General features: G+C 46.8%; 1 protein-coding gene, 1 non-coding gene and 2 pseudogenes across 7 annotated transcripts; all 4 read left to right on the top strand.

The window, feature by feature from the left end:
• Positions 1-17544: 17544 nt before the first annotated feature.
• On the top strand, positions 17545-112076 carry KANK4 (KN motif and ankyrin repeat domains 4). 5 transcript variants are annotated; one of them, XM_009001370.5, is made up of 10 exons: positions 17545-17727; positions 62718-62804; positions 69919-71802; positions 73412-73523; positions 76744-76962; positions 81114-81201; positions 85221-85440; positions 96300-96442; positions 102765-102965; positions 111213-112076. In XM_009001370.5, the coding sequence occupies exons 2-10, from the start codon at positions 62789-62791 to the stop codon at positions 111315-111317; spliced, it is 2988 nt and encodes a 995-aa protein (XP_008999618.3). In that variant the 5' UTR covers positions 17545-17727; positions 62718-62788; the 3' UTR covers positions 111318-112076. The 5 variants fall into 5 exon arrangements, with proteins under 5 accessions (XP_008999618.3, XP_078188171.1, XP_054092323.2 ...); XM_054236348.2 differs by lacking the exon at positions 17545-17727 and adding an exon at positions 24396-24505; XM_054236347.2 differs by lacking the exon at positions 17545-17727 and adding an exon at positions 57345-57423.
• LOC118143410 (U6 spliceosomal RNA) lies at positions 41522-41625 on the top strand. The gene has a single exon (XR_004727630.1). It is a non-coding gene; the product is annotated as a U6 spliceosomal RNA (small nuclear RNA).
• On the top strand, positions 88740-90407 carry LOC144577015 (peroxiredoxin-6 pseudogene; annotated as a pseudogene). The gene has a single exon (XR_013520139.1). The product of XR_013520139.1 is annotated as a peroxiredoxin-6 pseudogene (transcript).
• Positions 112077-114346: 2270 nt separating the features above from the next.
• Positions 114347-115942, top strand: LOC100403810 (glyceraldehyde-3-phosphate dehydrogenase pseudogene; annotated as a pseudogene).
• Positions 115943-116803: the final 861 nt, after the last annotated feature.

Raw genomic sequence — 116803 nt, 5'->3', positions numbered from 1 at the left:
ACAAAAACTTAGCAAAATATGCACAAGTTTGAATAGCCGAATTGATCAAGCAGAAGAAAGAATATCAGAGATTGAAGACCTACTTAATGAAATAAAACGAGAAGACAAGAATAGAGAAAAAAGGATAAAAAGGAATGAGCAAAGTCTCCAAGAAATATGGGACTATGTGAAAGACCTAATTTATGTTTGATAGGTGTACCTGAATACAACGAAGAGAATGAATCCAAGCTGGAAAATACTCTTCAGGATATTATTCAGGGAAACTTTCTGAATCTAGCAAAGCAGGACAGTATTCAACCCCAGGTAATAAAGAGAACACCACAAAGATATTCCTCAAGAAGAGCAACCCCAAGTCACATAATCGTTAGATTCACCAGGGTTGAAACAAAGGAGAAAATACTAAGGGCAGCCAGAGAGAAAGGTCAGGTTACCCACAAAGGGAAGCCTATTAGACTTACAGAAGATCTCTCAGCAGAAACTCTACAAGCCAGAAGAGAGTGGGGGCCAATATTCAACATCCTTAAAGAACAGAACTTTCAGCCCAGAATTTCATATCCTGCCAAACTAAGCTTCACAACTGAAGGAAAAATAAAATCTTTTATGAACAAGCAAGTACTCAGAGATTTTATTACCACCAGGCCTGCTTTACAAGAACTTCTGAAAGAAGCATTATACATAGAAAGGAAAAACCAGTATTAGCCTTTCTAAAAATATACCAAAAAGTAAAGAGCATCAACATAAAGAAGAATTTACATCAATGAATGGATAAAACAGCCAGTTAACATCAAATGGCAGTAACCCTAAATTTAAGTCGACTAAATCCCCCAATCAAAAGATACAGCCAAAACCTAACGGTATGCTACATCCAGACCCATTTCACATCCAAAGATACACAAAGACTTAAAACAAAGGGATGGAAAAAGATTTACCAAAATGAAGAGCAAAAATAAATAAGTAAATAAAAAGCAGGAATTGCAATTCTCGCATCTGATAAAATAGATTTCAAAGCAACAAAGATATAATGGTAAAAGGATCAGTGCAACAATAAGAACTAATGATCCTAACACCTAGATGCATAAAGAGATTTAGACTCAATGAGACAGAAAATTAGTAAGAATATCCAGGACTTGAACTCAGATCCGGAACAAGTAAACTCAATAAATATTTATAGAGCTCTCCACTTTAAATACACAAAATATACATTCTCCACCTTAAATACACAAAATATTGATCAGCCATTATTAATACCCATTTTTAGAATAAAGCCACATTCCCGTTCTCTCTCCCTCTTTCTTCCTCTCCTTCACTCCTTAAAAAAAAGGATAGAGAGCCAGGCCAATCAGATTCTTGCCGAAGGAATTTGAGTCAAGAAATGATGAGAAGACTGGGCGCGGTGGCTCACGCCTGTAATCCAAGCACTTTGGAGGCTAAGGCGGGCGGATCACCTGAGGTTGGGAGTTCAAAACCAGCCTGACCAACATGGTGAAACCCCGTCTTTAAAAAAAACAAAAAAGAAATGCTGAGACATGCAGGCTGGCGGCTGCAGGGCTAGAGGCCACAGGAACTTCTCAGAAGATTCCAGTTGGTGGAGCTAGAGCTGGGGGCCTACGAGAAGGAGAGAGACAGGGGAGGGATCAGAGAACTGGCTAGTAGAAGGTGTGCAGTGAGAAGACTGGGAAAGGCAGGAGAAAGGCAGTGACACAGACAGAGGCCATGAGACCCAGTCGTCCAGGAGCCTTGGTCCCTGTCCCAGGCGTCCCTCCCTCCCTTCCTTCTGTGGTAACTGAGTGTCTGATGGGACAGGAGTGGGGGAGCCGAGCGATGACTGCTCCCACAGGATAGTTCAGGGGTGAAGGGGACCTGGTGATCAGCCCATGATGGCTTTTTCAGTCACAACAAGGACACTGAAGAACTGAGTGAGCAAGAAAGGGAGAGTCCATCGGCGATGATCAGCTGCCTCCCACCACCGCCCAGGCAAAGGAAGAAGTTGACTTCAAAGGCCTGGGTAGCATCTAAATCGTGCCTCAGGAGGAAAGGCACGGTGGGGAGTGGTTTCTTGTAACTCTCTGGCGTCTCAGCTTCTCTCTTTTTTTTTTTTTTTGACACAGAGTCTCAGTCTGTCGCTTCTTGCTGCCCAGGCTGGAGTGCAATGGCACAATCTCAGCTCACTGCAATCTATGCCTCCCAGCGTCAAGTAATTCTCCTGCCTCAGCCTCCTGAGTAGCTGAGATTACAGACACATGCCACCACACCCAGCCAAGTTTTGTATTTTTAGTAGAGATGGGGTTTCACCATGGTGGCCAGGCTGGTCTCGAACTCCTGACCTCAGGTAGTCTGCCTACCTCGTCCTCCCAAAGTGCTGGGATTACAGGCATGAGCCACCACCCCCGGCTGCTTTTTTTTGAAACAGAGTCTTGCTCTGTTACCCAGGCTGGAGTGCAGTGGCACCATCTCAGCTCACTGCAATTTCCGCCTCCAGGCTTCAGGTGACTCTTCCACTTCAGGCTCCTGAGTAGCTGGGACTACAGGTGCATGCCACCATACTCAGCTAATTTTTGTATTTTAAGTAGAGACGGAGTTTCACCATGTTAGCCAGGCTGGTCTTGAACTCCTGACCTCAGGTGATCCACCTGCCTCAGATGTGAGCCACTGAGCCTGGCCAAGGAGAAGGGCCTTTTTTTTTTTTTTTTTTTTTTAATAAGACCCTTGCTTTAGGCAGGGCCTCTATTTTTTTTTTTTTAACTTTTAAGTTCAGGGGGACATGTGCAGGTTTGTTACATAGGTAAAGTGTGTCATGGGGGTTTACTGTGCAGAGTATTTCCTCACCCAGGTATTAAGCCTGGTACTCACTATTTTCCTGATCCTCTCCTCCTCCCACCCTCCACCCTCCGACAGGCCCCAGTGTGTGTTGTTCCCTTCTACGTGTCCATGTGTTCTCGTAATTTAGCTCCTGCTTAGAAGTAAGAACATGCAGTATCTGGTTATCTGTTCTGCAGGGCCTCTCAACATATTCAGAACAGAGGCAAATGCAGCAGTTAGATAGATGGGGCTTGAGTGACTCTTTCTAAGCCAACACCCTTGTTTCCTACATCCAGTTCTCTTCCCAGCCAGGCTCCTCCCCTGGGAGCCTGGAGGCCCCTACACCTGGAGGAGCCAGGCCAAGGATGGATGACTGCCTGCCAAGGACACTGTAGAAGGGGCGGTGGGTAGTGGATGGGGTGGTGCTTGACTCTGAGACCTCTCAGGCAGCCTGGCATCCTTGACTCAGGAAGTTACACAGAGCAATGGACCTTCCTGCTAGGCCTGTTTAACTATAAATGAAACAGGAAAGTATGAGAGAGTTCTTGAACTCTCCTGAGAGGAAGACAATAACGAGCGATCTGACTACCCAACTGCAGCTCATTTTAAATAACTTTCTATGGCTATTTTAAGACAGAAACGGACGTGCTCCTATTAATAAGTCTGGCTAAGTAAGGCTGATCTGCAGCCAGGGCGACTCTGAAAGTCTCCTTCCCCACAGAGTCCCAGAGGGCAACAGACAGAGGGGCGTGCTCTTGTCCACAGACAGGCCAGGCTGGTTATTTCAGGCAGGAAATTCTGCAGGGGAAGAGACTCCTCAACCTCTTATGGCTGCTCTTGCCCTTTTTGGAGGAGCTCAAAAGCAGAATTCCCAGGGCTGAAAGGAGGACTTCCCTGGGGCCAGGCATCGCCTCTCCCAAGCTCCACATCTCCCACCCTCCTGGACGCTTCCACAGCCTAAGGAAGGAGGGTCTATTCTTATCCCCATTTGACAGATGTAGAAACAAAGACATGGAAGAGTCCGTTCTTCTCCAAGTTGTCACAGTTAGAAAGAGAAGCTGGAGGCTGGGTGCGGTGGCTCAAACCTGTAATCCCAGCACTTTGGGAAGCCGAGGCAGGCAGATCACCTGAGATCAGGAGTTCAAGACCAGCCTGGCCAACGTGGTGAAACCCCGGCTCTACTAAAAAGAAATTAAAAATTAGCCAGGTATGGTGGCACGCTCTACAGCTACTTGGGTGGCTGAGGCAGGAGAATTGCTTGAACTAGGAGGTAGAGGTTGCAGCGAGTCAAGATTGTGCCACTGCATTCCATCCTGGGTGACAGAGACTCTGAAGTGAGATTGGGTGAAAGACACCTCCTTTTCTGTCACCTCTCACATCTAATTACTTACTAAGTCATGATCATTTTGTCTCTTAAATGTTTATACAATTTTTAGTTGTCATTATTTTAAAATTAGAAAATTAAGAATCAAAGCCAGGTATGGTGCATGTGCCCATAGTCCCAGCTACTCAGGAGGCTAAAGCAGGAGGATCACTCGAGGCTAGCAGTTTGAAGCCACAGCATGCTATCATGGTGCCCATGAATAGCCAGTGCACTCCAGCCTGGGCAACATAGCAAGACCCCATCTCAAAAAAAAAAAAATCAGAGAGTCAGAAAGGTTATTTTTCAAGATTAAACAGCTATCTTTTATTTATTCTTTTATGTGTTAATCCACCACTTATTGATTACAACTAAGTTCCAGGAACTGAAATGAAAAACCTTGTAAGACATTATCTCTGGTGTTTTTCATGGGAGAGATAAGCAAGCACTAGATTACTATAAGGTGTGATGAATGTTGTGATCGTAGGAAGCACTGGGTACTGCAAGGGCAAGAATCCAACCTGGACAGGTTGGGCAAGGTGGCTTATGCTTGTAATCCCAACATTTTGGGAGGCTGAGATGGGTGGATCACTTGAGGCCAAGAGTTTGAGATCAGCCTTGGTAACATAGTGAGACCTTGCCTCTACAAAATATTTTATTTTTAGATAGATTTTCACTCTTGTTACCCAGGCTGGAGTGCAATGGCGCCATCTCGGCTCACCGCAACCTCTGCCTCCTGGGTTCAAGCGATTCTCCTGCCTCAGCCTCCCGAGTAGCTAGGACTACAGGCACGCGCCACCATGCCCAGCTAATTTTTGTATTTTTTTATTAGAGACGGGTTTTCACCATGTTGACCAGAATGGTCTCCATCTCTTGACCTCGTGATCCACCCGCCTCAGCCTCCCAAAGTGCTGAGATTATAGGCGTGAGCCACTGCTCCTGGCCCAAAATATTTTTTAAAAAACAAAAGACTAGGCCAGGCGTGGTGGCTTACGCCCGTAATCCCAGCACTTTGGGAGGCCGAAGCAGGTGGATCATGAGGTCAGGAGTTTGAGACCAGCCTAGCTAACATAGTGAAACCCTGTCTCTACTAAAAATACAAAATTAGCTGTGCGTGGTGGCACACACCTGTAGTCCCAGCTACTTGGGAGCCTGAGGCGGGAGTATCGCTTGAACTGGGGAGGTGGAGGTTGCAGTGAGCCAAGATTGTGCTACTGCACTCAGCCTGAGCAACAGAGCGAGACTCCATCTCAAAAAAAAAAAAAAAAAATTAAAATTAAAACCAAAAAACTATACAGGCATGGTGGCTCATGCCTGTACACCCAGCTACTTGGAAGGCTGAGGTTGAGACTTCAGCCCGGGAAGTTGAGGCTGCCGTGGGCCATGACTGCACCACTGTACTCCAGCCTGGGCAACAGAGTCATCCTGTCTCAAAAACAAAAAACAAAACCACAGGCCGGGCATGGTGGCTCATGCCTGTAATCCAAGCACTTTGGAGGCCAAGGTGGGCAGATCACCTGAGGTCAGGAGTTCAAGACCAGTCTGACCAACATGGTGAAACCCCATCTTAAACACACACACACACACACACACACACACACACACACACAACAAAATCCAACCTGGAAAGGAGGAAAGTTGGGGTTGTATTGTTTTCTATTGTGGTATAACAAATTACTCCAAATTTTAGCTGCCTAAAACAATAAATATGTATTAGCTCACAGTTCCCGTGGGTCAGAAATCTGGTACAGCTAAGTTGGCTCAGGGTCTTCTAAGATTGCAATCAAGGTGTCAGCTGGGGCTGCAATCATCTCACTGAGTGGCCAGAGGAGGTTTCACCCTGAAGACACTCATTTGGCTATAGGCAGGTTTTAGATCGTCACTGGCTATTGGCTGAAGTTGTCACATGCTTGCCACGTGAAAGCTTCTACAGAAAGAGGGAGCTTGAGATAGAAACCAATCTTTCTGTAACCTAATCTCATAAGTAACATCCATCACTTTTGCCACATTCTATTTTTTAAAAGTGAATGGCTAGATCCGGTTCATACTCAAAGGGAGGAAATTACACATGGGCATGAACACCAGAAAAAGGGATCACTGGGGACAGTTTCAGAGACTATGAGAGACACCAAAGGAGATGACTTACAGCAGGTAATGTCTGAACTAGACTCTGAAGGAGTCAGCTAGGTGAAGAGTTCCATGACTGTCTTAGCAGAGAATGCAAAGTGTGAAGTAACCTGGAAGGGAGAGACAGAGTCTGAGGCTGGAGGAATTGCACGTTCAGCAAGGCTGGAGGATAGGCTGCTGTCTCTTTGGAGACTGGAGGCAAAGTGATGCTGTTGAGGTGCATTTGACAGCTAATTCTGTCATCCAATGGTGCCTCTCAAGTTAATGTCAAATTCCTTGCTTAATATGCTCTTGTTCACTCTGTTTATGCCAAGTTTTAAATAGTTATTCAACATTACATGTTTCATGGACACACAAAGCTTCTATATACAATTTTAAAAAATTGAACTTAACAACCTCTTTCCTATTAACAAAAATGGTTAGAGCAGTTTTCAGTAGAACACATTTATAAATCATTACAAATGTGAACAGCATGACTAGAATTTTCAGTTATCAGTGGATGGAGATCCCCTGACAGTTTGGAATGTATTTATTTACCTTTTTTTTTTTTTTTTTTTTTTGAGATAAGGTCTCACTTTGTCACTCAGGCTGGAGAATAGTAGCATGATCTCAACCCACTGCAGCCTCAACCTCCCAAGTTCAAGGGATTCTTCTGCTTCAGCCTCCCAAGTATGTGTGATTACAGGCGTCTTACCGCCACGCCCGCTAATTTTTGCATTTTTAGTAGCGGGGTGGGGTTTCGCTATGCTGGCCAGGCTAGTCTCAAACTCCTGAACTCAGGTGATCCACCTGTCTTGGCCTCCCAAGGTGCTAGAATTACAGGCATGAGCCATCGTACCCAGGCTTGTTAACTTTTTTGTTTTTTGGGTGTTTTGTGTTTTTTGTTTTTTTCTGTCACCTAGACTGGAATGCAGTGGTGCAATCTTGGTTCACTGCAACCTCTGCCTCCTGGGTTCAAGCAATTCTCCTGCCTCAGCCTCCTGAGTAGCTCGGACTACAGGCACATTCCACCACACCCCGTTAACTTTTGTATTTTTAGTAGAGACAGGTTCTTACCATGTTGGTCAGGCTGGTCTCGGACTCCTGACCTCAGGTGATCCACCCGCCTTAGCCTCCCAAAGTGCTAGGATTATAGGCATAAGCCACTGCTCATTATTTAAAAAAGTAAATAGCTGGGCACGGTGGCTCATGCCTGCAATTTTTTTACTTTTTAAAATAAAATTTTACATTAAACTATAACACTCATATTTTCACTAAGAAAAACATCATCCAGATTTTACAAATAGAACATTGTCAGCTGGGCACGGTGGCTCACGCCTATAATCCTAGCACTCTGGGAGGCCGAGGTGGGTGGATCACCTGAGGTCAGGAGTTCAAGCCCAGCCTAGCCATCATGGTGAAACCTCATCTTTAAAAATAAATAAATAAAAATAAAATAAAATAAATTAAAAAAAGAACATTGTCACCCCCCAATCTCCCTTGTGCCACTTTCCAGTCACAAACCCTCTCTTCTCCAAAGATAACCACTACCCTGACTTCTATTATCATAGAGTAGTTCTGCCTGTTTGAAGTTTATATGAATGGAATGATACAGTCCATAGTCTTGGTACTTGGAACTCATCATTTATTTTTATGAGACTCATCCACATTCCTGCATGTAGTAATAGTTGGTCCATTTCACTGCTGTATAGTATTCCATTGACTAGACCACCATGTATTTAGCTATTCTACGGTGAATAGAACTTTAAATTGTTTCCAATCTGAGGGAATTATGAATAGTACCACTATAACCATTTATGATTAGGTCCCATAGTATACACATGTACACATTTCGTTTGGGTCTATGCCTAGGAGTTGAACTGCTGGACTATATGTATACATATATTCATGATTAGTAGATACTGACAGTTTTCCCAAAGTGGTTGCACTAATTTACACTCCCAGGAGCAATGTGAGTTCCATTTGCTGTACCTCCACATTCTTGCCAGCACTTTGTATCTATTTATTTTAATTTAAATTTAATTTAATTTTATTTTGAGATGGAGTTTCACTCTTGTTGCCCACGCTGGAGTGCAATGGCATAATCTTGGTTCACTGAAACCTCCACCTACCAGGTTCAAGTGATTCTTCTGCCTCAGCCTCCTGAGTAGCTGGGATTACAGGCATGCGCCACCACGCCCTGCTAGTTTTGTATTTTTAGTAGAGACAAGGTTTCTCCATACTGGTCAGGCTGGTCTCAAATTCCTGACCTCAGGTGATCCGCCCACCTTGGCCTCCCAAAGTGCTGGGATTATAGGCCTGAGCCACCATGTCCCGCCCTATATCTATATTTTTTTTTATAAGCTATTCTGAAGAGTATGCAGTGATCTCTTATAGAGGCTTAATTTGCATTTTCCTAATAACTAATGATGTTGAGCAATTTTTCATGTGATCCACCTTTTACATATATTCTTTTGTGAAGTGTTCATTTAAACCCTTGCTCATTTCTCCCTTGGTTGTCTTTTTCTTATTGCTTTGCAGACATTCTTTATATATTGCATTAATTTACTAGGGCAGCCAGGCAACCATAATAAAGTACCACACACTGGATGGCTTGAATAACAGAAATGTGTTTTCTCACAGTTCTGGAGTCCAGGAATCTGAGATCAAGGTGCTGGCAGAGTTGGTTCCTTCTGAAGGTTCTGAGGGAGAATCTGCCCCATGCTTCTCTCCTGGCTTCTAAGGATTCGCTGGCAATTTTTAGTATTCCTTGGCTTATAATAGATCTCTGCCTTCATCTTCACATGGGATTCCCCTGTGTGTGTTTCTCTGTGTCCAAATTTTTCCTTTTATGAAGACACCAGTTATGTTGAATTAATGATGGTAGCAGCTGCTACTATCATGCTGGCTGCAGCTGCCCAAATCATGGCTGCAGACCCAGGCCTCCTGCTCTATGGAGCAGGGAGGAGCCCCATCCTCCTGAGTGCGGCTACAGCTGCCCAAATTGTGGCTGTGGATCTGAGCCTGTGCTCTTGGTGGGGGTGCTGGCAACAGGCAGGATCTGCCCTCGGGGGTGCAGCTACAGCTGCTGGACCTCGAACTACAGATCTGGGCCTCCCACTCCACAGAGCAGACAGGAACCAGGGACAAACAGGAGCCCCACTCCTTATCACTTGGCGGGGATGGGAGCTCCACTGGTGTAGCTGTGGCTGCTCTCCCAGGCACAGGACCTGGGCATCTCTGTAGCCTGCACCCTCTGGGCCAGGGAAGACGACGAAGACGACACCTCCACCCCACATCTTCCCTGCAGGCTCAGGGGTGTCTGTTCCCACTGCCTGGCCTCTCTCCACTCCTGGTGCCCACTCAGATCTTGGAGCAGCATTGGGGCTGAGCCTCGAAACCATGCATGGCAACGGGAGGGAGACAGAGTCCTGGGTGGAAGGAGGTGGGTCCCTGTTAAGGCCCCACCTTGAGGTCAGGGGCTTCCTGTCCCGCAGACCAGACCAGAGTGGGGACTCATGGTGCCACTTTCAGGCCTGCCCTTGGCCACCCATGAACCTTCTGGTATGCATTTCTTCCCCTCCAAGGTCCATAAAAGCCCTGGGTTTAGCCAGAGCAAGAGAAGATGGAGAGAACAGGGAGAAGACGGCACAGGAAGACCAGCTACAGAGAGGCGCTACCCTCTCTGCTGAGAGCTTCAGAGACCTACAGAGACATCCAGACAGCCAGCTGCAGGCAGGAGCAATCCTCTCTAGGACCATCTCTCTGCTGAACAGCAGATGTTGGGATAACCTGCCTATAGAGAGGAGCTACCTACTGTAGCTGGCCAGAGAGGTTTCCAGCCAGAAACAGAACTCATGCTGGCCACAGAGGTTTCCAGGCAGAAAATTGACACCCCAAAGATTCTGTAACATTAGGGCCCACCCTACTCAAGTATGACTTTATTTTAACTAATCAACATCTGTAGTGACCCTGTTTCCAAATAAGATTGCATTCTAATGTACAGGGGTTGGGACCTGGACATAGGAATTTTGGGTGGGCCCAATTCAACCCATAACATAAATGTTTTGAAAAACTTCTGTCTGGGCGTTAGTGGCTCACGCCTGTAATCCTAACACTTTGGGAGGCTGAGACCGGTGGATCACTTGAGCCCAGGAGTTCAAAACTAACCTTGGCAACATGGCAAAACCATGTCTCTACCAAAAAAATACAAAAATAAGTTAAGCCTGGTGGTGTGTGCCTGTAGTCCCAGCTACTCAGGAGGCTGAGGTGGCAGGATTGCTTGAACCCCAGAGGTGGAGGTTGTAGTGAACTATGGTCACGCCACTGCATTCCATGTCTGGTAACAGAGCCAGACCCTGTTTCAGAAAAAAAAAAGGAAAAAAGAAGAAATATTCTAGTGTTTTGCTATTATGCTCTCTTACTGGTGTTGTAGTGGATTAAAGATGGCTATCTTTTTCACTGTCTCCATTGAAAGATGGCGTTTATTACCTCCTCCCTCGAAAATAAGCCTGTCTTATGACTGATTAACCAATAAAACGTGTTGCAAGTGATCCTGTGTCAGTTCAGGGTCTAGCCTTGAGAGAAAGGCAGATTCCATCTCTTCCCTCTTGAAAGGCTTGTTCTTGGAATGTTCATTCTCGGGGCCCCAGGCAATGAGAAGCCCAAACCACACAGACAGGCCATGTGTAGGTGTTCCTGAGTCGACAGCCCCCACTGAGCTGCTGACCAGTAACCACCATTAGTCAACCAGCCATGTGAAAAAACCATCACGGACATTCCATCCCAACTGAGCTCAACCACAGCCATCACCTCCTTGGGACACTGAGATTTCTGCACTTCCAGCGTGTGGCACTCTGAGGTTGTGCTGGAGACCAACCCAGGGAACCCCTCTCACCACACAGCAGTGCACATAGGTGAATCGGGGTTGAGGCACCCACTGGCCCAGTTCTGGGAGCAGTGTGGGCTCGGAGTGCTGAGATAGCGGTGCCTCTGGGCTGACGTGTGTTTATCTAGGTGAGGCAAGCTAAGGGCCTAAGAGAGTGTGGCAGTGAAATCAGAGCAGTGGAAGAGGCAGAAAGTCTGCCGTGCCATGGACAGTGCTGGCTGGGCTTGCCAGGAAACATGCATAGAGAGTTAGGGTTGGGAAAGTTTATCAGGAACAGCACCTATGAAAGAAAGAGGCAGAATTGGGCAGGGAGAGCTGTCAAATGGAGATATTCGGGCAAAGACTGTCCGAAAAGGAATCCTGCCTTGGGGAGAAATGGTGAGGCCCCATTCCACATCTTTGCTCAGTCGTTGCCTGAGAGCTGCCCAGAGGCCACGGAGGCCTCAGCCAGACTGATAAAGTGGTGTACTGAAGCCAGTTTACTCTGGCTCCCAATAGCTGACTGTGATATTTTCAGGAATCTTGTGAGCCAGTTGTTAAAGACAGCCATTATTACAAATTACATTATGTAAACTTACAATTGAATAAAATATATTAAAAACAAATCTAATACACTTGGCAAATAAGCACACAAATAGATATTCAAGATTATTAACCATTAGAGAAATATAAATGAAAGGTATGATTAGCTTCCTCTACACATTGATAGCTAAAGGTTTTTTTTTTTTAATATTGGTAATAACAAGTGCTGACAAGGATGAGGGACAATCAGATCTCTTACATATTGCTGATGGCAGTGTAAAATGGTACAGCCACAGTGGAAAGGTGTGGTAGCTCTTTTTCTTTCTTTCTTTTTTTTAGACAAGGTCTTGCTCCATCGCCCAGGCTGGAGTGCAGTGGCACAATCTCAGCTCACTGCAACCTCTGCCTTCCAGACCCAAGCAATCCTTTCACCTTAGCCTCCCAAGTAGTACATGCCACCATGCCTGACTAATTTTTGCATTTTTAATAGAGACGTTAGCAACCAGCATTAGTTAACCAGCCATGTGAAAAAACCATCATGACCATCAGTTGATAACTGAGCTCAGCCACAGTCATCATCTCCTTGGGACACAGATTTGTGCACTTCCAGCATGTGTGGCACTCTAAGGTTGTGCCAGAGAGTTTCACCATGGGGTTTCAACATGAGGTTTCACCGTGTTGGCCAAGCTGGTCTCCAACTCTTGACCTCAGGTGATCTGCCTGCCTTGGCCTCCCAAAGTGCTGGGATTACAGGTGTGAGCCACTGTGCCCAAGTTGCTTGGCTGATTCTGTATTTTTTGTAAAGATGGAGTTTTGCCATGTTGCCCAGGCTGGTCTGGAACTCCTGGGTTCAAGGGATCTTCCCACCTCAGCCTCCTAAGTGCTGGGATTATGCATGAGCCACTGTGCCCAGCCTGGTAGTTTTTTATAAAGTTGAACATACGTTTATCATATGAGCTAGCAGTCTCTCTCCTGTGTATTTATCCTAAAGAAATAAAAAATTTATGCTCACACAAAAACCTGTACAGTATTCTAGACATAAGAAAATAAAGGAGAAAGGTTAATATTCCATAGTAAATTTAAAAGTGTGCCATGTCTGTAGCTATTACATTGTAAATAGTACAAAAAATTGAGGGATATTCTAGTATTTGAAAATGGTTATCTGATTCAGAAAGAAGTCACTCACGCCATTGAATAATGAAGTTCCCAACAAACACCTTTGTTCTTTTACTTTCATTGTAATCCTTAATGTAAACAAAAATATCAATCAATGTTCACGTCAGAATCATACCTGATATATGTTGAATAAAGAGCCTTTAAACAGAAATACAGGTGAAACAAGGTTAGATATTAATGGGCTGATGAAAATGTAACCAGAGGCCCTTGGGAGCCTTATTCTGTATTTCCCTTAAGAGCAATGGTTCATTATTCACTATTTCAGTGTTTGAAGCCACTTTATAGAGCTTATAGAACTACAGAGAATAATGAGAACCCACTGTATATACACATACATTTCTCCCCGCCAAGAGCTAGTTGTTAAACATTACTAGCACACCACTGACTGCAGGAGCTCACCACACTGGGGGGTGCCAGCCAACCACAGGGCTGCAGCCAGGCAGTCCTGTCTTAAAGTGAGATCTGAGTGATACATCTCCACTTTGGCCCCAGTTTCCAGGCCTACAGTTAGAGGTTCAGTATTTGGGTCGCAAAGATATAAGTTTGAATACCACCTCCCTAATTTACTAGTTGTGTGTCCTCAGGTAAGTGACACTGTGCCACATATCCTCAATAAGAGAACTATTTCACAGTTTTGTTGTGATTCCCAGTGAGATTGTGTCATGTATGTGAAATGCTGGTACATGTTAGATAGTGTGAAAGGAAAATACCTTGGGCCCCCAGAATCACTAAAGAAAACTCAAGCTGGAAACTGCTTGGGGCAAACCTGCCACCCATCCTGTTCAAAGTTATCCCACCGCTCACTGAGATAGATGCATATATGATTGCCTCCTTTGGAAAGGCTAATCAGAAACTCAAAAGAACGCAATCTGGAAGCTCCCTCCCGCTTCACTTAGAGTCTTCCTGCCTTTGCTTCAAATTGTCCTGCCTTTCCAGACTGAACCGACGTACTTTTTGTTGTTGTTGAGATGGAGTCTCACTCTGTCATCCAGGCTAGAGTGCAGTGGCATGATCTTGGCTGACCACAACCACTGACTCCCGGGTTCAAGCAATTCTCTGCCTCAGCCTCTCAAGTAGTTGGGATTACAGGTGCCCGCCCCCACACCTAGCTAATTTTTGTATTTTTAGTAGAGACAGTGTTTCACCATCTTGGCCAGGCTGTTCTAGAATTTCCTGACCTTGTGATCCATCCGCCTCGACCTCCCAAAGTGCTGGGATTACAGGAGTGAGCCACCGCGCCTGGCCCCAATGTACTTCTTACATATATTGATGGATGTCTTATGTCTACCTAAAATGTATAAAACCAAGCTGTGTCCCCTCACCTTGGGCATATGTCATCAGGACTTCCCAAGGCTGTGTCACAGGCATGTCTTCAACCTTGGCAAAATAAACTTTCTAATTAACTGAGACCTGTCTCAGATTTCCTGGGTTCACAATAGTGACTGGTATTAATCCTCCTACACACGACCCCAAACTCTAACAAAGGTGGAGAGATACCCCATCCTGTCTGCTGCTCAGTCCTTTGATTACGGAGCATCAGACTGCAGTAGCATTGTGTCCAGTCATTCTAAATCAGCTTTCAGCACGAGTGCTCACTCTGTCTGAAAGGCCCAGGCTGGGTCCTGCAGTGGAGATGCCCAAACCTGAGATTCTAGAGAAGTGCTGCCAGAAAAAGTTTCCCTCTTTCCAGGACCACATGAGGGGCTAACTCTTGATGCTTTCCTGTCATCACAGGAATAGCAGGCAATGTTCTTGCTAGTGTCTTGGTGTCTGCAGCTTCTGGTTGTGTGTGTGTGTGTGTGTGTGTGTGTGTGTGTGTGTGTGGTAAGGGAGTCGGGTTGGGGAGAATGGATTTGCCTAGTCTGTTTTTCTCCCAGTTTCTGAGTACCCTAATCTGGGCTTCAGAAGCACTGACTGCCCCTGTTCAGAGCTTGCTTTCTCTGACTCAGCTTTACCCTCAAGACACAGTCTCATCTCTGAGTCATCAGGCTCGTCTCCTGCTTTCGAGGACAGCAGTCTGGCACTCCTGCTCCATCTTCCCAGGAAAGGTGCTATCTCCACACCCCAGTGCCAGCCCCACGCCTAACTTGGCTCACAATGTCCAGAACCAAGAAACAAATTCTCTGTGAGATCAGAGAATGCCCAGGGAAAAGTTTCCAGGACCAGGAGTTGTGGAATGTCTGGTTTCAGTTCCAGCTCCCCCAGTTTGCCTGTACCCTTGGGCTAGACCTGGGCTTCCTCTTCCCTTAAATGGAAATATAACCCACACTGTGGGCTCTATCCCACAGGGATGTTGGGAAGCCCAAATGAAAATAGTGTGACGTGCCCCCAAACATGAGAGCACAAACCTCTGGCCTGTAGGCTGGATCTCATCCCTAAACCCATTTCCTTTGGCTTGAACAATGTTCATTGGAGGTGGGATTCAAACTTACATCGTTGTGACCCAAATACTAAATCTCTCTAACTATAGTGTGTAGCATTATACAAATGAGCTCCTAACAAATTTGGGGACTTCACTTAAATATCTGACTTATGCCTTTTTTTTTTTTTTTTTTGAGATGGAGTCTTGCTCTGTCGCTCAGGCTGGAGTATGGTGGTGCAATCTTGGCTCATTGCAGCCCCCGCCTCCCGGTTCAAGTGATTCTCCTGCCTCAGCCTCCCAAGTACCTGGTATTACAGGTGCACACCACCATGCCTGGCTAATTTTGTATTTGTAATAGAGATGGAGTTTCACCATGTTGTCCAGGTTGATCTCGAACTCCTGGCCTCAGGTGATCCACCCACCTCAGTCTCCCAATGTGCTGAGATTACAGGCATGAACCACTGCGTCTGGCCAAAGGCTTCTTTTTAAAAATGGGAGGATATGGCCGGTCACTGTGGAGCGTGCCTGTAGTCCCAGCTACTGGGGAGGCTGAGGTGGGAGGATCACTTGAGTCCAGGAGTTCTGGGCTCTAGTGCGCTATGCCGATCTGGTGTCTACACTAAGTTCAGCATCAATATGGTGACTTCCTGGGAGCAGACGACCACCAGGTTGCCTAAGGAGGCCCAGGTCGGAAACGGGGCAGGTCAAAACTCCCGTGCTGATCAGTAGTGGGATCATGCCTGTGAATAGCCACTGCCTTCCAGCCTGGGCAACACAGCGAGACCTGTCTTTAAAAAAAAATAAAAATAAAAAATGGAAGGATCTGGCCACTGTAATCCCTTTCCCTAGATGGTAAAACAGACTGAGCTGAGTAGCAGCAGCCCCTTCCCTTGGGCAAGAGCCTGGAGCTAATGTCAGGCTCTACACAGTCCCCACCACTCCCTACTATGTCCCAACACTGGGACCAAGCCTCCACTGCCATTTATTATTGCTCTGGGATATTGATTTGCTCCAGTGGAGCTCTAGTGGAAGTGAAATCATTCTAATAGCCATATTTCTACAAAAACGGAAAATGAAAGTACTTCCCCATGTGGGTCACAGTGTCAAAAGAAACCCCTTTGTTTAAGTGTTAGCTCTTGCCAATGGGCCCATGAAAGACGCCTATGAGGGGGGTCAGGGCTGGCATCTGAAGTCTCACGGGCTCCACAGCCCTGTACTTCCCCATGTCTGATGTCTTCATTTATAAAGGAGCAGTAGCAGCAGCTCCTTTCTCCTAGGGTTATGGTGCACAACGCCCACCAGGCCCTTAGTGAGCTGCTCATTCAAGGTTAGCGGTTGAAACGCAAACATTCTGAACTGATAAAAAAAAAGAAAAGAACTTCGGTGGGGCCGGGCGCGGTGGCTCACGCCTGTAATCCCAAAACTTTGGGAGGCCGAGGCGGATGGATCACCTGAGGTCAGGCGTTCAAGACCAGCCTGCCCAACATGGCGAAACCCCATCTGTACTAAAAATACAAATGTTAGCCGGGCGCGGTGGGGGGCGCCTGTAATTCCAGCTGCTTGGAAGGCTGAGGCAGGAGAATGGCTTGCACCGGGAAGTCGAGGTTGCAGTGAGCCGAGATCGCGCCACTGTGCTCCAGCCTGGGCTACAGAGTGACTCTGGCTCAAAAAACAGCAACAACAAAACCTTTGGTGGGAGGTGGGACTGTGAAGTGAAAAGACTTAGTGTTCCTGAGTGGGACTAAAGCAAGGATTGGGAAGGAAAAAAGGAAATAGAAAAAGACGATTTAGGAGAGATAACAGTTCTGTTACTACTACCCCAGACCTCACTGTCCCCCATCCTGGCGAGGACCTCACTTACTGCACCCAGCTTCTGAGTGGCCAGACCTGGCCAGTTCTGGCTGGGGCAAATAGCTACGTTGTCTGATGCTGTTTCCGCACCTATCAAATGAGGATGGAAACGTCCAGATGAACTGAGATAAACGCATTCGAAAGCACTTTGGGAATCTGAAGAGCGCTATGCACAGGTTAGGAGTTTTTGGTCTCTTCTCAAAAAGTTTTTCTTCTAAGCTCATGTTTATCAAGGGCTTTTGAGTTTATCGAGGCTAAGACCCTCCCCTCGATTTCGCAATTCTGCCCCTTGCTACACACCAAAGCCCACGCCGCGTCAGGAGTCTTTTTTTCTTCCCTAGCGAAGGCGGGGACTCGGGATCTGCTGGCAGCTGGCGACGCGGGGCGAAACCGTGGCTGGTGGCGCCTGACCAGTCCCGCATCCGCCGCGGTGGGTGTGCCCGCAGGGGTGCTCCCGGGCCAGGGCCGAGCCCGCCGGCCAGAGGGCGCCTGGAGGGTGTGCGCGCCGCGGACGACCAGGGTGCGCCAGCCCGGGGGTGCGCGCCTGGGACGCGGACTGTGCACCCGGAGGCTGCGTGCGCCCCGAAGCCGGGGTGTGAGCCTAGCTGCCCCGGCCCCGGGCACCGCGGACCGCCTCGCGCAGGACTTCCGCAGCTCGCCAAGGTAAGGGACTCTGCGACCCCAGTCCCCGGCAGTACGTCTGCTGGGGTGTCCAACACCGCCCTGCGTGACCCGGGTGTTGGCCCCGGGCGCTCGACCACTCTCGTCTCGCCTCCGCCACCCGCCTCGCCCCCTCCCCAGCGCCGCGTCCCTGGCTCCCTTTAAGGCAGTGGCTGCGGCAGCTTGGGCCGACCTGGAGCCCCCGCCTCGCAGCCTGGGGTCTGCGACAGCAAAGGAGGGGGGCTGCTCGGGCTGCCCAAGGGTGGGCGCCGCTCTCTTTCCAGCCCAGATTTGCTCTCTGCGCCCCAATTCTGGGGATGGAGGAAGGGGAGGCCGTGCTGTCCTTGCGGCTCAGGTGGTGCAGCCCCCGCCCAGCTTTTCTAAGCGGGGCGCTGCGGTCGGGGATGCAGTCTGCGGGACTGGGGGCTCTTTGCCTCGGGCTTCCGCTACCACCTGGAATCGAGCTGTTAGTCTCTCCTGTCGCAAAAGTCTCCCCGTAGTGCCAACCCTGGCACTCCTTGGCCTCTGGCTGAACTTTCCAGCGCTCCCTTTGGGCCACGACCTTGGGTGGAGGCAGTGGTGCAGCTCCGGGTGCTCTAGACGCCGCCGAGGGCGCTTTGCCCAGCCCGCCTGCCTCTTGTGAGCTCCCTTCTCTTCTGCCTCTCCGGTAAGGTCAAACCTGTGACTCTGAGTACTTTGTCTCTGCAGATTGGCCAGAAATGGGAGTTGAAAAGTCAAGCCCATGGCCACTACGCTGGGTCTGAACCTAACTCTTGCTCTGGGCATCCTTCAAGGTTGCCAAATGCAAGTCTTAGTTTCCAAGCTCTCTGGGGTGCAAGCCTTTAGGGCAAAGAGGGAGTATTTTCCAGGAGAGGGAGGAGGAGATTCCAGGAGAGGGAGGAGGACCCCCTGAGGACTGGGCAAAGTCCTATCCACCATATAGGGCCAGAGGAGGATCAGATGCAGCCAGTGACCCGGCTGAGGCCTGGGAAGAAATCATCTTGAATTAAACACGATTCCCAAGGACCTGGCTGGGTAAATCAAGCCAGGTTGCTTAGAGCCTCTCAAAACATAACACAGGAGGGAGACACTGGGAATAGAGGCAGAGTCCGTTCTCATAATGCCTTTTCAAGCCCAGCCTTTCCACCTCCCTGGACCATTATGTGACCTGGGGAAAGTGAGTTTTGGGAAATGGCTCCTGGATCAGACTAGACTTTGATTCAATCAACAAATACCCTGTGCCAGGCACTGGCCGAGGTAGTAACATACAAAAGTGAGCAAAACTGGCACTTTCTGGCCTCATGGAGCTTGCGTTCCAATGGCCAACACCAACACGGTTCAAATCACTCACATAAATAGAGAATTGTCCAGTGCTGAGTTCTTTCAAAGGACTAGATACCCTGAGAACCTGACAGGTCCAGTAGTGGCTCAGTCTGCAGAATGACAGGAGAGTGTGGAATGAGCCTTCTAGACAGGAGGAGCTGCATGGAAGAGGGCCTAAGGTGAGTAGCAGAGTGAAGTTAGAAGAACTGAAAGTCTTCACTGGCTGAGGTCCTACCAGGGGCCCAGACGGGCAGTCCATTAGTTGCACATCCCATTGACCGGTCCAGTCAGTGCCTTCCTTTCTCAACTGTAATAATGAGTAGCTGGGGGACAGGCGTGGTGGCTCATGCCTGTAATCCCAGCACTTTGGGAGGCCAAGGTGGGCAGATCAATCACGAGGTCAGAAGATTGAGACCAACATGGTGAAATACAAAAATTAGCCAGGTGTGGTGGTACATGCTTTTAATCCTAGCTACTCAGGAGGATGAGGCAAGAGAATAGTTTAAACCAGTGAGTTGGAGGTTGCAGTGAGCTGAGATCACACCACTGCACTCCAGCCTGGCGACACAGCAAGACTCTGCCTCAAAAAAATAAAATAAAATGACATAAAATAAAATAAAATAATGAGCAGTTGGAAGCCCCTGGCAAGGTCATGGTGTGAGGAGAAAGAGAGGGAGAGAACAACAGCAGCTTGCTGGACTCACCACCCCATGTGTGCACCTTGGTCAGGCAGCCCATGCCCACTCATGGTGCCAAGAGCAGCAGTTCACTTTCTAATGTCCATTCAGCTCACGGCTGACTAAAGCCTCTACCCAACATTTAGGAAGATGTGTGCTGGGAGTGGTGGCTCATCCTAGACTTTTAAAACTAGAAAGAACTTGCCTACAGTGTGAAATTCCTTAGGGTGGCATACCTGGCACTTCCTGGCCTGGGCCCTACCGACCTTCCCAGCCTCATGTATGGTTCTAACACTTCCCCAGACCCTTGCAATGAGCACCCTCTCTTTTCAGCACAATTATGCTTCAAGTAGTTCCTGGGCCACGTGTTGCCTTTGCACATACTACCCTTGGTCTAAAATATTTTTCTTGTCTGCCCAGTGAATGAATGCACTCTTAGCTTTGAATTTCAGCATTAAGCATAAGGTTTTTTATCCCTCCAAGAAGGCCCTTTCTGACAAGACAGAGGCAAATGCTGCCTTCTCTTTGTTTCTAAAGCTCCCTGGACATGCTTCTGTCACAGCAAACATCAACTACACTAAGCACGTTAAAATCAGTACTCTCAGCTGGGCCCGTTGGCTCACTCCTGTAATAACAGTACTTTGGGTGGCTGAGGTGGGTGGATCACGAGGTGAGGAGTTCGAGACCAGCCTGGCCAACATAGTGAAACGCTGTCTCTACTGAAAATACAAAAATTAGCCAGGTGTGGTGGCATGCCCCTGTAGTACCAGCTACTTGGGAGGCTGAGGCACAAAGATTGCTTGAACCCAGGAGGTGGAGGTTGCAGTGAGCCAAGGCTGTAACATTGCACACCAGCCTGGGTGACAGAGTGAGATCTCTGTCTAAAAATAAAAAAAATAAAAAAATAAAAAAGCAAGACTCGCCTATATTTATATCTCAAGTACCTAGCACAGAGCAGGGCACATAGAAAGTGTTTTTAAAAAGTGCTTCTTGGGTGGAAACTGTCCTGTCCACTATTTCTTAAGTTTTTTTTTTTTTTTTTTTTTATGTGGGGAGGCAGTGGTGGTTATTGCATGTCTCTTTGAGATTCTGATGAAAATTATGGATACTCTCCTCCAACTGAGTAAAACCTAAAATATCTTGCATACAATATTACATGATTCACAGCTCCTCCCTCCACTAACCCATTTCCAGAACTTTGGACTTGAATTTTACAGAAAATGGAGGCTCAGTGAATGCGGTGACTGCCTGTGTACCACAGCTGGCTGAGTGTAGGGATTCCCAAGCTCCTGACTTGTGGTTTAAAGCACCTTCCAGCTCTGTCTGCTTCTCTTAGCCAAGCAGCCTCTTTTCGCCCCTGGTGTCTTATGAAGGCCACTGCTCATGGCTGGAAGATGGAGATCTTGGTTTTGCTTCAGTTCAGTAGCAGCCTAAGGTGTGCCAGGGAGGAAAACTTTATTACGGGCAGAGTTGACAATTAGGAAGACAAATGGGCCCTCTCCCTGGCCTGCAATGTTATTACATCTGTTTTAGCTGAAGGAGGGTCACGTGTGCTTCACAGTTACCTCCTGGGTCCTGGATTGGGCCATGTGGGCCAGGCTGGGAGACACCCTTGATGGACCATTGAGATCAGAGGTTTATTGACCTCGTCAAAGGTTTCCTCCTGCAGAACAGTCTAAGGTGAGAATGGGGTTCTTGCTTGCTGCTACCAGAGCTCTTGCCTGCTTTCTGACAACTGCTTTCTGCAACAAGGTGCCTGCTTCAGGCTGTACCATTCTTAGCAGATTGGGATTTTCATTCATTCAGTAATTCAACCATTCTTCAAAACTGCATTGAGCCTCTGCTCTGTGCCAGGCTCCATGCTGATTCCAGTTTATAAGAAAGGGCCATGGCGTATGTGCTGGTGTATTCGTGGTTCTGCTCTGCAGTAGGAAGGGAAGAGGTAGCTTTTACTCCTAGTCCAGCTCATATTTTGGCAGGTATGGTGGGGAGGATATTTAGGACTTCTTAATGCGGAGAATATCCTTACCTTTATTTACTTATTTATTTTTGAGACAGGATCTCACTCTGTGACCCAGGCTGGAGTGCAGTGTCATGCACATGGCTCACTGCAGCTTCCACCTATCTGCTTACTTTTAAAACTCTGATGTCATGCAAGTTATGTCATCTGAGCGGGGACTCAATTTTCCTATCTGCACAGTGGGTTTGAGAACAATCCTTTCTTGCCGATTTCTCGGTGATGGTGTGAATACAATTATCACAGATCCACTCGATTGTGTGTGAAACAGGAACACAATATCGTAATGTAATTGTGTGTTGCGCCTAGCATATTCAAGCCTCACCCTAATCCCAGAGTTAGTTACTGCCATAATCCCCAATGTATAGATAAGGAAATCGAGGCTCAGAGAGGTTAAGTGACTTGCCATGGCACATATTAAATGACCATAAAACTGGAATTTCCCAGAGCCTCTGTCTTTGGAGGTCAGATGACTACAACTACATTGTGTTACACTGTAGTAGAGTTTGTGGGATGAGGCATGAGTTTGGAGGTCAGCGTATCCTGGAATTGGAGCCTAGGTTCACCGCTAAGCAACTATATGATTTACAACTGGGCCCTAACCTCTCTGTACCTCAGAACGCTAATCTCCCAGACCACATTTGGACTAAGAGGCTTCTAATGGGCCTTTCTGTGAACAGCCTCCAGTCTACACAGATAATATTTCAAAGTAGGATTAAAGGAGAGAAAAGGGGCCCTCCGGCTAAAAATAGGGCTGTCACAGTTTCCAGGATAAAATAAATGCTGTCCCAAGACTTAAAGTACGTAGATGGTGAATGTGATACACAGGCAGTTATAGATTGGTGGCGTCTGAAGAAGCTGGCTGAGTGTTCCTTCTTCAAGAGAAAGAAGTCCTGTTTCCAACAGGATCGCCTCACTGTCTCGCCCAGGCCCTGGGCTCTGCCCCCTCACATAGCTTTCTGGAGACACAGGCATTGTGGGAGAAAACACAAATCCCGGTTCCATCCCTCTCTCCATTTTTTTCCCTCTAAAGTAAATAAAACTTGTTGGTTGGATAGATTTTTTAATGTGGCTGTGGCTTTTTCCCCTTTGTGTGGAAGGATCCTTTGTGTCTGCGAAGTTTCCTTTGGTATGTATTTCTAATTTGTGGCTCTGACGTCAAGTGACAAGGGGGCAGAGAAATACAGCATTGGGAGAATTTGCTCCGCACAAGGATAAAAGAGCAGCCTTCGGTGCCGATTCCCCTCTGCAGCCTGGTTTCTGCCCAGCGGCCCAAAGACGCCAGCTCTTGGTGACATTGATTTGGATGTTCCTAGCAGGGCACCAGGCGGCAGGACTGAGTGTTTCCAGGCTCTGCACTCAGTTCATCGGTGGTTCCCACCCAGCCCTCCCTTCCACCTTGGAAAATGTAGCTGTCCTACTCCTGGGGAAAGGTTTAAAAGACAGACTGGCAAGTTCGTTTGTGGCTGAATAGAATAGTGTGGTCAGGGTCTACATTTATTAGGTACGACATTGAGTATGAATGGGGAGGGAATTTTATTAATGTTTTAATTTTTTAAAACATTTTAAAAATTTTACTTGAAGTTCCGGGATACACGTGCAGAATGCGCAGGTTTGTTACATGGGTATACACGTGCCATGGTGGTTTGCTGCGTCCATCACCCCATCATTTAGGCTTTAAGCCCCAAGTGCATTAGGTATTTGTCTTAAGGTTCTCCCTCCCTTTGCCTCCCACCCCCTGGCAGGCCCCAGTGTGTGATGTTCCCATCCCTGTGTCCATGTGTTCTCATTTTTCAACTCCCACTTATGAATGAGAACATGCAGTGTCATGTTTGAATTTTTAAGAGATTATTTTCATGGATAGTTTTGTGATTTGAAATAAAAAATAATAACAAAAAGCCTCACCCACCTGCCTCTCCATAATAGATTTTTTGGGAGTGAGAGGGAAAGGAAGGGAAAATGGCCTCACCATTGATTAGCCCTGTGAGCCTGAGAAAATTACTCAAGTTTACTAACTTCAGCTTCTTTGTCTGTATTAATAAAATGGTGTTGACAATGGTGACCTGGGGCTCTTGTGGCACGGAAAACAGAGACTCCCTTGAGTTGTGGTTCTAGAAAGAGAGTGGGAAGCCATAAAATGCAGTACATTAGTACCCCCTTACCCATGGGGGATACGGTCCAGGACCCTCTATGGATGCCTAACACCATGGATGGTACTGAACCCAATATACACTGTTTTTTCTTATGTGTGCATACTCATGATAAAGGTTAATTTATAAATTAGGCACAGTAAGAGATTAAAAACAACAGCAACAAAAGAATGATAACAATAATACTGTAATAAAAGCTATGTGAATATGGTCTTTCTCTCTCTCCCTCTCTCAAAATATCTTAATAGTTTTGGACCTTGATTAACCGTAGGTAACTGAAACTTCAGAAAGCAAAACCGCAGATGAAAAGGGTTTGGGGGGACCCTGTATTGATGTCTAAGCAGAAGTCTGGAAGGAGGCCAGGCATCCTTGGGCATCCATGATGCCGTGAAGAGGATTTTGAGTTCAAGGTCACTCCACCGGTACAGCTGCTCACTGGCCTTCGCTGTAAGTGCCATGGGTTAACACAGCACCTGCCTACCCACCCCTTGCCCTACAAGTGCACGAAGCTCTCTTTTGTTGCTGACTTCAAGTTCCAGAGAGCATTCTGTTGTCTGAGCTGATTCTCTGGAAGCTGAGGCTTTCTCTCCAGCCTGCATCTTGACAAGTGCCAGGTAGCCCGGGCATGGGATGGCACTGAGGTAGGGGGTCCCCCCTGGGCCAGTTGGACGAGAGGGGTGGGCAGAAGAGAGTCCTATGTGAAGAATTTTTGAGGCAGGAAGTCCTACGTGAAGAATTTTTGAGGTGTGGGTGGAGATTCTTCAAGAAGGAGATAAGGGTGAGCTGGAACTCAGAAATGTGCCCAGTACAAATACTTACTGAGCCCTAAAGGATCTAACAGAGATTCTTAATACAGTGTCAAGAGCCCCCAGGGGTTCATGTGTAGAATTCAGAGAAGTCTGTGAACTTGGGTAGGGGGAAGAGAAAGAGCATCGTTATTTAGGATTTTCGTGTATGATGAATGCAGGCAGCAATCCACAGGGTATTTGTAGTCTCTATGACATTGCCACCAATAGAAATCATAGATATTTTCATATTACATTTTAGCTGCTACAGATACCTTGAAATACTATTTACGTCCCTGACGGCTCTGAATTTATAGTCGTTACTAAACCCGCTGCTGGAGCTTCTTATTTAATGCATTAATAAAGAAGAATGTGTTACTATATTACACACTTTGAAAATTTTTAATAATTATATTTCAATATTATTGGTTTTCTTTGTAGTCGAGCTGTGCATTTTGTTTTATGCATTTTTCAACATTCTGAGAAAGAGTCCGTAGGCTTCACCAGTCTGCCAAAGGAATGGAGGCACAGAAAAGGTTAAGACCCCCTGACAGGAAGTCAGTAAGCTTTATCCCCAGTTTCTTACCCTCCTTCACCCTGACCTTTTATATACTCATCTATCTCTGTCTAATTAGTGGAAGACATTCTTGAACAGTAGTAAATTTTATTTAATTGTTGGCAAATTTGCAAAACACAGAATTAGTGGTTTGGGTAGAAAGTTTTGATGTATATCTAGAGGTCAGTTTACAAATTGTAGGCACACACGGGTGACTCATTAGGTAATTCTGTCAGCCCACAAACCTGCCAGCCCCTGAGCTGATTGCTTGGTTAATCCCATGCAAAGCAATCTCTAGGAATAGCCACCTAGCACACAATGATGATCCTGAGAGGCTAAGGAGTTTGTATAGACTAATTGATGAGTCCCTTGATCCAGAGCAAACTAGAATCGGAGGAAGGAGTTGAAGCCAGGAAGCAGTAGCTTTAATGTGGATTCTGAAATGAGGGTGTGCAGAGGAGGAGGAGGGAGGATGTGGAGGACTGGCCCATGCTGATTCTGAGGAGGAAGCCAGGAAACAGGAGTCTGCTGGAGCAATGTTTATTAGAGTAGCGGTTGTGTTTTTCTGCTACCTTTTATCGAACTTGTGCCAGACATTGTGCCAAGCCCTTTGAATAGAGCAGTTGTTTCATGTTTACCCACTACTCAATAAGGTCTGACTGTTACCACTCCCATTGTATTGGTGAGCAAAGTGAAGCTCTAAGAGGTTAAACACTTGCTCTAGGGTACCCAAGACATTAAGCAGTGGAGCCAGGAGCTCACCCTGGATCTGCCTGATTCTAGAAACTTGTTCTAAAAACCTACTACAGGCGGCCAGGCACAGTGTATCACACCTGTAATCTCCATACTTTGGGAGGCTGAGGTGGGCGGATCATGAGGTCATGAGATTGAGACCATTGTGGCTAACACAGTGAAACCCCTTCTCTATAAAAATGCAAAAAACTGGCTGGGCATGGTGGCCTGTAATCACAGCTACTCAGAAGGCTGAGGCCGGAGAATCGCTTGAAGCCAGGAGGTGGAGGTTGCAGTGAGCCAAGATCACACCACTGCACTCCAGCTTGAGCAATGGAGCGAGACTCCATCTGAAAAACAACCCCAAAAAAACCTGCTACAGGCAACCATGGGAAGACTGTTTGGGAAAGCTCTGGCTGCCATACTGTTTCGGTAGGAAAGTGCCCACTCTCCATCCTCATCTTCCACAGTCCATCTCTCTGGCCTTTGCCTGTTCTCACGCCACTTCTCTTCCCCTCCCACCCTTAACTCACTCACAGGCACATAGTCTGTAGGACTGATGTAGAATAGAAATCACAAGCAAAGGCTGTGGAGTCAGGCAGAATGGGCTCTAATGCCAGCCCTGCTACCTGGCTCTGACCGTGCTGAACCTCAGTTTTCACATGTGTGAAATGGAGATAATGATGCTTCCCTAAATTTACCTCTTCTTCCTCCAGTGCTTCAGCGCCATTTTGGTTAGTTCTTTCCATTTGAGTGGGAGGAACTCGACTTAGACTGGGGGAAATTGTCCCCATCTTCCCAGGTGACTCCGGCAGGAAGGCTCCCCTGATTTCTCTCCAGTGTGAACAGCTGGTACTACTCATCATAGTATCTGACTCTGGCCTTGTGAAGAGCTCATTTGTGTTGCTGTGTGTAGCTGTCCCTCTGGAGAGAAGCTCCCCCTTTCCTTCCCAGTGCCTAGTGCCGCATCTGTCCTGGAGTCCTCAGTAGAACCTTGAGGAAAGGAAATTAATTGTTTCCTTTGGTCCCATTCTTACCTCTATTCTGGGCTCCGTCACCGAGAGCTTGTCTCCCACCTTTCTTTGCCCCCTGCTGCTTTCTCCCTCTCTCTCCAGTCCTCCCTGCATCCCACCATGGCCATTAATGCTGCCGCTTCAAGTACCAGATGCATAAGGCACCTCTGCAGTTTTGTGTTAGTTGAAGGTGGAAGAAACCTTCCCGCTTACCTAGATCACCCCCTCTTGTCTTTTAACTGAGGAGCGAACCACCGAGGGCAGATGGCAGGCCCTGGGTTGCCAGGGGATTGAGTGACTGAGCTCAACGAGGACCTTTTGCTCCAGTTTGCTGCCTCGCCCTAGCACTGATGATGACAGTGCCTCTTCCACACTGTTAAGTGGTGGATATTTGGGGCAAGGGGACGGGGAGGAGCACATTCTTCTTCAGGTGCTTGCTTGCCTCCCCTGTGTGCCTGCCTTGGGGCTGGCCTTCCCTGACCTAATCCTCTTCTTCACGCTACCCCTGTGTCCCTTGGCTTCACCAACTGCTGAATGGAGCCCTGTGTCAGCCAGGCCCGTGGGTGGCCGCCTTCGGGTGATGCCTAGTGGTGCCAAAAGGCTCCTGCCCTGAGAGCTCTGCCCACTTGCAGAGCAATTCCTGGCTTTCGAGCCATTGCTTTGGGCTATTTTGTCTTCTCCAGGCAGCTCTTATTAAAAGGCAGATGTGTTACCTGGAAGGAGAACCTGTTAGCCCATGGCAGTGTGTGGCCTGTGGAAGAGTGGAATGCCCTGGGCCTTGGCCACGTCACATCACCACCCTAATCCTCAGCTTCCTATCTGTAAAATGGGGACAAAAATGATTGTATTATACAGTTACCCAAAGATGCAATGCCATCGTGCACATAAAGCCCTTGGCACATAATAACTAGTTAATAAAATTAGCTTTTTTTCCCCCCCTCCCTTTTCTAAGATTCCCTAGCTGAAGTCCTGGTTCTTATTAGCTTTTTTTAAAATTTTTTTTTTTTTTTGAGATGGAGTCTCCCTCTGTCACCAGGCTGGAGTGCAGTGGCAGGCGTGATCTTGGCTCACTGCAGCCTCTGCCTCCCAGGTTCAAGCAATTCTCTTGCCTCAGCCTCCCAAGTAGCTGGGATTACAGGCACCCACCACCACGCCTGGCTAATTTTTTGTATTTTTAGTAGAGATTAGGTCTCACCACATTGGCCAGGCTGGTCTTGAACTCCTGATGTCAAGTGATTCACACACCTCAGCCTCCCAAAGTGCTGGAATTACAGGCATGAGCCACCATGCCTGGCTGTTTTTTTTTTTTTTTTTAACTTTTAAAAAATATTTAAGTAATGTAGTCTTCTTTCCACTGAAGGTTTCTTTTTCCTTTCTAATTATAAATTGGTTTTGAAATTAACTTTCTTGCCTTTAAAATAGGTTAATAGATCCTATCTCACTGATGTGTTGAGGATTTACTGAGCTAAAGTGCCTGTGGATGCTGCCAGCCCTGCCCGGGGCTCTCAGTGAGAACCCGGTGCTGTGGTCTGAAAGCTGGTATCCTCCTAGAATTCAGATGTTGACGTCCTAATCTCCAGTGTGATGTTATTAGGACATGGAATCTTTGGGAGGTAGTTTAGGTCATGAAGGTGGAGCTGTCACAAACGAGATAGTGCCCTTGTAAGAGAGAGCTCTGTCAACACTTCTGCCATATGAGAACACACCAGATGCCAGCAGTCTGCAACCTGGAAGAGGGACCCCACCAGAACCCGGCCATGCTGGCATGCTGAAGGCATTCTCCCAGCCTCTAGAACGGTAAGACATACACATACACAGACTAAAACACCTGGCATTCTTAGAGTCATCCTGGAGGTGAGGATTGAAAGCCCCTTCTGGGTGAGTCCCTAAGGGAGGAGATAGAGGAAAAAGAGGCAGGAGAATCGAAAGTCAGGGGGACCCTGCTCCTCCACCCCAGCTGCTTAGATTCCAAGTCTGAGTGGGAAGGGACTTGGGCAGAGCCTTGCTCTGGGAAGTGCTAGGCCCTGTGACCTTTTTCCCAGATCGCTGCCTTCTAGGCAAGTTCTCTGAGGTGCTGTTCCCTGGGAAGAGGGGCCCTCGGTGTTCCCTCCCTGGCTTGACTTTGGTGATGGTGGTAGGAGGAAACCAGAGTTTTCCTTAACCCTCTGATCTTGGGGGTATTGGTGGGTGCTGGAAACTGTTCCTTTGAGAGGGCAGCTGGGCTTTTTAGAATGTCAGCCCAGTTGGCTAGGGGTGGTGGCTCACGCCTGTAATCCCAGCACTTTGGGAGGCCAAGGCGCATGGATCATCAGGTCAAGAGATCGAGACCATCCTGGCCTACATGGTAAAACCCCGTCTCTACTAAAAATACAAAAATAAGCCTTGAATGATGGCGGGCGCCTGTAATCCCAGCTACGAGGGAGGCTGAGTCAGGAGAATCACTTGAACCCAGGAGGCAGAGACTGAAGGGAGCAAAGATCGTGCCACTGCACTCCAGCCTGGTGACAAAATGAGACTCTGTCTCAAAAAAAAAAGTGAGAGAGAGAGAGAGAACATCAGCCTGGCTAGATCCTCTATGATTCCTCCTGAGACCAGGATAGTTCTCTCCAGCCTGGACTAGGAGAGAAACCGAGAGCATGAGTACCTGGCCCAGCCTCCTGGCCAGTGAGTGAGGAGGTGCGGGGGTCCAGCTGCTCAGGAGCTTTCTAGCAGCCAGCACAGCCTCATTTCAGGGCTCTGTAGAGGATCCTCCCGCCCCTGCCTTTGTCCTGACTGCAGAAGACACATTTTCTGGCCAGGCAGCTGCCCTGAGCAATGGGAGTGAAGTCAGGCCCCTCTGCATGCAGACGCCTATGTGAGCCTCTCCAGCTGGCTTTCCAGTTAGCTTCTGGGGAAGGCGCGTCCCCACTGTCATCCATCATTACTGTAGTTAGCTTTCCAAAGCAGAGCCTGAATCATACAGCAAACACTTTTCCCTAGGGCGCTAGAGACCAGGAGCAAAGGGCAGGCAGAGGTGAATGCTGGTTCCCAGGGCCCAGAGGCCCAGCTGCAACCTGCCACCTGCCAATCTGATAGCGAAGACAAAAAAGGGCATCCCACAGGGTAGGTACATGTGTGCGAAGGTGCAGGGTATTAAAGCAAGGGTGAGGTGCGAGTGGCATTTGTGAGGGGCAGAGGAATTGAGATGAGCCTAGAGAGGTATGCTGAGACAGCCTTCAGGGCCTAGCTGGCAGGCACATGGGTGGCATTGGGCTTACATTTGGGTTTTGTTTGACCTGTATAGCATTTTTTAAAAAGAAAATTCAGTCAACATTTAAAAATCAGATTTTACATAAATCCACATATCTAGCTTCTTTTGGAAAAAAAAAAAGCAGGTCTGGCAACACTAGCCTTGAGTCACTCCCGCCATTGCCACACCTGGGTGGAAGGTGAGCAGTAGACTTCAGGTGATGGCTGAGGTCCCATCGCCAATTGGCTTGTCTGAAATCTCTGCCATAAGCTTACTGTGGAGTTATTATAATGTTCTCAGAATGTTAATGCATTACAGGGGAAAAGAAAAGAAATTTAAAACTATTATAATCCCTTTATCAGATTAGGAAATGAATTTTAACTACTTCTCAGGATTTTGTTTTGAGTCTGAGTCTCTTTCTGTCATCCAGGCTGGAGTGTAGTGGTGCAATCTCAGCCCATTGCAACCTCCAGGTTCAAGCAATTCAGCCTCCCAAGTAGCTGGGATTGCAGGTATGCACCACCATGTCTGGCTAATTTTTGTATTTTAGTAGGACAGAGTTTCACCATGTTGGCCGGGCTTGCCTCAAACTCCTGACCTCAGGCAATCTACCCGTCTCAGCCTCCCAAAGTTCTGGGATTATAGGCGTGAGCCACTGCACGGCTCCTCAGGAAAATTTTGATTGCAGGTTGAGAAGCAGTTAGGTGCGGCAAATGGGAGGCTTCCTGCCTGTTGGCCTGGGAAGGAAGCTGGAGGAAGTAAGGGTGGGGCCAGGACATCTGGAAAGATGGAAATGACAAGTGGGCTCTTTTTCTCTCAGCTATAGTGTCTAGCATCTTTACTGGGGATGACGCCAAAACACCCACACTTTGCAAATATTTATTGCATTGTAAGATGTTTACTACCTTACTTTATTAACCCTTTAAACTTAAAAAAAGGACAAGGTGAAATGTGTGTGTGTTTGTGTGTTTAATTGCTACAGAAACTAATAAAAAGAAAACTTTGAGGAATAATTTGGAAAAGGAGGGAATATAAATTTATGTTATATTATATTATAATTATTTCTCCAAACAATGTGTATGTTGGAGGGGTGCCCTTTACAATTCTAAAGACTCGGTGAACACTATTAGGAATTTTTTTAATTAAAAAACTATTATAAATATCATACCAGTTAACAGCAAATATTAAAAATATATAGAAGCAATGAGCTGTGATCATGCCACGGCACCTCTGCCTGGGCAACAGGGATAGAGACTCTGTCTTAAAAAAAAAAAAAAATAGGCCAGGCACAATGGGAAGGCTGAAGTGGTTGGATCATGAGGTCAGGAGTTCGAGACCAGCCTGGCCACCATAATGAAACCCCGTCTCTACTAAGAATACAAAATTGGAACGATCCAAGATGGCCGATCGCTAACATCCCGGGATTGCAGCTCTCAGGGAAGGCGTGGAGAACTAGAGGACGCCACACTTTCAGACAAATTCTGGTCGCTCATGGAGCAGAAGATCCCCCAGTGGAGGAAACACATGGGTGGCCAGCGCGACTCTTGTGGCCGGCACAGCGGTTCCTCTGGCACCTCGGCGCGGCAGCTCTCGGAGCAGAGTAAACAGGTTCGGAGGACCCGCACGGGTCCCCAGCAGGACACCAGAGCCCGGCGCAGCGGCTGTGACGGCACCTAGGTGCGGCAGTGCTCAGCGCAGAGTAAACGGGACCGGTTCCCCTTCTGACCGAGGTTTGGAGCCCCGGGAAGGCAGAGTCACCTACTACGGACACAAGAAGGAAGCCAGACAGGAGAATCCTGGGCAGAAAAGCACCATCAGTTTTAACGCCGCTGTTCTGGCCCTGGGAACTAACAACCTGGACGTCCACTCAAGAGACCTAATCTGAAAGTTGGTAATTTCAAAGACGACAGGAGGATAAATTTACAATGACGGGAAGAAACCAGCGTAAAAAAGCTGAGAATACTCAAAGTCAGAACGCCTCTCCCTCTAAAGATGATCACAGTTCTACATCAACAATGGAACAAGGCTTGATGGAGAATGAGCGCATCCTGATGACAGAATCACTCTTCAAGGAATGGATAATAACAAACTTCGGTGAGTTAAAAGAACATGTTGTAGCCCAACGTAAAGAAACTAGGAACTTTGAAAAAAAGTTTGATGAAATCCTATTAAGAATAGACAACTTAGAGAGGAGTATGAGTGAAATAATGGAACTGAAGAATACAATACAGGAACTCCGAGAAGTATGCACAGGTTTAAACACTCGAATTGTTCAAGCAGAAGAAGGGATATCAGAGGTCAAAGTCCAACTTAATGAAATAAAACGTGAAGAAAAGATTAGAGAAAAAAGGATAAAAAGGAATGAGCAAAGTCTCCAAGAAATGTGGGACTATGTGAAAAGACCAAATTTACGTTTGATAGGTGTACCTGAATGTGACAGAGAGAATGAATCCAAGCTGGAAAATACCCTTCAGGATATTATTCAGGAAAATTTTCCTAAACTAGCAAAGCAGGTCAACATTCAACCCCAGGTAATACAGAGAACACCACAAAGATATTCCTCAAGAAGAGCAACCCCAAGGCACATAATCGTTAGATTCACCAGGGTTGAAACGAAGGAGAAAATACTAAGGGCAGCCAGAGAGAGAGGTCAGGTTACCCACAAAGGCAAGCCTATCAGACTTACAGCAGATCTCTCAGCAGAAACTCTACAAGCCAGAAGAGAGTGGGGGCCAATATTCAACATCCTCAAAGAACAGAACCTTCAGCCCAGAATTTCATATCCAGCCAAACTAAGCTTCACAACTGAAGGAAAAATAAAATCTTTTATGAACAAGCAAGAACTCGGAGATTTTATTACCACCAGGCCTGCTTTACAAGAGCTTCTGAAAGAAGCATTACACACAGAAAGAAACAACCAGTATTAGCCTTTCTAAAAATACACCAAAAAGTAAAGAGCACCAACATAAAGAAGAATTTACACCAACGAATGGATAAAACAGCCGGTCAACATCAAATGGCAGTAACCCTAAATATAAATTGACTAAATCCCCCAATCAAAAGACACAGCCAAAACCCAATGGCATGTTACATCCAGACCTGTTTCACAGGCAAGGATACACAAAGACTCAAAACAAAGGGACGGAGAAAGATTTACCAACCAAATGGAGAGCAAAAATAAATAAATAAATAAATAAATGAAAAGCAGGAGTTGCAATTCTCGTATCGGATAACATAGATTTTAAAGCAACAAAGATACAGTGGTAAAAGGATCAATGCAACAACAAGAGCTAACGATCCTAACACCCAGATACGAGACTTAGATTCAATGAGACAGAAAATTAATAAGGATATCAAGGACTGGAACTCAGATCCGGAACAGGTAAACTTAATAAATATTTATAGAGCTCTCCACTTCAAATACACAAAATATACATTCTTGTCAATACCACATCACACCTACCCATTAGTTGAAATGAAACATTGATTGGCCATTATTAATACCCAATTTTTTTCAAAATAAAGCAATATTTCCATTTACTCTCCCTCTTTCTCTTCCTCTTTCTTCCTCTCCTTTACTTATTTTTTTTTTCTTTCCTTCTCTCAAAAAAAAAAAAAGAAATCAACTTGTAAACCTCTAGGTCGGCAATGTCTCTCTCATTGCTTGATTTCCTTCCTTCCCTTCCCTCCCTCCCTCCCTCCCTCCCCGCTTCCTCCCTTCCTTCCTTCTTTCATCCCTTCCTTCCTCCCTACCGTCCTTCTTCCCTCCCTTCCTGTCTTCTTCCCCCCCCAAAAAAAAAAAAAATTAGCTGGGCGTGGTGGCAGGCACCTGTAATCCCAGCTACTCAGGAAGCTGAGGCAGGAGAATCGCTTGAACTCAGGAGGCAGAGGTTGCAGCAGCCCAGGGCGAGACTCCAACTCAAATAATAATAATAATAATAATAAAACAGTATAGAAGCAGATAAAGGCAAAAACTTTAAACTGTCAAGAATTGGTGGTTAGGGCATATGAACCAATTTGGAGGAAATTGACCTAGTTTGGCACTATATATATATATGATATATACATATTCTTATATAGACCTAGATACATATCCAGATATATTTGGATAGAAAGTTTTTTAAATAAAAATGGGGCTTACCTACTGTCCTGCTGTTTTTTTCTCATACTTCATCTTGAACATATTGCAAGTCATTATATTGTTTCTGGGTCTGAGTAAAGAAAATCTGTGGTCTGGGTGCAGTGACTCATGCCTGTAATCCCACTGCTTTCAGAGGCTGAGGCAGGAGGATCGCTTGAGGCCAGCAGTTTGAACTGGCCTGGGAAATGTAGTGAGACCCCTGTCTCTACAAAACATAAACATAAAAATTAGCCAGGCCTGATGGCACATGCCTGCAGTCCCAGCTACTCAGGAGGCTGAGGCAGGAGGATTACTTGAGGCCAGGAGTCCAAGGCCACGGCGAGACATGATGGCACCACTGCACTCCAGCCTGGGTGGTAGAACAGGGTCTTGTCTTAAAAAAAGGAGGCCGGGCGCGGTGGCTCAAGCCTGTAATCCCAGCACTTTGGGAGGCCGAGGCGGGTGGATCACGAGGTCAAGAGATCGAGACCATCCTGGTCAACACGGTGAAACCCCGTCTCTACTAAAAATACAAAAAATTAGCCGGGCATGGTGGCACGTGCCTGTAATCCCAGCTGCTCAGGAGGCTGAGGCAGGAGAATTGCCTGAACTCAGGAGGCGGAGGTTGCAGTGAGCCGAGATCGCGCCATTGCACTCCAGCCTGGGTAACAAGAGCGAAACTCTGTCTCAAAAAAAAAAAAAAAAAAAAAAAAAAAAGGAGTGAGTCTGTGATAGGAAACACTACTATATAGAAAGAGCTAGTCCTGAATCTCCACTGGGCCTGTCCAAACCTCAGTTGCCAATTCCGTTAAATGGAGATAATAATTCCTTCCTTCAAAGGTTCTACTGAGGACTAAATAAAATGTGAATGTGCTCAAAGCAGCTCTTTGGGTACTGGGTTATCAGAGCCCACTGAAGCGCTAAGAGGAAGCAACCCCAACTTGACATCTTCCATTCTTTAGATTCCCCATTTTCCTTTCTTCACCATGTTGCAGGATGGTTCAGAGGGCCAGCCAATCTTGGATGAGTTAGAACTTTCACAGTGGAGCTTAAAATCCTCCTTTCAGTGCTATGTAACATTAAAATCTCTAGCAGGGCCGGGCACTGTGGCTCACACCTGTAATTTCAGCAATTTGGGAGGCCGAGGCGGGCGGATCACCTGAGGTCAGGAATTTGAGACCAGCCTGGTCAACCATGGCCAAGATGGCGAAACCCTGTCTCTACTTAAAAATATGAAAATTAGTTGGGCAGGGTGGTGGGCACCTGTAGGCCCAGCTTCTCTGGAGGCTAAGGCAGGAGAATCACTTGAACCTGGGAGGCAGAGGTTACAGTGAGCCGAAATCACACCACTATACTCCAGCCTGGGTGACAGAGGGAGACTCAAAAAACAAAAAAAAAATTCTCAAGCAGTTTATTAACAGCTGCATTCAGATTTTGTTTAGGACATTTTCCCTGAAATCACTTTTATTTATTCAGCTGCGGGAGAATTCCTGAAGCCAGGTGTGTGGTGTTCTCTCAGAGGCCTTTGCTGGCTCTTGGGGAGGGGGAGTGCCCTCCTGCTGCAGGAAAGGTCAGCCCCTCTTAGCACAATTGAAGGGATTCACACCTTGTCTTTGCAAGTGGCACTCCTGCACTCTCCTTTTCCTTTTCACATCTCTTCTGCTTCCCTCTCTGGATTACAATGTTCCCTTTCATTTGGGTATCACTTTTCCTTTAGCAAAGCCCTTGTACTCCCATTAGCTCATTGAACCCTCTGGCAAGTCTATAGACTTAGGACAGTATTAGTAGGTAGCAGATAAGCAGCTGAGGCCCAGAGAAGTTGTAATATACCTTAAACTCACACAGCAGAAATTGGACAAATCTGAGTTCGGATCTGGATTTCCTGGCTCGCAAGCCTTGCTGGATGCACTCTATCATATTGCCTCTTTTCTTTTCTTTTTCTTTTTCCAGATGGAGTTTCACTCTTGTTGCCCAGGCTGGAGTGCAGTGGCGTGATCTCAGCTCACTGCAACCTCTGCCTCCCAGGTTCAAGCCATTCTCCTGCCTCAGCCTCCCAAGTAGCTGGGATTACAGCCATCTGCCACCACGCCTGGCTAATTTTGTATTTTTAGTAGAGATGGGGTTTCTCCATGTTGGTCATGCTGATCTCGAGTTCCCAACCTCAGGTGATCTGCCTGCCTCAGACTCCTAAAGTGATGGAATTAAAGACATGAGCCACCGTGCCCGGCCTGCCTCCTTTCCTAATTGTTGGCAGGAATCTTCTGTTGGCAAGGGGGTGGGTATTTGGCCCTAGTGCTGGCTGGTTGGGAAAGGCTTTTTGGAATGCATGAGGTTGTTGGGGTTAGTGTCCTGGAGAGACCAGTGCGAGCAAGTGAAGAGGACAGGGGTCGGGGAGGGAGGTTTTGGAGGTAACCTGAGGTCAGTGGAGGGGGCAGACAGGAGCTGGGGAAGTTCAGGCTCAGTGCAGAGCTAGAACATTGAAGGGGAGGATCCTGGATTGGAAGTGGGTCCAGGGTTATCCTTGTCATCACTGGAAGGCTTGTGGGCTTTTTTGACATTTGTTCTCATTTTGGATATTTGGCCCTTTTCTTGTCCCAATCAGTGGCACATCATAAAAATCTGCTTCTGGTACCCCAGTGAGGACTTCTTTCTTAATTCAGGTCACAACTCCCCAGCGCTCCATTCCCATGTCCAACAAATCGAAACTTATCGGTTCTGTTGCCATTCAGATCAATTCCTTTGGTTAAATGGGCCTAAAACATTTATTTAGCCCAAATTTGGTACAATAGTTGTGTTATTGACCAGCTCTTGCCAGTAGAAATAGAATTTAAAGGTCCAGGTATAGTGGCTCATGCCTTTAATCCCAGCACTTTGGGAGGCCAAGGTGGGCAGACCACTTGAGGTCAGGAGATCAAGACCATCCTGGTCAACATGATGAAACCCTGTCGCTACCAAAAAACACAAAAATTAGCCAGGCATGGTGGTATGTGCCTGTAGTCCCAGATACTTAGGAGGCTGAGGTTGGAGAATTGCTTGAACCCAGGAGGCAGAGGTTGCAGTGAGCTGAGATCACACCACTACACTCCAGCCCAGGTGACAAACTGAGAGCCTGTCTCAAAAAAAAGAAAAAAGAAAAAATGTTTCAGACACATTTTAAGTTTTCTAGGAGTACATTAAAGAAAATAAAAAGAAAACAAGCAAAATTAATTTTAATATATTTTATTTAACCCAATATATCCAAAATGTTATCATTTCACCATGTGATCAGTGGTGTAAAATGAGAGAGTTGAACCCGGTAATTGCAAGAGCCTGTACAGCTCCTGTGCTCCTTGAGTCTGTTTCATGTTTTGCTTACCTGGATCCTACTGTGTTCCCCACACATGCTAGATGCTGTTGGGAAATGCAGAGAGAGCTCAAAAGGCATTCCCCCAGCTGTCATGGAGTTGAAAATCAGTCAGGAAGACAAAGCCAACACTCATGAAACTCCCAACCATATAAGACATTGTGTAATTATGCCTGCAATTTCAGGTTAGATACATTTGTAATGGTTCAATACAGGAAAAGAAAAGCTTCTATTCTCTTACAAGAAAAAAATAACTAAGGAGCATTTAGGGAAAGGCATTAAGTCTGGCCAGACTCCTTGCCAGACTTACTATTTCCCTCCTGAAATCAGTTGTTCATTCCGTAAATATTTATTGAATGTCTACTAATAGGCCAGTATCTGGGGACACACCCCCCTTGTTGCAGTCAGAGTTGTATCCAAAACCCAGCTTTCATCTTGTTCCTCCCTGCTTAAGAACCTTTGACGTTTCCTACTCTAGAAAAGCAAATGAGCTGACTTCCAGCCCCTGCCTTCCCCCATCCTCTTTCCTGACCCTGAACTCTAGGCCAGGATTGCCGGTCATTCTTCAAGCCCACCATACATGTTTTCATCTCTAGCTAGAGAGCTGCTTCTCCCATTTGCCTGCTGAACTTTTACTCATCCGTCAATGCCCAGCTAAAAGATGCCACATCTGTGATGCTTTTCTGATCCTGAGATGCTCCAGCCACACGTCTCTTAACACCACATAGGTCCTTGTTTGGGTCTCTGAATCCCATTTTGGACTGTGAGTTCCTTAAAGAAAAGAAGCCTGTCTTATTCATTGATGAGTCCACAGAACCCAGCCCAGTGCCTGAAGAAGAATTTCTAATAAATGGATGACTGCACACAATCTGTGAGGCTGGTCTTTGAACAGAAAAGGGTCCCTTTTCTTCTTCCTCAAGTTGCTGGGCTGTTGAACTTCATGCCCTGTGGCCAGTGAAGGGGACTCAGTGGTTGAGAAAGTACTGTGGTCTCTTTCTCTGGGCAGTAGTGGAGAGACTGGAGCCACTGGAGCCTCACCTCACTTTGGCCCTGGAGGGGGACTTTCAGCAGCAGCAGCAGCTGAACCCACACACACCAGAGGACTGTGGTGAAGGAGGCATTTGTGTTGGGCTTGGCAGGCGGGAGGCCTTTGTGTTCCAGAGCACAAGTGGGTAAGTATGTCGGACAGGCTGCCGGCTGCACACACATGCCAAAGGGCTGGGCCCAAAACGCCTTCTGACCTGGGAAGAAAAGGAGGCATTGTGTGCACTGGCAGCACTCCAAGGGAAATATTCCAGTTGTTCTTTGATTTTGAACGGCTCACCCTTTTAAAAAAGAAAAGTCCAGAGGTGAACATCACTTTCCCACTCCAAGACATCCTGCCTACCAATTTCAAATCAGTTGCTACCCTCAAAATATGAATTAATCCATTATTTAAATAATTCATTAATTCAACTGCTTATCTTCATGAGGCAGCACTATGGTCAGCATGGTACTAAGCTCTGGGGAAACAGAAGTAAAGAAGGCACAGCCCTCATCATTTTAGGCTCATTCCTGATGGCTTGCTGGGTGTCTAAATCCTTTTGAAACCTGGTCCTCTCCTTCTCTTGGGCCTGATTTTTCTCTGTTCCTTGGCAGTCCTTCCTTGAGGCCTCTGTCTGCCACTGCCCATTCTCTGCCTCTGCATTCCCTGGTTCTGTACTGTGCCATGTTGTGGGGTCATCAGGTGCCAGCTTACCATCTTTCCTAGACTCAGGAGAGCATGGACAGAACCAGGCTTCAGTCTGGGCCATGAAGACATTAGGCAGTTGTCCAGGTATGTGGCTTATGCCTGTAATCTCAACACTTTGGGGGGCTGTGGTGGGAAGATCACTTGAGCCAGGAGTTTGTGACCAAACTGGGGAACATAATGAGAGCCTGTCTTTATAAAAAATTTAAAAAGTAAGCCGGGCACGGTGGCATGCACCTGTGGTCCCAGTTCCTCTGGAGGCTGAGGCAGGAGGATCACTTGAACTTCGGAGGTCAAGCCTAGAGTGAGCTGTGATTTTAACCACTGTAATCCAGCACTCTGGCCTGGGCAACAGAGCAAGACCCCGTGTTTAAAAAAAAAAAGCTCCGGGAGAAAAAAAAAAAGCTTGGGCAGGAATACCTAAATTCAACCCTAGCTCTGCCTTTTACTATCTTTTTTTTTTGAGACAGAGTCTTGTTTTGTCGCCAGGCGCCAGGCTGGAGTGCAATGGCACGATCTCGGCTCACCGCAACCTCCTCCTCCTGGGTTCAGCAATTCTCCTGCCTCAGCCTCCCAAGTAGCCAGGACTACAGGCATGTGCCACCATGTCCAGCTAATTTTTGTATTTTTTAGTAGAGACGGGGTTTCACCATGTTGGCCAGGATGGTCTTGATCTCTTGACCTCATGATCCACCTGCCCCAGCCTCCCAAAGTGCTGGGATTACAGGCGTGAGCCACTGCACCCGGCCAACTTTTACTGTCTTTGTGACTATGACCAAGTTACTAAACCTCTCTGAGCTAAGGCTTCCTAATCTGTTAAACAGAAAAAATAATACATTGAGACATAGAGTCTTTGGAAAGAGTAAATAATAGTTAACACTTGGCACCGTGCCTAATATACCGCACAACTACTCTCAATAAATAAAACAACTGACCATTACTGGGCAGTTACTAGTATCTTCCTTCCCTCAAAAACAACAGCAACCACAGCTTATATCTGGGTGTTTTCTACTTGCCAAGCACTGTGTTAAGTATAGGTATATAGCCATCAGAACAGCCTTATTAAGTGGAGAGTGTTACTGATACTTTGTACCCTTTTTTTTGAGACAAAATTTTGCTGTTGTTGCCCAGGCTGGAGTGAGTGCAGTGGTGCATCTTGGCTCACCACAACCTCTGCCTCCCAGGTTCAAGTAATTCTCCTGCCTCAGCCCCCCAAGTAGCTGGGACTACAGGCATGTGCCATCATGCCTGGAGCTAATTTTGTATTTTTTGTAGAGACGGGATTTCTCCATGTTGGTCAGGCTGGTCTCGAACTCCTGACCTCAGGTGATCCGCCCACCTCTTGATCCGCCCACCTCTGCCTCCCAAAGTGCTGAGATTACAGGTGTGAGCCACTGCACTGGCCACTTTTTACCCTTTTATAGCTGAGGAAGAGGACTTCAAGGGATAGAATGACTTAGGCAAGGTCACACAGTTTCAACTGCTGGTGCTAGGAATCATGATTAGGTCTGTTGAGCTCCTTCACATTCCTTCAAATACCCTGACCTTGCTAATTGGTGCTGGGACCAGCAGATCAGCATCTCTTGAGATGCTTGTTGGAAATGCCAGCTATCAGGCCCCACTCCAGACCTACTGAATCAGCATCTGCATGTTAACAAGATCTTCAGGTTTATAGGCATACTACGGTTTGAGAAACACTGAGCTACAGTTTACCAAATGTTTTATTTTATTTTTTTGTGACAGAGTTTCACTCTTGTTGCCCAGGCTGGAGTGCAATGGCACGATCTAGGCTCACCATAACCTCTGCCTCCCAGATTCAATCAATTCTCCTGCCTCAGCCTCTCGAGTAGCTGGGATAACAGGCATGTGCCACCATGCCCAGCTAATTTTTGTACTTTTAGTAGAGACGAGATGTATCCATGTTTGGTCAGGCTGGTCTCGAACTCCCAACCTCAGGTGATCCACCCACCTCTGCCTCCCAAAGTGCTCCGATTACAGGCATGAGCCACCGCGCCTGGCCTCACCAAATGTTTTTAAAAGTAGGCTAGAACAGTGCTTCTCAAACTATCATATGCATAAAAATTACCTGAAGGGCTGGCTGATTAGAACTTGGATTACTGTGATCACTTCAGCAGCAAAAATACCAGAATTAGAGCGATACGGAGACAATCAGCATGGCCTCTGCACAAGGAATGACACAAAAATTCATGAAACATTTTGTATTTAAAAAAGAAAAAAACCCATAGGTTCCTACCCCAGTGATTCTGATTTTGTATCCATTGCTTACTATTGACAGGGAGTTTCATTGCACTCCCGAGTTAACAAGGCAGGAGCTGTGGATGCCTGCATCAGCCATTCCAGCCTCCCCCTGCCTGCCTAGAGAACAACAGGGAAACGAAATTAATTTGTAACCTAAAACCCTTGTATCTGCCCTGAAAATATGTCTTTCTAATGGAAAATTTGACAGAGTGTTCCATCTGCAAAGAGCATTTTATATGAAATGGATATCTGTGTAGCTCAACTGCTGCTATCTGGTTAAATAGCAATTAAACACCTCAAGACTACTTGGAACTTTCAAAGATTATTTTAAAAGTAATTGTGTTTTATTGATTAAATAATTTGCAGTGAATTAGAAAGTCACTGAATTTTTTACTTATTCCTTCACAAAAAAATTTGTCTTATTTAGCGACCTAGTGCATTCCCCAACCATGTTTATATTTTAATAATCACCTGATGTTTAATAGCATGGCTGGTGTTGGACTTTAATGTTAATTTAATTCCTTTGCTAAATCCTCCTCTCTGGTTCCTTCTCTTTCTATTTAGACTTCCAAAGCCTACTTGCTTCATAGATGGCTACAGAAATAGGACCCAAAAGGCAAAGAACACTGTTAAGAGCTCAGTCTCTGGAGTCAGACAAACTTCAATTTAAATTCCAAACCTGCCACTTACTAGATTTGTGCCCCTGAGCCTGTGATCTTTGAAAAGGATATAATAGCGCCTACCTAATATGGTCATTGTGAAATTAAAGAAGTTAGCATTTGTACAATATAGGACAGTATCTAGCTAATAATAATTATTATTATAATAGTATAAGTATTCACTAGTACTAGTATTTTTTTTTTGAGGCAGAGCCTCACTCTGTCACCTAGGCTAGAGTGCAATGGTGGGATCTCAACTCACCGCAACCTCCACCTCCTGGGTTCAAATGATTCAGCTACCTCAGCCTTGCAAATAGCTGGGACTATAGGTGCACATCACCACACCAAGCTAATTTTTGTATTTTTAGTAGAGATGAGGTTTCGCTATGTTGGCCGGGCTGGTCTCAAACACCTGACCTGAGATGATCCACACCCCCCTTGGCCTCCTGAAGTGCTGGAATTACAGGCATGAGCCACCAGGCCTGGCCTAGTACTAGTATTATTAAAACCCAGTTTTCTAATCTGTAAAATGAGTGAACAGGGAATAAAACCATCAACATATGAGTATTAAAAACTTCCTTGCAACCGGATGTGGTGGCTCAGACCTGTAATCCTAACACTTTGGGAGGCCAAGGCAAGCAGATCACTTGAGCCCAGGACAACGTGCCAAAACACCATTTCAAAAATTAGCCAGGTGTGGTGGTGCACACCTGTAGTCCCGGCTACTCAGGAGGCTGAGGCAGAAGGATCGCCTGAGCCTGAGAGATCAAGGTTGCAGTGACCTGTGATCATGCATGCCACTGCACTCCAGCCTGAGTATATGAGCGAGACCCTGTCTCAAGACAAACAAACCAACCAAAAAATGTCTGTGCTTGTGTAGCCTTCTAAGCAATTTCCTCCAAAGGACACTTTCGGCAGAGCTTTCTTGGCTGTTCTCCCTCTATTATTATGCAGATTGAGGTCATTCAGAGATGAAAAAGCTGTGGACAAATGAAGCCAATATTGGAATTTCCAATGAAGAGAGCAGAGAGAGGCTGGCAGAGAAGGGATGTGTAGATGCCAGAAATGAGGGAGGTGAGGGAGTGAAGAACCAGGTGGGAGAATTTGCACGAGGACGTCGGGGAGCAGCACATACGGCTGCTGGGGCAGTTGCTCTGCTGGAAATAGACCCTCAGAGCAGCAGAGATGGGAAAGAAAAAATTTAAGACTTGCTTTGTGCTAGGAATGCACTTCCCGTTTGGTGTTTTCTCTAGAGACTGCAGTGAAGGTCTGGATTGCTTCCAACTAACTTTTTTCTACTTAACTGCTGATTCTTTAAACACAGCCCTGAACTCAGGCTGGGCCATGAGGCAGCATCTTTATCTGGCTTACAGAGGAGTCATGATCATGCTGTCTTGGGCACTGAGTGAGGATGGGGAAAGGACTTATCGAGGACAGAGTCAGTACTTAATTGATGTTGGCAACTGTTTTTTTGTTACGCATTGTGCTTTCCCTGTAGCCAGAGGCTGCAAGCAAAGATCACCAATAGAAGTATGAACCGTTCTCTGGCACACTTTACCGCAATAAAAACTGCATTATTCCACATTTAAACTGGGGCCACATTGTTGTTAAAGAAACCATCAATTCCATGTCCTCCAATATCACACTGAGTACCCGTCTATGAGATTTGTAAAGGAAAGCACTGGGTTAGGAGTCTCAAAAGCAAACTCTGACGTTGGCCCTGCTGTATGGAGTGGGCAGGTCATTGAGCCTCAGTTTCCCCTGTATGGATGCAAATGTTGTACAAGACCCCGTTTTATATATCTCTCATCACAACAGTAGACAATCAGTGGACCGATTGAGCACTTGCCACCTGCAGGGCCTTAGACTGGTGCCATAAAGTGTACCCACGAGCATGAAAGAGGAGCTTTGACTTGAAAGAGCCCATAATCTGACTATAAGAAAAGATGTGAGCAAGGCCAGGGGCGGTGGCTCACTCCTGTAATCCCAGCACTGTGGGAGGCTGAGGCGGGTGGATTGCCTGAGCTCAGGAGACTGGCCAGGATTGCCTGAGACCAGCCTGGGCAACATGGCCAAACCCCATCTCTACTAAAAATACAAAAAATTAGCTGGAGGTGGTGGCACGCATTTGTAGTCCCAGCTACTTGGGAAGCTGAGGCAGGAAAATTGCTTGAACCCAGGAAGTGAAGGTTGCAGTGAGCCAAGATGGTGCCACTGCACTCCAGTCTGGGCGACAGAGAGAGACTCCATCTCAAAAAAAAAAAAAGAAAGAAAAGAAAAGATCTGCCTCTGCTATGCTCCAAATGCCCAACCGTTTTGTGACAAGTTTGAGCTGCTGTGTGGGGTGATTGATAGAAACCTTGGATGTAAATTTTGGCAACACCTTTTCTTAGTAACTTTGCCCACATTAAAGCAAAATAAAACCCAGGCCACAGCAGTATATAACCTTCCTTTGTATTATCGGGTGGTACACTGAGGGAATCCCATCTCATTCAAGGGAAAGTTGAAGTTGAGAGACGTTCCCAGTGCCCCTCCCCTCTCCCTGAATCTCTTGGTTCATCTCTGATGATGCCCGCCCTTCCTCTGGCTGGCATGCTGCCGAGGCTGGGTGGTCACCATCTCTGCTGGACACACATCACACATGTCCGCTTCTTGTCAGACTGAACTTGCCAGAGGGCTAGGTGGAGCATTGAGAAATAATAACAGCCTGCCTGAAAAATCTGGAAACATCGCTTTCTCCACCCAGGTGTCTGGGGATAGCTTAGCCTCAGTTTGGTTTAAACTGACTTTCCTGATTGTGCAGGCTGTGCATATTTGAGCCAACAAAAACCTTCCTCCCAACCCAGAAGGCAGATGCCACAGCCCATGCAAGCTCTAAACTGTCTGCACCTGCAACTCAAGCCGTGGTGCCCAGCTGATGCCTGCAGAGGCATCTGCTGAATTCTGACCAGGGACAATACCACTGGGATGGGAGCTGCCCAAAGAGGGTGAGTGCAGGGGTGCCCCCTCTGTGGAGTGTCTGTGCCTCCCTTTGAGATGCTTTCACTGAAGTGTCCCAGTAGGGAGGAAGTAGAGCTGAATTCCTAGGAAATGTTTTCTCCGGTTGTGGTTTCCAAGCCCTCTGGACCATGATCCAGTTCAGGGTAGCAAAGACCTTGTAGCCCACTGAGTTCACTCATTCCCACTTTGCAGTGGGAAAGAATTTGGTAGTAACAAAGGATTAAAGGAGAATAGAAAACAAATCAAAGTGGTAATACAGCAAATACTCAGGACAACGATCAACAGAAACTCCAAAAAGAAGCCATTTTTTTTTTCACTCAATCACCCAGGCTGGATTGCAGTGGTGCAATCTCAGTTCACTGTAACCTCCACCTCCCTGGTTCAAGCGATTCTCCTGCCTCAGCCTCCTGAGTAGCTGGGACTACAGGTGTATGCCACAATGCCCGGTTAATTTTTTGTACTAACAGCAATTTTATAAGTGATGTAAATTAATAGAATAGAAGCAGTTTAAAACCGAGAGAGTGCCAACACTGCATTGTAGCCATCAAGGTTCAGGGTTGCAAACACCAGAACCCATGCTAGCAGGCTTATAGATAATAGAAGAGGAATTTACTAAGGGAGATGAGGTAGGTGAACATCACTCCACCGTCTCCCCATAATCACTTGCTGTAAATTCCCGTTTCAGTCTTGGGGAGGTGGGTCTTCTGAGAGGGAAGTAACCAAGCATAGGAAGGGTGTTCACAGAGCGCTGGGTAGCTGAAAAAAAGTACCCAACAAATGTCTTCCACACTAATAACAAAACGCCCTTCCTGAGAATTGGAATTTCAGCTCTTAGCCTGGGTACATACAGGAGTTCTGCTGTATTGCCTAGTGATGGATTGTGCTCACCCTTCTTTACAGAATAGAAGATGAATATTCTCATTCATTTTCATTCTCATAAACTCTTGTAACAGACTTATTTTTATTCATTTATTTATTTTTGAGACGGAGTTTCGCTCTTGTTACCCAGGCTGGAGTGCAATGGCGTGATCTCGGCTCACCGCAACCTCCGCCTCCTGGGTTCAGGCAATTCTCCTGCCTCAGCCTCCTGAGTAGCTGGGATTACAGGCACGCGCCACCATGCCCAGCTAATTTTTTGTATTTTTAGTAGAGACGGGGTTTCACCATGTTGACCAGGATGGTCTCGATCTCTTGACCTCGTGATCCACCCGCCTCGGCCTCCCAAAGTGCTGGGATTACAGGCTTGAGCCACCGCGCCCAGCCTTATTTTTATTTATTAATGCCAAGGTTTATTAACCATCAATAATTCACATATTATGTTCTTAGTTCTTTATAAAAATGAATTCCCATGTAATACACTTGCCTGTAAGAATTGAAGAAAATACACATTTTGGATGCATTCTTTATTCTTTTTTTTCTTTTTGTAAACCAATTTTTTATTCATTTTAAATAGGTTTTAAACTACTTTTGTTTGTGGGGCTTTTAAAAGGAAAACCGAATTAGGTCCACTTCAATGTCCGCTGATTTCTTTTTGTGAAACTTGTATGATGCCGGCAGGTCATACTGAAGCTCTGCAATAATATCTATCTTGATTTTGCATTCTGCAGCTTCCTTTTGAATATGTTCTCTAGCTGAGGACTTGTGTAAAGATTATACTGCTGTTCTTGCCATTTCCAGAGCAGGCTTTAGAAAAGTCACATCTGTCCATGCAATGTGCGACCTGGTGGGATACTGTTCTAGAAGTAGCTTGGGCTCTTCGAATTCATCCACTTGTTGCAAGCGACTCTCTAGTTCCTTAAGCCTTAATTTCTTCATTTTGTTTTAAAGTATGGGCTCGCAGGGTTTGAAGACACAGGATCTCCCGGGTAACCCCGGCGGTCCCAGGAGACTGCTGCATTTTTTATTCTTTTAGAAACTCTTACTCTCTCACACTGGGCCAGGGACTCTGCTTTGAGAATTATAGATTTAAAGAATTGAGGCCAGGCGCAATGCCTCACACCTGTAATCCCAGCACTTTGGGAGGCTGAGGCAGGTAGATCACCTGAGGTCAGGAGTTCGAGACCAGCCTGGACAACATGGTGAAAGCCCATCTCTACTAAAAATACAAAAAAAAAAAAAAAAAAAAAAAAAAAGAATTAGCCAGGTGTGGTAGTGCATGCCTGTAATCCCAGCTACTCAGGAGTCTGAGGCAGGAGAATTGGTTGAACCTGAGAGGTAGAGGTTGCAGTGAGCTGAGATTGCGCCATTGCACTCCAGCCTGGGCAACAGAGTGAAACTCCGTCTCAAAGAAAAAGAAATGAGGCAGAGAATAGCAGGGGCATTTCTAGGGCCCTATTAAGAGATATCTGGGAACTGTGAAAGACCCAGAAGAAGAAGGCTTGATTCTTGCCATCAGGGAGATTTCAGTCCAGCAAGAAGCGTTAGACAAAGGTGGATGGCAGGACAAGATAGGAACCACAAAACAAGTTAGTTAACTTGCCCGAGGTCTCAATATATAGGAAAAGCAGCATTTGAACACGTGTCTGTTGGATACAAAGCTGACTTTTGCCGCTACCCTGTCCAGCAGGCTGACAAATCAGTCACGATCAGCGGATTTCCTTGTGTAAAGGAGGTGATCCAAAACATGTCCAGATATATCAAACCGAGATTTTCTGAAGCCTTTTAGTGTTCACTTCCCGTGAAAGTAGAGGTTTGTCATTCTCAGCTGGAGGAAGGCTTTTGTACTTAGAAATTGGATTCCTAATCCCATGTGGCCTCACATCGATTAAAGAGTAATTATTTACTATAGGATTTCAGAGAGAGAGAATTACACCCGAATGGGCTCCCCAGTTGGCTTCCTGGGGGAGGTGGGGTCCAGTGAGAGGAATGGGTAAGGTTTGAACAAGAGGTAATATGGAAAAATAGTGGTCTAGTCAAGTGGCACCATGTAAAGGCAGACTTAAAATGTTGATGGAGAGGCTTAGAGTGCAGTTCTCATTGAGAACTTGCCATACCTCCTGTACATTGGCATGTTTCTAGGGCGATCGTTGTTAAGGAAGGAAACACAGAACGGGCCCATGTATGGACTCTATTACCAAGGTACTCTGTGATATTGAAAACAGGGTTAGATTAGATGACCTGAAAAAATCCTTTTTAGGTCTTGTGAACCTTGAAAACATCATGTTAAGTGAAAGAAGCTAGTCACAAAAGACCATTTTGTGTGATTCAATTTATAGCAATGTTCACAATCAGCAAATCTATACAGAGAGGAAGTAAATTAATGGTTTCCTGGGGCTGGGAGGGAATGGGGAGTGGAAGGGAGGGAATAGGGAATAACTGCTAATGAGTAGGGCGTTTCTTTTTGGGGTGGTGAAAATAGATTGTGATCTTTTCAACAAATAGTGCTGGGAAAACCGAACATTCACATGCAAAGAAATAAAGCTGTCTGGGTATGGTAACTCACACCTATAATCCCAGCACTTTGGGAAGCCAAGGTGGGAGGATTGCTTGAGGTCTGGAGTTTGAAACCAGCCTGGGCAACATAGCAAGACCCCATTGCTACAAAAGTTTAAAAATTAGGTGGGGCCAGGCATGGTGGCTCACGCCTATAATCCCAGCACTTTGGGAGGCCGAGGCGGTTTGATCACTTGAGATTAGGTGTTTGAGACCAGCCTGACCAACACGGTGAAACCCCATCTCTACTAAAAATACAAGATTAGCCAGGATTACACACCTGTAATCCCAGCTACTTAGGAGGCTGAGGCAGGAGAATCTCTTAAACCCGGGAGGCAGAGATTGTGGCAAGCTGAGATCATGCCATTGCACTCCAGCCTGGGCAACAGGGAGAGACTCCATCTCAAAAACAAATAAAAAAAAATAGGTAGACATGATGGTATGCACCTGTAGTGCCAGCTACTCAGGAGGCTGAGGGGAGAGGACTGCAGAACCGAGGAGTTTGAGCCTGTGGTGAGCTATGATTGCACCACTGCATTCCAGCCTGGGCAACAGAGTGAGACTCTTACCTGAAATAATTAATTAGTTAATTAAATTATACAAAAGAATGAAGCTGGATGCTTATCTTATACCATATGCAAGATTATTGCAAAATATACCAAGAAGAAATGATTTGCAAATCATATATCTGATAAGAGGTTAATATCCTGAATATGTGAACAACTTGTACAACACAACAACAAACAAACAAGCCAATTCAAAAACGGGCAAAGAGCTTGAACGAACATTTCTCCAAAGAAGATATACAAAAACCAATACCCACATGAAAAAGATAGGCAACATTATTAGTTATTAGGAAAATGCAAATCAAAACCATAATGAGATACCAATTCATAACTACTACACCTACTAGGATGCTGTAATTTAAAACAACCAAGCACAAGCCAGGGGCTGGCAAGAGCATAGAGAAATTGGAATGGCCGAGCTCAGGGGCTAATGCCTGTAATCTCAGCACATTGGAAACCGAGACGCTGGATCACTTGAGGTCAGGAATTCAATACAAGCCTGGCCAACATGATGAAACCTCATCTTTACCAAAAATACAAAAATTAGCTGGGCATGGTGGCACATGCCTGTAGTGTCAGCTGTTCAGGAGGCTGAGGTGGGAGAATTGTTCAAACCCGGGAAGCGGAGGTTGCAGTGAGCCGAGATTGAGCCCCTGCAGTCCAGCCTGGGCAACAGAGCAAGACTCTGTCTCAAATAAATAAATTGGAACACTCATGCATCACGATGGGAATGTAAAATAGTGCAGCTGCTGTGGGAAACAGTTTGGTGGTCTCTCAAAAAGTTAAACATAGAATTATGGTATGACCCAGCAATTCCACTCCTAGGTATATATCCAAAAGAATTGAAAGCAGGGACTAGAATAGATACTGGTACACCAAGACCCACTGTAGCATTATTCGCAATAGCCAGAAGGTGGAAGCAAGCATGTGCCCATCACAGATGAATGGATAAACAAAATGGGCATCTACAGACAATGGAATATTATTCAGCCTTAAAAATGGAGCAAATTTTGATATGTGTTGCAACTTGAACGCATCTTGGAAATATGCTGAGTGAAATAAGCCAGACCTGAAGAACAAATATTAGATGGTTCCACTTATATCAGGTATCTAGAATAGGCAGATTCATAGACGTAGAAAGTAGAAAAGAAGTTTGCAGGTGCTGGGGGCAGGAGGGAATGGGGAGTTATTGTTTAATGGGTACAGAGTTCAGGTTGGAGATAACGAAAACGTTTTGGGGGTAGATAGTGATGATTGGCCTGTTGCAGTGTAATCCCAGCACTTTGGGAGGCTGAGGTGGGAGTATTACTTGAGGACAGGAGTTTTAGACCAGCTTGGCCAACATGGTGAAACCCCGTCTCTACTAAATATAAAAAAAATTAGCCAGGCAAAGTGGCACAAACCTGTAATCTCTGCTACTCAGGAGGCAGAGGCATGAGAATTGCTTGAACCTGGGAGGTAGAGGTTGCAGTAAGCTGAGATCATGCTATTGTACTCCAGCCTGGGCAACAGAGTAAGACTCTGTCTCAAATAAAAAAAAATAAATAGTGATGATGATAATGGTTACACAACACTGTGAATGCATTTAATGTCACTAAATTGTACATTCAAAGGTTAAAATAATAAATATTGTGCCCTGTATATTTTACCACAATTAAAAAAATTAGATCGTGGTGATGTTTGTGCAACTCTAGATGTACTGCAACTATTGGATTGTACAATTTATATGGATCAATTATATGGTATGTAGATTATATTTCAATAAAGCTGTTCAAAAAGTCCTTTCCAACTCTAACAGTCGCTGATCCATTTACCCATCCATCTCTCCATTTATTTATTTGTTGACTCCACACATTTTTATTGAGTTCCCATCATGCTAAGTGTTAAAAATGGGGTGAGAAAGAAAACAAACATGATCCTTGCTCTTTCCTTGCTTCACATTGTGGGTTTTAAAAAGTAATCGTAGCCAAATGTACTGAGTGTTTATTATATCCTGGGCACCAGCACAAGCACTTTGTATACTTTGTCCCCCGCAGTCTTGACACAGTGTACTGAGCTGTGCTCTTTTTGAATAAGGACATTTGCCCAGGGTCACACAGCCAGGATTTGAACCTGGCCTGTCTTACCTCAAAGCCCGTGAGGCTGAGATCCAGCCACCTGGAAATGAGGTCTTCCCTGTAGACCTGCGTGAGGACCGCCTGCCAGGCTGGCTGATGTGGTAGCATTAAAGGGAGAATTCAACAGGAGGTGGCACGACCCCCTGTAGGGAGGGGTTTGGAAAATAAGATGCAAGTCAATGGAGGTTTATGTAGCCATTTATAGTAAATCATTACAGAGCAGGTCAAACAATACTTTTAAAAATGGTTGTATAATAGAATTTTGAATACAAAATTGAATTTGTAATTGAATTGCTACTATTATATTAAAAAAAAACTAATGCATTTACTCATTGAACAGGACTATATGCCGGACTCTGTTCTGCATATTGTCAGATGGTTTGCGTGTATTGTCATCCAATTTCATCTTCATGACAGCTCCATGACTTATAGGAAATACTACTAGTCCTATTTCACAAGCAAGGCAACTGAGGCACAGGGAGGTTCAGGAATTTGAGCAAGGTTCTACAGTCAGTGGCAGGCCTGGGATTTCAGCTACTACTTGACTTGGAGCCCAGGCTGTAAGTCCACTGTAGAATTTGCCCTTCGATTATGTTAAATATACAAAATAGGTGAACATGAAAATTGCTGTAGCCAGGAGGCAGAATTATGTTGACTTCCCATCTCTTTCCCCTCAAATACTTTATTTCTTATTTTCCAAGAATACATCATAATAGTGATGATTCCAGGCTGGGTGTGGCAGCTCACGCCTGTAATCCCAGCACTTTGGGAGGCCAAGGCTAGTGGATCATCTGAGGTCAGGAGTTCAAGACCAGCCTGACCAACATGGAGAAACCCTGTCTCTACTAAAAACACAAAATTAGCTGGGTATGGTGGTGCGCACCTGTAGTCCCAGCTACTCGGAAGGCTGAGGCAGGAGAATCGCTTGAACCTGGGAGGCAGAGGTGGCAGTGAGCCGAGATCACACCACTGCACTCCAGCCTGGGCAGTAAGAGTGAAATTCCGTCTCAAAAAAATAAAAATAAAAAATAGTGATGATTCCTAGACCACCAAGGAAAGAAATCACGTGTGACTATGACCTTTTTTTGTCTTCTTCTCTCTTCACCATTGTATTTGCTGTGTTTGATTTTGAATTCCCCTGTGCACATGTACAAACTTGACAGTGCCATTAGACACGCAGGCAGGGTGCTGGGAGAGCCTCGTGGTGTGCTCGGAGGCATTGCCACAGCCTGCAGTTCCTCTCTTGGCTACAGCTGCCCCCACTCTGCTGTGATCTTCTGGGGAGGTGTGTCCCCTTCTCATCAACACTGAGGATGATCTTTTTTTGAAAAAAAAAAAATTTCTAACTTGTAAGAGCGTCTGCTGTACCATGGTTAAGAGCAGCCTATTAACATCAGAAAAACACGGATTCTAATCTTGGCTCTGCTGGTCTCGATGCCTCTGCCTTGACCTTGGACAATAGAAGTAACAGTACACAGGGGGTGTCCAAGGGAGAGAACGCAGTCACGGGTTCTTAGATTCTGTTTCTGGTTATGTCAGTAAAGCCCTTTCCTCATCCCTCTTTTCCACTTATACTAGACACAGAGACTAAAACCCATGGCTTCCGGCACTAAAAGCCTAAAACAAAACAAAACAGAACAACAAAAACAAAATAAGGTGGTCGGACAAGCTCAGCGAAGTCTTTTTGGGAATAGCATGCTGTTTGGGTTGGACCAGAGCATGGCTCATTGCAGAATATGGCACGTCAAGATTGAGCTGACACCTTTTTTATTATTAATTTGTGAGGTTGTACATTTCTCAAACATTAACCACTTGTGTTTCTTCTTTGATGAATTGCCTGCTCGTGCCTCTTCCCGTTTGGCAGTTGGCAGTTTGATTTTATGGCATGTTTAAGTCAAGGACTAAGAGTATTTTGGAAGCGTCTAAATGAAGAAAGAGGTGCAGAGTGGAGGTCTTTATCCCTGCACGTCTAATGCCTTTTTTCCCTCCGAGGAGCATTTTCCACTAGTTAGTGCAGCCTCCCCTCTCCCTACAACTGGCCCAGTTTCTTCCCCCAGAAAATTACATCTGCTTTACAGAGTCCATCTTTAGAATAGCTGATTTCCCTCCTGGATGGCTGCACTCACAGGTCTCACGTGCGTGATTTCTTTCTCTGCATATTTAAGTTGCATTCTGTGGGGATGACTGTGACTGTGACCAGTCTGCTCAGAGAGGCTCTAGTCGAGTGTGTGAATATTTAACAAACGTGCCCTTCTCAGCCCCATGCAGTCACACAGCCCACCAAAGCGCTAACCCTTCTGAACAAAGTGCAAAAGCCAAGGGATTGCTTGGATAAAAGGCACATTCTTCAGAGAGCGGAGCCTCTTTTCCCCTCTGGCCTAGCCCCCAGCTTGCTGGACTTGTACAGTTCATCTTTTTTCCATCATGGGGCCGAAGGGACCTGGGCCATAGAAGCTGAGCATTACTAAACTACAAAAGGAGCCAAACCTCCCTCCAGTCCTGTGATTCTTGTCAGGAAAGTTTTTGTGGACAAACGTGTTTGGTTCAGGAGATGGCCTGTGGGCTTGGTAGGAGCATAAAGCTGGCTGCTGGTCTTAGTCTTAAGACATACGTCTTAGTAAGGCATAGGGATGGGAGATGCTGGTATCCTGGACATGGCAAAACCATGGGAGAATTCCCCCCCAAAAAAGCACAGATTCCTCTAGAGAAGGGCGGCTGTGGCTTCTCATGAAGATCTTCCCTCAAGGTGAGGGAAGCTGGACAAGGTGCCTGGACAGCACCGGCACTGAAGCTTGTGTCTGCTTTTCGTTTCCTCTGGATTTGCCTGCATGCCCGGTTCAGGGCAGAAAGAGTACCAGACTGGGAGACACAGGCTATATGGCTTTGAGTTGAGGTTTCACCCTTTTTTTTTTTCTTTTTCTTTTTTTTCCTCTGTAACCTTGGGAACAGACTATTTCCTCATTTGGAAACCAGAGGATAACCTTCCCTGTTCTGTTCACCTCCCTGCTTGACCATGAGTTCAAATGAGTATCCTGGGTAAGTTATCAAGGCAGAAGAATTTCTTCTCCTCTGAGAGACATAGACAGTGGGCACAGCCCCTAACCCAGCACCTCATGCAGAGCGCAGGAACTGAAACTGTGTTAGTTCATTCTGCATTTTTATAAAGAAATACCTGAGACTTGGGTAATCTATGAAGAAAAGAGGTTTGTTTTGGCTCACAGTTACACAGGCTGTACAAGAAGCATGGTGCTGGCATCTGTTTCTGGTGAGGCCTCAGGAAACTTCCAATCATGGTAGAAAGCAACCAGGGAAAAGATGTGTGACGTGATGACATAGGGAGCAAGAGAGAGAGGGGGCCACACCTGCTTCTTTAACCGGCTCAACCAGCTCTTGTGTGAACTAAGAGAGTGAGAACTCATTACTGTGGGGAGAGCACCAAGCCATTCATGAAGGATCCACCTGCAGATCACCTGCGATCAGGAGTTCAAGACCAGCCTGGCCAACATGGTGAAACCCTGTTTCTATTAAAAATGCCAAAATTAGCCAGGCGTGCCTGTAGTCACTGCTACTCAGGAGGTTGAGGCAGGAGAATCACTTGAACCTGAGAGGTGGAGGTTACAGTGAGCTGAGATCGTGCCCCTGCACTGCCGCCTGGGCAACTTTATCTCAGAAAAAAAAGGATCCAGCCTCTTGACCCAAACACCTCCCACTAGGCCCACTTCCAACATTGGAGGTCACATTTCAACATGAGATTTTAGAGGACAAAACATCCAAACCTTTCCCCAGAAGGAGGAGGTCTGGAGAAGTCAAGGGAATGTGATGAGGGTGTGTGTACGTGTGGACGGGTGCATCATGTGTGTGTGTGTGTGTATGTGTGGATGGGTGCATCCTCTGTATGTGTGTGTACGTGTGTGTGTATGTGTGGATGGGTGCATCCTGTGTGTGTGGATGTGTGGATGAGTGCATCCTGTGTGTGTGTGTGTGTATATCTTCTGTCCTGGCATTAGAGTCAAGTTTATTGGTGGCACTGCTGGAGGGACTACTATAGGTAAAACTGATTTGAAAATCAAAAATCTAAAATGCTCCGAAATCTGAAATGTTTTGAGCACCAACATGACACCATAGGTGGGAAATTCCATACTTGACCTCTTGTGACAGGTCACAGTCAAAGTGCAGTCAAAACTTTGTTGCATGTACAAAATTATTTCAAATATTATGTTTAAAATTACTTTGAGGCAGTGTGATACGGCATATAAGAAACGTGGATAAATTTTCTCTTTAGACTTGGTCCCATTTCCAAGATACCTCATTATGTACATGCAAATATTCCAAAATCCAGAACAATTCGAAATCCAAAAAACTTCTGGTCTCAAGCATTTCAGATAAAAGATACTTAATCCATATTCCCTTCCCTCATTCTGTAGTCTTTTTAAATCTGATAAGAGGCCTGGTGGCCAGGGGAATAGCAGAGTGCTCCCTTGACATGTAAGAAAGTGGCTGGAGAGGTCGTCTGTATTTGGAGCTGTAGGGATTATAGATAAGTTTACACACTTTATTGAGTAGTTAGCCTGTGATGTTGGCCAGGAGACAGATGCAGAAGCAGCAATTAGAATATGCCACACGCTGCAGTAGCAGGCAGACAGGGACAGTGGCAGCTGGAAGGATGGTCACTGCACTTGGGGATGTCTGAGCGGAGAAACTGGACAGGCAGAGAACATGTAACGGCATTCCAGGTAGAATGTGGGTTCTTGTAGGCAAGGCATGTCTCTGGAGGAAAACCTCTCACCTATCTGTCCTAGATCAGGAAGAATTTATCCGGCGAGAGGGAAAGAGAGTGCTTATCTTGCTCACACAGATAGACCAGAGGGGAAGGGCAGGTGGCTGGAAAGGAATCGGACCTGGTAACATGGAGGGCTTTTCTTCCGTCTGCATCTTAGAGAATGCTGTGTGCCGCCAGCCATTCTCTAGCCAGTTTAGAAGGGATGGTCAATGATCATTTAAAGTGTATCAGAGAAGTAGTTTGCTCCTCGGTATATTTTTCTATACCCTTAGAGTTCAAGGTATACTTTGGATTCTTTTTTATTCTGATGATTGGTCTGCATACTCAGTTAATTGGAAAAATACTTTTACTGGTTGAGAAAAGCCATGATAGTATTCCATAGACTTGCCTACCACCACGTCATCCTGAGTACTTTGCAAAGTCTCCTAACCTCCATCTTGAGCAAGAGTCTCTAGAATCTTCCCAAAAAAGTAAGGAACTTGATCCAGGGCAGTGGGAAGAACATAGAACTTTGCCCCAGAATTCTTTGCTCCTGGATAACCCAAGGGAAATCACGTAGACTGTCTCTCATTTTCTTCACCTTTACACTAGTTCTGGCTGCTTCAAGTGTTGATGCAAGGATAAATGGGACACGGGATGGAAGGTGCTTTGCAAGTGTACCAGGCTCGATACAGGAGCGTTTCAGGGTGACACTCTTTGCCAGCATCAATTTCAGCATGGGTTAGACAGGAACCTGCCCCTGGTCTTGGAAGGCACATCCAGACAGTCAGTGTCAGTGAAGGGTCAGAGCTGCATCTGATGTGTCTTACTGTGAGGCTTCATTTCCCAGCCATAGCCTCACTTGGTTAGAGCACCGGGGGGTGAAGGAACAACGTCCCTCTAATCCTTTTACTGAGTCTGCATAAAGGAGACCAGACACTCTCCTGGTCCCTCCTGGACCACACCCACTCCTTCAGGACCACAGGGTTTGGAGAGCCTGGAGCCTGGTGCCTGCACCTCACACCTGTCTCTGCTCCCAAGAACTGCAGCAGCTTTGGGCTGGAGGGAGACCCTCCACTGTGCCTGCCTGGGACACTCTGAAACCTTGCTCTTCTGGCAGCTGCCTGCTCACTGGCTCCGGCACCCCGCCTCTCAGAGTCTCTGATCTGCGCTGCAGTTAGAAACCCTGCCTGGAGTTGGATCCACTGAACAATAATTTGGTCGTCACAGCAGGTACTTCCTTGCTTTTCCATTCCTGCCAGAATTGGGTGTGTTTTGGTGCTCTAGGGCAGCAGATTGGTAGAGCAGCAGGAATAAGGAGCTGCCAGTCCAGCCCCAGGAATTTACTGGTCATTGTTTCTGTCTCGGCTCTGCCCCGACAGACTTCCGTTTATTTAATGATCAGAGGCTTCGTGTGGTCCAGGGTCCCCAGAAGCGGGTAGGGAGGGATGTTTCTAAAGCCGAGCCAGGATGAAAGTGATGCACTATTGAAGGGTTTCAACTCTAAGGAGGCTACATCCTCATTAGCAACAAATTCATTAATGAGCCGCATCAGCTGCAGGGAGGAAGGAGGAAAGCATAATTAATTACAGCTGCTCAGATGAGCTGCCAGATTCGGAGGAGTCAAGAAGGAAGATTGTATGTTGTTTGGACGTCTTTAGCTGTGTTCCTCCGAAGAAATGGCAGCTCTGGGAACTAACTTTCCAGTTGAAGGATTTGAACATTCTTCCCCTTTCTGCAAGATCCAGTCTTAGCTTATTGAGCAGCGAATTCCTTTCTTACCCCACTCACCTATTCCCGGGAGCAAAAAGGAAGTCAGTATTTGCTTTTCCAGCAAGGTCACGGATCACCTGACCAAGTCCTTTAACAGCTGCGAAACAGACGCGGCTGTGCTGAAGGCACCAGAGCGATGGACTCCCGCCCTGCAGCCCAAAGCTGGCTTTCTGGGAAGGAGAGAAGTCCTCCCTGTTGTGGGCTGTGCAGGGGAGGATGCCAGGGAAGGTAATGTGGGCACAGCATTCCTCTCGACTGTTTTCTTCGTGAAGCTCCAGATTCAGCTGCTGCAATGCAGGCGAAAATGATAGACACTTGCAAAAAACGTGGAAATGGAGTTAGTGAGATTGTGTTAATGTGTCATTTACTGAGCAGGAGTTATCTCTTTGTTTCTCCGGTGGGTTGGCAGGAAGTGAGCCCGCTGGAGAACTCGATTAGCAGAATCTTTCTCAGTACTTCTCACCTCCCCTGGTGTCCCAGCTTTGGCCCTCTCAATGTTTAGAAGCGCGGTCAGACACCTCCTGTTTCTTAGCACGGGGAATGTTTATGCTTGAAAGGCTGGGGTCCTGGGATGGGGAAACAGGAAGCTCTCATCATCTTGGCATGATCAGTCCGAGGTACGGGTGATTTTTTTTTTCCTCTTTTGGAAAGAGTGCTTTGTCTTTGCAAGGGACTGGCAGGGTTGTTGTTTGGTGTACTACCTTGCTAAATACTTGACTTGAAAGGTTGAATTTTCCAAGAATTCTCGTGGCAATGAGGCTGAGACTTGAGCCAAGCTCTCTTTTCAAGGAAATCCAAGGTGCTATTTATTTTGGCATGCAGCCTGCTCTGGGATGAAATACCACATTTTTATTATTGCAGAATAAAAAGAGGGTTGAAGAGAACAAAAGTACAGACCAGGTTTGTTTCAAGACTAAGTAAGGGAAGGTCTCTTTATATTTGGATTTGAGGTTAGAAATGAGCTTGAAAATGGCATCACTGAAGGAGTAAGTGTGGAGAGGAGAGAGTGTGGGTAAATGTTGCAGGAGTGGGGCCGACCTGGGGAAACCCATGCTCCCGGGCACTGAGGGTGGACCCGGCTGGAACCGTTTCCAGCCTGGCCTGGGAGTTGCACGTGAACTATCATCACTGTCTGCCAAGTAACCGCTTCTTTGCTGGATTTTAAATGGTCAGCCTTGGTCCTCACCTCCTCACTGCCCCATATGCTTGGAAAGGCACAGGGGAATGATGGAGTCACACAAGCTATCCTGCTCCTAATTAACTGGGTCACTTTGGATGGGCCCCACATGGACTCTTTGTGCCTTAATTTCCTCATTTGTAACTTGGACATGTTCCCGTTTCCTAGGATTGCTTGTATGAGGGTGAAATGAGAAATTATACCCCGTGGCTGATTCCCAGTGTAAGTGCTTAGCTCATGTTAATTTCTTTCTATGGGTTTCATTTGAAGACAGTCTTGTTCCTTTTGTTTTGTTCATTTAAGAACCATGGACTGAGTGTCTGTCATGAGTTAGACACTGGGAGTTGGGGGTGACACGGGAACGAGACTTGCAAGAATTCTGACCTACACGAGCTTACGGACTAGTAGGAGAGGAGCTAGAGAGAAAGTAAGCTATGTATGCCCAAAACATCTAGCATATGGTGAGGTCTGGAGAGAGGTTGGTCCCTAACTCCACCACCCCGGCATAGAACAAAAACAAATGAAAAGTAACATCATAACATGAGGTATTTAAAGGTCCTGAACACTGGGGATACAACCTAACAGAATAGGTAAGAAATGGCTTTATGGTCGGGTGTAGTGGCTCACTCCTGTAATCGCAGCACTTTGGGAGGCTGAGGCAGGTGGATCACCTGAGGTCAGGAACTCGAGACTAGCCTGGCCAACATGGTGAAACCCCATTTCTACTAAAAATACAAAATTAGCTGGGCATGGTGGCGCTTGCCTGTAGCTACTCAGGAGGTTGAGGCAGGAGAATTGCTTGAATCCGGAGGTGGAGGTTGCAATAAGCTGAGATTGCACCATTGCACTCCAGCCTGGGTGACAGTGAGACTCCATCTAAAAAAAAAAAAAAGAAGAAAGAAAAGAAATGGCTTTATGCCAAAACTTTAAATGCTCTGGAGAGTTGCAAAATTCCATTTTAAAAGGGAACTATGTCCCATACACTATTTTCATACTCTGTTGTATAGCAAACATGGTAGCATGCATGTATTGATACGGCGGTTATTTTTGCCTAATCTAACCACGTCGAGCATCTGCCCACTGGAAGGAAACTCTTAGCTAAGCTCCAAGATATCTAGCTGGGGCTAGAAGTGGTGACTCGTGCACATGATAGAGCCCTCCTTCCTTCCTGTATTATGAACCCTTTAGAGAGAAAAGTTGACGAACCCTCTCCTTTGAAAGTTGGGGTGTCAGCTCCACTTAATTTCTATAGCATTGAAATGATTAATTTTAGTGAAAACTAGTCTAGGAGAAATCGTAGAGGTCTCTACAGAGTTCTTTTTAATGAAATTTGACCTAATGTGTGCTGAAAAATTCTTTAAAGTCATATGATCTGATACAAGACGGGCTGAATTCCCAATTCTAACCAATTCAATAGGCTGGGCGTGCTATTGAAGTCCCTGTGCTGACGATGAGAGTTTGTGTAGCCAAAAGTCCAGCTGTACCCCCTGGTGGCCGCCTCCCCTGCAGTTAGGAGCTGTGTTGCTTGGTGTCCAGCCTTGGAGAAGCAGAGCTCTCCTTTGGCCCAGGAGGCTTTACAAGAGAGCAGTTCTCTTCTAAGCCCAGAGGCTTTCTGTGTATACTATGGGAGAGGCAGAGAAGCACCAGTCAGAAGAATTTCCCCTCACAAGGGGAGCTAGGGATCAGTCATAGTGTCAGGGAACTGGGCTGACTTATGGGTGGACAAAGGTTTGCAAATCACTTTTCTTCCCAATCCAGGCTTGGAGTTGGCTAGACTTGAGGGCAAATCCTGCTGCAACACTTGCTTATGTGACATGAGCAGCCCTGTCAACCCTCTCAGCCTCAGTCTCTCTCCCTGAAAAATGGGAATAATAATAATCCTCTTTGCGTGAAGATTGCATGAGATAATTAATGAATGCATGTACTCACAGCTATGCGTGTTGCTCAGTAATATTATAGGGGTGAGAGGGAGGGGGAGCGGGAGCAGGAGAGGCTTCGATGGTGGAGATGAAGGGCCAAGCTTAGGGTTTGCCACCTCACTCTTCTTCTGCAAGCTTTCCCTGCTGCTGCCTCCTGCGTGCCTGCATTGCCTGCTGCAGACTGCAGAGCTGGGGTGGTGAGAGAGGCAGCATCGTCCTCTGCCTGGGAGCGTTCTCTTTATAACAAAGGCCAGCCTCCCTCACCCCAGGTTAGAAGCTTCCACACCTCTCCACTGTCTGCCTTGGCGGCCACTCTCAGCCTCCTCAGGACCATCTACACTCTCAGCTCCCTTGTCCCTAACTTCTCTAGCTCTTTGCTTCCCCAGATCAGCCCCACAGGATGTGCTGGTGCACTGCTTGCTGCCCTGAGGTACACAAGGTACTCAGTGTGCCAATCCTTCTGCAAGGAGTGTCTCTGCTTCTAGAAAACATGCCTGCCCTTTGGGGCTCCATCCACTTGTACAGGGCAAGGCCCCGCTGGCAGCTGCTTGGCACACGGGCTTGAGGGGATGAGGCAGAAATAGCACTCGCAGGAAGAAGTGATGCTGAACTTCCTGGTGGGCAAACTTTGACATTTCCCTCTTATTTGACAGGCCTCACGTTTCCCAGTCCTTTTCTCCAGTTACTTGTTTGTCCCCCTTTTTCCATCCTTGTTTTCTGGGCACCACCCATCATCCTTTTCTTTCGCTCTCAGTTTCCCCCAGTCCTTCCCTCATCACTGGTTCACTTTCCTGGTCTGGAGTTCGTTGTCAAGCACATTGGAATTCCTAAAACAACCCTGCTTCCACTGCTGCGGTGTCACAGATAATTCACTATTCTGATGTATGTGGCGTTACCATCATAAAAAGCCAATTTCCTGGGTGATTTATTGTGATGGGGGCAGGAGCTAGGATGTTTACCATTTGAAGAAAGAGTCCTGGGAACAGATTAAAACTTTGGGGAGAATTTATGGTCAAACCTCAAGGCACACTAATTCAGAGCCAGGGCAATATTCTGCTTGAATAGTTTACCCATGTCTTCAGGCCACCCAGGTTGAACTTCCCCTGTTCCACCCATGGTTAGAAATCACCTCTAAGTATCAGCTCCCTGTCAGTACTTGCAATTATCTCATCTCTGTCTTCTGTCTGATTGACATGTCACATATCATTTACAGGTACCCTGATTCCAGCTTTTTCTCAAAATGGACTATATGTCTCTTCCCAGGATGGAGATAGGTAGATTTCAACTCTTGAGATTACAGAAAGAGCCCTGTGCTGGTATCAGAAGCCTGGGTCTGATACTAGCACCTTCACGAATATTCTGAGAAACCTAAGAGCAATGAACTCCTCAGCCTCAGTTTCCTCATCTACCAAGTGAGATGACTGGACCGAATACTTCCTTTCGTGTCAGCTATTGCTCATATTCCATGAAGAAACACCCAGCATTGGGCTCTAGAAATGTGTACAGGTTTTTAATCTTCCTCCTTGGAAGGGCTGTGGGCTCATGAGCACCCTGGGAGAAAGGCAGGAATGAGTGATACTTTCTTTAGGGCTGTGTTTCCCCAATACTGATTCAAACTCTAATAAGACTTACCACTTCTATATCCTCCTTTCTTCCAGAACTCTCCAACAAGTTTTACAGACTCATCGGATGAAGAGTACCTGAGACACTGAGGGTCGGCGCTCGAAAGATGGAGAAGACAGATGGTAGGCAGGCTGCTTTGTAGGGCCTGGTTTAAGATAAGCACTTGTGCTGGGAAAGAATTGTTGCCATAAATCCTGGAAATAGCCTAGGAAAGGCCTGCAGGAGATGTCCCCTAAACAGGGAGTGCTGGTAGGCTCAAAGCATGTATTTCAGATTTCATATATCTCCAGCTCTAGCCAAGGAAAGAAGCACAATATGGTAAAAGAGCCTCCATTCATACCTAAGTGATTCTTCAAGTCATTTAATGTCTTTGATCCTCAATCCTCCCATGTATCAGTTAGCTTCACTGTGTAACAAACAGCCCAACAATTTAGTGACTTAAAGACACTATTTCTCAGAAGATTATGTGGGTTAGCAGGGCCATTATTCTGGTCTAGGCTGGTGTGGCTGATCTTTTCTAGGTTCATTCATATGTCCATGGGCTTCTGGGTGATTTGGCTGGGCCTGGATGGCTTAGAATGGCCACATTCACATACTTGAGGTATCAGTAATGACTTGGCCATGTGCCACTCATCATCCAGGAGGTTGAGTGGGGCTTGTTCACACGGTGGCAGACGAGTTCAAGCACAACACAAGAACAGACTGACTCCAATGTGCAGATAATGTTCCAATCTCTGCATACGTCATATTGCTGTTGACCAGTGGCCAACATAAGTCATAAGGCCACATCTAGCATCAGTGCAGTAAGGGAGTACCCCAAGGGTCAGATATTACTGTGGCTATCTTTGAGAACAGTTGACCACACCTTATCTATAAACAGGTATTAATACTATTTCATAGGGTTGGTAAAGAACTAGATGACATAGTCTGGGTGCAGTGGCTCATGCCTATAATCTCAGCACTTTGGGAGGCTGAGGTGGGCAGATCACAAGGTCAGGAGTTCAAGACCAGCCTGGCCAATATAGTGAAACCCCGTCTCTACTAAAAATATAAAAATTAGGCTGGGCGCGGTGGCTCAGGCCTGTAATCACAGCACTTTGGGAGGTCGAGGCGGGTGGATCATGAGGTCAAGAGATCGAGACCATCCTGGTCAACATGGTGAAACCCCATCTCTACTAAAAATATAAAAAATTAGCTGGGCATAGTGGCACGTGCCTGTAATCCCAGCTACTCAGGAGGCTGAGGCAGGAGAATTGCCTGAACCCAGGAGATGGAGGTTGTGGTGAGCCGAGATCGCGCCATTGCACTCCAGCCTGGGTAACAAGAGCAAAACTCCATCTCAAAAAAATAAAAAAATAAATATATATATATATATTATCCAGGGTGGTGGTGCATACCTGTAGTCCCAGCTACTCGGGAGACTAAGGTAGGAGTATCACTTGAACCTGGGAGGTGGAGTTTGCAGTGAGCAAAGAGCACACCACTGCTCTCCAGCCTGAGCAACAGAGCAAGATTCCGTCTCAAAAAAAAAGAACTAAATGACATAATGCATGGAAAGTTGTTGAGTAACGACTACCTAGCACAGTGAATGTCTGAATGTTCCCCTCTTCCTGTCCCCAGGAAACTTGCTGAAGGCCACAGTCTAGACCCCGATCTCCTGACTTCTAATGAAATGTGTTTTTCTTTTTTTGTTTTGAGATGGAGTCTCACTCTGTTGTCACCCAGGCTGGAGTGCAGTAGTGCAATCTCGACTCACTGCAACCTCTGCCTCCCAGGATCAAGCAATTCTCCTGCCTCAGTCTCCTGAGTAGCTGGGACTACATGCGCCCACCACCATGCCCGGTTAGTTTTTGTATTTTTAGTAGAGATGGGGTTTCACCATATTGATCAGGCTGGTCTTGAACTCCTGACCTTGTGATCCACCCACCTCGGCCTCCCAAAGTGCAGGCATTACAGCTGTGAGCCACCGCGCCTGGCCATGACATGTTTTTTCTAGATCACCAAATATCAAGAAACAGAGAGACTCTAATTCCCCTTGAATGACATGGCCCTTCACCCGCACAGTACTTAGGGACCTGACATCAGCTCTCGCCCTGCCTCTTCTTTTCTTCCAAATGCAGTTCCCATATATTTCAATAGTCGCCTGTCTCCCCAGAGAGCTGCCTTTACAGTGCATCCCTGGCAGTGGTCCCACAGAATACCGGCTCATCCCCTCAATGCCCTGGGGGCCTGTCACCCCAGCTGCCTCTCAGTCCCTGCTCAGCTCCCTGGGGAGAGGACTGCTGTCCATGTGATCACCCATATGAGCAAAAGAAAGGCTCCTTCCTTTCAGCCACATGGATCTTCCAGAACAGGGACAAGCTTTCCCAAGGAGAAGGCTTCCCTCCCTATCTTGGCCTGTGGAAGAGTTTCATTTCACTTGCCTTCTTTCCGGCTTTATTTTCGGCCACTTTCTCTCCAGTTTCTGTTTTTCCCATTTACTTCAGAGGCTTTTGAACTCCTCTTTCTCATTTTAAATGCCTCCTGTTGGTTCACGCATCTGCTTTACTTCACTTGTCCCTTCAGATAATTACCATGATTCTCCCTCCTTACTTTATCCCCTTCAAGGCCCCCTTTCTCCTGTCTGTGTAACTCTGGAACGGTGTTTGTAGGTCCTATACGAGGGTCTAGTGATCTGGCGTGCTTTTAAGCAAGACTCTGTAGGGAATTCCAGGTAGTCCCGAGCCTCCTCTGTCTTTTTTTTCTTCTTCCCAGACTCATTTTCACACTTTCTCCAGCATTATTTTCCTGGACTGTCGTGCCCTCTTGAGCTGTAGTTCTAACACAGGAGACAGCATGTGCTCGGTGAATCCTCCCCTGCCGCATTTGGAACCAGCCCACGCTTGCTGCTAGGGTCCTTCATTGAGTGCCTGCTCGGGGCCATGTTCTCCAGTGCATTCATGCTGATAATGACAACTCTGTAAGTTAGGTGTTATTATCTCCACTTTACAAATAGAAAAGTTGAGGCAGAGGGAAATGAAACAATTTGCCCAGAGTCACCCAAGTAGGAGGTGATAGCCAGGATTCAAATGCGGCGTTTGGCCATGCGTTGGTTTATTTGATCTGAATTTCATTTTAAACAGAGACAGGCCCTCCCAACTGATTCTCACCCTGGCCCAATGCCTGGAATTCTGAGCTCCCTCATACCTGTCACCAGGTAGGATGAATAGGAGCAGAGCTGCATGTGAGCATGGTCTCTCAGCGAATCAGTTCCAACTCCCTCGTCAAAGCCCAACAAAGTGATGGGAGAAAGAGAAGGAAAGCAGAGTGGCAGGTGGTAGGGCAGCATGATGAATCACTGTGTGTGTGTGTGTGTGTGTGTGCATGTGTGCACATGTGCACGCACTAAGGAAAGCACCTATTAAACCTGCTATTAAACCTGTTATCCTTGGTGGCTGCTCAGCCTCACTTGCCCTCCTCTCCCTTGTGGAAGATTCTGCCTTTGAATCTGCTGTTTCTTATTTGTTGCTATGATTGTATTTGTGCTCTGGACCTGCGCCCAGAGGCCATTGGGCAAATCAGTGCATTTCTAGTGAATTGAGGCAATAAGCAGATAAATAATGCAGCCTCTCCTTTAGGAGAGCTCTTTGCCTTCTAGGTCATAAATCTGCTCTCTACTTAACTTTAGATAAATATCTCTTCTCTGTTTGGCCTGTCCTTATAACCCAGGGGGCTGTTGAGTGGACCAGTAGATCTGAGAGTATAGCCAAGCACAACTTGGAAAACTAACGGAGAGCAATACAAGATATTGCTCTTATTTAATGAAACTGCCAGTGTGTTTCTCTGGGGGGAGGTGGAAGGGTGGGGGGAGCAAGTTGGTTAAAAAAAATTGTGTGGTTAAATGGGAGCTTATTTGGAGTTGTTTGGGTACTAGAGGAACATTTATTCCTTTTCTGCCTGAAGTCCAAATATCTGCCAGAGAAGCTCTGGAAGCCAACAGAGAACATCCTGTGGGTCAGCACCAATGCTTGTTCTCTTCTCTCCTGCAGTCGTGACATAATTACCCTCAGGCCTGTGGCTTTACTTGGCTTTGATGGGTGCTGGACTCAATGGTGTTCATGTTTGTGGTTCAGCCTTCATGTGTCTAGTTGGTGTCATTTCATTCTTTGGAGATAACCGCACTTCCCTAAGCACAGAGGGCCATGTAGCAAGCATGTGGCATCGGGCAGAAGAAAGAAAAATAAGGCAGGCAAGTAGAAAGAGCTCAGCCCCAATCTGTCATTACAGACTGCCATGCTATGAGGAAGCCCAAAGAGCCCCACAGAGAGGTCAAGTGGAGGGAGGGAAGGAAATGCCCAGCCAACTCCAAGTAGTTCCAGCCATCCTAGAAGGTGGACTTCTTACATGGTAGCTGGCTTCCCACTGAGTGAGCCAGCTTAGGAAAAAGCCATCTGAAAATGTGCCCCAGGAAATACCATCATTTGCCACTTTGCTTAACCTGTCCCTTTCCCTCCATTACCTTGAGCTTCTCCCACCTTGACCATGTCAGCCACCTCCCAACTGATCTTGGGGCCTCTGGTTTGCCTTTTTCTGAATCCTCGGCAAGATGCTCTCTTTGAAATCACATTCAACCAAGTCACTCCCTTGTTTAAAACCCTTCCGTGACTCCCATGACCTAGAGAGTAAAGTCAAAGCTTGTTAGCGTGCATACAAGTTGTTCCATGTATGTTGCTGTCCTTTCCAATCTTATCTCTCTCTATCATGTTTTAAGTACTGGGCATATCAGCTGCATTTATAGAACTTTGAAATACTGTGTAATTTCACCATCTATCCCTTTGTACATTCTCTGGGGAGAGCTAGAATGTCTGTCTTGGCTGTCTATTGCTGCATAACAAATCATCCCAAAACTTGATGGCTTAACACAAGAATCTATTATTAACCCAGGCTCAGTTCATGATTCTCACTCTGGGTCACTCCTGTAGCTGAAGTCAGATGATGGCTAAGGACTTTTTTACTCGTTTGTGGCATCCAGGCTAGGATGACTGGAACTGCTTGGGGCTGGTTAGGCATTTTCTTCCCTCTCTCCACTTGACCTCTCTGTGGGGCTGTTTGGGCTTCCTCACAGCATGGCAGTCTCAGGGAGGGTGGACTTCTTACATGGCAGCTGGCTTCCCAATGAGTGTGCATTCTAAGAGACCCAGGAGAAAGCTATGGGGCTTCTTATGACCTAGCCTTCAGTATCTCTGGTTTTAAGGGTAGTAGGCCCTAGGTTCAAAATGACATGAGCATCTACCATATCCTTTTGGTTAAAGCAGTCCCAGGCCAGCCCAGATTCAAAGACCTGGAAATGTGGACTCCACCTTTAAATATAAGATTGGCTTGCTTGCCCAAAGGGGTAGGAATTGGTGGTGGTCATCTTGAAGATAAACTGCCACAATGTTTTTCACTCTCTTGTTCTCCTGGCAAGTCCCTGTTTGTTCATTTATCACCCAGTTGTATGTCACTTTTGTGTGAAGTCGTCCCTCTCCTACCTAGGAAAACTGGTTTCCAAGTCCAAGAAAATAATTTGAAGAAATTAGCAAAATAAGTCAGGGAAGAAGCCAAGCGCATGCATCTGTTACTGTCCTTATCTCACTGCGTTGTGTTTGTTCATGTCTCTCCTGCTTCACCACAAATCCTGTGAAGGCAGAGTCTAAACCTGACTCATTTTGGTATCCTTGGGATCTAGCTTAGCACATAGGTGCTCAATAAATGGATGGTTGAGGCAAGTGAATTGAATCACAGCTATTTTGAACCTAGGGCCTACTACCCTTAAAACCAAGCAATCAGCCAGTTACAACACATTTGTGGAGACCCAGCAGTGAGTCAGGTAAGTCAGTTTCCATTGTGGGGCTTCCATTGTCTATATTTTGGGCTTCCACAAAGATAAACTGAATGTTTGTCATGTGTGAGGCATTGTGCCAAGCACTTTATTATGAATTAACTAGTTCTCACAATAATCTTATTTTACTTATTATGATTCCCACTTTACATATGATGAGACCCAGAAGGCTAAGTAACTTCCCCAAGATCACACAGCAGAGATCTAGACCAGATCCAGAATCTGTATTCGGAACCTCTGTACTCTTCATTCGTGTTCTCCCCTGAGCTCAATATTTCAGAGCCTGTTTAGCAGAATGTCACAGAGGTAATTAGGGTGTCACATGAGGATCATCAAAGAAACAAAGACTAACCTGAAGAAGAGGTTACTTGGCAACAAGCCCCTATGGATGCAAATAGTTGAAGGACTGACTTGTTCCCAGTGTCCTCTGTTGGAGTCAACAGGTAGACACTGCAGGAGCTGGAACCTTGGTGTGATGGAGAACTTTCTCATCATGATGGCCTCCCAGGGGATGGGTTGCCCTGAAAAGTCAAGTTCCATTCTTCTTGGAGGATGAATACCAGTGTCCCTTTTGACATCAGTTAGCCCTTTTACCTTACCACCTTTTATCCAGTCTGTGAAAAATGCAGTATTTTTGTTTCTCTCTTTTCTCATTGAGTTCCTGGCCAAAGGAGGTATTTTCTTACTTGGCACGGGTTTTTGAAAGTGGATTTCGTGTTTGCTAAGCACTAGGCAAGTTTTCAGGTGCAAAAAGCGTAGGCCGGGCCTGATTACTCGCCCCTGTTCTCTCTGATCTGTGCGTACCTGAGGCGCAGGCATCTGCACAAGCTTAAATAATGTAAAAGGCATAACTCACTGATACCTCCGGCTTCAGCGGGATTTACTACCAATTTGAGTCATGCAAGTTAGTTTTTTCTGCAGATTTCTTTTTTACTGCTGATCCACTTGTGTATCTCATCCTTTAAAACCTTCCATATCCATAATTGCCAGTTAGTACCCCAATCTGGCAAATGCCTGGCCACTCCAGTTCAGCAATTAGATGATTCAAACCCAGAAAAGCAGCATGAGACCATTTTGTTTTGCCGGTCTGCAGACAGATTCCCCAGTAGTAACCGAGATGACATACTGCAAATTGGAAACCATTCCCTCTCCCTGTTTCCTTGCAGACATTGGCTAAGTACACATTGATTTAATAAGATGATTTCCCAATACAGCCGAAAAGACTGAGCATCTCAGCATAATTTAGAAGCCAGAGCATCTAGAAGTCTCATGTGGTAGTGTTAAGTTAAAATCAGAGATATTAGACCTCATCGCCCTGTAATTCTTAATTAACTTTGTGCTTTTTTCTTTTTTTTAACTTGTCGTATGTCTCCCAGCCAAAGACCAGTCCTCTCAGGGGGACGAAGAGAAAGAGCCTCCGAAGAGCCACCCCTATTCTGTGGAGACCCCGTATGGTTTTCATTTAGACCTGGACTTCCTCAAGTATGTGGATGACATCGAGAAGGGAAACACCATCAAAAGAATTCCTATCCACAGAAGGGCCAAGCAGGCCAAGTTTAGCACTTTGCCCCGAAACTTCAGCCTTCCTGACAGCGGGGCTCGCGCCTCTGTGGCTCCGCTCCCCCACAACTGGTCCCCAGTGGTGTCAAGGAAGCCATCATGTGGGACACAGGAACAGACCCAGTCACTGCCGCTTGGTAATGCCCCCCAGGCCTCAACCAGCGCGAGTGAGGTGAGCTACCACAGGAGGGCCCTGTTGGCAGAGGCCACCAGGCAGTTGGAGGCTGCTGAACCAGAGGACGCCGAGCTCATCCCTGGGAGTGGACGGCCCCAGCTGTTGAGAGCCTCCAGCATGCCCGCCACGCTGCTGCACAGCAGGGCTTCTGAGGAGCCAGGTCTCAGCCCGGGGCCCCCTGCCCCTCCTCCCCTTCCTCCCCTTCAGAGTGAAGGCAGTGTCTGCGATGGCACCTTTGGCCCCACAGAAGGACTGGCAGGTTTTCAGAGCTCCAGCCCACAAGCACCAACTCGGATTCCAGAGCTGGTCCAGAAGGGAGCTGAGCCTCCAGAGGGCATGGTGAAGGCTCCAAATCACCTCCCTCTCCCAGGCCCTTCTTCCTCATTCCAGAACGCACTTGTAGTTCTAGAGGATAAGGAAGACGAACACAAAGCCAGAGAAGCAGGGGGGGTGTTCACCCCTGGCTCCCCCACACCAAGCCCTCCACCTCTGCCATCACCCATCCCTGAGAATGAGCTCCTCCTGGAAGAAATCGAGCTCAACATCAGCGAGATTCCACCCCCACCCCCTGTGGAGGTGGACGTGAGAAGCATTGGCATCAGGGTAACGGAGGAAAGCCTGGGCCTTGCCAGAGTGGATCCGGGCAGCATCTCCATCCTGAAACAGCAGGTCTCGGCCCTGGAGGGAGAGTTGTCTGGGAGAACCAAGGAACTGGCACAGGTCAGAGCTGCCCTCCAGCAGCAGGAAGAGGAAATCAAGGCTAGGGAGCAAAGAATTCGAGAGCTGGAGTGCACCATAGACCAGCTGGAAGGACAGCTTCACCAAGAGAATGCCAAAGACACTCAGGACCAGGTGGACGCCATGGTGAACACGGACCCTGTCCATGGACCCTTGACCAGGGAGTCGTGTGACAAGAGCATTGAGGTCAACCTTCTAGGCAGCATGGAGTCTGAAAGCTGGGGGCACCGAGGAGAGGAGAATGGCCTCCTATGGGGGCCAGGCAGTCACAAACAAGGGGACCAGAGCCCAGCAGGACATATGCTTCCACCCCTGCTGTCACTGCCACAGGGACCCGAGCAGGTCCACACCCACTCTGTACATAGCTTCCTCTCCACTGAACTCAGGATTGAGGAAGCAGACTCTGAGCAGGAAGGAGGCCCTCAGGGAGAAGTCAGGGGAGCAGGGGGCTCTCCGTGGAGCAGTGACAGAAAGACTCCCCCAGCAGGGAGGGAAGAGGCCAGTTCCGAGCTCCCAGGGAAGGAGCACTCGGGAAGGCCACCAAGCTCGCCAACGGATGCCACTATTGGGCAGTACGTGAAGAAGATCCAGGAGCTCCTTCAGGAGCAGTGGAACTGCCTGGAGCACGGGTACCCCGAGCTGGCCAGCGCCATCAAGCAGCCGGCCTCCAAGCTCAGCAGCATCCAGAGCCAGCTGCTGAGTTCCCTCAACCTGCTGCTGTCAGCCTACTCGGCCCAGGCTCCGCAACCCAAGGAGCCCCCGGCCTCCTCCTCCTCCCCGCCGATGGGTAAATACAGCCAATACAGGGGCCTGAGACAGGGAACCATTTCTCTTTCACATAATGAGGCAGAGGGAACAAGGTTTCCAATTACATGAATGTATTTTTAAAAATATTTTAGCAGCCAGGACAGTGGCTCACACCTGTAATCCCAGCACTTTGGGAAGCTGAGGTGGGCGGATCACCTGAGCTCAGGAGTTTGAGACCAGCCTGGCCAACATGGTGAAACCCCATCTCTACTAAAAATACAAAAATTAGCTGGCTGTGGTGGCAGGTGCCTGTAATCCCAGCTACTTGGGAAGCTCAGGCAGGAGAATCGCTTGAACCCTGGAGATGGAGGCTGCAGTGAGCTGAGATTGCACCACTGCACTCCAGCCTGGGCAACAGGGAAAGACTCCATCTCAAAAAAAAGAAGAGTTTAGCACCTCCGGGAACCCAGTGGAATAAAAACTGATGTGTGTGACAGTGGAGGCTCAGGACCTCTACTCTTACCTTTGCTCTAAGGTTGGGTATGACTGTGGGATCACTGCCTATAGCTATATAGATAGCAAGGGGCACAAAGATGCCAGCTAGGGAGGGCAAATGGGAGTTGAAATCCAGCCCACACTCCATTTGCCAAGCCTTGCGCTGCAGCACTGCATTCACCTAGAGGAGCTGTTCTCATTTGCACTGTGCAAAGGCAGTGTGTGGGGCCAAGACTAGCCCTGCTGCGTGGGCTCCAAACCTCGGCCTCCCTTCATTGTTTCCTTTTGCATTCTATGTTTCTCTCTGGTTCTTACACAGTAGAGGTTTTCTCTAGCCTGGTTTTGGAGGAACTTATATTGATATTTGGTATAGTTCACTGAATATTTTCTCAGCGTGTGTGGTGTGTGTGTGTGTGCGTGTGTGTGTGTGTGTACAGGGGTAGGCGACTGAGTGCTGCTCACATATGGAAATGGGCCCTTTGGCTGAGCAGCACTTCCTCTTGTAACAGATCAAACCCTCTTCACTGCTGGGAAAAGTGGAACCACATTTTGCTTTGCCGGGCATGCGAGACCGCTTCCTGCCACAAATCACATTTCGGCGGCTTTCTCAGTGTTTCAGCGCCGGTTCTAGTCTTGCCCATTGGGAACCGCCTCCTGTCCTGTTGTGCACATGCAAGATCTGTGTCCTTGCTCGTGTGTATGCTGTGAGCCTGGTGTCACCACCCCGATAACCCTAGTGTCAGCATACACTTGTGAGCCAGGAAGGACCACTGAGGTGCGCTTGAGCAGAAGTGGGGGCTGAACCATGAGTCCTGAGGCCTCAGTTCTGCTCCTGCACTGCCATTCACTGAGCAAGTCTGTGCCTGAGATCTCCCAGCTGTAAGACAGGGACAGCAATGGCACCTACCCCACATGGTTCTTCGACCATACCTAGAGGGGTGTTATTAACAGAGACAGTTCTCCTGACATTGAGCAGAAAGCAAGGCTCCCCCAGGAGGTCCCCAAAACATCAGTTTACATGATCTGGTTCCCTGTCCCTCCTTACCTCTCCACACACCTGCAGCTCTCCGTGTCCCCTCAAAGCAATATCCTGGTTTTGCTACATTCCCAGGCATCCCAAGATCATTCTAACCTGTGATGTTGTGTCTGCCTAGAGATCTCCCCGTCGACCAGCATTAAATCCATAATGAAAAAGAAAGACTATGGCTTCCGTGCAGGAGGTAATGGGACCAAAAAGAACCTTCAGTTTGTTGGGGTTAACGGTGGGTAAGCATCGCCTGTGAAGCTCAGAGCACCTTTCTCGCTACCTCTTCTGCTATTGTCCTTTGCGCTCTCTTTTCCTAAGGGGAGGCATCTGGTTTTCATTCCTCTTCAAGGGAATTAATTTCAGTGGCCCTTTAAAACTCCGTCTCCGGTTTGCATGTGTTTGGCTTCTCGCCAGCTGCGGTGGTCTGTTGGAACCTCTGTTTTTAATATGTCCTGGCTTTGGTCTTCCCCAGGGCCAAGACTCCAGGTGGCTTCTGGGAGTTTTGAGGGAATACGGGCCCTTAGAGGAAGGCATTTAACCTGAACCGTAAAACTGAAACTAGTACAAACTCTGTTAATTTGTGGAACTTCAAATTTCATCCATTTAATTTTTTTCTTTCTTTAACTTCCTGCAAGCCAAACCCAAGTGTTTGGGGATGAAGAAAAACAACCAGATTATTGACTCAGAACATGAGCAAAACCTTATATATTCTAGAGAACTGAATATTTGATTTAGAGTATTTTCTAAGTCAGTCATTCAACAAACATGTATTAAATGCCAACAGTGAGCTCAGCGGCGGAGATTAAAAAGTCAAATAAATAATGGTCCCTGCCTTTAGCTCACAGATAAGAGAAGTAGTAAAGATGAAATGCTGAGGTGCTGAGATAAATTCTGTTAGGTGAGAAAGCACAGGATGCTGTGGAAGCCCAAACTGTGAAGGCTGCCCAGAGAGGTTGGAATCCCTGCTAATTTGAGTCACACCAGAAAGGAAGACATTAGATGCCCACAGGGGAAATGTCAGAAATTATGAACTGGGGCCGGACGTGGTGGCTCATGCTGGTAAGCTCAGCACTTTGGGAGGCCAAGGTAGATGGATCACCTGAGGCCAGGAGTTCAAGATCAGCCTGGCCAACATGGTGAAACCCCATCTCTACTAAAAATACAAAAATTGGCTGGCTGTGGTGGCTCACGCCTGTAATCCCAGAAGTTTGGGAGGCTGAGGCGGATGGATTAGGGGTCAGGAGTTCGAGACCAGCCTGGCCACCATAGTGAAACTTTATCTCTACCAAAATTACAAAAAATGAGCTGGGCATGGTGGCAGGTGCCTATAATTCCAGATACTCAGGAGGCTGAAGCAGGAGAATCACTTGAACCTGGGAGACAGGGTTGCAGTGAGCCGAGATTGTGCCACTGCACTCCAGCTCGGGGGACAGTGCAAGACTATGTCTCAAAAAAAAAAAGCCAGGCATGGAGGTGCCCACCTGCAGTCCCAGTCCCAACTACTCGGGAGGCTGAGGCAGGAGAATCACTTGAACCCTGGGAGGTAGAGGTTGCAGTGAGCCAAGATCACACCACTGCATTCCATCCTGAACGACAGAACAAGACTCTCTCTCAAAAAAAAAAAAAAGAAAAAAGACAAGAAATGATGAAGTGGGTGTCACAGGAGAGTTGCTGTTCCCACTTTCACTAACATCTGACCCAGGATTTTGTGCTTTCACAGTTCATGTACAGAAAAGGCGAATCAGCCTCATCTCAAAGCCTAGTGTAGGTCATGTATCTCCCCAGCTTAAATGCCCTCAACGGTCCCTACTCTGCACCCAAACCTGGAAGAGCCAAATCATGGCTTTGCCCAGCCTTAGGCCCTGCCGCCGTCGTCCCTTCCCTCCCTCCAACAGGCTGAGCTCGGGCCCTTGGCTGTTTTCCTGTTAAAGGCCTCCTCTCCTGGATAGTCCTCAGTATTTGTTACTCTAGTGCAGTGATTCTGAGCCTTGGTTGCAGGCTGGAAACACCGGGGAGCTTTTAAAACATCCTAGTGTCTGGGTCCTTTAATTAGTCTGGGTGCAGTCCACATACTGGGAATTCTAAACACCCTCAAATGATTCTAATGTAACCACCAAGGTTAGAAACTTCTGCTCTAATTAAAGTAGCCATCCCTCCCTTTAGAAGGAAGTAGGCAACCTTCTATCCCGTGGCTCTTCTTTATTTTATTATTACATACATCTGAATGTAATATTTGTTTACATGTTCATTTTCTGCCTCTCCGTGCTGGAATATAAGCTCCACTGGGGCAGGGACTTTGGTGTAGGATTTAGAGCTGTGCCTGGGCCATAGTAGGTGCTCAGTAAATTCCTGCTGAATGAATAAGTGAACTTCCAGGCAAAGTTTTTATGGAATCTGTTCTAAGATGAGCATTGCTTGGTAAATGTAATATGCCCTCTACTCTCTTAATCACAAATGGGAAAGGTTGTTCCATGCATAATAGAGGAAGAAATATCTGGGATTTAAGTGAGACAGAATGCATGCACACCAGGAAGCAGATGGGGTTTGCAAATCCATTGGGCATAGTGACTTTATGTAGAGGCCACCATTCAGAGAAGGGTCCTTAGGGGGTTCAGTGGAGGCCATGGCCACCAGTCCCTGTGACTGTGTTCAGTGGCCCAAGAGCCTGAAATCATTTACCACCAGTATTCTCCATCAGGGGTCTCCTGTTGAGCATCAGTAGCAGAGTCAATACATCTTCCAGAACTTTCCTCCATGGTCTCTGGTCTGCCAACTCAGTAGAGTCACTTATAATTGAACATAAGGGTCACTACCAGGAAAGAGGACTGCGAGTCACATGGCCCGTGCTCTCCCTTTTGCTGCTTTAAGCGATAGTTCAAACAGACTGCGGCCAAGACAGGTAGATGCTGTGTTGGGATATCCCACAGAGTGCTGAAAGTAGGCGCAGAGGAGTTCATGCCTTGCCAGGTGCAAGCTGGGCTGGCGCAGGCTCAAGGGAGGTCTCATTCTCACCCAGAGATGTGAAGATTTGTCAGGCAACTTGGTGAACTCAGGTAGGAGGTGGGGCCTGGAGTTGGGCCCCTCTCTGGACCTAACATTAAGATTCCACAAGCAGATGCTTTCATGAGAACCTTGGGTGGCCCATCTGGATCACCTGAATGCATCAGCCAATGAGGGGGCAAGCTGCTTGTAGGTTTGCTGCAGTGAGCACAGTTCATTATTTTGACAATGAGCACAGTTAACTGAGTCTCTCCAAATAGCCTCCCCAGAGCCCTTTACTGCATGTCTTTCTGACACTGAGATTTCTGGGAGTCTGTCATCCTGCCCGCAGGTGTAGAGAGTGGGGTAGGAGATTAGCAAGCTTCAGAGTGTTCCCCAGGCCCACCCAGCTCTCACTGGTGTTGGCACAGGCACTGGGCAGGAAAGACAGGATCATGTGACCTCTGTCTCCTTCCCCAGGTATGAGACCACCTCGAGTGAGGAGACCAGCGGTGAGGACAGCTCCCCAGAGGACTTGTCTGACAGTGAGGCTGAGAAGAAGTGTGACGGCCCAGACCACAGGCATGTCAAAGATGCCCACCTCACCTGCGAGGCTGGGCAGGGCATCCCCGAGGTTTCCCGCTATGCCACCCAGGAAAGTGGGCCTGGGGAAGAGGTCCCCCACTCCAAGGCTGAGAGGTGAGCAAATGGACACAAACAGGGGCACTTATTCCTCTGAAAAAGGGCAAGGGCATATATCCATCCCTTCATGCAATCATTTGTTCATTCATGTACCCATCCCTTCACCCATGTTGTTTAAGTCTCTTTTTCATGCCCACACTGTGCAGATGTGCCTCCTGCCTTCATGGAATGTACTGTCACAGCCAGAGGTCTACGTATAAAGTCAACATTTACCTAGCGCTGAAACTGTGAAGGACTTTACAAGTATTATCCTATATAGTCCTTTCAACAGTCCTGCAGGGTAGAGGTTATTGTGACCTCCCCACTCTACAGATGTGGAAACAGAGGCTTAGGGAAGTGCAGGGATGCAGCTAGCAAAGCAGGGATCCCAGCCCCCATCCTTCTGATTGTTACCCACAAGCTCCTGTCCTGTTGACCATGCTGGCATAAGACTGCCTTTTAAAGTGATGGGAGCGGCCAGGCACCATGGCTCACACTGTAATCCCAGCACTTTGGGAGGCTGAGGGGGGAGGATCCCTTGAGGCTAGGAGTTTGAGGCCAGCCTGGGCAACAGAGCAAGATCTGTGTCTATTTTAGTTAAAATACATTTTTTAAGAAAAAGTAATAAAAGTACCCAGGTGCGGTGGCTCACACCTGTAATCCCAGGACTTTGGGAGGCCAAGGCAGGCAGATCACGAGGTCAGGAATTCAAGGCCAGCCTGGCCAATATGGTGAATCCCTGTTTCTACTAAAAATGCAAAAATTAGCTCAGGTGTGGTGGTGTGCACCTGTAATCACCAGTTACTTGGGAAACTGAGGCAGGAGAATCGCTTGAACCTGGGAGGCAGAGGTTGCAGTGAGCTGAGACTGCACCACAGCACTCCAGCCTGGGTGACAGAGTGAGACTCTGCCTCAAAATAATAATAATAGAGAGTAAACAGGGCCGGCTCCCCTTCTGACCGAGGTTTGGAGGACCTACACGGGTCCCCAGCATGACTCCTGAGACCGGCGCAGAGGCTGTGACGGCACCTCAGTGCGGCAGCTCTCAGCGCAGAGTAAACAAGACTGGTTCCCCTTCTGACTGAGGTTTGGAGCCCCGGGAAGGCATAGTCTCCTATTACGGACACAAGAAGGAAGCCACACAGGAGAATCCTGGGCAGAAAAGCACCATCAGTCTTAACGCCGCCGTTCTGGCCCTGGGATAACAACTTGGACGTCCAATCAAGAGACCGAATCTGAAAGTTGGTCATTTCAAAGACGACAGGAGGATAAATTTACAATGATGGGAAGAAACCAGCATAAAAAGGCTGAGAATACTCAAAATCAGAACGCCTCTCCCTCTAAAGATGATCACAGTTCCACATCAACAATGGAACAAGGCTTGATGGAGAACGAGTGCATCCCAATAACAGAATCACTCTTCAGGGAATGGATAATAAGAAACTTCTGTGAGCTAAAAGAACATGTTGTAGCCCAACGTAAAGAAACTAGGAACTTTGAAAAAAGGTTTGATGAAATCCTATTGAGAATAGACAACCTAGAGAGGAATATAAGCGAATTAATGGAACTGAAGAATACAATACAGGAATTCCGAGAAGTATGCACAGGTTTAAACACTCGAATTGTTCAAGCAGAAGAAAGGATATCAGAGGTCAAAGTCCAATTTAATGAAAGAAAACAGGAGGACAAGATTAGAGATAAAAGGATAAAAAGGAATGAGCAAAATCTCCAAGAAATGTGGGACTATGTGAAAAGACCAAATTTACGTTTGATAGGTGTACCTGAATGTGACGGAGAGAATGAATCCAAGCTGGAAAATACCCTTCAGGATATTATTCAGGAAAATTTTCCTAAACTAGCAAAGCAGGTCAACATTCAACCCCAGGTAATACAGAGAATACCACAAAGATATTCCTCAAGAGCAACCCCAAGGCACATAATCGTTAGATTCACCAGGGTTGAAACGAAGGAGAAAATACTAAGGGCAGCCAGAGAGAAAGGTCAGGTTACCCACAAAGGCAAGCCTATCAGACTTACAGCAGATCTCTCAGCGGAAACCCTACAAGCCAGAAGAGAGTGGGGGCCAATATTCAACATCCTCAAAGAACAGAACCTTCAGCCCAGAATTTCATATCCAGCCAAACTAAGCTTCACAACTGAAGGAAAAATAAAATCTTTTATGAACAAGCAAGTACTCAGAGATTTTATTACCACCAGGCCTGCTTTACAAGAGCTTCTGAAAGAAGCATTACACACAGAAAGAAACAACCAGTATTAGCCTTTCTAAAGATACACCAAAAAGTAAAGAGCACCAACATAAAGAAGAATTTACACCAACGAATGGATAAAACAGCCAGTCAACATCAAATGGCAGTAACCCTAAATTTAAATCGACTAAATCCCCCAATCAAAAGACACAGCCAAAACCCAATGGCATGTTACATCCAGACCTGTTTCACATGCATGGATACACAAAGACTCAAAACAAAGGGATGGAGAAAGATTTACCAACCAAATGGAGAGCAAAAATAAATAAATAAATAAATGAAAAGCAGGAGTTGCAATTCTCGTATTGGACAAAATCGATTTTAAAGCAACAAAGATATAGTGGTAAAAGGATCAATACAACAACAAGAGCTAACGATCCTAACACCCAGATACATAGAGACTTAGATTCAATGAGACAGAAAATTAATAAGGATATCAAGGACTCGAACTCAGATCCGGAACAAGTAAACTTAATGAATATTTATAGAGCTCTCCACTTCAAATACATAAAATGTACATTCTTGTCAATACCACATCACGCGTACTCATAGGTTTAAATGAAACATTGATTGGCCATTATTAATACCCATTTTTTTTTTCAGAATAAAACAATATTTCCATTCACCCTCCCTCTCTCTCGTCCTCTTTCTTTCTCTCCTTTACTCATTTTTTTTTCTTTCCTTCTCTCAAAAAAAGAAATCAACTTGTAAACCTCTAGATCCAGGTCGGCAATGTCTCTCTCATTGCTTGAATTCCTTCCTTCCTTTCCCTGCCTCCCTCCCTCCCTCCCTTCCTCCCTCCCTCCCTCCCCTTCTTCCTTTCTTCATCCCTTTCTTCCTCCCTCCCTTCCTCCTTCCCTCCCTTCCTGCCTTCCTTTCTTCCTCCTTCCCTCCCTAAAAAAAAAATAAATAATAATAAAAGTAAAGTGATGGGAGGTTATGTGGCAGGATAGAGAAGAGCACTATCTTTAGAGTCAGCCATACCTAGACTCAAGTCCCGCCTCTGCCACGGTGTTACTTTAGGCAAAGTCCTTGAGCTGTGGGTCCCTCAGTTGCCTCATCTGTCAAATGTGCATAATAGCAACCTGATAGGTTTGATCTGAGAACTACATAAGAAAAAGCAAGTAAATGCCTAGCACAGTGCCTCCCAGAGAAGGCTCTCAGTAAATGGTAGAAACAAGGCTGTTATTACCATTAGCATCACTGTCAGCATCTCCGGCCTGGCTACCGGAAGAGTGGTAAGCAGTGGACAGGAGCTGACTATCACCCAGTTCAGGGCTGCTCCAACGTGGTGGCAAGATAAGGACAGGCCAAGTCAGCGGGCTTGTGTCCAGTGCCCTTAAGCCCCTCCTGAGACCTCTTGGTGCTGAGCCTGCCTTCAGACAAACACAGAGAGTGCTTGTTACTGTGGACACCTCAGCTTCAGTGAGTCTCATGGTACTGACTTTATGAGTACTTATGGTGTCCTTCATGGAAGAATGACCTGAAGAAATTTTCTGGTATATATTGGGTGCTTTGATTTTTTTTTCCAGTCACCCAGGCAGAAAATGATTGGTCCAAAGTCAGAAAGATACCCCTCCCCTTCCCAGTGGGCCAGGAATTGCAGCTGGGCCTGTCCACCACCCCCTCCACAAATCCCCCACCCAAATGCTGGTTATTGACCCCAGCCCCTGACAAAAGCAGGATGAAGTGGACAGCAGACTGGCTCACCATCAGTCTCCTTCAGATACCTGCTCACGTCAGCACACACTGTGGTCACTCAGATTTCTGAAGATCACCCCGTCCTAGTGCAGTTGCCCAGTTTGGATGTTTGAGCTGCTGAGAAAGAGGAGAGTGAAAGTCTTGTTTATCAACATGAAGAATGATTATATAAATATGTGTATGTATATTTGTTTTCTTTAGATGTAAACCATCAGAAGAATTTCTTAATGCATGCCGGGCACTGAGCCAGCATCTGCCGGAAACTGGGACTACCACAGACCAACTCTTGGTACTCTGATTTTTCATTGTCACGTAAAGATTTCTCTTCTGTTTAAGACGTTAGGTCTGCCAGGGTGACTTGGGTCCCTCGCAGTGGTGTGAGACAGGCAGTGTTGTGTGTGTGTGTGTGTGTGTGTGTGTGTGTGTGGTGTGAGTGGTATGAGTATGCAGTGTGATGCAGTGGTATGAGTGTGTGAGTGTGCAGTGTGATGCAGTGGTGTGAGTGTGTGTGTGCAGTGTGAGGCAGTGGTGTGAGTGTGTGAGTGTGCAGTGTGATGCAGTGGTATGAGTGTGTGAGCGTGCAGTGTGATGCAGTGGTATGAGTGCAGTGTGAGGCAGTGGTGTGAGTGTGTGTGCAGTGTGAGGCAGTGGTGTGAGTGTGTGAGTGTGCAGTGTGATGCAGTGGTATGAGTGCAGTGTGAGGCAGTGGTGTGAGTGTGTGAGTGTGCAGTGTGAGGCAGTGGTGTGAGTGTGTGTGCAGTGTGAGGCAGTGGTATGAGTGTGTGAGTGTGCAGTGTGAGGCAGGGTATGAGTGTGCAGTGTGAGGCAGTGGTGTGAGTAGTGTATGTGAGTGTGCAGTGAGGCTGGTGTGAGTGCAGTGTGAGACAGTGGTGTGAGTGTGTGAATATGCAATATGAGGCAGTGGTGCGAGTAGTGTATGTGAGTGTGCAGTATGAGGCAGTGGTGTGTGTGAAGTGTGAGGCAGTGGTGTGAATGTGAGTGTGCAGTGTGAGACAGTGGTGTGAATGTGTGAGTGTGCAGTGTGAGGCAGTGGTGTGAGTGGTGTATGTGAGTGTGCAGTGTGAGGCAGTGGTGTGAGGTGCAGTGCGAGGCAGTGGTGTGTATGTGTGCAGTATGAGGCAGTGGTGTGAGTGGTGTAAGTGTGCAGTGTGAGGCAGTGGTGTGAGGTACAGTGTGAGGCAGCGGTATGTGTGTGCAGTGTGAGGCAGCAGTATGTGTGTGTACAGTGTGAGGCAGTGGTGTGTGTGTGTACAGTGTGAGGCAGCGGTGTGTGTGTGCAGTGTGAGGCAGTGGTGTGTGTGTGTACAGTGTGAGGCAGTGGTGTGAGTGTGCAGGCCAGAGCCCCTTTCTTCCAGGTGTTCTCTCCTTTACCCAATCACTGCAGCCTGAAGAGATGGGTCACGCTGAGGGCTTGGAACCCATGAATGTGCACAAGAAAGCAGGCCGGGACTCAGAGTCACTTGCAACGAGTCATTAGGCAATGCACCACAAATGTCTGTCATCAAACTCTGTGGCTTAGGCTCACAAACCCTGTGGTTTGAGAGGACTGTGGGCAGAGTGGGAAAAACATGTGGAATGGAATCTGAAGGTTCTATTCCCAGGACCTCATCTGGAAGATATTGGGCAAGTCAGCTCCGTGCTCAGGGCCTCTGTTTCTTCATCGGTTCGATGCTCAGGGCCTCTGTTTCTTCAATAAAATGAAGGTGGTGGAGAGCATGCTTCCATTCCCCTAAACCCTGAAGTTGAATTCTGTAGTCATGACTGTTTTTTCTTGAAGTTCACCTCTGGGCTGAGAGACCGAAAACAAGAAAATACGCATTTGCTCCTTCACACCTTCATGGCCTACAGAGATTTAAACAAATAGAGATTCTACTCATAATCTAGGGATATTGGCATATTTTCCCAAGTTATGAAAGCAGTTGTAAGACCCGTGGTGGAACAACCCATACGCATTTTTAAAAGCTGTTTTGCTCTCCTTTGCAAAAGAGCCCTAGAAGTAAAAACAATCAATTCAGCAGCTTTATTACTTACCCAACTAGTTTTTGTTATTTTATCTTAGCTGATTTAACAACTATTGTTCTCTAAAGAACCAATATGTAGGGCCGGGTACAGTGGCTCACACCTGTAATCCCAGCACTTTGGGAGGCTGAGGCGAGCAGATCGCTTGAGCCTAGGAGTTTGAGACCAGCCTGGGCAATGTGGCAAAATCCTGTCTCTACAAAAAAAAATATATATATACAAAAAATTAGCCTGGCATGGTGGCATGCGCTTGGAGTCCCAGCTACTCAGAGGCTGAGATGGGAAAATCACCTGAGCCCTGAAGGTCGAGGCTGCAGTGAGCTGTGATTGCACCACTGCACTCCAGCCTCAGCGTTGAAGTGAGGTCCTGTCTCAAAAACAGAAGAGGAAAAAGAAGAAAGAACCAATATATGATGTGGATGTTGATCAAAACTCCTGTCACTTACTCTTTTTTTTTTTTTTTTGAGACGGTTTCGCTCTTTGTTACCCAGACTGGAGTGCAATGGCACATTCTCGGCTCACCGCAACCTCCACCTCCTGGGTTCAGGCGATTCTCCTGCCTCAGCCTCCTGAGTAGCTGGGATTACAGGCACGTGCCATCATGCCCAGCTAATTTTTTGTATTTTTAGTAGAGACGGTGTTTCACCATGTTGACCAGGATGGTCTCGATCTCTTGACTTCGTAATCCACCCGCCTCGGCCTCCCAAAGTGCTGGGATTACAGGCTTGAGCCACCGTGCCCGGCCTACTTATTCTTTGTTGTATTATCGAACTAAAGTCTTTCTTAGCTCTTCATTTAAAATTAACCACTCAGCCAGGCTTGGTGGCTCATGCCTATAACCTATCACTTTGGGAGGCTGAGACAGGCAGATCACCTGAGGTCCGGAGTTTGAGACCCACCACCATGGCAAAACCCCATCTAAAAATATAAAAATTAGTGGGCATGGTGGCGCATGACTGTAATGCCAGCTACTTGGGAGGCTGAGGCAGGAGACTCGCTTGAACCCAGGAGGTGGAAGTTGCAGTGAGCTGAGATTGCACCATTGCACTCCAGCCTGGGCCACAGAGTGAGACTCTATCTCAGAAAAAAAAAAAAAAAAATCACCCTTCTGTTTCTTAATATTAGGATCTTTCTCCAGATTTTCTGGAAGATTCCATGGGTAAAGGAGATACTCTGATTTATAAAAGTGTTTCAACCACAAAAGATTCCATGAATTCTGCTCTAGAAAAGTGATCAGAGGATATGCAAGCCTGGTACCACACCCACGTTAGAATCAAAGCGCAGGATACCGTCTCCCTTTCTCCGACCTTAGAGGAAAAAGGAGTTTGTGTAAGGACCTCACTCTGTAAAGCCATGGAAGGTAAAGGGCCAGTCCCCCTTTACTCCCATTTTATAATAGGATAAGTAAAGTTCAAAAAGATTATATGACTTCCAAGTTCACACGGCTGAGCCAGGGATTAAACCGGGTCACATTGATTTAGCAACTCCAAGTCCAGGACTCTTCCCGGCATGAGTATGAAGTCATTTATCATAATCACTTCTCAGTAGCTTCTCCTCCCTGTTAGGTAAATACCCTTTTAACACTGAGGTCATGTCACACACAGAGTTGATGTCACTGGCTGTGGAACACTTCTCATTCGTGGTCCCAGAGGAGCTGAATGCTATAGATAGCAGGGTCTGCCATGGGTTGTTAAACCATTTATTCTCAAGGTCGTTGCAAAGCTTAAATGCCAAACATGTCAAGCACACCTGTTTGGGTTTTATTTCAAGCATATATTTGGGGATGTTGTTTGTCTTTGCATGCATGTTTCCCATTAGTAAGATGTTGCGATTTTCCAGCTATGCCTATTAAAAACATGCAGGAGTCCTGGTAGAGTCTGGAGCAAGGTCAGTGTGAGTTGGCTGTGTGAGCGGGAAGGAGAGGGGCTTTGTAACTGTGAGCATACCAGGGGTGTGAGCTAAACTTCTTAGTGGGGGTGTGAGCTGAACTTCCCGCAGATTCAAACTGTCTCCAGTTAAGTACCTTGTTAGCGGTTACTAGGCTATCCTCCCAGTCCTCCTTTCCACTTCCAGAGGGGGGCAATTGCTCAAGTACAAAGTATGTTGCTGCATTCCTAACTCCACCAGCTCTGAGCCTTTCAGGAATAAATCACATGGTGAGCTGGAGGGAGCTGAAGGGACAGAGGCCAAAGCTGGCTTTCCTTATATAAGGGAGGAACCCTTGCTAGCCATGGATCCTCTTGGAATTGGTCTCTTTTGGGGTTTCAGAGGCAAAGCCTGAACACCATCAGTCAGGAGTGGTTCCGCGTCTCCAGCCGGAAGTCATCTAGCCCTGCCGTGGTGGCCGCCTACCTCCGCGAGGTCCAGCCTCACTCCCCACACTTTCTGCAGCTGCTTGTCAACTTGGCAGATCGCAATGGGAACACGGCCCTTCACTACAGCGTGTCCCACTCCAACTTCTCCATCGTGAAGCTGCTCCTGGAGACAGGTCAGAAGTGGTTGCATTCATACAGTCTGGGTCCTTCCTTGAAGGACAGGGCAATTTAAAAAAATTTTTTTCAAAAATTTCAATAGCTTTAGAGGTACAAGTGGTTTGGTCACATGGATGAATTGTAGAGTGAAGTCTGGTCTTGCAGTGTACCCATGACCCAAATAGTGTACATGGTACCAAACAGGTTCATTCCTCAGCCCCTTCCACCCTCCCCTCTTCTGAGTCTCTGGTACAGTTGTCCATTATGCCACTCTGTATGTCTTTGTGTGCCTGTGGCTTAGCTCCCAGTTATAATGGGAACATGCAGTATTTGGTTTTTCATTCCCGAGTTACTTTGCTTAGGATAATGGCCTCCAGTTCCATCCAAGTGGCTGCAAAATACATTGTTTTGTTCTTTTTTATGGGCTGAGCAGTATTCTATGGTGTGTGTGTAAAACATTTTCTTTATCTACTCATCAGTTGATGGACACTTAGTTTGATTCCATGTCTTTGCAGTTGTGAACTGTGCTAGCATACAAATCCCGGTGTCTTTTTGATAGAATGACTTGAAGAGCAACTCTTGTACCACATTTCTTTCTAGCAAGGAAATGCTTCCCTGTTTAAAGTTCCCTCTGTGTTCCAGGCACTGGACTAGACCATTTTACCTGCGTTTGCCCCGTTTGTTCTTCACAGCATTCCTGTGATGTGGGTATTGTTCTCATGTTGCAGTTAAGGAAACTGAGGCTCAAGAGTTATAAAACTTGCTCAGGTTACAGTGCTGGTAAAGGGTAGAGTCAGGTTTTGTATTCAGTCAGTCTATCCAGCTCCAGAGCTGTCCCATACTCTAGGGAAGATGGCATTTTCCCATCTTTAAAAGATACTTTTTAACAAAGGTCATGGCTCCATTTGACTAATTTGACTCAACTTGGTTCATTCATCCTCCATCAGATATTAACTGACTACCCATGAGGTTCATACTGGCTACTACCAGGGATGCAAAGGTGAGCCAGGTGAGCCCTGTGCTTCCTGGGAGCTAACAGCCGAGCAATTGGGATGGAGCCAGATGATGGCTCATGAAAGAGAGATGGAGGGCCGGGCACCAGTGGCTCACACCTGTAATCCAAGCCCTTTGGGAGGCTGAGGCGGGTGGATCATGAGGTCAGGAGATCAAGACCATCCTGGCTAACACAGTGAAACACCATCTCTACTAAAAATACAAAAAAATTAGCCAGGCATGATGGCATAGGCCTGTAGCCCCAGCTACTTGGGAGGCTGAGGCAGGAGAATCACTTGAACTCAGGAGGTGGAGGTTGCAGTGAGCTGAGATCACACAACTGCACTCCAGCCTGGGTGACACAGTGAGACTTCGTCTCAAAAAAAAAAAAAAAAAAAAAAGAGAGATGGAGAATGTGATTTAGGAACTGAAATGAGAGTGTGTCTAGTTCAGAGAGTGGCAAAGGTGCACTGCAGCAGGTAGGGCTCCAGTAGGCAGACAGTGTTTCAGGAAGAAGGAACTCCATGGAGGTCAGACAGGGGAAAATGCCTGGACACCAGAAAGCTCCTATTCTGGATGGGATGGGAAGGTTGGAAGAGAGAGTTGGAGCCACCGCATGGAGAAATGGAGAACCCAGAGTGCCAGGCCGAACCTTTCTCGGAAGGTCCCAGGAAGTCAGTGCAGGTTTTTTGTAGGAAACTCCATAATCAGGGGAATTCTCTAAGAAGAGTCATTTGACAGTAGGGGTGGGTTAGTGATGGGAGCAGGAGAGGAGGTGGCAGGGCAGACAGGAGGCCGTTGCAGAGGTCCACAGAGAGGTAGTGAGGGCTTGCAATGGGTGAGGATGGTAGGACCCGAACAGCAAAAAGCCACTGGGAGGCCAGGCATGGTGGCTCACACCTGTAATCCCAGCACTTTGGGAGGCCAAGGCGGGTGGACCATTTGAGGTCAGGAGTTCAAACCCAGCCTGGCCAACAGGGTGAAATCCTGTCTCTGTTAAAAATACAAAAATTAGCGGGGTGGTAGTGACACATGCCTGTAGTCCCAGCTACTCAGGAGGCTGAGGCAAGAGAATCGCTTGAACCTGGGAGGCGAAAGTTGTGGTGAGCCGAGATTGTGTGACTGCACTCCAGCCTGGGCGACAGAGTAAGACTCTGTCTAAAAAAAAAGGCCATTGGGAAGGTAGTGCCCAACTGGTGAGATGAGTTGGAGCTCTCTGTTGAGCCTGGATAGTTGAGAAGAACATGGGCTGCAGGAGAAGTAGCAAATGTGGGGGAAGCAGAAAGAATATTTCAGATTTTTAGTTTCCAGTGGATCATCTCTGTGGAGCTATGAAAAGGCTATTGAGAATTCCAGATGTAAAATGAAAGGGCAACAGAGCTTTGGGTGGGACCTGCTAGAGCACGTGTAGTGAGGCCGTTAGGGGAGGAGGCCTGTCTTGCTCTTGGTTATTCTATGGAGAGAGAGAGAGAGAGAGAGAGAGAGAGAGAGAGAGAGAGAGAGAGAGAACGCCAGTGGAGAAGACCCAGAACTAGAAGAAATAAGAGGATCGTGGCTGATGGGGAAGGACAGCCCATGAAAAACAAAGATTGTTAACTGTGTCAGATTCTGCAGGGTCCCTGAAGGATGATGCCTGGGTTTGGCAGATGGAGGGGACGGCGGGGGGGTGCCACTGGTGACTTTGGAGAGAGCTGCTTTAGGGGCATCTTGGGAGGAAACCAGCTAGCAGAATGGAAGGAGCAAAGCGCCTGGGCTGGGGAAGGCAGTGATGGAGAGTCTCGGCTGAAGGAGGTGAGAGAGCCTACAGAGAGTTGGTTTTGTGTGTTTGTTTGAGTAGAGACGATCTGAACATATTTTTGGACTGAGAAGAAGAATCCAAGAAAGAAGAGGAACAGAGAAGGTGGGGGACAGAGACAGAGAGACGGTGAGGAAAAGAGAGACAGACAAACAGAAAAAGAGAGAGAGACAGGGAGAGAAAAAGGGAGAGAGATAGAGACTGACAGGCAGAATCAAAGACAAAGAGAAGGAGAGAGGTGAAAAATACAAAAGAGAGAAGTCATTGGCAAAGCAGGGTGTGGGAGGAGTCAGAAAAGCCTGGACTCCACTGCAGAGGCAGGTGAGGGCAGCCGAGGCAAGACGCTGGGCTATCCATTTCTCTGAGATGGAAGCAAAAAAAGGAGAAAGTGGGTAACAGTGCAGAGAGATGTTGAGGAGAGTAGGGAGGTGGAGGCCACTGGCCTCAGATAGCCTTGATCTCAGGAAAGTGAGAATATAATCAGGGTTACAGCTTTCTTCGGGAGAACCACTCGGTTGGTTGCTGTCCGAGCGGCGCCCCCTCATCACTGCCGCCGCCATGCCTGGAGGTCTGCTTCTCAGGGACGTGGCTCCCAACTTTGAGGCCTATACCACTGTTGGCCCCATCCGTTTCCACGACTTTCTGGGAGACTCATGGGGCATTCTCTTCTCCCACCCTCGGGACTTTACCCCAGTGTGTACTGCAGAGCTTAGCAGAGCTGCAAAGTTGGCGCCAGAATTTGCCAAGAGGAATGTTAAATTGATTGCCCGTTCAATAGGCAGTGTCGAGGACCATCTTGCCTGGAGCAAGGATATCAATGCTTACAATGGTGAAGAGCCCACAGAAAAACTACCTTTTCCCATCATTGATGATAAGAATCGGGACCTTGCCATCCTGTTGGGCATGCTGGATCCAACAGAGAAGGATGAAAAGGGCATGCCTGTGACAGCTCATGTGGTATTTGTTTTTGGTCCTGATAAGAAGCTGAAGCTGTCTATCCTCTACCCAGCTACCACTGGCAGGAACTTTGATGAGATTCTCAGAGTAGCCATCTCTCTCCAGCTGACAGCAGAAAAGAGAGTTGCCACCCCAGTTGATTGGAAGGATGGGGATAGTGTGATGGTCCTTCCAACCACCCCTGAAGAAGAAGCCAAAAAACTTTTCCCAAAAGGAGTCTTCACCAAAGAGCTCCTATCTGGCAAGAAATACCTCGGCTACACACCCCAGCCTTAAGACTCTTGAAGAAGCTGGTGCTGTGAGCCAGAGGATGTCAGCTGCCAGTCATGTTTTCCTGCAGCACTTCCGTGAAAACATCCTGGTGTCATCACAGCCCGGGTTTTTAGGTTGCTATTCTATTGGCTTATTAAATGAAAATGGCACTGAAAAACAACAACAACAAAAAAAAGAATCAGGGTTACAGACTGGAAAGGGTAGTTAACAGTCAAACAAAGATGGGTGCATGATGGGGCTGAGCAGAAGCGCACGCGCCCCAGTCAGATGTCATCTATGAGTTTAGGGAGGCCGTCTGGGGGTGTTTAGGAGGGCACATACCAAAGGCATAAACCCCAAATGATCCCCACAGATGTGGTCTACTGCTAAGTATTTAGCATGTGCTAACTCATTTAATAATAAAAATTTATTATTAGAATAGGATGATTGGTGGGACGCGATGGCTCACACCTGTCATCCCAGCATTTTGGGAGGCCAAGGTGGGCAGATCACGAGGTCAAGAGATTGAGACCATCCTGGCCAACATGGTGAAACCCAGTCTCTACTAAAAATACAAAAATTAGCTGGGTGTGGTGGCACATGCTTGTAGTCCCAGCTACTTGGAAGGCTGAGGCAGGAGAATCGCTTGAACCTGGGAAGTGGAGGTTGCAGTGAGCCAAGATCGTGCCTCTGCACCTCAGCCTGGGGAATAGAGAGACTCCTTGTCAAAAAAAAAAAGAATAGGATAATTATCATTCTTTATAGATGATTAAAGTGACATTCAGAAAAGTTAGCAAACTTGCCCTAGATGACCCAGTGACTAAGTGTACTACTGGGGTTTAAAGTCAATACTGAGGCAGGTGCAGTGACTCACACCTATAATCATAGCACTTTGGGAGGCTGAGGCAGGTAGATTGCTTAAGCGCAGAGGTTCAAGACCAGCCTGAGCAACATAATGAAGCTCCATCTCTACCAAAAATACAAAAATTAGACAGGCGCGATGGTACATGCCTGTGGTCCCAGGTACTCAGGAGGCTAAGGTGGGGGGATCCCTTGGTCCCAGGCAGTTGAGGCTGCAGTGAGCTGTGATCACGCCACTGCACTCCAGAGTGGGTGACAGAGCAAGACCTGGTCTCAAAAAAAAGAAAAAAGAAAAGTCAGTTCCATTGCTCTTTTCATTTCTGATGTTGAGGAGGTGGAGCATATGCTAGATCCTTAGCCCTTCTTCTAGGAGGCCTGAGGTAGGAATTTAAATGGACATCAAAAGTCTGAGTTTCCCCAACTCTGGTCCTGTCCAGCTAAAATCCTTTCTGTGGCCTCATATTGCTCTTAGCGTAGGAGGTGGCTTCTTCAGCCTGGCCTTCAGGACTCTGCCTTCCCTGGCTCCCACCTGCCAGGGCCGTCTCTGTTGCCGCCACACTCTCCCCTTTCCCTCCACTCCATCTACGCTGGCCTCATTCACCAAGGTCATTCCCTCCTGGGATTTCTGTATTTACCTTCTACCTGGACTCTTCCCCCTGAGGTTCTTCTTGTGACTGGCTCCTTCTCATCATTCAAGTCACAGCCCAAATGTCACCTCCTTAGAAGTCTTCCTGGTGCCTCTCTCTAAAGTGGCTGCCCCCATCTCTCTCTAAGGGAGCATTCTCTTTTTTTCTTGAGACACTGTTTGCTTTTCATTTCTACCCAACAGAATGTTAATTCACTCAAAAGGGGCCTGTCTGCCTTGTTCCTGTCTGTTTCCCCAACACCTAGACCAGTTCCTGGTTCCTACCTAGTAGGTGTTGAGTAAAAATGTCTGTTAAATGAATGAGTGATGGATGACTCTTGAGAGCTAGGTTAAATTCCAGTAAACTTCCAAGTCTTCGAAATTCTGCTAAGCAGCTTTGAGTCTCGTCAGCTGAATGGGAAAGGCAATGTACATAATGACAACCTGAAGTTGTTTCTGATTTTCACATCATCAACAGAAGATTAAATTATAGCTATCAGTGAGCTGATGTGATTGATTTTGGTTCTTCATGGATGCAAGGATACCATCGAAATGGTAGATTAATTGAGAAAGGCACATAATTCAGTGGAGCACGTCTCTGTGTTCCGTTACTGTGTTCAGTGTTAGGGGCCCTCAGTGTAGAACGTGAATAACAGCAGCCACTGCTTTTTCAGTATCGTCCTCATCCCAGACACTGGGCTTAGTGTGACATACATCTACTGCCGTGTACAATCCTTGCAGGAATTGTGAAGCAGATCTTAATTGCCTTTTCCAAGTGAGGAAATTGAGGCTGACATGTCAGGTAATGCAGTCAAGGTCACAGAGCCTGTAAGAAGCTAATCCAGTATTCAAACTGAGATGTGTCACCCTCCTAATCTGGGCTTTTCTACTACCGCAATCTACGCTTCTGGGACACTGTGAGACTTTGGAAACGCCCATTATGTGCATGAAGAATCCGAAGACCAGTAATGTATGGCCCTTGTCTTTAAGTAGCGCACAGACTTGCAGCCTGTTAGAAGTTTCTGGATGGGCCAGGCCAGGACAGAGAAGAGACAACTAAAATTTGGGTGTTATAAATATCTGCTGATGTGAAGAATCCAGTTAATACTCATCAACTTTAAAGTGGTTTGGAAGCTTTTCCCTTTAACATAGTGAAATAGCTAAATAGCCATAAAGGTAAAGTAAGAAGGGGTTGGGGAGAATGGGTTGACAGCGTCATTACTTTCTCTCATCTGTAGAAGAGATGTTGAGGATGACAGATCTGTCACACACCCAAACCTGGGCTGTCCTTAGAGGCAGCTGTCAAACATCCAGAAAAAAACATTATAAACTGTAAAGGGCTGTATGGAAGTGACTCATTATTATTGAGAGTAGAGCCAGAGCACACCTCTGCCGGCTTAATCCCAAGTGGTGTGTCCTTCATTTTGCCAAATGCCCTTGCAGGGTGTATTGAGTCAGAGCCTTGCTCCTCTGTCACCTCCAGGGAGGGTTGACTTTGCTGTCTGATGGCTGCTCTGAAGCATCTGTGGTAAAGTCCTGGATCCTGGTAGGGTGCGGTGGCTGACACCTGTAATCCTAGCACTCTGGGAGGCCAAGGCAGGTGGATCACCTGAGGTCATGAGTTCAAGACCATCCTGGTCAACATGGTGAAACCCCATCTCTTCTTAAAATACAAAAATTAGCCAGGCATGGTGGTGCATGCCTATAATCCCAGCTACCTGGGAGGCTGAGGCAGGGGAATTGCTTGAACCCAGGAGGCAGAGGTTACAGTGAGCCGAGATCACACCACTGCACTCCAACCTGGGCGACAGAGTGAGACTCCATCTCAAAAATAATAAATAATAAAGCCCCTTCTAGGCCCTTTTCTGAGCCCCTGGGGAGGCATCAGACCTCATTCTACTGAGCTAAAAATCATGTTTCTGAAGAGCTAAAAATCATGTTTCTGAGGTTCCTTTACACTTTTTTTTTTTTTTGAGACATAATCTCATTCTGTCACTCAGGCTGGAGTCCAGTGGTGAGATCTCAGCTCACTGCAGCCTCTGTCTCCTGGGTTCAAGCGATTCACTTTCCTCAGCCTCCTGAGTAGCTGGGAGTACAGGCACACGCCACAGTGACCGGCTAATTTGTTTGTGTGTGTATTTTTAGTAGAGATGGGGTTTCACCATGTTGGCCAGGATGGTCTCAATCTCCTGATGTCATGATCCACCCGCCTTGGCCTCCCAAAGTGCTGGAATTACAAGAATGAGCCATCGCACCTGGCCTCCTTTACACATCCGAAAAGCAAACATAAAATAGTCAAGGGATAGAAATAAAAAAAATTGTATTTGCACAAGGCAGTGCAAATGTTCACTTCTGTGTCAGGACAGAGCTATGAGGTGATTCATGGAGTTGTTATTTAGATTTCATCACCTGCTGGCTCATGGCAGTGGTCCACGGAGCTTGAGGGAAAACTGCTGATAAATGAGGCAGACTGATGCCTCTGTCTCCACTGATGGCCTCATATTATCATAGCACATTTCTGAAAAATTGTTTGAAAACTTGTGGAGTGGAGGGAATATCAAACAAATGTTGCTTTTTTCCACTTGCAAATAGCCCGAATTGACATTTATTCATAAACCAAATTTTTACAATGAATACCTAAACCTTAAAAGAATATCATTCTGGGCCGGCCATGGTGGCTCACATTTGTAATCCCAGCACTTTGGGAGACCAAGGCAGGTGGATCGCCTAAGGTCAGGAGTTCGAGACCAGCCTGGACAGCATGGTGAAACTCCCTCTCTACTAAAAAAAAAAAAAAAAATACAAAAATTAGTTGCAGGTGCATATAATCCCAGCTACTCAGGAAGCTGAGGCAGGAGAATCACTTGAAGTCGAGAGGCAGAAGTTGCAGTGAGCTGAGATAGCACCATTGCACTCCAGCTTGAGCAACAGAGTGAGACTCCATCTAAAATATATATATATCATTCTGGACAATAATAGTAATAACAGTGAACTCCTATTGAGTGTTTACTGTGTACTAGGCATGTTTCTAAGTCAGGGATGTCCAATCTTTGATGTCCCTGGGCCATTTTGGAAGAATAAGAATTGTCTTGGGTCACACATAAAATACGCTAACACTAATGATAACCGATGAGCTAAAAACAATGTTTTAAGAAACTTTATGAATTTGGGCCACATTCAAAGCTGTCCTGGACTGCGGGTTAGACAAGCTTGTTCTAAGTGCTTTCAATATATTAGGCTGGGCACAGTGGCTCATGCCTGTAATCTTAGCACTTTGGGAGGCCAAAGTGGGTAGATGGCTTGAGCCCAGGAGTTTGAGACCAGTCTGGGCAACATGGTGAAACACTGTTTCTATAAAAAACACACAAAAAATAGCAGGGCATGGTGACACGCACCTGCAGTTCCAGCTACTCGGGAGGCTGAGGTGGGAGGATTACTTGAGCTCGGGAGGTAGAGCTTATAGTGAGATTACGCCACTGCACTCACACTCAGCCTAGGCAACAGAGCCAAACCCTGTCCCAATGAATAAATAAATAAGCTCAATTAATTCACAATAACCCTACAAGTTAGGTTGTGTTGTTATTCCCATTTTATAAAGGAGGAAATGCTAAGAAAGGCTAAGTTACTTGATTTGCTGTAATTGTTTTCCCAAAGGAGCTACATAAGGGAGGATTGCTTGAACCCAGGGGGTCGAGGCTGCAGTGAGCCATGATCACACCATTTCACCTCAGCCTGGGAGACAGAGCAAGACTCTGTCCCCCTACCCAAAAAAAAAGCGACATAAATTTTTCAGATAAGCAACACTACGAAGAGGTTTGGTTTTTCTATCGCCCTTGAGAGGTAGGCTCATTTACATAACAGGTATCAGTCTATGCTTGATGATCCCCTACCTCTCCTTTGGTGGAAAGGAATATGGATGTATATCCCCAGGGCTACAAAGCAGAACTTTCTTTAGAATTCTCATTTGCTTCTTCAGTGAGGATGTGTGTTTAAAAAAAAAGGAGATGCCAAGGTTCAAAAAAAAAAAAAAGAATTCTCATTTGCTATACTTAGTCTTAAAAATATGCCAGGTTTGGTGAGGTGCAGTGGCTCACACCTATAATAATCATGACGCTTTGAGAGGCCAAGGCAGGCAGATTGCTTGAGGTCAGGAGTTTGAGACTAGCCTGGCCAACACATGGTGAGACCCCCATCTCTACTAAAAATACGTTTAGAAAAAATTAGCCAGGCATGGTGGTGCACGCCTGTAGTCCCAGCTATTCAGGAAGCTGAGGCGGGAGAATCACTTGAACCCAGGAGGCGGAGGTTGCAGTGAGCAGAGATGGAGCCATTGCACTCCCGCCTGGCCAACAGAGCGAGACTGTCTCAAAACAACAACAACCGCCACCACCACCACCACCACCGGGTTGTTGGCTGGGTCCAGAGACTGATGCCTGTAATTCCAGCACTTTGGGAGGCTGAGGCAGGTAGATCACTTGAGGTCAGGAGTTCAAGACCAGACTGGCCAACACAGTGAAACCCTGTCTCTACTAAAATACAAAAATTAGCCAGGCGTGGTGGCGGACACCTACAGGCTACTTGAGAGGCTGAGGTGGGAGGATCACTTGGACCTGGGAGGCAGAGTTTGCAGTGGGAACTGAGATTGTACCACTGCACTCCAGCCTAGGCGACAGAGTAAGACCTTGTCTCAAGAAAAATAAATAGGTAAACAAATAATGCCAGGTTTTCATTGTATTGTGAAATGTAATTCTTAATTGTTTTAATATAAAAATTGTGGAATTTTTTTCTCCCTCCATTTTTCAAGTGAGATGGTTGTTCCCAGAAGATTTTCCATGTTTATCCCACGGTGTTGTTCATGCTTCTGGTATGGACCCCTAGGTCCTCAGAAAGGACCTACAAATACAGCCATTGGTTTAAGAGTTACACACAAACATGAGCTAGTGAGTGTGAAACCTAAAACGCACAGCTATGGGTGGCATTCCAGACGCAGGAGCAGGTGAGGGATGAGCTCCAGAGCCGGATAGACCTGAGTGTTCCCCTCCCACTTCTCATGAGTGGATTGTGTAACTTCTCTGGCCCTCAGTGTCGTCATCTGTAAAATGGGAATAACATCCTGTGCTCCAGTTTGGGAAATGAAGTCATGGCCATTGGCCCTTTGACCATCTCTGGCTTTGTTTTGGACCTCCCTTGCTGGGTAGCCTCAGAAAACTTGTCAAGGAAAGTAACCAGCTTTAAAGACTGCTGCAAATGTAAACCGCGGGCTCTATCTGTGGAAAGCATTGCTCTATTCCGTGGTCTTCTAATCCGCAAGCAGTGTCCCGTTGAAATGGCTAAAGTGGAATCTGGCTCCTGGCCCCTCAGGAGTCATTCCAGCACCCATTGCTTCCCTGCAGGCGTCTGCAACGTGGACCATCCGAACAAAGCTGGCTACACTGCCGTAATGATCACTCCCTTGGCTTCCGCGGAGACCAGTGAAGACATGGCTGTGGTCTGGAAGCTCTTAAGAGAAGGAAATGTGAACATTCAAGCTACTCAGGTGGGTGGAATTAACATGATCTCCTCTTTAGTAAATGCGGGGGCACCTCCCAGCTTTATTCTGCTAGTGGGTGAGAAATTTCATGCAGATCCATGTGGTTTTTAACCCAAGGAGGCTGGGACTTCCAAATGGCATCCATGCAAAGCCTGGTTCAGTTTTCCTTGTAGGCTCCTGAGACCCAGCCAGCCTTGGACAGAGGTCGATGAGCTTCTAATATAGGTCCCAGTCTGAAACTGAGCAAATTCCATCTGAACGCAACCTCTAGAACCAACATTCCCAGTTACCATCTTGAGAAGGCATTTGCTAGTTGGCTGCTCTAAAAGAGCCCTCATAGGTGAGCCACCTTGATCATGACCCACAGACAACTAACTAGGCTCTTTGGAGGTCCAGTCCTTTAAAGAAGTTCTCACCTCTATCACCCCAAAGCCTTTCAACAAGGTCATAAGTTCAGACTGAAAGAAAGTATGGATAGCCAGGGCAGACAGAAGCATTCCCAGGGGTATGAGGATTCCCACTTTTCAGGCCTCAGCTTAGCTCAGAGGGTTATTATAGAGTTCTGCAGGTCATTATCAATCAACCTAGCATGCTGCCTCAGCCCTTGAAATAACCAGATCTCAAAACACTCCTATCTTCCTTACCTCTGCACCAACAATTCTAATACTGTTCCAGACACACAAATGATGCCCCAGTCCCCAGGAGCAGTGCCATGGGCCAGGCTGGGAAAAACAGTTGTTGCAAAGAGCCAGTGGGGCTCTACACAAAGGTAGTAGCCAGGGATTCAGGACATGTGGGCTCCACTAATTCACTGGGTCACCTGTGCATTAGGTCAGAAGAGCTCTTAAAGGTCACGTAGGTCTACCCCTTATGATTTTACAAAATCCTACCAGAAGGTTTGCAACTCCAGGACCTCCAGTGTCAGGAAACTCATGCTCTACCAAGTAGCTCATGTTGTTTGTTACTCTAGATAGCTCTGATAACTTTCTAAACTGAGCCAAGACTGGGTACTCTGAATCTTTCTCTTTTTTGTGTTTTTTTTTTTTTTGAGACCAAGTCTCACTCTATTGCCCAGGCTGGAGTGCAATGGCACAATCTTGGCTCACTGCAACCTCTGCCTCCCAGGTTCATGCAATTCTTCCACCTCAATGTCCCAAGTAGCTGGGACTACAGACACCCACCATCATGCTCAGCTAATTCTTGTACTTTTTCTTTTTTTGACATGGAGACTTGCTCTGTCACTCAGGCTGGAGTGCAATAGTGTGAACTCAGCTCACTGCAACCTCCACCTCCCGGGTTCAAGCAATTCTCTGTCTCAGCCTCCCTAGTAGCTGGGATTACAGGTGCCCACCACCATGCCCGGCTAATTTTTGTATTTTTAGGGAGACAGGGTTTCCCCATCTTGACCAGGCTGGTCTTGAACTTTTGACCTCATGATCCACCCACCTTGGCTTCACAAAGTCCTGGGATTGTGGGTGTGAGACACCATGCCCAGCCATTTTTGTACTTTTGTAGACGGGATTTCACCATGTTGGCCAGACTGGTCTTGAACTCCTGACCTCAGGTGATCCACCTGCCTTGGCCTCCCAAAGTGCTGAGATTACAGGCATGAGCCACCATGCCCAGCCTTTGTATCTTTCATGGAGTGAATAAGTAGAAGTTGATTGGGGTTCGCTCCAAAAAGGATCTTAAGACAGCAAAGGTATACAAGACAGTGCAGAGGGTTGGAATGTCTCTGTTCATTTTCTGGGACCCTCTGCTTGAGAACACAGGGTGGGGGTGTGGTCATTACCCAGAAAGTCTTTTAGTTATACAAGGCTCTATATGGAACAACAGGGACTCCTCGAAAGGTCATTTGCTCATTTTTTGACCATACAGGAATGAATGGAGTGTGTTTAACTCTCCTTTCCCCTGGAGTTATGATTAGGTAACTGTTGAGAACAGTGAAGAGTCTGGGCTTTTACCCCATGTTAAACCTAACAGGGTAGTCTGCTACAGTTTTGTGGATGCTGGCAGAAACATGAGACTTCTAAGGATCATGTATTACTCTCAGCTAAAGCAGTAGCCACAGTACCAGCATTGCCCAAATCCCAGTACCCTCAGGGCAGTGTGAGGAGGACCAGGAAGCTGAGCATGGAGTGGGCTATGTTACAGGAGAGGACCCCTGAGCATAGGGAACCTGAAGCTTTGATAATGGACAGTAAGCCTGCCTGCTCTTTTCTCCCAAGAAGTTACTCTGTCTAGCTTCCAAGATTGTTCACTATATAAACATCCTTAAAAAGATAATCTAAAACAAAAGGACAGATTATGGTGTGTTTTACTCACAAGGTATGTGGAAAAGCAAGAGACTTATGGAAAATGGACTCCTAGCAATATATTAAGCTCCACTGTCCCACACTCCCCCAGAGTGATTGCAGATAGCAGCCTAACCTGATGGCAAAGTCACATTATGTACTTCATCCAATAGCCACCCTAGTGATGGCCAGAAACCAAATATTTGTAGATTACTTTCTGATTTTCAAGGTATTCTATTCACCTGCAACTCCTGTTCCATAAGACTCAATACAGCTAATGTTTCATTTAACTCATGTTTCCCATAAATATGTTAATTATTTTCTAAACTGGCACTTTTTCAAGAGGGGATGCTTGCAAGAGGATCAAAATCACCCTCTTTTTTGTACAGAGAAGAAACTGATGCTGTAGGAGGACAAGGGACTCATCCCGGGTCACCAAAGGAGCATAGCTGAAGCCATTCCCTTTAGCTCCCCATGAGCCTTAACTGTGAAGAGAGGTGGAGGTACCAGGTTAAATGGGAATACGTTGGGAGTCTCCTAGGAACAAGCTGCTTCTCTCTGGACCCCAGGGTCAGTGCAGTGGCATACAGTAGCACTCTATAAATGCTTATTGAATTAAATTATATTGAATGGGACTGGGAGGATGATGAGGATGTGTCAGGCAGAGGGGCAGATATGAGGACCATCAGCATATGTCATCTGGCTTTAAGGACAGTTGGAAAGAGGGTTCTGGAAACCATGTGGTCTGGATAGTCCAGTAAACAACCATTACCTCAGGGCTGAGTAAATGCAAACCAAAAAAGCAAATAGGCTTCTCTGGAAAGATCTGTCTGTGTTCCAGAGTGATGGGGAAACAGGACATCTAACAACACATTCCCAAGTGCTAAGCACCTACTACGTGCTGAGCATTTGCCAGACACTCTCTGAGCCTCTTAATGACAATCATAGCTAACCCTTGGCTAGCACATGCTAAGCACATGATCTCACCACAACTCCACCAGACAGGTAATACCACTAATCGTTCCCACTTTACCAAATCAGGAGAAGTCACGGAGAGCTTAACTTGCCTGCAGTCATACAGGTAATAAGTGGCAGGGTCAATATTTTTCTGATTCAAAACCCACTTCTTGTTCTCTAAGCTCCAGCGTCTGAGCAGGGAAGAATAATCCACCAGTGACTGCAGATTGGAGTTCTACTCAGTCAACACATCAGCAGACATGTCCTCAGCACTTTTTACATGTAAGATAGAGCTTTCGGGGCCTCAGGGGATCCAAAAGGAGAGAAAACATAGTTCTTGCCTTATTCTTCAGTCTTACGAAGAGGTTCCTGGGTTCCATCAGAGACCAGCCTGGAACCCATGAAAACCATCAGGGCAAAATATAATACAGCTGGATGAGAGGACTATAGAAATATACATAGGGCCAGGAGCAGTGGCTCATGCTTGTAATCTCAGCACTTCGGGAGACCGAGGTGGGCAGACCACTTGAGGTTGGGGGTTCAAGACCAGCCTAGCCAACATGGTGAAACCCTGTCTCTACTAAAAAAATACAAAAATTAGCTGGGCAGAGTGGTGGGTGCCTATATTCCCAGCTACCCAGGAGGCTGAGGTAGGAGGATTGCTTGAGTCCAGGAGGTGGAGGTTGCAGTGAGCCGAGATGGCACCACTATATTCCAGCCTGGACAACAGAGTAAGGCCCTGTCTCTAAAAAAAAAAAAAAAAAGGAAGAAAGATAAATATACATAGGGGCTGGGTGAAGTGGCTCATGCCTGTAATTTGGGAGGCCGCGGCAGGTATATCACTTGAGCTCAGGAGTTCAAGACCAGCCTGGGCAACATGGGAGAACCCCATCTCTACTAAAAATACAAAAAATAGCCGGATATGGTGGTGCGCACCTGTATTCCCAGCTACTCGGGAGGCTGAGGGGCAAGAGAATTGCTTGAACCCAGGAGGCAGAGGTTGCAGTGAGCTGAAATCACACCACTGCACTCCAGCCTGGGTGACAGAGTGAAACTCCATCTCAAAAAAAAAAAAGAAAGAAAGAAATATACACAGGGTCAGGCATGGTGACTCATGCCTGCAATCTTAGCACTTTGGGAGGCCTAGGTGGGTGATTGAGCCCAGGAGTTCAGGATCAGCCTGGGCAACAGGGCAAAACCCTGTCTCTACAAAAAATACAAAATCGGCCATATGTAGTGGCACACACCTATGGTCACAGCTACTCAGGAGGCTGAAGTAAGAGGATCACTTGAGCATGGGAGGCAGAGGTTGCAGTGAGTCGCAATTGTGCCACTCCACTCCAGCCTGGGTGATAGAGCAAGATTCTGTCTCAAAAAAAAAAATTATACACACACACACACACACACACACACACGTGCACACACACACAGTATATATAAGAAAATCTATGGAAAATTGGAAATGATGGCCAATTTGCAATCAGAAAAATTACTTCTGTACATTTTTATATTTAAATCCTTTATCTTACTTGATTCCCACAAAAGCCCTGTGAGGTACACAGGACAAATCATTGTTATATTATTAAAAAAAAAAAAAATTGCGGGGCGCAGTAGCTCACGCCTGTAATCCCAGCACTTTGGGAGGCCGAGGTGGGCAGATCACCTGAGGTCAGGAGTTTGAGACCAGCCTCGTCAACATGGAGAAAGCCTATCTCTATTAAAAAAAAAAAAAGTTTTTTTTTTGAGACAGCTCTTGCTCTGTTACCCAGGCTGGAGTGCAGTGGCACAATCTCGGCTCGCTGCAACCTCTGCCTCCCAGGTTCAAGCAATTATCCTGACTCAGCCTCCCGAGTAGCAGGTGCCCACCACCATGCCCAGCTAATTTTTATATTTTTTCTTTAGTAGAGATGGGGTTTAGTAGAGATGGGGTATCACTATGTTGGCCAGGCTGATCTCAAACACCTGACCTCAAGTGATCCACCTGCCTTAACCTCCCAAAGTGCAGGGATTACAAGCACGAGCCACTGCACCTGGCCTCAATTGTTATATTAATTTTTAAGAGAAGAAAAACCAGCTGGCACAATGGCTCATGCCAATAATATCAGCACTTTGGGAGACCAAAGCAGGAGGATTACTGGAGCTCAGGAGTTCAAGACCAGCCTGGGTAACATAGTGAGACCCCATTTCTACAAAAAGTAAAAAACTAGCCAGGTGTAGTGAGTGGCACATGCCTGTGAGCTCAGCTACTTGGGAGGCTAAGGTGGAAGAATCACTTGATCCTGGAAGATTGATACTGCAGTGAGCTGTGATTGTGCCACTGCACTCCAGACTGGGTAACACAGCAAGACCCCACCTTTAAAAGAGAAAGAGAAGAAAAACCAAGAATCAGGGAAGACAGTGACATGGCCCGAATCATACATTAGGAAACAGCACAACTAGAGTTTGGACTCGCTTTCTGATTCCAGCTCATTGCTGCGTCTACCAGTGATTACAAAAATGCCCTAGATTACTGTCAGTGTCTATAGATGAGAAATGACCACAGGGCCTGCAACCAGAGACCGTGTTCAGAGAATAGGGTTCTGGGTATCCTTAAACTGAAAATTTCAGAGGCATTGAGCAGATGAAGGCTTCCTGGAGACAGTCAGGCTGGGGGCAGGCAGTAAGAAGCCATGATGCTTGTGTTCAACCTTCATCTGTTCCATCATTCAACATTTATCAGCACATTCTTGGTGCTAGGCACTGGGGAGACCGGGACAAAAACACTTAGTCCCTGCCATCAACAATGTCACAATCCATGAGAAAGAAAAGTTGACAAGTTACAATGCTAAGTGGTGAGTGTTGTGTTATGAATCCTGTGCCTGGGGAGTTAGAGAAGGTTTTAGAGAGGATGTAGGATCTGACTAGTCACGAAAGAGTAGAATTTTGCCAAGCAGAGAAGGTTATGTCCCATACCAAGGGCAGGAGATTCAGATCAGTGGCTGTGTTCTTGAGAAGTCTCTGATGAGCACACCCCGGCTGGAGAGGGGGTCCTTCCCCATTGGCAGCACCTCACCACGCTCCTGTGGCTCTGCATGCAGGGAGGCCAGACTGCGCTGATGCTGGGAGTCAGCCACGACAGGGAGGACATGGTTCAAGCACTGCTTAGCTGCCAGGCAGATGTCAACCTGCAGGACCATGATGGATCCTCGGCCCTCATGCTGGCCTGTTACCATGGCAACGTGGACCTGGTGCGGCTGCTCCTGGCACACCCGGCCTGTGACAGCAGTCTGACTGACAAGGTGAGACTTACATGCAATTAACAAGTAGCTGTTGTTGGGCAGGGTGGCTCATGCCTGTAATCCTAGCACTTTGGGAGGCAGAGGCGGGAGGCTCACTTTGAGCCCAGGAGTTCAAGACCAGCCTGGACAACACAGAGAGACCCCATCTCTTAAAAAAAAAAAAGTAGCTATTAAACTTAGCCTCCTGAAGGGTGTCTTGCAAGCCTGCAGAATTCAAGGAACCCCATGGCAGTGCAACAAAATCATCCTCCTAAGGCTGTTGTGGAATTTAAATAAGAGGCCCAGCACAGTGGCTCACATCTGTAATCCCAGCACTTTCGGAGGCTGAGGTGGGAGGATTGCTTGAGGCCAAGAGTCCAAGGCCAGCCTGGGCAACACAGTAAGACCCTGTCTCTTAAAAAATTAAAAAAAAAAAAAACCAGGCATGGTGGCGCACGCCTATAATTCCCCCCTACTTGGGAGGCTGAGGCAGGAGGATTCCTTGAGCCCAGAAGGTGGAGGCTGTAGTGAGCCATGATCAGGCCACTACACTCCAGCCTGGGTGAGAGAGTGAGACCCTGTCTCTAAAAAATTTAAAAATTAATAAATGAGATGATTCATGGTAAATGTTTGGAGTCCTAGAGCTGCAAAACCTACAACCCTAGCCTTTCATAACACCATTCTCGGCTAACGTGCCCTGGCTTGGGTTGGCCGTGATCCTCATCTGGTCATGCCGATAACAGCATGTGGGCTTTGAGGCAGTAGCTTAGATGGGGAAGCTCTGCTGTCCAGTAGGGACTCAAAAGCCTTCAGAGGAATCAACCTTACAGAATCATCTCTAGTCGTTTAACTGAAAGTGCCTCTTTGGATGTTGACCCACTTTATGAAGCAGCCCATTCCATCAAGTCAGCCTACTTGAAGTTACACTGTGAGTCACAAGCTTCTTTAATCAACTTCCTTGAAAGGTGATGGCCATGATGATGATGACAATAGTAACTAATCAATAACAATAGTAACTGTCCGGGCATGGTAGTTATGCCTGTAATCCCAGCACTTTGGGAGACCAAGGCGAGTGGATCACCTGAGGTCAGGAGTTCACGATCAGCCTGACCAACATGGAGAAACCCCATCTCTACTAAAAATACAAAATTAGCTGGGCATAGTGGCGCATGCTTGTAATCCCAGCTACTTGAGAGACTGAGGCAGGAGAATTGCTTGAACCCAGGAGGCTGAAGTTGCAGTGAGCCGAGATCGTGCCATTGCACTCACGCCTGGGCAACAAGAGCGATACTCCGTCTCAAAAACAAAGCAAAACAATAGAAACTAACTAACACGTATGGCGGGCTTACTCTGTGTCAGGTACTGTACTAAGCATTTGCCAGGGACCATCTCATTTAAATCCCACAACAACCTTGTAGGACTAACTGTCTTCCTGCTGCCCTACTTTGCTCAAAGAGACAGAGGCATCAGATGGTTAGGTTACATATACAAGATTACTCAGCGAGTGGAACCCGGCTCCATTAAACGCCTGGGCCCATACCCTTAACTGTTCCATCATCATGACTGTTGTCACATTGAAGCATCCATGTCTCTGGCTCCTTGCTGAATCCCCCACACCTAGTAGAGTGCCTGCCACATATCATTGAATCAATCAACAAATGAGTGAGTGAAACCCCTAAACTCTGGAAGTAAGCAACAGTAAGTGATCTTGTTTCTGATAATTACAGTCGATATAATAATATTTCTAGAGTGCTCCTGGAAACTAAACCTTTCCCATGCGTTACATCTAATCCTCTCAGTAATCCAGTGAGATAGTGATCCCCACTTTTTACTGAGAAAAAGACAGCCCTGAAGATATTATGTAACTATCCTAAAATTTACAATCTACTGATTTTAGAGCAGAGATTCAAGCCCAGGTCTGACTCTAGTATCCTTAATGTTGGTACTGTAATTTAATGATTTGAGCAGATGTCTTTATGCTTTCTTAACAGCCACAATTCAAAGAGAACAAAAGCCTGGAGAGGGGACGACAGTCCTCTCCCTGCCCAGGGACAGCACCGAGCCACATTTAATCTACCCAGAGATTGATTCATCAGCAATTCAAGCTGCTGAGTCCTTCAGTCACACCCAAACAGCAGGCACCTATCCAGTGACTCTAGGTCCTGTGAACCCCAGCTTCACTCCAAAGTCATTTCCAAGATCTTTAGAGAGCACAGACCTTGGCCTTCATATGGGAACAGGGATGGGCTACTGGAAACCAGAGCCTCCTTTTCCAAATGTGATGTGGCCAGACAAAAGATTTGTGTTAATGAGCTCTCTGCTGGGTTGTCCTGGGAGAGAAGGAGGCAGCCCTTAATCCGGAACAGGCCTATACATCAAAGGCCCCTGGCCCTCTAAGGAGTGACCACTGCTGATGCCTGAAGAGGCCTGAGAGGGGAGGCCCATGGGTCAGGCAGGCAGGCGTGAGCTTTGAAAGTCCCTGGTTAGCTGGGATAATCAGGCAGTGGATCTGAAAGCCCTCCTGGGTATCTCTGGAGATCTGTCACAGGTATAAGAGCACCAAGTGTCAGCTTTCTAGTGGTGGAAGAGTTGTGGGATCTGTTGCATTTCAGACAACTCAAGCATGATTGTTGGAAGTATGGACTTTAAATGCTCATGAGGCCAGGTGTAGTGGCTCATGCCTGTAATCCCAACACTTTGGGAGGCCAAGTCAGGAGGGTTGTTTGAGCCCAGGAGTTTGAGACCAGTCTTGACAACAAAGTGAGACTCCCCTGTATTAGTCCATTACATCCTTGAGACTGGGCAATTTACAAAAGAAAGAGGTTTAATTGGACTTCCACATGGCTGGGGAAGCCTCACAATCATAGTGGAAGGCAAGGAGGAGCAAGTCACACCTTACATGGATGGCAGCAGGCAAAGAGAGACCTGATACAGGGAAACTCCCCCTTATAATAGCCATCAGATCTTGTGAGACTTACTATAACAAGAACAGCACAGGAAAGATCTGCCCCCATGATTCAATTATCTCCCACCCGGTCCCTCCCACAACACATGGGAATTCAAGATGAGATTTGGGTGGGGACACAGCCAAACTATATCACCCCCTCTCTACAGAAAATAGAAAGAAAATAGCCAGGCATGGTGGCATGCACCTGTAGTCCCAGCTACTCGGGAGGCTGAGGCAGGCATATTGCTTGAGCCTAGGTAGTTGAGGGTACAGTGAGCCATGATTGTGCCAGGGAACTCCTACCAGGGTGACAGAGTGAGACCCTGTCTCAAAAAAAAAAAAAGTTAAATGCTCATGATTTCGAATCTAGGTTTAGTGACTTTGGGTAGGTGACCTAACTGTTCTGGGCCTCTAGATGCTCATCTGTAAATGGGAACCGCAATAGACTCTACCTAAATACTAGAATGTTTATAAAAGCTGTCTCTGACATCTAGGAGTGTACAGTGGATGGTAACTGTTTTAATTATGAATAGATGAACAGTGATAGCTAAAACAAAAAACACCACATTGCCCAGCAGGGACCTTGGCATTTATAGACAGTGTCTGGAGAGAGTAGGGAGAACAAAGGTCTGGAGTTAGGGGAGGCAATCAGACATGGAGACAAGCCCCCGGAGGGAGAAGCTACTGACAGGCTTGGTTCAGTCCCGTAGTTCTCAGCCAGGGGTGATTTTGCCCTCCGGGGAGATTTGGCAATGTCTGGGGACATTTTTAGTCACAGTGGGGGAGAGAACCCTCCTGACATCTAGTGGGTAGAGTCCAGGGATGCGGCTAAACACCCTGCAATGCACAGGAACAGCAAAGAATTAACAATTATCTAGCTGGGAGCGGTGGCTCATGCCTGTAATCCCAGCACTTTTGGAGGCCAAGGAGGACAGATCACTTAAGGTCAGGGGTTCAAGACCAGCCTGGCCAACATTTTGAAACCCCATCTCTACTAAAAACACAAAAATGAGCCAGGCATGGTAGCGCACACCTGTAATCCCAGCTACTCGGGAGGCTGAGACAGGAGAATCACTTGAACCTGGGAGGTGGAGGTTGCAGTGAGTCGAGATCGCGCCACTGCACTCCAGCCTGGGTGAAAGAGCGAGACTCCATCTCAAAAACAAACAAACAAACAAACAAAATAAACAATTTTTTGGTCCAAAATATCAATCAGTAGTGCTGCAATTGAGAATGCCTGGTTTAGGCAAGCAGTCCCGGTGAAGCGCTGGATCAGGGAGAGCCAGGCCAGGCTGAGGACTGGGCCGGCTGGAGTTTGGGGCAGGCTGTAAGCCTGGAAGGGAGGGCCTGAAGTGCTAATCAGGAGATGGAGGAGGAAATCTATCATGGCAGAAGCTGGAGCAAGTTAGGGAAAGCCCAGCCAGCACAGTGGTGCCCAGGTAATGCAGGTAATGGGCCCACAGGTAAGGCAGGTTCCAGACGCCACCCATGGTTGGGTCACATGCTGCCCACCTGGGTCAGGGTTGATTCACATGAAGATTCCCAAGGGTGACTTTGGTGAGCTCAGTGTCTACACCCCCAGGAAGAGACATTTCAGTGGAAAAGGGAGCTTCTGACAAGGCCGTGCCAAGTACCAAGGCTTGTACCTGGTACTTCACATTTATCGGGAAAGTCTGGCCCTTATCATACCCTTCATATCATTTCCATATTCATCTTTCCTATGGAAGCTTAGATGTTAACAGCAGGCCTTATTTGGGAATGCCCTTGGAAAACTGGGAGACAATTCATGTCCTGAAATTGGTTTATTTCATCAACATTTAAAGTTTGATATAAATGCAGAACTCACAGAAAAGTTGGCCAGGCCCTTAGCTAGGTTTACAGGCAATTTGAGGAAATCCATCACCCAGCCTCTTCTGGGCCCCAGAGCCCACCCTTTATTTTGGCAGCTTCTTTAAAGCAACCATCAGATTGAAAACTTCTTAAAGGCAGAGATTATGCCTTGCTCATCTTTGTGCGATACATAGTAGGCTCGTGATGAGTTCTCATTATATTCAAAGACGCCCCCTCCAACACATGCGCACACACACAGTTGTGCCAGCTGCCTAGACCTTGCCTTTTTTTGTTTGTTTTGAGATAGGGTCTTGCCCTGTCACCCAGACTGGAATGCAGTGGCACAATTATGGCTCATTGCAGCCTTGACTTCCTCGGCTCAAGTGATCTTCCCGCCTCGGCCTCCCAAAATGCTGGGATTACAGGCATGAGCCACTGTGCCTGGCCAAGTGCAGATTTTGAATCCCTGAAGTTATACATAAATTTTACACCACACCCGGCTAGGCCCCCATTTCTTCAGTTGGGGTCTCCCAGACCAGCTCTGGAGTGTCGCCGAGTAGGGCACGCCATACTTGGCTCCCACAGGAGCTACATGGCACGAGCTTATTCCCAGAGTTCTGGCGGAGGTGTCAGAGGAACACTCCCCCTCGCCAAGTGGTCTCTCTGGCCACACCTCCTAAACTGTTCCTCCTCTGTTCTCCGTGTCTGCAGTTGAGGAGCCCACAGCTGCAGGCTATCCTCCAGACGGACCCCGGACGGGCCCTGCGGCTCTTCCCCGTAAACACTGTCAGCACGGACTCTGTTTACCTAGAGCCTCGGATTGACAAGGCACAGCAGATGGAGTTCAGGAGCAGGAACTTGGGCCTAAGCAAACTCAGACCCCTCCTTTAGGAGGCTTTTATAGGACTTCCTGCTTAAAATCTTTGCTTTGTTCCAGTACTTTCCAATGTAAGAACACATTCACTAGGATTCAGATTCCATCAGCTTGAAATGAACACCGTTTGGTTCTTGTGCAGGATTCTCTCTTTCCGCAGTGCTTGCTGAGAGCCGGCCAAACGCCAGGCCCTGGGCCAGTGCCGACACGCAGCAGTGGACTGGCCAGATCAGCTTCCTGACCTGGTGGAGACCAAAATTTATCAAATAACTCCACAAATACCAGCATATAACAAGTGGTAAAAGAAAAGTCCAGGGAGTCATGAGGGCTTTTTGGGGAAAGAACTTTGTATGTTTTGAGAAGCCCATGTGCCCTCTTTGGGGTCCCACTGAAACGCCACTTCCTTCCTCTGCCTCCCCCGAGCCATCTTCTACCCGCCTGGCACACAGTGGCTGTCCTCTCCCTTGAGCACACTCTGTTCCTGTCTTCTGACTCGTTTAGTGCTTTGCCATATGCTTTATAGTTATTTGCATGTGTGGGGAGCCCTAATGGTCCCTGGATTCCATCCCCGTGCATGGGAAAAAGCCTGAAGAATGTTAAACTGGGTGTTAACACTTCTTACCTGCTTCTGTGAAAGAATTGTTCACATTTTAGGAAGTAAATCTGTGCATAGGCAGTAGAGAACAATCTAGTGGGGTCTTTGGTGTCCCCTACCCATCAAACCCTTTACAGCAGCAAAATGTCAAAATTTTCACAGTAGGCAAACAGCCTCAGGTCAGATCTCAGCTCCCAATAAGTTACCTAAAGAGTGTGGTTTTTGGAGCTGCTTAGAGTTCCGAATTCTGGATGCAGGAGTGAGCTCATTCATGAGAGACTGTGGCTGCTCAGTCAGGTTGGTGGTGCCTGATGAGAGCCCCCTTGGTGCAGAGTCTTTAGACAGTGGAACTGCCAGCTTCCTGCATCGCCGTGGCAGTGTAAAGAGTGCTGTGGCATCACAGAGTAGGAAGTAAAAATGTGCACGCCCTTCAATGCTCTGAGCCCCCTTCTAAGAGTCAGGAATAATTACAAATGGGAAAATGTGGAGGCAGGGTGTGGTGGCTCACACCTATAATCCTAGCACTTTGGGAGGTCGAGGTGGGTGAATCACCTGAGGTTAGAAGTTCGAGACCAGCCTGATGAACATGCAGAAACCCTGTCTCTACTAAAAATACAAAAAATTAGCTGGGCATGGTGCCGCATGCTTGTAATCCTAGCTACTCCGGAGGCTGATGCATGAGAATTGCTTGAACCTGGGAGGCAGAGGTGGCGGTGAGTCAAGATCGTGCCATTGCCTTTCAGCCTGGGCAACAAGAGCAAAACTCTGTCTCAAAAAAAAAAAAAAAAAAAAAGGGAAAATGCTTTTTGCGCTAAGATTGTTATCAGAGGCAGAATCAACAAAAATTTTCATTGAAAGGAAATATTTCCATAATTAGTTTAAAAGGTAAATTATGGAGATTATGCAGCCAAAAAGAAATATCATGCATTATAATGGTCATGTAAGAATAGAGAAAAATCTTACAGCATACCATGGTAAATTAAGAATAAAAGCAAATTCACTGGGCGCGGTGGCTCACATGTGTAATCCTAGCACTTTGGGAGGCCGAGGTGGGTGGATCACCTGCGGTCAGGAGTTCAAGACCAGCCTGGCCATCAGGATGAAACCCCATCTTAAAAAATAAATAAATAAAAGCAAATTCAAAGTTGATATACAACATCACTCCTTTATTTAAAAACCAGCAACAGGACAGGTGCGGGACAGGACAGGATTACAAATTCATGCCTGTAATCCCGAAACTTTGCAAGGCCAATGTGGAAGGGTCATATGTGCCCAGGAGTTCAAGACCAACCTAAGCAACATAGTGAGAACCTGTCTCTACAAAAAATTTAAAAACAAACAAACAAAAATAAACCAACAACAAGTTTGCACAGGAGAAAAGATTGGAGGAAAACACACTAAAATGCTAACTTTCACTTAGATGAGTGTAATGGAATAGCAAGAGTTATTTTATTTCCTGTTTGCCAATTTGAACAGGAAAAAAGTGGGGCTGGGCTCAGTGGCTCACACCTGTAATCCCAGCACTTTGGGAGGCGAGGTGGATCAGTTGAGCCCAGGAATTTGAGATCAGCCTGGGCAACCTGGTGACACCCCATCTCTACAAAAAATACAAAAATCAGCCGGACATAGTGGTGTGCTCCTGTAATCCCAGCTACTTGGGAGGCTGAAGGTGGAGGATCATCTGGAGCCCAGGAGGTGGAGGTTGCAGTAAGCTGTGATTGCACCACTGCACTCCATCCTGAGCTAAGACTCCATCTCAAAAAAAAAAGAGCATTAAAAACCAGATTACTCTTTTTTATTTCCACTGCCATAGATTTCCCAGGAGTCACTATTGTTTCTGCGGAAGGGGCCACATTGCTGGTGACCTTCATGTCATTTGAATCTTCTCCTCTACCAGGGTCTCTGGATGCCTGGAATAGACACCTATATCCCAGGCATACCCCCTACTCCCAACTTGCCCTTCCCCCCGGGTAGGTGGCAGATCAGATGATATTTATTTCTCCTTTCCTTTTTCTCCTGTAGGCTGGCCGCACAGCTTTGTCCATTGCTCTGAAGTCACCCACCCATATGGAAATTGCTGGGCTTCTGAGAGCCCACGCGGAGCAGGGCAGGTCCCTGGGTCTGTAGGGGCTGCAGAAGAACTGGCAGCCGGGAACAAAAGCCTTCTTCTATGGACTCCTCCCTCGCCTTTGGAGAAGGCAGAGGTCACAGGCCGGAGAGCCACCCCTCAAGAGAAGAAACTATGTGAAATATGCACATACATTCCTGTTATATAATTCTGCTCATTAAGATGCTTTGTAGTTTTTGCCTTAGGCCAAGCCCCAAAACTACACAGGCTTCAGAGTAGGGTTCAAAGTGCAAGGCTGAGGGGTACCTCGGTCCTCGGTGTCATCCAAACATCCAAAACATCTTCAGCCTTGAATTCCTCCTGACTCTACCCTCTGTAGCATTGTGTAGCAAGCAGGCAGGCAGGAGCACAGTAGCACATTAGAAAAGCAATACTTTTTACATGGAATTTTAAAGTGCACTATCTTTTTGTTTTTTAAGCAAGTGTATACAAATATGTTCCATTGATATGCATGTCTAGAGATGGGAGGGAATTTAAGCCAACCCCCTGGCAAGCATTCTGGAGAGGACCCCAGGAGAATCACCATGCCGACTGGTGAAACTGAACAAGCCCCATTTGGGAGCTTTGTTTCGATGGGGTTGACAGAGAAATCTTAAATTCAGACAAGGTAGGAAGAAGTACATTGGCATCAATGCCAAATGTACAGTCTTAACTATTTCTGAGTCATCTAGTGGCTCCACTTTGCTCCAGGGAAATTGGAATTAACTAAGAAATTTATTATCTAGTAGGTTGCTATGTAATAAAATAAAAAAAAGAAATTGAATCCAGTGACACACACCACATGTATTTGGGCGGAGTCGGATTCCATCAGCTATGCTGAGTCTGTGAAAGAAACAAAAGAAAGCTTCCTCCTGAGGATGGGTTATGGTCATTGAGAAGCCACCACATTTCCTGCATAGCGGTATCCATTACCTTATGGTACTTCCTGGTGCTTTCCCCTCATATCCCCTAGAAGCACGTATCTGTTCTGAGGTTTTCTGGGACTTCTGGCTGCAGAGCCTTGCAGGCTGGGATGCCGCAGGAGCAAAGGAGCCAGGCAGGGAAGGGCAATTCTTTCTGAAGCTTCCATATTCCCTGGGGCTGACACATGCAAAGTTCACATGGTCAGTAGCTCACGTCAGATCATTTGAATGTGCTCTTTCTTAAAATCTCTTATGAAAAAAAAAAAAAATCTCCCTTACATAAAAAGAAGTAATGTCAGGCTGGGTGCAGTGGCTCACACCTGTATTCCCAGCACTTTGGGAGGCCGAAGTGGGTGGATCACCTGAGGTCAGGAGTTTGAGACCAGCCTGGACAACATGGTGAAACTCCATCTCTACTAAAAATACAAAAATTAGCCGGCTGTGGTGGCGGGCGCCTGTAATCCCAGATACTCTGGAGGCTGAGGCAGGAAAATCACTTGAACCCAAGAGGTGGAGATTGCAGTGAGCCAAGATTGTGCTATTGCACTCCAGCCTGGGCAACGAGAGCAAAACTCCATTTCAAAAAAAAAAAAGAAGAAGAAGCGATGTCAAAGTTTGATGAGCTTTACATTGGAAGCTTAAAAGCTTTCGCTCTCATTTTGGCTGGGATGCCGATTTGCTGGGTGCCCCTATGGTGACTCATGAAACCTCCTTGTGCCCCAGTTTCATCATCTCTAAAAACAGAAATTATCATACAACCTACCTCCTTGGGGGAGCAGCTGATAGAAGTTTTGAAATCCAGTTTGTAACCATTAAGGCTATCTATAGAAATGGTACAGAAACCTTCCTTATGCCATTGTGATTCATAAAGGAGGCTCAAAGCTTCAGAACAACACGACGTGTGTTGATGCGACTCAGAGGTGGAGGGAATGGAGCAAATCAGAAGCAAAAAATGCTTTAAATGGATTTATTTTGACCTCAAAATACATTGTAAGAGCAACATCCTACATTAGTAAATGTTCTAGCCCAGTGCTTCGCGAACATTTATGTGCATACATATCACTTTGGATCTTGTTAGAAGGCAGTAGGTTGGGGGTGGGGCCTGGGATTCTGCATTTCTAACCAGTTCCTGGGAGATAATGATGCTATCAAGCCACGGTCACACTTTGAGTAGCAAGTCTCTGGCCTATCCTTATTATTTCTTATATTAAAATGCTGCCTCTCAATCTTCAGTCTCAAAATGTCTTTGCATTTCTCTGCTCTTGGTTCTTGGGAATTTGCAGGGTGGGTCTTATTTGATGTTGTCTCTGCAGACAGCTTTAGGGGTCTGTGTCCCGTGTTGCCGGTTTAGGATTTATTTCTGCATCTCATATTAGGTGGCAACTTCAACTGGGTCACTTTAAAAAAATTGAATCAAATTAAAAACAACTTATTTACCAGGGAAAGCAAGCCGGGTTTCCTAAAGCTTGAAGACTACTTATTCATCATTATCAAATGACTTTGTCCATCCTTTCTGAGACCTTTTATAATTTTATTTTAATCTTGAGTTTTGGATGTGAGCATATGATCTCATCCCTTATAACCATTCTTTTTCTTTGGAATGTCTGAGCTCAGAATGTGCTGAAATGAACAAGTACAGCCTGCCTTCCTGTCACTGTCCCTCAGCTCTAAAAGTCGTTCACAAATTATCTATTGATTGGGAGACAGAAGCCGGCAGATCACTTGAGGTCAGGAGTTTGAAACCAGCCTGGACAACATGGCGAAATCCCGATTCTACCAAAAATATTTTAAAAATTAGCCAGGGGTGGTGTAATCCCAGCTACTACTAAGCTAACTGCTATAATCCTAGCTACTCAGGAGGCTGAAGCAGGAGAATCTCTTGAACCCAGGAGGCAGAGGTTTCAGTGAACCAAGATTGTGCCACTGCACCCCAGCCTAAAAGTGCAAGACTCCGTCTCTCTCTCTGTATATATATATACACACACACACACACACACACACACACACACACACATATATGTAATTCCAGCACTTTGGGAGGCCAAGGTGGGTGTGAATCACATATGTGTGTGTGTGTGTGTGTGTGTATAGAGATGGTGCTGACCACCTGGCTGGTTTCCATGAATATATACATGGAAACCAGCCAGGTGGTCAGCACTGTTCCCAGCACGGTGAGTACAGTTCAGTCTCTTGTCTCACCATCCGCTAGGGAAAACATATATCTGAGAATTATCTGAGAAATCTGAATGAAGAAACGTGGCATTTCGGGCAGTCACAGTGGGGTGTGATTAGGGAGAAGAGAGTAAAGCTGTGAGGTGGAGTGAGGCATAAGGGGAAAGGAAAAATTTGCATGCGTAGAGGTCAAAACAGGCTGAAAGGGTTGGGCACGGTGGCTCATGCCTGTAATTCCAGCACTTTGGGAGGCCAAGGTGGGTGTGAATCATCTGAGGTCAGGAGGTCAAGACCAGCCTTGCCAACATGGTGAAACACTGTCTCTACTAAAAATATAAAAAATTAGCCAGGCATGGTGGCACATGCCTATAATCCCAGCTACTTGGGAGGCTGAAGCAGGAGAATTACTTGAACCTGGAAGGCGGAGGCTGCGACGATCCAAGTTCACACAACTGCACTCCAGCCTGGGTGACAGAGCAGGATCCTGTCCAGAAAAAAAAAAAAGGCGATCTGCTCCTCCTGCTTGACAGACAGCCACATCTTGTCTCTCATCACCAGCCACATCCCTGAGACACCATGGGGAAGGGGAAGGTCAGATTCGATGGATTTGGTTGTATTGGGCGCCTGGACTACTTTTAACTCTGGTAAAGTGGATATTGTCGCCATCAATGACCCCTTCATTGACCTCCACTACAAGGTCTACATGTTTCAGTATGATTCCACCCATGGTAAATTCCATGGCACCGTCAAGGCTGAGAACAGGAACTTTGTCATCAATGGAAATCCCATCACCATATTCCAGGAGCGAGATCCCTCCAAGTGGGGCGATGCTGCCACTGAGTACATGGTGGAGTCCACTGGCATCTTCATCACCATGGAGAAGGCTGGGGCTCGCTTTCAGGAAGGAGCCAAAAGGGTCATCATTTCTGCCCCCTCTGCTGATGCCCCCATGTTCGTGATGGGCGTGAACCATGAGAAGTATGGTTCAAAATCATCAGCAATGCCTCCTGCACCACCAACTGCTTAGCGCCCTGGCCAAGGTCATCCATAACAACTTTGGCATCGTGGAAGGACTCATGACCACAATCCACGCCATCACTGCCACCCAGAAGACTGTGGATGGCCCCTCCCGGAAACTGTGGCGTGATGGCCACGGGGCTCTCCAGAACATCGTCCCTCTCTACTGGTACTGCAAAGGCTGTGGGCAAGGTCATGCCTGAGCTGAACGGGAAGCTCACTGGCATGGCCTTCCGTGTCCCCACTGCCAACGTGTCAGTGGTGGACCTGACCTGCCATCTGGAAAAACCTGTCAAGTATGATGACATCAAGAAGGTGTGAAGCAGGCGTCAGAGGCCCGCCCCCTCAAGGGCATCCTGGGCTACACTGAGCACCAGGTGGTCTCCTCCGACTTCAACAGCGACACCTGCTCTTCCACCTTCGAAGCTGGGCTGCCATTGCCCTCAGCAAGCACTTTGTCCAGCTCATTTCCTGGTAAGACAATGAATTTGGCTACAGCAACATTCATGGCCCACATGGCCTCCAAGGAGTAAGACCCCTGGACCACCAGCCCCAGAGAGAGCACGAGAGGAAGAGGGAAGCCCTCACTGCTGGGGAGTCCCTGCCACACTTGGTCTCCACCACACTGAATCTCCCCTCCTCACAGTTTCCATGCAGACCCCCTGAAAAGGGAGGGGCCTAGGGAGCCCCACCTTGTCACGTACCATCAGTAAAATCCCCTGTGCTCAGTAAAAAAGAAAAAAAAAAGGACAGGCTGATAGTGTGAGCAAGAAGGATCTATGAGGTAGAGAAAAGATCAAGAGCAAAGAGAAGAATACGCTTCCGGAGTAGGTGCCAACCCTCCTTGCCTGTTACCTTCTCCCCAGCCCCGTCCTGGATGCCCCTGACTGCAGCAGGAGCTGTAACATTCCTACAAGAAAACTTGGCCCCTAGCCATTGCAGGACAGTCACCAGACACTGCCTGGGCCCATGAGGTCCTCTCTTGGGAATTTTTGAGCTGAGATTTAGGAGAGAGATTCAGTGTCCTTCTGGCATCATCTCCTTCTGGACTGTATCATGCAGATCTCAGCTGCTGACGGCCAAGGTCAGCCTTGCAGGCAGAGGCACCAAAGGGACTCTTCAGCCATAAAACCTAAAGCAGGTGGTTAGAGCAAAGCAGAGATAAGAACTTCCGGCTTCCTGGAGCAACCCTTGTTCCTTCACGAAGACCCCAGTAGATACCCACTCTCGAATTCTGTCACTTGTTTCTGTTTTCCCAATCTCCTCTCTGAGCAAGGAAGGGCTGCTATTTGGTTCAGATACCACTCAGCTTTTGATCTGTAAAATGGGGGATAATCGTTCCTTCTGTGTTTTGTTTTGATTTTTTTGTTTTTTTGAGGGGGGACAGGATCTCC

The sequence above is a fragment of the Callithrix jacchus genome, chromosome 7 (genome assembly GCF_049354715.1).
Source record: "Callithrix jacchus isolate 240 chromosome 7, calJac240_pri, whole genome shotgun sequence".
NCBI classification, from domain to species: domain Eukaryota; kingdom Metazoa; phylum Chordata; class Mammalia; order Primates; family Cebidae; genus Callithrix; species Callithrix jacchus.
This window is presented reverse-complemented; position numbering and strand designations above follow the sequence as displayed.

Coding starts and splice junctions, on each gene's coding strand:
- KANK4 (XM_009001370.5), top strand. Junction 71,803..73,411: donor CTCCTCCTCCCCGCCGATGG/GTAAATACAGCC, acceptor GTGTCTGCCTAG/AGATCTCCCCGTCGACCAGC. Junction 73,524..76,743: donor TTTGTTGGGGTTAACGGTGG/GTAAGCATCGCC, acceptor CTCCTTCCCCAG/GTATGAGACCACCTCGAGTG.